Source organism: Canis lupus, chromosome 24 (assembly GCF_011100685.1).
Source record: "Canis lupus familiaris isolate Mischka breed German Shepherd chromosome 24, alternate assembly UU_Cfam_GSD_1.0, whole genome shotgun sequence".
NCBI classification, from domain to species: Eukaryota; Metazoa; Chordata; class Mammalia; order Carnivora; family Canidae; genus Canis; species Canis lupus.
In genome coordinates this window covers 11,418,912-11,563,090 of record NC_049245.1, presented here as the reverse complement: position 1 = coordinate 11,563,090, position 144,179 = coordinate 11,418,912, and the positions used below count along the sequence as shown (strand labels likewise).

The following is a 144,179-nucleotide window of genomic DNA, read 5'->3' as shown; positions in this document are numbered from 1 at the left end:
GGGATTTCATACCTTCACAGGACACAAAAAATGTTTCTGGATGGAAACACTGCATGATGCTCTTTTATAGAAGACAACGTGTTGAAAATCAGTTCTAAATGATTTTCCTTATTTATGAGACATTTTCTTTTATTTAAGAAAGGCTTTCTTTAGAATCCTTCTACAGGTGTAAAAAAAACAGCAATGTGAGCCCCAGAGGCATTTCAAACTTCATTTCCAACAAAAGCATTTTCACTGAAGTTTTAAAATAACTTTAATTATCAAAGCATTGATAGATATAGCCCACATCTTACTAAAATTAGTTTCTTTTTCAATTGTTATTTGGGAAAGATATAAAATGTATATAACTACAACCTTAATTTTTACCCTAAATGTAAATTGTAAATTTATTCATATTGTAAAATAATCTAAATTGGATTTCTTTTCCTAGTGGAAAAATAATGATCTGGGTTGAAAATTTAGAAAATCTAAAAAAGAAGAACAATGTGAAAATATTTTTGATAAAATAAAGGCATTTTTCTCTCTAAGAGCTCTTGGTTATCATGTACATAAATGAAAAAAAAAGAAAAGAAAAGAAAAAGAAATGAAAAAGGAATCTGCACTGCCAGTGATGTCAAGAGTTCTTAACAACCCAAAATGAAGAAAAATGAACAACAGAAAGGCTAGTAGAATGATACTTGAAGAACATGGAGAATAGAAGCCGCATACCAGCCCCCACCCCATACAAAATCTAGAAGCAGGTGCACCTGAATTATGTGCCAGTGTCTTTTGACTGGAAAATGGGAAGTCAAAGTTGTGAGTGGTCCAGTCACAGTGTTCAACATCCCTGTACACCTGGTTCCACACTGCTCAAAGGCAGGGGGCTGAAGGTGAGACCCTTCTTCATAGTAGAATTACTAGGTACAAGTATATAAATATTTTTTATTCCTATCATCAAATTGCTTCTCAGATGGTTTGCAGCAATATATATTTCCATTAGCCTTATTTTATGAATTGCATTTGGTATTATCATTATTTAAATTTGCCGATTAGGGAAAAAAATGGTACTGCTCTTTTTCTTTAGTGTTTTAAATTAGTAATGACTAAATTAATTATCCACATTTATGAGATATTTATACACTTTTTTGGATTGGTCTATTTATAACTTTTATTTATCTTATTTTGGGGTATCTTAGTTACTTTTTTGTTTACATATATGCTATTTGTTCAAAATTACTTCCAGGTGGATTTTTTTTCCACAATGAGTTTTATATATTCATATTTATAAATCCTAATTGCTCATTCTTTTGGATGATTGGAGAATTTGGGAGAGTAGTAAACTCTTCCAAATGATTTACAGAATGTTAAGGGATTCTGCAGTCTAGGCCTCAGCTCAAATTTGTGACAGGTGTCTCTCTTGATGTCAAAACAAACAAACAAACAAAACCCCTCTTGGAATTACTATTTTCCTATTCAATCCTATTATTTCAAATCGCCTATTTCTGACCATTGTCATTACAAGGATATCCTTTTTTCCCCCTCTATTACTTAAAGTATTTCACACTGTTTCAGCAAGCACTGCCACCAGGCCTTTTGAGTTGGTGCTGCGGCGCTGCAATGCACCCTCTTTGGTTCTGACCACAGGATCCCCCCTTCTCCTCTATCCGTGCATATTCTAAATGCCACGAAGCAGGGTGTGGGACTTTGGTACTGAGGACCTCCGACTGCAGCTGGATTGGGTGTAAGGGGTTAGTGAGACTCAGCTGATGTCTGGCTTTATCTCCCCTTGAGTCCTGGGCTGCACATAAACATTACCCAGGCATTCCCAAGAAACAGTTGGCCCAGCTTGCCCGACCCTAGGGGAGTCTGGCGAAACCGAACCCCTGGCGGTTGCTAAAGAACTGCTTGCTTTCCCACCTGGGTTCCCCACCCTCAGCTGGTAGGGTTTGAGGGTGGGTATGTATTTCAGTTTGTCATAAAGAGATCAGTTCCTGTGCTGAAAGGCAAACCTGGGGCAGTGTTTGACAGAGCTGGGGGACGCCAGGAGGGACAATTACTGCGTAAGTGGTTCTCACGCTGGGGCTGGCATTGGGTGCCAGCTTGCACATTAACTCCTTTGACACTATTTTCCCCAGTTTACTCAACATTCTCAAGGGATGGCTTTGTCGATTGTTTCTCTGGCTGCTGTTTGGACAGTCGATAGCCCCTTGATGCCAGGTTCGGCTGTCTAATAAGAAAGAGGCCAACGTGAAATTTTAAACTCAACAACCGCTGGTCCTGGGATGGGGTGGCTCCAGCTCTGTTCTTTCTCTCTTCTCCCCCTCTCTTTAATGGTAATGGGCTTTTATCAAATGCCTGTCTTTCCTCATTCTCCCAGGCTTTGGGGTAGGAGGATCATTAGCAGGGATGGGTCAGAATCAGGGGGAGTTGAAACTTCCAACGGAAATTAACAGGAGATGATGCTAAGCCCGAATGTAAGCAGATATAATTTATGATATTAAGGTGATTCCAGACAAATGCCTATGATTGGGATATTTTCGGTGTCAATTTCCAACCCGAGTCCACGATAGACTGGACAAGAGTCAGGCTCTGACCTAAAGCAAAGTACGTGGCTTAGAGAGCAGAGGGGGGGTGGATTTATGAACACAATCTGGTCCTACAGCCACATCAATAAGACGTGTAGACATCACAGCTCCAAGGTATTTGTAAACAGTTGCAAAAGAAAGGTACAGAAATAGGAATTGCTTTCTCCTCTAAATCCCCTGGTTAGCATTCCAGCGAAAGCACATTCCTGGCATCCCTCTAGCACCCACCTACCAAGGTGTAAATACAGGTCAGATGCTCTTTTTAAGAACAAATCTACAGTCTATAACTAGCTATCTTGGTATTGTCATGATCTTTCTATGTTGCTCATGTTACAAGTTCTGTCCAACTTGTAATTTTAACCTATTAAATCAATTTCCCTTTTAGCTGCCACACTAAGCACCTTTGAATTTTACCAACTGAAACAACTTAGAATAAGCAAAATGTTCGATTCTTTTTTCATTGACTCTATCTTTAGCCCAAATTAAAGTACCAAAAATGGAATAAATTTTTACTTAAAAAAGTTTTTGCTCATTCCAAATCAAATGTGCTCATTTCCCATGCCTTTATTTAGTAACGAAATTTCTTAAAAGATTTCCAACTTGGTTCTATAGAAAGTTCTTTCTAAGTTCTCTAGAAAGTAAAAAAAAAACACCAAGTGGGACATTTCTGTATATGATTATCAAGTATCATTTCTATTTCAATTAACGGAATTGTAATTTTTCCATAAATTCTTCATTAGTTCAGAAATCCCAACGTCTTAATTTTTGTTTCTCACAAATACAAAAGCAACAGAAAAGTAGAAGTGAGATGGTGACTCCTTCCAGAAATTAAAATGTCCCTCTTAATTGGTCTTAATTGCCCTGACCACACCCTCTTTGGGGGGCAGGGGAGGGATAAGAAGAATAACCCACAAACTGGAGATTGAGTTATAGTCATCTGATATTAAAGGAGAAGAACATTTTAAAAATGCATTTGCTGATCATTGCCACTTGCTTTGCAGAACCTAATACATCCCTCCCTGATAACATCAAAGGAATTAAGGCCCTCTTTATGTAGCAAATGCTTTTCACAGTTCAATAACCATTCCTGTTGCTGCTATAATGTTTCACCCACATTTCCCTGTGCTCAGAGGGGGCCTCGGAATTGGAACGGTTTCATTTCTATTGAAAGCACCTTCAGCTCTTCTTGCTGCATTTGACCACCCCTCTCCAAATATTTGCAGGTCATAATCATTCTATTACTCAGCACAGAGGAAAAATAATTTCTCTGCTTTGGAGCCTAGTTTCCGAGACAGAATAAAAATGTCCTGCCCTGGAGTTATCACTCATTTTCCTCTGACTGTCTAAAGAACTGAACCAAGAGGTAGTGAGTGAGTGGCTTGACACATGAACCAGAAACAAACAGCAAAAGACAGGAATCAAGAGCCCTAATGTGCCTGCAATAGAAACCATTGTGCGAGGCACTTCCTGGGAATTATTTAGGGATTATGGTGTCAAAATTGCTTAATCTGTAGGAAATACCCCAGGCCTTCAATTCACATCAGCAAAAGTGTATTAAGTGCTTACTCTGTGCTCAGGACTGAGTTAAGCACTTAGGGGAACAAAAAGAAAATATAAGTGTATGGCTGTATAAGCAAAAGTGTGAGTGGATTCTATTGAAGGAGGTCAAAGGTGGGGGGTGTATATGCCTCTGTGCAAATAGTATTTTCTTCACACCTTAATAACACTGGAGGTGGGGCTTCTCACCTCCTCCTTAGATCTCTCTGAAACAAAACAAAACCAAAAAAAGTTTTACTGTGGATTGGTTGTTTTAATTTTTAGTTACAAGAACAAACACCCTGATGGTTTTGAAACCCAAGAAGGAGGAATCATTAAAATCAACATCTGTCAGAGAGCAAAAGCGGGAGGAGGCAGCACTTACAAAGGCTCTCAGATCCTTAAAAGGCCTGCTCTGAAGACATCAGGGGAAGAGGGATGAATGGGAAAGAAAAACTAACTGGGATGTGTTCTTTAGCATTTATTTTAGCAAGACCAGAGAGACAAATTTTGAGGGAGACCTCTGAGTCTCTAACATTTAGGAATGTTTTCACCTCTTGTTTTTGTTTTACTTTTTTACTTTGCAAAATGAAAAGACTCCAATTTAATTTTTTCATTAACTCACCTAGATAGTTCTCAGGTTTCTCAATCCACTCTGAACCCTCTTTTAAGGAAAGATTCGGCCATGCTTGTTGTTTTAAAAAGGTTTCTAATCACAGGAGAACTACATTCAACTCTGCTCATTTCCTGTGCCAATTAACAGACAGGAGCGGTTGTCTCCCCACTGTTACCACAAGGAATTCCGGGGACTGACCCTTTCAGACTTCACTCCCAGTGCCTGGGAAAGTGGCATCAGTTTGGGAAAGAGGCAGGAAGTTGGAAATCCTGAGAGTCACAGTCCAAGAGCCTGAGAACCAGGAGGGCAGAGGGGCTCATAGGCAAAGAGGGTGGAAGCCCCAGGAGTGAAGGAAACTTTATTTTTATTTCTAAATTGTATTTGGTAATGAAAGTCTAGGTCCTGGGAATTAAACAACAGCAAAAAATACCTTGTTTTATTGGGCACTCAAGGAGATTCCTAGGTCTGGTGAGCACTATATAAATCTGCCAAAAAGGTCCAAGTGTTCCTGTCCCCTGAGTTTAGATGAAGGGAATGGAAACCACTGAGGTTGGCCCAGGAGGCTTAGGGTTCTTGTGGACTCTGGGATCCGGTGCTTATAGCCGCTCTGACTTCCTCAGAAACCAGGAGGCTGGATGGCATGAGAAAAGGCGCCAAAGAGAGAGGATGAGATCTATCTACGAAAACTGGGACTGTGATTGATCAACTGGAAAGGCTGAAACCAAATCAGGAAAATCTCCTTCCCCTGCCTGGAATGATGACCCAGTCTTCCCTTCTTAACTAAATTTTTGAAGCCCCTCCTCCTGCAAGAACCTGATACATTGACTCTTCTCCTGTATTACCTACTGATATACTGACCTTGTAGAACGGATTACCATAAAACTCAGTCAGTAGCTTAAAACCACCACCACTTATTATTTTCCAAAGTCTGTGGTGGCCTGGGAAATTCTGCTGGTTTGGACTAGGCTTGGCTGATGCCAGCAGAGCTCCTACAGATGATGAAGGTCAGCAGGAAGTGGGCTGGGTGCCAGCTGGTGTGGGGTGGCCGAGTAGGGAAGACACAGCTCTGTGCCATGTGCTGTCTCATCCTCTGGCAGCCTAGCTCAGGCCTGTGCTCATGGTGGTGGAATAGTTCCAAGAGAGTACCAGTGGACGGGACCTCTTGAAGATAGCCACTCCCCATATCAGGTTCAGCAGCTAAACTCTGTGCAACTCCAAGAAACCACATGGGCTTGAACGGGGACAAAATAGAGCCCAGAGACCTTTCCTTAACTTTCCACAGATACCTGAATTCCCCCAGGAGGGTACCAGAACCCCAAAAATGGCTCTGAAATAATTTCAACAGCTCAACAGGATAGGGATACAAGGATTAAGACTGTTTTAAAGAAAATTATAAAGAAATGTACTGCTGAGTTTTACACATCAAAATTTCTACATAAGTTCATGGTTTCTTAAGCCCAGGAACATATTTCTTAACTGTAAGTAAACCCAGATAAATAGTAACTAGATACATAATGTCCCAGTTTTGTGGGCATCACTTTTTCACCTCTAATCGTAGAAAAAGAATTATGATTAGTATGATACTTACTTCTGCAAATGGTGCAGGAATAAAAAAAAGCTCTTGTCCTCCAGGTATTTGTGTTTAACTTGGACATAAGTTCAAAGCAAGGGGCACCTGTGGTCAATCCAATACAGGAGTTCTGGCCTCAACAAATCTGCAAAGCCTCCATGTATTACATGGATAACTGATTGCAAAAATGGCCCCCATCTTCCAGGCCACGCTGTATGCATGCCATATGCAATATCACTTTGTAGCTTGCTTCTCTTAAGAGGCATGGTCTACTTTAATACCTGTTGAATCTGGGCTGGCCTTGGGATCCATTCTTACAAACAGAACATAGTGAAAGTGTCATTGTGCCACTTTTGAGCCTTGTCATCATCAAAGGCCTGTATTACTGGTTGCCCCCCCTCCACCCCAGGATACGCAAGCTCAAGAGAGGAAGAATCATGATCTTCCTCTAAATGTTGCTGTCAGCCTGGCAAAAACTCTTGAGGCATGCAACTACACAGCACAGCTACCTGCTTACAGTGTGGGAACGAAGAAATATAGGAAGAAAAAAAGATCACAATTTCTATCCCAAATTATCTTGCCATGGCTTAATTGTTTTCAAAGAAATTTTGGGTATTCTTCAAAGTGTGTACTAGATCTAGATCTTGTTCACATCTCTTTAGCTTCCTTCCTCCCATAACTCTGCTCAGAAAGAGGCAGATGCATTCCAATCAGCATTGGCAGCTACCAAAGGGAAGGTCACAGACGGTAATAATATAGGCAGGCTCAATAACAAGATGTTTGAAATATGCCCCAGAGCTATTAGATGAAGTTGTGGATACTAAAATTTACTCCTAAACCCAGCTCTTTGTGTAACGTCAAGTACAAGCCAGCTGTTCATCAGCCTTAGGAAATAAATGCAAGAATAATTAATTAAGGGAAGATGTTTCAGAGCTGAACAAGAGGGGAATGGTGTTTTGATGCATAAGTAGTTGGCCTCCATTGTAAAATCTTTCTTCCTCTCTGTGTGCCATAACCATATTGATCAGCTTCACTCCAATGGAATTTCTGTACCCACTCAAAAATTTGTGAGGTGTGATTCTGACTCGGTTGTCTGGGAGTCCTTGAAGCTGACCTGGCTAGGGATATATGTTGTAAGGAAAGCTCACACATGATGGTACTGTGGCTTTCACGCTTCCAGGAACATCTCTACTGAGGGCTTCCCATGTACCATGGCCTTACCACTTGCCAAACACTAGTAGAAAAACAACATCTGGCCATTGCCCTCAAGAGCTTACAGTCCAAGGAGGACACAGGTGGTTGAACCATTTGTACGAAACTTACTTGCCAAAATAGTTTGAAAGTTTATTGTCAAAAGCAGACATGAAACTGGGATCCTGCTTTTAGACCCTCAAATATTGAGAAAGCCCCATCTGCCCTTCTCTTCAGGATAGTTTATCTCCCCATCGAAGACCCACACTCTGACACTTCTGTCATTATGAACTAATGGCTTTTATGCCTATCATCATTCCATCAAATTACTACAATATTATGATGGAGAAACAAAGAAGCCTTTGCCTTACTTTCAGCACTATGGACCAGACTGTAGTGGTCACTGGATGTATCCATCATGATGACATCACTCCTTTTGTTATTCTCAATACTGGGGGAAAAGAAACTGGGTGACAAGAACAAGATAATGATTTAAAGGAGCAATCATAAGAATCAATGCCTACAGAGGCCAAACAGGAAATGAGACTAAGTAAGGTGACTAAATGAGACGTAACAAGGGATGGTGGGGGGGGCGGGGGAGGGTTGGGCACAACAGGGGGCATGTGCTCCATGTAAAGAAATCATGTCAAGGCCCAGCCAATTGTTGCCATGATGGAATGTGGTGGTATAACTGCCAGAGCTTTTCTGAGAGCATGCAGAAATCCAGGTTTGAACTGAATTCCCTCAATCTTGCAATTATGAGTAGTTGGGCTTTTTTCTTTTAAATAATGTGAGGGCCATACACAGTATCACATTGGGTAGAATGTGGCTTTGGGGAAGCCAATTGGGTGTCCAGAACAAGGAATATAGAGCTACACTAAAAGAATGCCACCACACTGGGGATCCACGTCAGCTTAATCAAATGTGAGGTTCCTTCTCCAAAGTTTAAAATACAGAGAAAAGCCCCTGTAGCTTTATCATCAGTCTACATAAATCAGTGGAGGAAGAAGCGAACCATCCCTCAGGTGCAGATGTCAATATGCCAAAAATCTTGCCTTGGCCCTGCTCTGCATGTTATGGTTTTCATTGAAGCCTTTGAAGCTTATGAGAGTACATGCACCTTGGTCCTGGACAGACTACCTGTGTACCCTGGGTTGAACCACCACAATGTGCCTCTGGAAGTGGGAGGTGCCTGGGTCTGTCTTCAGTAAGGGAAGCAAACAGAATCAGTTTTGCCAGAGGTGAGCTGGGGAGGTTGGCTGTGCCCCAAGGAGCCAGGCTTCAAGCTGGCTTCTAATTCAGTTTTCCAAAGCAATAGATCTATTCAAAGACTCCTTCTGGTTCAGTTTAATGAAACCACAGAAAATTTGCAAACTAAACTCACCAAGATGAGACACTAATAGAAAGCAGATTTTTCTTCTTTGGATGCCATAGCTAATGAGAGCATCTTCAGGGAGGCACTGGAGTAAACCCATTCTCTGTGTCCTCAAGGTTTGAGGGGAATATGGAGCTGGCAAGGCTCTGCTTTGTGGAGCACACAACATGCATGCTCCAGGGCCTTTTATAAAATGCTCTTTTAGTCTCATAATTATAAAAACTTGCTCCTTCAAGTTTTTCAAATCTCCACATAACCTCTTCACAGAGAGCTTCTTTTACCAGCTTAACTGCATTAACACCCACCATTACTCTTCTTTCTCCCACTGTCTCTAGTTTTCTCCATAAAACTTCTCACTGCCTTTTACTGACACTATACATTTATTTATTGTCTTCTCCACTAGAATATAAACTCAATGAGGGCAGGGATTTGTCCATAAATTCACTACTGTTGCTGTTGTCTAACACCTAGCACAGTGTGTGGAAATATTTAGATGCTCCAAATATGTGCTGAGTGAATAAATGACATGACTTTTACATTAAGGCAAGATGCACTTTAGGTTAGAGACGCTGGCTGGATCTCTCCAAACATCCTTACTAATACTCCAAACCTGTAGTCCACTGGAAATCTTTTAAACATACTTCTTTTTAATCTTAAATTTTGCCATTTTTATTCAGCTACTTTTGTCAAAATGATGTTTCCCATATATAAACAAAAAAAAAATATTTTTCTCTAAGCTGTTTAAAATATACTTGGGCCATCAAAAGATCTTTGTTCAATTAATTTGATGGTTTAAGTGTACATGGATTGAATAATATTTCCTTTCCTAGATAAATAGATCCAAAAGAAGAGGGAGAAATTTGTAGTCTCTGATTATTATTTGGAAAATAACAGCTTTGGGCATTGGATCAGCTTCCTATCTGTGACAGATTAGACATCTGTCAGTGTCTAATACTGACACTTAAAAAATTTGTGTCATTTATTTTACCCATTCACTGGAGCACCTTTAACACAAATTCCAGTTATTTTTTCTTCTCTTTTATAACTGAGGTATTTTTTTTAAAACCTCATTAACAAACTAGGAAGAAATATTTGTCCCCTGGCACTGGCTACAGCTAACATTCCAAGTTACTTGACCATTAGGCTATGTGAAAAGATAAACAAGTGTATTATCCCCTTCACTTTATCTCCCATGTAAAAGTAATTTTTAAAAATGAATATTGCATTCTAACACACTGCAGAGAGGTGGTGGTAGGAAGAAGGGAATCACTGGGTAGCTGGAATTAAGCAAACATTTGACTACTGGCTTGTGGACACCCTGTGTCAAATGATATTGATCTTTGGTTACAATCTCTATTTACTAAAGAACCAAACTAGATACATTTGCTTCAAATGACTCCCCTTGTATTTGCATGAAAAAAGGAGAGGGACTGGAAAATATCCAGAGATAATTGCCAATTCATTTCAGTATGTGTTTGGCCCTACGATTGCACCAAAATAGTTCGTGTCAGGGTGACTAAAGACCTCCTCACTAAATCCAAAGAATATTCCCAAATCTTCATCTTTCTTCTCGTTTCAGCATTATTTGACACTAATGACCCCTTTTTCCTTTTTGGCATCCTATCTGCCTGTGGCTTCCAAGGCACAATATTCTAGTTTTCCTCTTGCCATCGTGGAACCTTTTCTGTACCTTCAGTATGGGAAGCTGTTCTACCTATTCACTAAGTGGTTATTACAGGACATAGTCCTAGCTCTCTTCTTTTATTCCATAATATTCTTAGAGGGTCTCACCTATACGCCTTGCTTTAATCACCCACTCTGTGAACTAGAGTCTAATAGCCAACCCACATCCTTAAACTTTTAAACTTGTAAATAACCACTCACTTTCTCTCCTCAATGTCTCAAAGATATCCTAAATTCAACTGGCCCAAAACTAAGCTCATGATCTCATAATCTGATCTTCCTCTGGGCTTTACTTCCCAGATCAAGATACTAGCATTCATCCCATTATGCAAATCATCCCTGAGCCTGCTCTTTCCTTTATCCCCTCTCCAATCCAACTCCAATTTTGTGTGCTAATAAATCTCAATTTTGTTCGTTTCTTTTCAAAATTCTAACCATTTCTCTAAGGTACTATTTTCTCTAGAAAACTGAAAATCCCTCTGTACCCATTCTAACTACACTGCCCCCCTCCCCCCCGCAATGTACCCTCTTTAGAGTAGTACAGAAGAGGCCCATCACCAGTAGCTTCAAACTCTTATGTGGCTTCCCATTGGTTTCTTAGCAAGTGGAACATATTAACAGCCCACAGAGCCCTTCTCTCCCTGGTCTCCACCCACCCCTCAGGCTTATAGTGCTCCATATGGGCCAGCCATACCTAGAGATCTCTTTTCCTGTTCCCTAGGGCTCCCTCTCAACACAAGGTCTTCCATGTGGTGGTCTATCCTCCCAGAAGGGTTTTCTCCATTTTACTTAGTTGACTTGTACCCCTTAGATCTCCATTCACTGGCTACATCCTCAATGAAATTTTCCCTCATTTTCCTGACCAGATCAAATCTTAGTCCCTTTCCTTTTAGCACTTAAATCAAATGCAATTTTATATTTACTTAGGCTATTAATTATTTGTATTGTTTCTCACTTATTATTCATGTTTACTGTCCTCATAGCTGCAAGTTCATAAAGGTAGGAGCCACATCTAGTTTGGCCACCATTGTATGTTTGCAGCTTAGCAAAGTGCCTGTCAAGTGACAAGCATATCATTAATATTTGTTGAGTGAAGGAATAAAAGGAAATGCAAAGTGGTATTTACCTCTGAGCTACTTGTAAAGGTCAGATTTGAGGTGTGTGTATATCTTTGGGTCCTTTAAAAACAAAAGAAAGAAAGAAAACTAGGTAATGGTTGCAGCCTGGAGTTAGTGGCTCTAATTTCCCAATTTGAAGATGCTCTGGAGCTCCAATCAGCAGACTCCAGATGAGAAAGGAATGAAGCTTCAGAAGGCAAGGGAACTGAAGAAGGACACTGCAAAATGGCCTCCACCTTCTTCTTTATCAGGAACAAATAACCCTCATCTTCCAGGTAGGATAAAACATGTTCTCTTATGAAAAACTCTTCTTCTGACAGCAATGATTATAATTTTAAAGCAGGAAACATATAGGTTGGTGGTATGGATGGAAAAAGGAAAGGATAGAGAAAGGGAAACTTTGTAAGGAAAACTCATTCCTGTATCCAAAAACTGGAAGAAAAACAGCATTTCACAAAGGGAAATATGAGAAATAGTTCCCCTGAAATCTTTAGCATCTAATGTATAAACTCTCTGTGAGCACATATACACACAGCCACCATGATTCTGGATTCTGCTGTTCCTGTAAAACCATCCCAGAATTTCCAAAATCACTGGCATTCAGATGGGCTCTCCCAGAGTATTTCTCACATTCAGAAGTGATATAAGAAACCTCTGGCCGATTACGTGTTTAGATTTTTGGCTCAAAATATAAAGTCATTACATATGCACTGCATTTTCCAATTTTAGATAAACAGCAGTACTGTTAATCTTAACCATAACAAATTGAAAGCAGTCCAATGTGTCAAAATAGGAGCATGTCAGTACCCAGAAGACATTTTTAACATGTAGAGAGGTGTGGAACCTTAAGCTAGGGCTAAAACTCAGAATACAATCCTTCTCTACGGTAGGACTACACATCTTGAAAGCTTTTCACAGAAGTTCTATCTGATACTATATGGATTCTGATAGGACCAAAGACTCATTTAAGCTCTAGCACTAGTCTCAGTAAATGCCCCTTCACTTAGTGTTTTTGCTTTTGACCCACTTGAATCACCCTGATAAAAGGGCATGGTTGAAATAAAAATTACACTGAACAGCTGGAACATGTAACCTTAAGTTCATAAAGTGGTAGATGGTAGCCCAAATTTATTTCAAGGTCATTTTTTATTTAACTGGTCCAATATTTATAAAGTGCCTTTTTATTTCAAAAATAAAAAAATAAAAAAAATAAAGTGCCTTTTTAGCTACCAGTATTTAAAGACTAAGTGATTTAACATAAAATTCCAGATTTTCAGCCTCTTTTTAATAATTATCCTGGTAAGGGACACCTGAGTGGCTTGGGATGCCCGGGTGGCTCAGCAGTTGAGTGCCTGCCTTCGGCCCAGGGCATGATCCTGGGGTGCCAGTATTGAGTCCCACATTGGGCTCCCTGTGAGGAGCCTGATTTTCCCTCTATGTCTCTGCCTCTCTCTCTCTCTCTCTGTCTCTCATTAATAAATAAGTAAAAATCTTTAAAAAAAATAAAAATAATAAATAATAAAAATTATTCTGGTAAGAACTTGGGTTGGGTTGTGCATTTCACTAGGTATGTGCCCCTCCAAGGATACTTCAGTCCCCACCATGCCATCCACTGACTTATTTGGACTACCAAATTGATCTCTGTAGGCAGATGAGTTACCAACCCTTACCTATAACACCCTTAGGAGTAATTTTAATCCAGACTCAAACTCTCTTCTAGCTCTGTTTACCACCATGAATACTACTTCTTTTGGACTGTGAACATTCATGTTTTGGTTGCCCTAGGACTAGACTCTTGCCTTGAAAGTCCAGCCCCCATGAGTGTGTATCCACTATTTGAATATTCCTGAAAACAATGTGTTCCACCCATGACAGCAGTTCTCAACCTTAGCTGCATATTAGAATCACTCAAGTTACAGTACAGACCAGTTAAGTCAGAATCTCTGAAGGAAGGCCCAGTATTCAATATCTTGTAAAGTTCTCCACATAAATGAATGTACAGCCAAGGCTGCAATCCATTCCAGGCAAGTGAGATAGATTATCTTGTTCCTCCTATTAACCTGTCAGAGTCATAGGGTCTGCCTTTATTTTCATAACCATCTGTCAATGATCCCCTGTATATGATTGCTTCTTCATATGTTTCAGTGATTCTTAACTCTGGTTCTACATTAGAATCACTTGAGGGCTTTTAAAAATACCGATATCTGGTCCCTAATTAGATCAATTAAATTAATGAAATCAGAATCTGTTATGATTGAGAACTATAGCACTAAATTATTCAGTCTAACAATACGAGCATTTCTAAGAAGGTGTTATCAGTCAGCTATTGCTAAAATAATCTGTGTAACAAACAACCACAATAATAGCGACCTACAGAAACAATCATGTATTATTGCTTATGTGTCTGCAGGTTGACTGAGCTCATCAGGGCAGCTCTACAGATATCAGGTTGGATTGTTCACACAACAGGGGGTGGCTGGTAGTTCACCGATTTAGGCTGGATTTGGTTGGCACAACTCAGCTGTTTCACACAGCTCTTCTCCTCCTCAAAGGACTAGCAAACAAGCTTGGATGTGCTTTTCTCATGATGCTGGCTGAGGTATAAGTACGCAAGGGGAAACATGTATGCTCATTTTGAACCTTTGCTCTGCCATTTTTTTAACATCCTATTGGCCAAAGTAAATCACATGGCTAAACCAACATCAATGGAGCAAAGAGTTCTTTTATTCCTATGGAAATGAAGGGAGACAGCTGTTTTGGAATAATAATCTAATCTATCATAAAAGATATTTGTATCTTTTTTTCTTGAGTGATAAATAGCTTACAATATAAGATATAGGGAATATGTTCTAAGAATTCTTAGTTGACTTCACAATAGTTTTTGTGGTCTTTTCAGCATGCAGCCAGTGCTGAACACTCCACTGATCTACTGCTATATCATATCTTTGATCCCTGACTGGATCTCTAGATCACTGGATCTCTGCTTGAAGCATGTCTTACGAGCAAACAGTTCTCTTGTGCTGCCCATCACTGAATTTAGAAAATAAAGCAAAGGGATGATAACCAAGATAACAACTGTCCATTTAAAAGTGGAAATCATGGGCTTGTCCAATGGCATAGAACATACTTTTCTCATTGTAAATTTAGAAAATCTCTTATATAACAATAAAGAGTATAGCTACCATAGTTACAGAATTACATACATCTCAGGCTGCAATCTCAAGAATTTATCTAGCAATAGTAGTCAATGCAATCTATAATCACCTTTAATTTGTACCTTTTTTTAGACTAAGTTCTCTCATTCTTTGGTAGATTATGTAGGGTAAATGGGTATTTGCACAAAAGATATTCAAAATATCTAGACTCTTCTTTGAAATTAAGTGAAGGAAGCATCTGATCATGGAACTTCGGTAACTGGGCATAAGAAGATACACATTCTTTTTTAGTTGCAGCCAAAATCAGGTTTGGGGTATTTCTGAGGGCTCTTTTGATGGTGGTGGTTGTTACAGAAAAATAGATCTTTTGGGTGCATGCTTATAAAACCAGACATTAACACCATTTGATTATTCATTTGCTCATATCTCTTGTTTTATTCATTAAAGACAAAGTTAAAAATTGGATCTATGCAATCCATGTCAGTGACTTTATGTGTTTGTGAATAATAAACAGACTTCAGTGTTCAGGGCTGATGTTCTAAGCTATAAACTTGATATCATTTGGATTTCTCCTTTGATGAGCCAACGGCATCACGAAGTTTTTAGCTTTAAATAGGGAAACATTTATGGGAGGAGAAGCAAATGTTCCCTTTGGAAGCAGTAGGGGAGGAGCAAAGAAGGGGAGGCTTTGCTCAGTCACACAAAAAAATGGACATGTGTTTCACGGTGGCCACAGCTTAAGTAAACATAAACTCTGAACCAGAGATCATACCCATCATTTCCTCAGTGCTAGCAGCACTAAACCAAAATATAGTTTTATTTGGCTAACCCCAAAGTAGGATGTGGGTGCCAGCCTTGAAAACCACATGATCAGGTTTCAAGCAGACACCACTAGGATTGTGCTTTTGTCTTAAGCAGGAAAGTCATAAAGGCATCACTACTCATAGCACCATCATTGTGTTTAGCAAACAGATGCAACCATAACAACAGTTAACTTCAAAGAGGTCTGCAGGGTCCTTGGCCCTTTTAGAAAATGTGATCCCTCTATGTTTTTCAAGGACGGGAAGAGAGACGGTAGGATCCCAGGGCCAGGCTGGTAGAGGAAGAAAGGACGACATAGTTTCCCGTCCTCCTATGAGCTCAGTTCTGGAGTCAACTGACCTAGAACACATGTTTAGAAGCATCATTTGGACTTCTCCAGACATTCATTTTTTCAAAATGGTGACCAGCAATGAACAAAATAGCAACCTGTGCTTTTGACATGCCACCATTTTATCTTTCTTTTGTAAGGAAGATTCTTCAGGGCCCAGGATCATTCCATTTGTCTCAAGTTCTGCAAGCCTCAAGCTTGGGCTTTCTGCTTCAGAGATCTTCATAGTGTGGAGTTTGATTTATTTATTTACCATGGAGTTGTTGTCACCCCCACTCTAAAGCCCAGGAGGGATGGGCAGATGACAGACCTGAGTGCCCCAAGTTAATGGCTAGCCCTATATTCACAAGCTCATTTACTTTTGTTCTCACCTGACACCTCAATGCTGCCAATGAGTGGGAATTAATTTTATTGAGGACCACTCAGTTCCTTAAAAGAAAAACTGCTCACTTGGCTGGAAATGCTTTGACAGAAGGCAGAGCAGCCGGTCACACTTGAACACTGTCTTCTGGATTTGGGGGCAGAAGGGGAGTGGTGGATTTAGATAGGGGAGGAGACCAAGCAGTTATTTCACATGAGCTATTATGGGGTGGCCCAAATCACAGCAGAGTCTATCAACAGGCTCTTGTGCTAAAGACAGAGCCTGCTGCCTCCTTTTATGATACTCCCCACTGAATCTGTACGTGACCCCCCAGCACCCTTCCCAACAATCAACTGCCCATAAGAAGGTAATCATCTTATGGTGAATTGGAGAAGAAGAAAAGGCACTCTAGGAAAATGTTATGATAATAGAAAACTCTTCAGTGTTGTAACCATCTGGTGTACTGCAGTAACAAAGAGGGTGATAATTGAGTGCCCAGTAACTTCTTTTGGCCTCAGATAATGGGCACTCACCCTGATTTGTATTCTTCACAAGAGTAATTCACCATCATTTCACACCACATCTGTACCACATTTCCTCCATCAATACAGCCTTACACATAAGTTACCACACTTAATTAAGTCCACATCATTCTCCTCCAAAGAACAGAAAGGTTTGCACGGAGGCTCGAGTGGCAAAGAGGCCCAAATGAGATTTTAGTGACTCTCATTTTGTGGGAGGGATTGAGATGGATGGGGGGGCTCATGCCACCAAGGTTCAGCTCCGGGGTGGGGTGGGTGGGGATGCTCCTTGACAGCTTTAGGCTGGGCAACAGCTGTGGATAAGCTTAGGCAGGCAGCCTTGCGGCCAGGCCTGCTTACGGAGGGGCTGGCGACCCCATTGTCACATAATCTTGCTTTTGAAAATTTGCTACAATGGATTCGATCTGATTTCTAAGGTGCTGTCATCAAAGCATCATTAAAAGTCCTTTAAGAAACTAGAGAATAGACTAGATCACCAAAGGCAGCTTTGTCCCCTCCTCTCGGCCTTGCTTTGAGGCGCTTTCCCTTCCAGCTGACAGAAGGGGCACAGCCTGTAAGCTCTAAACAATTAACACGGATCATTTTGTTTTTCTTTAATCAAGACCAGGTTACTAGGAGAAGCAAGGCAACACTCTTTGGAAGACAGGAGTTTAAACTCTTCTACACCACCTTCTTGGCGTGAGAAGAATACTTCAGCGTTGCTCCAGTTAGCCCAAAGGTTCACTTCAGGGAAGTGTGCTAGCTGGTATGGGTGTGTGGGGTGTGTTTCTCCCCACTCTTCAAAACTACTCTTAGAAGCTTAACAGTTCGCTCTTCCTAGAGGCTGTGCAAGCAGCAAACAGAAAGGAAAGCGCAGCCTAATGAGAAGGACATTAATCAACAACCTAAGTACCAATGGATGAAAGCAGAGACTCCCCCAGTCTCCCCACAATCTTAGTCATAAGTAAATTAGCAACTCTTTTTCCTCTCTTTAAATGATAAGGAGGGAGCCAGTGTGGGGAACTTGGAGATATTTCTCACAACAAGTGTCAAAATACCCTGAAAGCTCTGGGGGTGGAGGGAGCCCACCTCCCACACACAGTATGCCCTTCATTTGTTTATCTAAATGCTGACAAATTGCAGTATTTTAACAGCCTATCTTGGGTTTGGCTTCATTTGCATGGCGTGCCCTCTATCTCTGAGCCGATAATGAGGCTCAACATAAAGCCCTTTTGAGGGCTCTGCAGAGCCTGACAGTGATGAATACAGAGCGGGAGAATTAGGTGGTTAGGAGAAGAATATGCTATTGTGCACAACTCCTATCCTTTTATCTTCCCTGCTGCTCATTTTCAGGTCTTTCAAGGAAACTGCCTCCCTACCCTTTTTGGCCAGTGTCTTTTACCTCTCTTTCACTTTGAATGGGCACCATCTTCCAAATTGTCAGCTCAGCCTGGTGCTATTTTAGTCACATAATCATCGCCCCGTCTTATCCTATGAAATGCTAGAGGCTTCCTTTCACTATGTGAGCCACTGAGAAAAGCGGTGAAGCATTGTCCTGGGAACAGTCGGTCCCTCCACCCCCCCCCACCCCCCCCACCCCCGGATTCTCAGATAGTCTCCTCTGCGATGTAGAACCCAACCAACCACCTTTTGTCGGAAGCACTCAGCTACCGTTACCAGAGTTGTCACTGACCACACCAGCTAAAGTGGGGAAATTACACAAGGTCAGTATTCTTCAGAAATTCAGTATTTTGAGGATTGTGTGCTCAAGCATCTATAATTTCATTTGATGGTGCTTACACTTTAAAATTGAACAGAGGGGACTTAGCTTGGTCAGAATGAGTGATGTTACATTGGGGGTTTCTCCAGCAAAGAGTAAATGCTTTCCCAGCAAAAGGCATTCCTCAGCGTGATACGTGGGAAAGCAGCTTCTGCCAATGAGACAGCGAGCTAATGAATGTGTTTGGAAAGGATCTTGTAGATGGATCTGGCTGATCATTTTCAAAATATGGGAAGAGACACAAAAGGTGAAGTGGTTTGTCCAATGTCACGTAAGTCTGTGAACTAATCCCATCTCATACAGAGGTCCAGGAAAGAACACAAACTACCTGAGTGAGCTCACAGGAAAACAGGCTAGTGCATTCCACTCTGTTTCAATTTCCCTAAGCAAGGGCTCCCAATCCATAAAATGGAATTTTTTTTTTTTTTTGCTAGGATTCCTTACAAGGATCATCTGGAATTCCCAGACCCCAGACTCCCCCCACCCTGGTTCTTGGATCCAGGATTCATTCTCTGTAATTCTCTGAAAATGAAACTGATAATTTTCATTTCATCTGCTTTCTGCCTGTTTTCCTGGGTGAGGTGGCTTTTCAGGTACACCCCGAAGTCCTAGCTTCTTGGGTTTCACTATTTTCTTCTACATTCTATTCAACAGAATAGGCAAGACCTTGGATCCACTGGAAGTAAAGAAATGGTCAGAAAAACTATCAAACTGATGGGTAAAGAGCCTGCTAGATAATGACTGAGATTCCACACAATTATTTTGTGATGCCATGAAATTCTGAAAGCTTTTGTTAATGCTTAGATATCTGATAAATTTATGTCTAGGTCCTCACCTTTCATAAATGATACATTTCATTCTCTTCACTTATTAACTTAATACTTGCTTACCATGGAACATATAGAAACTAGAAAAGTGTATTCCCCACCATCTCTAGTTCATCCTTTCTTCATTATTAATGTATTGCTAAATACGTTCTTTGTTCTTTCAAATACATTAACATCATGTTCTTCTTTTTTAACATCATGTTCTAAGTTTCAGGGCCACATATTTCTTTCCATTGACATATCTTATTTTTAAAAAGCAAATAATATTATATTTATATATAAATATAATATATATTTATTGCTCTCTATATATAACAGAGCAAAAAAAACCAGGCCCAGGGACTCATTCCATATATATAATGATATATATAATGGTCCTAAGAAGTGCTGTTTACATAACTGGTAATAAATGGCTGGTAAGTCCCATGAAAGATAGTGAATGATAATAATTTAACGTGTAATGACAGGTCATTGTGCAAAAGAAATTGTGGATTGTTATTACTGAAAAGTACTGTTATATAATCTATTAAGTTGCAAGGTCAAATGTTTTCCTTGTTTATATTTTCTGGATGCAAAAATCCATAGGACATGTATAGGACAGGGTTGAACAGGCTTTCAGATCTTGATTCCATTCTTTACTATCTGTGTAAGGTAGGAAATCTGCTTTGCCTTTCTGAGTCATCATTTCTTCAACTGTAAAAGACAGTAACAATGCCTCTCTTTTAAGATTGCTGTAATAAGATAATGTATGTTAGCCATTTAGCACAGTACCTAGTAAACAACTGTTTCTTTAGAAGTAGGGACCTAATAAAGATACTTATGAAATCTTCTGGAATTCATCTCTGATATATTCTCAGGACTCTGGTAGTGCATGTGTGTACTCTGAATCTTCCTGGTAGCTTATAGGAGGAGATCAGCTGACCAGTTTCTATTGTGAGGATATATTTGCCACTCCTCTGTATAAAAAAACCCAGAGACCTTCCCCCGCTGCTGCTTCAAGGCCCATTGAGTGAATGGTGGTAAAAGCCATCTGTTCTGCTGGGATGGAGAAGTGATTGATAAAATTTTATGTATGTGTTCCTTGCAAGTCAACAATTGGGTCTGTCTGAGTCTGGATATGCTGTCCCTATGGGCATTTAAGAGGACATATGTAGTGGCATTTGAGTGCTAATTTTTGCTTTGGAAAGAAAAGAAGATTTGCATTGGAGACCTTATTAAAAACACTTATTGAGTCTGTAACATATGGAAAATAATAATAATCCTCACAGTTCAGCATAATAACACCAGTCTTCACTGTGGAACTCAGGAGAGTATGTACATTTACTGGTCCCGGTTTAAAAAAATATTCAAATTATGTGAGTGGGCAGCAGGGCAGAATGCATTCTAATGGTCAAAAAACTAGGGTGTTAATTCAGATTAATCCTTCATCAATTATGTAATAAATCAATCTACTTTGAATTTGATTTTTAAGTAGTTCACTTAAATAGCATATTTCTAATGTATTTTGCAATAAAATGAAGCAAAGATCAACAACATATTTATGACAGCTTGAATGGCAAAGTTTTTTTTTTAATTGAAGTTCGACTTGCCAACATATAGTATAATCCCAGTGTTCATCCCATCAAGTGCCCTCCTCAGTGCCCATCACCCAGTTACCCCATCCCCTTACCCACCTTCCCTTCCACAACCCTTTGTTCATTTCCCAGAGTTAGAGTCTCTCATGGTCTGTCTCCCTCTCTAATTTTCCCACTCATTTTCCCTACTTTCCCTTATAATCCCTTTCACTATTTCTCATATTCCCTGTATGAGTGAAGCCATATGATGATTAAGAAAGAGGCTTGAGATACAGCTCTGTTCCCCTTAATTACATTTGTATGAGACATCCACATTTCAGACGGCAGACACAAAGTCTTGGGCAAAAAGAGATGCCTTTTCCTGCTGAATCAAATTCTACCAATTTCCCCTTACTGTTTTCACCTTCTTCCTCAATAAGAGAAACCCCATTTTAGCTAGGCAAATGATTTCTTGGATAAAGACTACATTTCCCAGCCTTCCTTGTGGCTAAGTGACCATGTGACTCAGCTCTGCCCATGAGATGTAACTGGAAGTAGTATGTGCCCATTACAGCAGTACCTTTTGACCTGCCTTTCAGCATGCCCGCTGGAATATGACAGGAAAAATGGAAGCTCCCACAGTTCCCATTATGATTGTGCAAATGGCGTCCATATATAACAGAGGAAAAAACCAGAAAACTCTTGAGTCTCTGACATGATGGAGCATCATACTATAAGGACTTACTAATGTACAAAATTTATAAATGTTGAAGAAAAATATACACATATATATACACAAATACATATACATATATCCTATGTTTTTAAGCCACTGTTTATTAGGCTTGGGTTTTTACAAATTGTACTAATCTTACTTTATGCATCCATACCCTGCATGCCCCTTTGAAATTCACATGATTATCAAGTTTTCCAGAATCTTCCTGTAGCATATCCAGAAGTATTATGGGGATATATCTGCTACTGCCCTGCTTGAGGCCCAGGGACTCATTCCCAATATTACTGTCAGAGGGATGGGAGGTGCAAGGAGGTACAAAACCAATTACCTTATGGTTTCCAGCTTGTACGAAATTCCACTGTGACCCTGAGTTCTGCACAGGGATTAGGTATTTAATATTGGTGCTACCCCAAACAAAAATGGCAGAAGTTCAAATCACTCCTCACTAACTGCTCAGTTAATAAGCACTGTTTGGAATTCCTGGTTTCTGGTGAGTTCTTTGATACGCAGTAGTCAAAATATATAGAAGACATGGTTTCTGTATTAATGGAGCTTCACTGAGAAAGCCAGATAACAAGACTTAAACTTAAATTGAATAATAGGATGTAACTTGTAGCAGGAGCTTCTGAAGTAGGCAGATATGGGTGGGTCACAGTTGTTAGGAGTGGTCCCAGGCAGAGGAGGAGACACGATAATGGGATAGAGAGAGCTAATACAATAAACTGGGTAAAAGACAGTAAAAATATAAAGGCAGTATGAATCTATTTATTCAATAGCCACATGTGTGTGAGGCTGTGTCAGGTGCTAAGGATGACAAAATTAACCTTGGACAATTAAACTGACTTCATTGTAGTTTAGTTTCCTCATCTGTAAAACGGAGACAGTAAGAGAGCTCTATTCAGGACTAAATTTGTTACTGCATATAAAGCACTTAGAATAGTACCTTGTACATGGTACATCCTCAATAAGTATAATCACTATTTTTTAATATTTATTTATTTTAGAGAGAGATGGAGACAGGGAGAGAGAGAGAAAGAGTGAGTGTGTGGGGGGAGGGCATAGGGCGAGAGAATCTCAAACAGACTCCACGCTGAGCTCAGAGCCTGATGCAGGACTTGCTTTCACAACCCTGAGATCATGACCTGAGCCAAAATCAAGAGTCAGACGCTCAGCCAACTGCACCACCCAGGTGCCTCTCTAGTTATTATTTTTAAAATTTATTTATTTTTAGCAATCTCTACACCCAACATGGGGCTTGAACCGGTGACCTCAAGATCAAGAGTCACATGCTCTGTGACTGAGCCAACCAGGCGCCTATTATTTTTTTTAGAGGGGCTCAAAGTTTAGTAGGAGTGACAAGATGTAAATATTATTAATGCTAGTACAGTGTAATAATTAATGTAACAGAATGGATGTAGCACTCTGAAAAAGACAGGAGGAGGAAATAAAGAGCTGGGAGAAGGCAACTGTGAATCCTCCCCAGAAAAATCCTACTGGAACTCAGACATGAAAGAGGACCTGAGAAGTTTCTCCAGATATAGAATAGAATTACAGGCTGGGGCACCATTTGTGCAAAAGCAAGGTGGACGTGCTGAAGTTTGACAGGTTGAAGAATGCTGCCAGTGCTTGGAAGACAGCCAGAATGGGGTCTCCTGGCACACACTGGCACAAACACAGCAGTCATTTACAGCGAGCAGCCATCCTGAGAGGGCCTGTTCTGTTCGACTGCCTAGTCCCTCTCTATGCCAAACTGGTTATTATTTTGAATATCATCCTCCCTGTCAATGGTGTGGGAGATGATGTGGGAAGTGTCAACACAGGCTGTAAATGTCGGTAAAGAATCAAAAATAAGCCCTGCTGGTTAGTTCACTACTCCCTGAACATCAGACATCTACTTCACAGAGAAAACTGCTACAGTTCTCTGTTCTCCTTATTAGTGATACTCTTGTGTAAAATTTTCAGTATCATCTAATTGATATTTAATAAGCAATTAGTACTGGTATATACATATTATATTTATATATATATTATTTCTATGTAATTGCTGTGTTACAGAAGGGTGTAAACTAAGTCCTATGCCACTTAAAAGATGTGGATGCACCTTATACAAATGTGACAAAAGTGGAGGTGCTCATGGGATTCCCACACACTTTCCCACATTGACTAGCCCATACCTGAGCTGTTTTGACTGATGATACATATGTAGAAGTGATGACTATCACTCCAGCCAAGTATTAAGAGCTACTGAGTGTTCCATGTACTTTCCTCCTCCATTTTCCACCACCATGGGATGGTGTGTCATGAACTCCTTTGCTGGACATGTAGCATGAGTAATAAAGCTCTTCTATGTTAATAAACTGGGTTTTCAGGATTAATTTGTAACAACACAAGTTAGCACTATCCTAATGTCAGAATTGTTAACAGAAGTGGAGGATTGCTTGCTCTTATGGACTGAATGCTTGTGTCCTCCCAATTCATACTTCAGAACTTTACCCTCCAAAGTGATATTAGGAGGTAGGACCTTTGGGAAGTAATCAGGATTAGATGAGGTCATGAGAGTCGAGTCCTCATTCATGAGATTAGTGACCTTATAATTATGCATCAGGAGAACACTTGCTTCCTCTCTGTGCACTCTGCCATGTAAGAATATGGAGCAGTCAGAAGTCTGTGGTCCAGAAGAGAGTTCTCACCAGAACCTGACCAAGCCCTAATCTTGAACTTCCAGAGCTGTGAGAAATAAATTTCCTCATTTATAAGCAACCTAGTCCATGGCATTCTGTTACAGCAGCCCCAACTGACTAAGACATACATCAAAATCTAAAATGTGTAGTTTTGGTTTAGTGACTGGTGGTATATAGTGATGAAACATATCAGAGGCAGGACGCCTGGGTGGCTCAGCTGTTGAGTGTCTGCCTTTGACTCAGAGTGTGATCCCGGGATCCCAGGATCGGTCTCACATCAGGCTTTTTGCATGGAGCCTGCTTCTACCTCTATGTCTCTGCCTGTGTGTTTGTGTGTGTGTGTCTCATGAATAAATAAATAAAATCTTAAAAAAAAGAAAGAAAGAAATGCATCAGAGGCAACAAACATGGCAATCTGTGTTTCTCAGGAACAAAATATTGGTAAAACTGTCATCTGAGGAAGCCTACTTGGTACCAGGCCATTTGGGTTCTAAGCCAGATACTCAGGAAAGACATTGAAAACCTGGATCTTAATTTTGCTATTACTTTTCTGTGTCCAGATTTGGCAAAGGGTCAAAGATTTAAAAGGGGCGATTTCAGAGAGAACCACAGAGGTGCACATACAGAACTGAATGATAGAGAACTAATGCAGAAATCTGGGGCCCTGAACTGTGGGAAGAGTTGGCTTTGAAACCCCCTCAACATAGGGGTTGGGATTTAGAAGGGTTTTTATTGCCAGTTTTATCTGTAAGATCTTTCAAAGCAAAGCTTTGTTTTCTTATCTTGTTGTTGTTGTTGTTGTTGTTGTTTAATTAGCAATAATCGCGCCTCGGACAAACCTCATCGGCTATGATACTGCCACTCTGCAAAGCTAAAGTTTTTTTTTTTTTTTTAATGTGTAATCTTCTAACTAGAGCCAATAGCCTCAGTAAATTAAAAGCTAAAGACATGCTGAGAAGGTGAGGAAGTAGACATTTTAGATGGCATTTAAAAGAACTGTATGATTACTGATATGTAGAACTTATTGGAAGCAAGTGAATTAGAGGCATACTGAATTTTTTAGAAAATTTTGCTGCCAAAGACTTATAAATCCTGAAGTTTAAAACAACTCTTGGTCTCCCAATCATTCATGGTCGGGAAGCAGGCTGAAAAAAATTGTGCAAGCTCAAAGGGCAGTATATTCCCCAGTGCCCATTAAATGTGGCCAAGGAATATAACGGACAAATAAGAATATCCTGGAAAGAGATCCAAGCATCTTGGAGAACAATGGGCAAGGAGTCTCCCAGAGAACAGAATGAGTGTCTAATCAAGTAATATTCTTCAAGTCCAGATCCTTAAAAGTGTCCCCAGAGAGAGGAGACAAATGGCTGTTATGTGTCTTCCATTATTCCTATTTATTGTGGTTAATTTTATTTCTTTTGTACCATTATATAATGGGGGCAAGTAGAAAATACATTTAGTTCACAAGATTCTGGACTAAGAAAAACTATATTTGGACACAAACAGTTGTGTATCATATGGATATTCTGTATTTTGAGCAGGATACATGACAGATGGAATCTTAGATAATTTCTCTTGGGGAATCATTGAGTATTTTCTATATGTGAGAGTATCAAGAGGGATTCCTACAGGAAACAAGGCAAATCTCAACTTAGGAAAATTTAAGTAAGTTTATTGATAAAGGAATTAGTTCTAAAGAGGTAGGTAATGTGTTGAGGGAATAGTAGGGATGGTGCAGGAACTTGGGGCTGTTGTCATCCGTAGGCTCAGAAGAATGAAGGGAGCAAATGGTTTCTAGGATCTGGAAGGAGAGCAAGAATGAGTCATTTAGGTCAGTTCAAAAGGCTCAGAAAGCCAAGGTGATCTCACAAAGAGAGACTCAGGAACATAAATATCCTGACCTAATTTTCTACCTCCTCTTAGGTCTCCTGGGCCTTCTTTTTTAGTCATCCCAGCTGGAAGCCAGTGGATATTGAAGCCTTTGGACATAGTCCATGTATGTTAGCTGCAATGGGCAGGGAGCTGGCTAACAAAGGGGCAGAAAAGATGTGGAAGGGCAGACAAAATACATGGAAGTGGGAAAGAGGGAAAAGAGGGTTATTGACTGACCAGAATAGAAAATTCAGGCATGTAGTCCTACTCCAACCCCCTTTCACATATTCACAATTTGGAGTTTTCAGTGAGGGAGGAATAAATACATGCTTTGAGCAGCAAAGCCCTCATGATGCAGTTGCAGATGGGTGAAATTCATAGCTTCAGCACTAGATCATTGATCTAGACCAAAATTCAAAGTTCATGATTCCTTGCAAGGTGCCATGCTGATGGCCCAGGACTAGTCATAGCCTGATTAAAAGTAAGTACCAGGGAAAAAAGTTCATGAAGCATGGCAGTGTATCACTACCAGGAGATGATAACCACATTCTCCACGGATGACTCTACTTACCTCTTGATTGATACATGGCCTTAATGGTGCCAATCCTTTTTTTTTAACGGTGCCAATTCTTTACCTCTCTCTATTCCCATGTCCTTTACCATGTGACTTTGCAGTTCCTTTCACTATAGAGATGGAGTCTGTTTTTTACTGATCTTTGAATATAGCTGTCCTTGTGATTTGCTTTAGTTAATAGAAGTATATTAATTAGAAGAGATAATATGCCAGATCTAAGCCAAGGCTCAAGAGGTCTTGTGTCTGCTCATGCTCTGTGCCTGTGTTGTCATCATGAGAACAGGCTCTGGTTAGTCTGCTGGAAGATAAGGAAAATCTAAAGCACAGCCAAGTCACTCCAGCCAATGGAGCAACAGCCACCCAACCTCACACATGGGAACAATCCCCAGCAAAGATTAGAGATTAATCTGCTTGCTGTTGACTCAAGACACTTGAACATAGTTACTGTTGTATGCTACTATGGTTCTATGGCTGTTTATTACAGCAGCTGTGACAAGAGATAACTAATACTCTCTCTCATTTCTCTCCAGCCATACTATCGCTTCATTGGACTATTATTCCACTTTAATGACAGCTTTGACTGCATAATGACTGTAAGTCCAACTCATGAACAGCAATTTTCACAATGTCTTTGACCTCAGTCCTTGTAAGAATTGTGTTAGGCCTTTATTTGGCCTCAGTCTCTTTAATCACACTTTAATCTAAATCAAATTTCCCTGAGTTTAAATTCTAGCTTTGCTTTTTAACAGCTGCAATCTTGGTAATTAAACTTGCAAAACTTCAAACTCCTCTTCTTTATAATGGGAATAAACTGTCGTCAGAACTAAATGAGAACATATGAAGCTTTTAGTATTTAGCATAGCGCCTATGCTTTCACTCATTGGTAAGATTAGTCACAAGAGAAGAGATCCCATCTACTCCTTGTTATTATCACACTTAGAGCTGAGGTGTGGCATGTAAATCACAAAACTGGATGGAAGGAATGAGATGGACTGTCTACAACCACAGTTTTAACTTCTATCTATTGTTTATTGCATCGTTTTTTAGGGAAGAAAAATTTTAATGAGGGCCAGTAACTTTATGAATAAAAACCAAGAGGCCAAGAGTCCTCAGCTTATATGTGGTTTGTGTTTACATATTCCCATGAGGGCTGCACTGCAGGTCACTTAATTAAATCAACAAAGTCTGGAGCAGATGATTCCCGGTGGCGTGCTGAAGCCAGTCTATACCTGTTGGTGAGAGTCATTCATTCAATTTTCAGCATTTTTAAGCCAGTTTTTATATACAATTCGTATTAAAAATTAAGCTTATCAATTTACTGTGCAACAAGTTACATTGGATACAAAAGTAATACATACTCAAACCTAATTAATTTATTATTTGTGTTCTTGGGCTTATTGACGTTGATTGTATGGTAGAAATACTACATAGTGGTGTGCTGCTGCACATCTCTTCCCCACATGAGTACAGTGACACCACACTGGCTCACTGAGGTTGGCCAGAGTGGAAAGTCTAAGTGACTACAACAGGGCCAGCATACAATGAGTGACTCCATTAGTACCTAGAAGGCACTGCTGTGTTTGTACTTGTTTAGAATGACATCCCCTGACTACTTTTGCCGTGTTATAATATTTTGTTATGATAATAGGAAGTTGCCTATAGCTTTCAGTATTCCTCCAAGGAAAAGTTTTCTTTTTCAACAATATACTGGTGAGTCAATAAACTTTAGAACAAACCATCAGAATTAACTACAGAATGTGGTCAATGTCATTCTTAGCTACCTCATGCTCTGGCAAGGGGTAGAATGAGAAAAGGAGAGCAAGGATGAGGCAACCTTAGAAACCCGGGGCAAATATTTTCTGAGGATTCTGTGACTGATCTGTTTTCCTGGCTGACTGTGGTGTGTGGAGAGAAGAGGGAATCGTGGGTACGGGTGAAGGGGATGAGACTTTCAAGCTCAGCTCCATTGCCTACCATATCTCTGACCCTGTTCTAGTCACTTAGACTCTCCTGGGCCTCAATTTTACCCAGAAAATGAGAAGATTATATGAGATTATATGTAATATCTAACTTAGTTCTCAAACCTGATGGTGTTCAGTTCACAGAAGAAAAAGGAAAAAAGAGGAAGAAACAGCTCTGGAAGACGCTCCATTTTATCTCCTCCATTCGTAATAAATCTTTGGTGGCCAGGACAATTTCAGAGAAGTGTGTCCAGTATGAGTAGAGCTCTTCCTTAAAAGGAGAGAATTTAATGCAATGAGAAACAGTTTTCATAGGGAGATTGAGACCTGTACTTCACAGCTTCTGATTTTGTTACAGGTCATGTGAAGAAAAAACTTGGACCCTTCATGTACCTGGATAATTTTAAAGGAATGTTACAGGCTGTCCTGGAGCAGGTACCAGAAATAGGCTGCTTTGTCCACTTTACAGATAGCTGGTCTCTGGAAATACACCCCAGTGGGGAGGGGTAGGAGTGGCAGACAGGAGATATGGGGCCTCAGATCTTGTTGGGTAAACAGACCCTTTGGAACTGGTCAGCTCTGGCCATCCCCAGCTCATTTGTGGAGTCCTCCACTGCCCCCAACTTCTTGCTCTGAGGCCAGCAGCCACCTCTGCCTCTGCCTCCACTTTGGTGAGTGGGAGCTAGGCTCCCACTGCCACTGAGCAAAGCAGGGGACACTCATCACCCTGAGTCAGACAAGCTGGAGGGTATGACCTATTAGACCACAGCACCCTCACCACACGCACACTGGAAGTCTGACTCAAGACCACAAAAGCAGGACAGTCAGACTTCTGCGGCTAAGATCCCTTCACCTCCTCAGTTCCCAAACTCCCTGGGTGTCAGTCCACCCATCCTATGAGCATTCCTGGTGGTGAGAAACCTCAGGGCCCTGGGAGGATTGCAGGAGAAAAAAAGCAGTTTAGGGCAAAGTGATTTATGCTTTTAAGAGCAAGCTGGCACTGGGATTCCATGCTGGGTATGGAGCCTACTTAAAAAAATATAAATAAATAAAAAATAAAAAAACAGAGACCAAGCTAGCACCATACCATCAGATGAAAATTTTTTTCAGAATTTACAAACAATTCTTTACATTTGAAGAGGGCTTTGATCTCTTATAATTTTATAATTTTGTTTTCCAACTAGATTTTGAGTACTCAAAGCCTCCTTAGTTTATGCTTTTTCCAGTGCCAGTCATAAGGGGCGCCTGGGGTGCTTATGATTTGATGAATGTTTCCCCAAGGAGGGCTGTCGTTTCAACTCTTGACCCCTCTAGAAATGGCCATTACCTGCCTGGCAATATGACAGCTTTGGTCAGTGCTGCCAGCTCACCTCCCCACCACAAATTATATCTTGTCTTCTGCAAACTCACTTGACAAAACAAAAAGCTTTAGTGGCCAATATAACCCCTTTTCTCTATTTGCTTTAGTTCTATGGTGGAACATATTCCATATACATATATATGTGATTTTTTTTACATAAAACCTATCTACTCCTGAAAAGTATTATTAGCTGATCTACTTGTTTTGATATATAGATCGATTTTGAGGGTCTCTCCTAATCTAAAACTGATTTTTTCCTAAATACTTCATTAATAGTTCTTGATCAAGCCAGATATAAAAGTAATCAATTAATCTGAGCAGTCTTAGTCCCTTACGATGGATTTGAAGAGCCACTGTATTCTACTCCTACATATACACTGAAGAGGAATGAAACATATGTTCACATAAAAACCTGCACGTAAATAATCACAACAGCATCATTCATAATAGCCAAAAGGTGCAAAACCCCCAGACATCTACCAACTGATGAAAAGATAATGAAAATGGGGTATATCTATAAATGGAATATTATTCAGATATGAAAGGCAATGAAATACTGATATGCTATATAGCACAGATGAACCTTGAAAGCATTATGTAGGCAAAGCCAGACTCAAACAGCACATATTCTATTTATATGGTGTCTAGAATAGACAAATCTAAAGAGGCAGATGGTAAATTAGTGGTTGCCTAAGGGTTGATAAGAGAGGTCAAGGGATGTGCAAATTAGTAAAGGGACACCTCACTAGAGTCCAGAGGCTGAAAGTGGGAGCCCTACCACTCAATGTCAATTAGAGGAAGAATTGTTACAGACTTAAAAGAAGAATCTCAATTAAGAATGAATCATTAATTATAGGCCCCCCAAAGGGAAAGATGTACAATGTACCTCCTATAAGAAACTGACTACCCCTACAACTCAGCCAATGAGAAACCAACATCACCCTGAACTGGTGTTTTTCCCCCATTGGATTTTAGTTCAAAACAACTCCTCTCAACTCCATTCTTTTTCACCGTAAAATAACATTTCTCTCCTTTGTTGTCCTTGCCTATGGTTTTGCCATAGCTTGCATTTCCTGAACTGCAATTTTCTATTCCCAAATAAACCCATTTTTGCTGGTAAAGTAAATGATTCTTATTTTTAAATCTGACAGAGGGGAAAAAGGCCAACATGGGAGATAAGGACTGATTATTAGTGGGTATAGGGTTTCTTTTTGGGGTGGTGGAAAGGTTCTAAAATTGATCATGATTATGATTGCACAACTCTGTGAATATACTAAAAACCACTGCATTGTGCACTTTAACTGGAAGAACTGAACGGTCTGTGAACTAGATCTCAATAAAGCTATTATTAAAAAATTAAAGTTAAGAGCCAATCTTTAAGCCTCAAATTTTTTTTATTTTTTCCTTTTTGTATTGTCAATAGTAATACTTTACTATTGTGTAATTAAAATTATGGTAACAATCATCTTAAGTAACAATATAATAATTATCAAAAATAGTGCTGACATACTGTGTTTTCATGGAATAGCCTTTTATATGGAACAATCAGGAAATACGATTTAGTTGAATGGATTGGCAACAGCTACTATTTTATCGCCTTCTAAAAATTATTGGCCTGTGTGAAAATCAAAGTTCTTTTAATGCCTCCAGGGAACTGTGTGACCTACATTGTGTTTCTTCTAGGTATCATCTCCTATCACTCTTCCTCCTTGCTCCTCCTTGTTCAGTGGCCTCTGACTTCCTATGTCCGTGCACAGTTGGCATGCTCCTTCCTGTCTCAGACTTCTGCCCTGGCTATTGCATGAGCATGCCCTGGAATGCTCTTCCCACATATATGAACATGGCTTCACACTCAGTCATTCAACTTTTGCCCAGAAGTCAGCTTCTCAATGAGGCCTTCTATGACTACTCTAGTGTGTCCTTCAAACATACTAAATAATTTCCTTATTTATTATGTTTATATTTTCTTCTGTTTCCCCCTTCAAAATATAAGCTCCATTAGGTTAGAGATATTTGGCTACGTGTTTTCCAATTGATCCCTCGCATGTACCACAATGCCTGGCATACAATGTTAAGTTTATGTCTGCTGAATGGATGAATGGACACAGATGCTAGTAGTTCACTTTGGGGTGCACATTGTTCTTTGCCACTTTTTCAATCAGTCCATCTCCAGTTTTAGACATTCACTTGGGACTGAATACCAAAGGAAAACAACAACAATAACTGTAAAACAGGGAATATGTATCTTTGGAGAGTAAGGGGTCAATCCTTTAAAAAGATAAGAATCCAAATATAGAAATAAACAATATAAAACACATCTGGACTACATATTAATTATTATTCTGGTGAAAATATTGATAGATCACTCTGAGATCTTTTTAAAGTTAATATCATATATTCAGCCAGCCAAACAGTTACTAATTGAGCATCTTCTGTGTGCCAGGCACATGATGACAGTGAAGTAATGGTGGAGTTTACATAGTAGTGGGAAGACCAACAAAAAACCACCAAAGTAGTACATGTGATGTCAAGTGGTGCTGACTGCTATAAAGAAAAACCAGGGGATCCCGGGTTGCTCAAAGGTTTAGCACCGGCCTTTGGCCCAGGGCATGATCCTGGAGTCCCGGAATCGAGTCCTACAATGGGCTCCTTGCATGAAGCCCGCTTCTCCCTCTGCCTGTGTCTCGGCCTCTCTCTCTTTCTCTCTCTGTGTCTCTCATGAATAAATAAATAAAATCTTAAAAAAAAAAAAGAAAATTCAGTAAGGTAGGCAATAAAAATTAAAGGGGTGTTGGACTGGCTGGCAAAGGCCTGTGACATTTGCACAGACTTGAATAAATTGAGGCAGAGACTCAGGCACATCTGCAGAAGAGTGCTCCAGGCCCAGGGAAAAGTGCTCCAGGCCCAGGGAAGAGCTAGTGCTAAATCCTGCAAGTGGAATATGTTGCCATTTTCTAAGAGCCAGGAGTGAAAAAGAGTGAGAGGAAGTGATGTTGGAGTGGTCTCTAGGAATCAAGTCACCATGAAACCTTGCAGACCATGGTCAAAATTTGACAGCTATATTCTTAGGGCCAAGGGAGCTTATGCCAGGTTGAACGGACATGATCACTTCTACATCGAGTGACATGATCTGACCTACATCTCAGGAGGACTGTTTTGACTTTGGCAATGAGAATATAAGCAAAGCAATAGGATGCATTGTATACGAAAACCAGAGGGAAATCTGGGGCTATACTCTATCAGGAAAGCAGAATTAGGCCTTATGGCTAAAAGAAGTAAGTGGGGTCGTCTTCTCCTTGGAAAGATCAGAACCCCACAGAATGCTGACTTCCTTCTGGGACTGCTCTGTATGATGGACAGGCTGGCATGTGTGTAAAGGCAAAACAGGACAGTGAGGAGGATGTATCTCCTGTGATGAGGAAACAGCCAGCTGTGTTGTGGTGAGTTCTGTCTCCTCAAAGGCAGGACCCAAACATACCATGGGATGTACTCCCAGTCAGAGTAGAATGTCAAGATGTTCTACCAGTTCCCCCAAGTTACATAAAACAGAGGGTCTTAACTGAGTTTGCTCCTCTCTTAGAATGGGTTCCCCAAAGGCAATCCCCGAGATAATAATTCAATGGCAAATAGATTCGTCTACGAATCTGCTGTGAGACTTAGTCCTACTGGAGACCACTGGGAAATGGTGTGAATCTATGGCTCTCTTGTATCTCACCTGAGTGGCAGCAAGGGCATGGCGGAGGTATGTATGTACCAAGTCCTGTGTGTCATTCACTGAGCGCTGCTCCTAGGAAGTATTCATTCCCCTTCACTTCCAGCCTAAACTGCTGTTAATGTTATGTCTGAGCTGCTGGCTGTGGGGGCCAGAGGAGGCCCTTAGGCAAAGAGGAAGTTGGGATTCTATGCCCTGAAGGAGTAAGGGTAAGAGGTGTGGATGGGATATGCACAATATACTCTAAGCACTCCTCAGGACTAAGCCATTCTTGGAAGCTACACATAGTGGCACCCCTTGGGGATTTTGCAACCAGACTCATGTTCATCCTGGCCTCCCCAAGTCCAGTTTCTATGCCTGGTAGTGCTGGGAGGGAGTACATCCTCTTGTGTCTAAATCTATGGGTCATCTTTTGCGGAATTCATAGTTTCTGCAGGGCTGATGGTATTAGCAGTGATGAAAACTTACAGTGAACTGATCATGGGTCAGTGGTAATACCCTAAGTGGCTCTTTGGGGAACTCAATCATGGAAAAGCAACAGTTTATAGATTATTTTCTATTTGCGAGTATTTCCTTAGGGAAGAAGCTTATGAGGCCAGCGGCATCTTTCCTGGATACTAGCAACCAACATTTTTGTTTCTGTCCTCATTAAATAGTGTGTCCAGGGTACATGTGTTCTACAGGATTTAACAAACAGCACTCACTCATTGGCAGGCAATGCAAATACAGTATGATTAGCTTAAAGCATTTTCCTTCAGAGCTGAAATTTTTATCTGATGCCAGCATTAATCTGGGTGAAAATGATGTATGACTGAGTTTTAATTAGACTCTGAAATGTGTGTGTGTGTGTGTACGCATGTGCACACACTTGCATGGAAATGATGACCTGGTTTTAACTCTAGCGGTTAAAGCAAGGTTGCTGTAAAGCAGAAATGACATCATCAGGACCTCAGGAAATCCTCATTCAAACTTCCAAATATACAAATAGATTCTTTTTATTCTGCTATGAATCAAAATGATGCCATGTCCTGTAATGAAGGATGTTGTTGACCAGGTTGAATGGGAGCCAGCCATGCTTTGCCTTTGTTTATATGTCATTTCAAAGTTCAGCATCTTAAGGCTAGTGATCACCTTATTTGGCAAACATTCAGCAGTTCTGTTTCCAGAATTATTCTGGGGTGACAGGATTTTCATTTAATCTTTACCCCAGTGTAGAAGACATGTTAACTGCTTGAGGCCAGATGCACAAATATTTGTGTACTTTACTCAGGTTACTGTGCAGCCAAAATTAAAACAGAGAGTAATAGCTGAAAATAATTCCTACCTTAGTGACTTGAGGTAAACTGTCATTGAGCCAAAGAATTTTTTTAGTTGTCAAATGCAAATAGATGTGGGAGTGGGTCAATAGATAACATGGGTTTATTATTTCTTTCATGCAGGAAACCATATGCAACTACTAGATTCTCTAAATATTAACTTCTCAAACTGACCAGGTAACTCACTCCTGGGGATGCCAGGATGGAATGGTCTATTGAACAGGCACACAGGGATGGAAGGGAGTTAGTTTAGCTGTAGTGCAGTTAGGGCAGTGATACTAACACTTCTGAAATCAGCTACTCTAGAAGGGAGAAGAAATGGGTAGGAAATATCAGAAAGGGAGACAGAACATGGAAGACTCCTGACTCTGGGAAACGAACTGGGGGTGGTGGAAGGGGAGGAGGGCGCGGGGTGGGGGATGACTGGGTGGCGGGCACTGAGGGGGGCACTTGAAGGGATGAGCACTGGGTGTTATTCTGTATGTTGGCAAATTGAACACCAATAAAAAATAAATTTATTATTAAAAAAAAGAATTAAAAAAAAAAAAAAAAGAAAGAAACACAAAGGTGTAAGTCCCCTATCCAGCAACATAGAGCCCATGTGGTATCTCCCCTTTGAGATTTCAGAAGGGGGCATGCAGCCCAGCTTCCCCAGCTGCAGGAAAGGAGAAATCACCATAAATGCTGAGATAATGCCTAAACTTGTAGTGTCTTCTGTACCGCCTTCTGGTCCACCCCCATCACATTCTATCTTTGTTTCAGGCCATGACTCATGACCCGCCCCCACCCCTCAGTCAGCTGTGACTCACAGCTGAAGCCAGATAAACTCAAACTCAACCCTGAATGATGGCAGGAGTGGGAGAGAGCTACAGTGTTTTTTCCTTTTTTTTTTTTTTTTTTTTTTTGGCCTAGTGAGAAAAGTTAGGTCAAATGCAGGTGGTGGGAATCATCTTTGAGATTATTTATTTATTTATTTATTTATTTATTTATTTATTTATTTATTTATTTATTTATTTGGTTCTGTCTTTTTCTGTTTAATTTGGGGGAATTCCTGCCTGCACTGAATGAGGGATTCCATTGGGTGTTCCCTTTTAAGGTAACTCAGTAATACTATGGCTTACACTTCTACCATTGGGAATAATCTATCTTTGAGTGTGAAAACAGTCCCACATTTTTTTACTGCTCTCTGTATCCCTGCTCTTTGCAATGTGACTTTTCTGATACTCCCATAAAGGGTGGGGTGTCTTTCCTCACTTTCAAATGTAGGTTTGGACACGTGGCTTGCTTTAGCCAACAGCATGTTGCAAAAGTGATCCTGTGCCAGTGTAGGGTCTGGGCCTCAAGAGACCATACACTCTCTGGCTCTCTTTTTACTCCTTTGCTTTCTGTGATGGGAAACACAGGCTAGCTTGCTAGTGAGTGACAACCATGTGCAGCAGAGCTGAGTCAACCAAGTGGAGGCCGTCCTAGAGCTATCAGACCCCAACCCACCTGCCAGCTGACCACAGACAAATGAATACATCCAGCAGAAAGCAGCCAACTTTCGTCCAAATTAACAGAACTTCTCGACTGATCTGTAGCTCCATGAAAACAAAAACAAAAAATTATTGTTTTGGGTCACTAATATTTGCAGTTTTTTGTTGTTGGCAGTGCATAACTGACATACTACCTTTGTGCATTTTAACTCAACTATATGGACTGACCTTTTTACAGTAAGAGAACTCATGCCATATGTGTTTTAGGAGACTATATTTCTGAATACTGAGTCCTCTTAAAACACTGCAGCTTAAAGGCCCTTCCAAAATTGGAGAAATTTAAGGTCTTAAAGTATGTTACAAGAATTCATTAAGAGGAAATTTTACCACTATCCTGCAGTACACAGGTAATCAAATCTAGATGCAATCAGTGCCACTGCATTAGTTTGCTAGAGTAGCAAAGTACAAAGTATCATAGACTGGGTAGCTTCAACAGCATAAATTCATTTTCTCATAATTCTGAAGGCTAGAAATACAAGATCAAGATGTCAACAGGCTGGGTTTCCTCTGAGTCCTCTTTTCTTGGTCGGAAGATATAGGTCTTCTCCCTGTGTCTTCACATGGTGCTTCTTCTGTTTGTGTTGGTGTCCTAATCTCTTCTTCTTATAAGGACACCAGTCATACTCTGTTGACCTCATTTGAACTTAATGACCTCCTTAAAGATGGGATCTCCAAATACAGTCACATTCTGAGATACTGGGGGTTAGGACTTCAACATATGTATTTGGAAGAACACAATTCAGCCCATAACACCCATTCATGTGCCTGTTATATTCCTAAAACACAGCTATGATTATTTGAGCTCTACTTATTCAAAATCTTTCTGTGTTTCTGAAATGTATGTAAGAATAAAGTTCCATTGCAGTCCACCCTCACCCCTACAGTTTCACTATTATGCAAATCTAATATTCAGAACTACCCCAAGCTTAATTCTCTTTTAACTATCTTTCTTTCCAGTTATTCATTGCACCCTAACCCACACATATTTGGGACCCTAGTCTACTCCCAATCCCCTAAATACACACAGTTCTCCTATTTCTGTGCCTGGCATGCAGCTCTTCGCTAAGTCTAGAATGGCTTTCCCCCCATAGTCCTGCTTGTTAAAATCCTTTCAAATTCTATAACCTCCAAAAATTCTTCCAGTTTAGTACTCTAATCAGATTGAATCTCTTGCAAGCATTCCAGCCACACACTGTGCCTCTATTACTCCACTTTTTATAGTCTATGTTGTGACTATGTCAGTTGCCCACATTAGCTGAAGTGACAGTTTATTCACTTTTGTATTTCTTACAATGGCCACTATGGTACTGTCTGTAATGTAGTTGCCTATGGTAGAGACTGCCATGGCCACTATTTTCTATACTACCTTCTTCTTCTTGGGCATGCAGCCTCCCTTATAGATAAGGGGTGGGTGGTGGCACATGACTGAATTTTGGCCTGTAAGATATGTGTAAAACAAATGTATGAATGATCTCCTATGTGTGGAAATGCAAGTCAGCTTCCTGTCTACTCCAGTAGATGTATCTACTGCCTTTCTCCTTTTCTGGTATGTATTACAGGACTCATTTCCCAAGTTCCCTTGTCTTCTGTGTTCTAGATGCTTCCAGCCAATGGGAGAAGCCAGATGAAAGATGAAGTGTGGGAGGGAAGGGGAAGCCAGGATCAGTATTTCTTTCCCCATAATCCCCCTATTTTACCCCAATTCTTTCAGCAGTCATGTCTCCTCCATGGCTCCTGGTCCATCAAATAAGATCCTACTATGAATTTCGCTCCTGTTGGGTATTCAAAGATTTGAGGTTCTTAGTCTCTGGCAAAAGTACCATGTCCCCATTGTCCCACTAGCCTTAGGGTAAAAGCAACTTCCTGATGTTGCTCTGTTTGGTCACTTCCCTGTCTCCTGATTGACATCTGTAGAATAGAAACCATAACACCTGCCACACAGTGCTATTATGAAAGCAAATAAGCTAAGATATGCAGCATTAATAACTGACCCAGCACATGATAGAAATCAAACCTTGAGTCTCTCTAGCATTTCATAGTCATATATCCTTCTTGGAGTCCCCTCCTCCTTCAGCTTCTGAAACTCTACCTCATCTTGTCTTCCTTCCTACCCCTCTGGCCACTTGTAGCTTGTATGCTTTGCTGACTGTGTGTCCTCCCTTCAGTCCTTGCCCTGCAGAGACATGACCTCATATGACCTACTTTATTACATCTCTTTTCTCCACTCCATTTTGATAGCACTTCCTCACTTTCATAGCTTCAAGGCTGGTCTTTCTTCAGGAAGGGCATTCCATGTGCTTTTCCTTGCATCCCATGCATCTGTCATCTCCCTATCAAGTTTCCATCCCATTTCCCCAGTTGGCTCCTGGGCCCTTTCGGTTGGCAGGCCTGGTACTGTTCAAAGAAGGAGTTTCAGGCAGGAAATGAGAGGACTAGTCTCCAACCCACCACTAATGCATTTCATAACTTTTAGCCTTTTTGGGACTTAGATGCTCCTTTGAGAAGGCTTTGGACACAGACAGTTCCTAACTAATACCTCTTTGTAATTACCTTGCTTTTGGTTTTGCATCAAAATTTAATTCATCTCTGCTTCTCAATCATTGGTGACTTTTACTCCCAACTTCCCTCTGTCTGTCAGTATTATGTCATTAAGGCTCAAAACCCTAGGAGTCATATATGAATTAATTACTCTCCCTTCTTCTTCCTCTTGCTCCACTGAGGCTGTCAAAGAATTGAGAACTTGGTGATTAAGCCAAATTACTTGGTTTTAAATATTGACTTCTACACTTATTATAATGCTACATGGATATATCTATTTGTAGAGAGCTCTTTTTCACCTGCATAAAAGAGGTGAAGTGAAGAAAACAGTGCAATACTTGACATACAGGACACAATCAATAAATAAGTATCATTATTCATCCATCAAGCATTTAACAGTACATTACTTTCCTTTGAAATTTATTTTTACTTATTTTTAAAGTTTTACTAATTTTATCTCCTGAGGGTTTAGATTCTTTTTGAGGGAGGCCTAATTTCTTTTAAGTCACAAAACAGCTAGCATAATAACTCTACACAAAACATAGAGGGGAACTTAACACTCCTATGAATAAAGTATACAGGTAGAGTAACGCATGCGTCCAGTTGTCCAAAGATAGTCCCAGTTTTTACCTATCATTATAGCTTAATTATAAATACCACCCCATTTCTCTGAGTTTGGATAATAAATTATATGGTCCCTGTATATATAAGTGATCTGTTTGAGTCTCGGGCATATTACCATCAAAGGGCTCTTAGAATAAAGCCCCATTTGTAAGCAACATTAAGAAAAGAGTATTTAAAAATAAATGATTCTTAGTCATTGTTATCTTTCAAACTCAGTGGAATTTATGTTATGACTCACTTTATGTTTGATTCTGGACCCTTACCACATTCTATCCTATATGTTTCAATAATAAATTCCATCTGATTGGTGGTTTATTTTTTTTTAATTTTTATTTATGATAGTCACAGAGAGAGAGAGAGAGAGAGAGAGAGAGAGAGAGAGAGGCAGAGACATAGGCAGAGGGAGAAGCAGGCTCCATGCACTGGGAGCCCGACATGGGATTCGATCCCGGGTCCCCAGGATCGCGCCCTGGGTCAAAGGCAGGCGCCAAACCGCTGCGCCACCCAGGGATCCCAGATTGGTGGTTTAAAATTCATTTTCTTTTTTTTTTTTTTTTTTTTTAATTTTTATTTATTTATGATAGTCACACAGAGAGAGCGAGAGAGGCAGAGACACAGGCAGAGGGAGAAGTAGGCTCCATGCACCGGGAGCCCGATGTGGGATTCGATCCCGAGTCTCCAGGATCGCGCCCTGGGCCAAAGGCAGGCGCTAAACCGCTGAGCCACCCAGGGATCCCTAAAATTCATTTTCTAACTGAAACTCACCTGCATAAAATAATAACTAACTAAACAAATAAATAAATAAAATATGTAACCGTTCCTTCTTGGATAGTAGACACAATTAGGGACATTCTCACAAAATATGTATCCTTAAAATTTTTGTATAAAGGTTGATTATATCTCCCAAGGAATGAATGAAAGCTTAACATCAGAAGAAAGGTTCTTTACAGTTTTTGTCTTCAGAGAACCAATGAAGATAGATAGTTGGCCTTAGTGGAGACTACAATGTTCTCTTTATTGTTTTTGCTTATGTTTGCATACCTTAATATTCTATCCAATTAACACATTTAAGCAATTAATTTCAGATCAGACATGGAACAGAACTGCCAACTCACTTCTCCCTACAGCTGGGGCAGCCCTTGAAGTTGCCAACAGGAATTCTAGGGACTTGGGCCATGCTGAAAAATGACATCAGCCCATTCCTTAAGATTCACACACTCAGTGTCTTCAATTAAATAAAATATTGGGGATTTAACTGAGGTGTCCTAAATTCCATGTGACTTGAAGAGTTTAAATATTTTTAATGTAATAAAGGAATTCAATTTAATTCAAAACACAAACTCTTTTCTCCTACCTATTATGCACTATGCAATCATAAATATATGATTGAAATGTGATCTTTGCCTCTGTTCACATAAAACAGCAACTTTCCTCAACCCCCTTCACTACCCTTCAAAATAAGTAAAACCATGGTTACCCCATAGGCAACAATGATGGGGATTACAGTAAGTTGCCAAACATATTCTCCATTACAATACACGTATATCAGTTAACAAAAGAGTATGATCAGATCAATGGGAGCACTCAGTGTCAACCTCAACCACTGGGTCTTATTGCTGTGTTGAAATGGAAACCTATGAAACACACATACCTATTCTGTCCCTTGCATACACATAACTAAAATGTAGATGTTAAGGTTCTTCCTACAGAAGTTCTGCTTTAGGGGATCCAGGTCGGTTCCCAGAAAATCACTTATTCAAACACTCCAAGGAATTCTGACAGGAATCTATCCAATCTCTAGCAGGATAAAATCCACCCTGCCTTTCAAGATGAAGAGCAGGAAGATGGTACTCAGAGCACAAGAGGGAGGAGGGACATCTTCTCCACTATAATAGGAGAGAGAAATGATGCAGATGCTTGATTAGAGTACTGGTTCCAAGTTGTTCATGCTTTCTTATATGAGGCCCCTTTGTAGCTCCATCCTGTACTGACAATAGACTTGCCCATGTGACTTGTTCGGTCCAATGGAACAACTCTATTCGTTAAGATGTATTGTGTGTATTGTGCGTGAACACACACACACACACACACACACACACCACGAGAAAAGTTCCCATTGTAGACAACTGGTGGTAGAGCCTGGGGTTACTCCAGAAGACAGCAAAGGGTGAGGAAGCTAGGCATTTATTCACTAACTCCCATCAGTGATGGGTTTAGGGCTGCTTTTGTGTGCATCAGCTTTCCAGCATGTTTGCTGTGGGAATGTGCCATGCATGCTCCCCTGCTAGGAAAAAAACAAAAAAACAAAACCTTCAGGCTGAATGTCTCAAGAATAAAAAGCCTTCCACACATACCTGAGCACCAAGAGGGTGTCGTCAGCACTACTATTTAGTTTGGGTAATGGGTGGGACCTGCAGAAGAGCACAAGGAGAGTGAGGGCCAAAGATTATTCTTAGAGTATTATCATCCCCTCACCTCAGTGTCTACCCCCTCTTCTAGTCACACATTGGCTGCTGCCCCTCTGAAAAAGTACACAGCTTGTGAAAGGATGTACCTTCTCCCTGAAGCTCCCTCCCTGCTTTCCTGTAACTGCTTCCTGGTTTTAGCCCTTCAGCCCTAGCAGATAACAGCTCTGGGATGTCACAAGCCTTGCAATATTGCACAGATTCCCTCTTGCTTTTCCTAAACCCTGTCTGCAAGTTTGCAAATAGTCCCCTTATTACACAATCCTCTATAACCATAACAATGTACCCTGTTTCCTGATATAAGATATACCTTTACAGTGGGAGTAATTTCACTAATACCTTGCAACAACCCAGTTGTTACGGATGTTCCTCCTTTTCCAGATGTAAGAAGCTGAGAGAAGCTGCCTGTGGCTTCTGGGCTAGGAGGTAAGTGAACCAAAACTGAAAGCCATTTTGCTGACCATGAGCCCACATCCTAAAACCATGTAGTCTTGCCGTCTTCTTCATTAGAGATCCTATTACTAACCCTGGCCCCTTGCCCAAGACCAAATCCCACCGCCTGCTGTCCAGCCCTCAGCCAGGACCCCGATGGGTACTGGGGCCATCTGATGCAGGGGAATGCAGGGTGGTGTGCAGTCAGGCAGGACCAACTGGCCAAGTGACGCCTTGCCAGATGGTCTCTCACCCCAGAGGCCACTATTTAAAACCTGAGAGAGACAAAACGCCTGTGGAATCCTTCAAGAGGGACCAGATGCTACTTAGGGAAAACTTGTCTACCCTGCAGCATCAGGCAACTGATGAACAAAGCAAGGAGTGAGGAGATGCCCTGCTTTATTTCAAAATAAAATAAACTCCTACTAGCCTCCTTTCCCCCCATTAATTGTTATTCATAGGTTAAAATGATCTCTATCAAAAGATTAATATTAAAAACAACCTTTAAGAAATAAATTCCCCAAATCTACCTTAAAGATTTCCACGGAGAAGTATCTGAAGGGGGAAAATTAACAAGAAAAGCCTTCCTGCTTACTGCAAGACCTGGGTGTGTATTTTTTTCTAGTATTCCTGTGGGCGAAGGGTGCATGCTATTGGAGTGTATCCCCCCAGGCCTTAAGTAGGGGCAATGGGTCGTGTGGGATGGCGCCTTATCAAATGGAGCTGGACAGTGGTTTTGTGTGCTGTGACCCTGGGGTGTGCGCTGGGACCTGGGAACAGACAGGGTCTGCTGGAGTGCCCTCCGCCTCCCTTTATTCCACCTAGGTCCAGCCTGCAGCAGCTGATCTGGTTATTATAGTCCTGAAAAGAATTTCTAGGTGGCCACAGTGACCATAAGGAAGCAAGAAACCACGAAGGCTGAAAGCCACGAAGAACAACACAGGGGCTGTTGAGTGCTAATCCCACCCAGAATGAGAGGGTCCCTTTCATCCCTGTGATGTCTATGGAGAGAGCTGCTGGAATTCTGAAGACCACCATCTATCTACCAAATGTGCTGTCATTACCAAAATTCTCTTATTTCATGGGACACACCATTTTTTAAGGAAAGTCAGAAGGCTATCTCAAGAGCAGATTTGGGACAAGACCTGACCACATTTAAGATTTAATTAATGGGCAGCCTGGGTGGCTCAGTGGTTTAGGGCCTGCTTCTCCCTCTGCCTGTGTCTCTGCCTCTGTGTGTGTGTGTGTGTGTGTGTGTGTGTGTCTCATGAATAAATAAATAAAATCTTTAAAAAATAATAAAATAAAATCATTTTCATTTTCACAACCCCCCCTCCTCATCACTCCATTCTTAAAATCATGTGTGTTTTAATGGAAATTTAATCAGTATGGATCTGATCTGTTTACCTTAGACTCATCAAAATGCTATTTTGTGAGAAGAATTTCATATCCAACAAGATTTACATAACTTTCTCTTGGGTCTCTTGGGGTATATTTTTTAGAAATAGAAACTGATGAAGTCCTCAATTAACAGGTTTGCCTGTTCTGAGACTTGACATGACTTCAGCTGTGGCAACTATCCCCTGAATGCATCTCCTTTCCACACTCCCCAAATCCAGCCCTGGCATCTCAAGGTCTGCACTGAAATAAAGATGATCGGTGCTGTCACCTGAATATAATCTACATGGGTGGCCAGGAACATGCCACCATGTTCTGTGATGTCATCTTCTATTTTAATTTGTCAGATACTGCCTGTTGGCTGAGCATAGGAAAATGAATATCTCTGGTCACAAAGTTCCTGATCACATTTAGTTATTGGCTAAAATATTACATAAACTTTAAAAAAAAAGAGAAGAAAAAAACTACAGATAACTTTTGAAAGTGATATAAACTGATTGCTGTTCTAATTTTATTTAAAACATGTGTCACCATTTAAATTATCAGAAATAGGAAGAAAATGCCATGAATCTATGTAGCAGTTTTGACTTTTTTCAAATCTATTATCCTGTTTGATTCTCCCAACAACATTGTAAGGTAGACAAAGGTAGGTTTTCTTAGTTCCCTTTTTTGATGAGAAAACTCAGGCCCGGATTTCTCACAACCAAATAAAGAGAGTCAGGATCATAACCTGGGTTATATGTTAATATCTTATATGTGCTTATTTAATTAAACCAGATCACAGGCAGGGGTGTAGGGCTTTAACTTAAGGACCTGCTTGTCCAAGTTCCAGTAAGATATCTGTTCACATCTGGTTCTGCTGCTAAGGAGAGGGGGAATTCTAAATACTAGATGCCTTGGGTAAAATTTCTGCCTGCCGTGGGATCTCAGTGAATAAAAATATGAAGGTGAAATTCCACTAATGACTCAGCAGGGTCTTCCCCATAAGAATGTCACAAAACCTTTGGGGGTTGGGAATAAGAAGAGAAGATGTCAATTACTGTCTCCCTAGAAGGCTGCAATAGCAACTTGAATTAATCTCTTAAGTGAGGAGAAATCACTGGACTGGGGCCTAACCGAGCATGCCTTTGGCCCCCAAAGATGCAAATATCAACCTGAAATTTGAAAGGACACTGGATAGATGAATTGTAATTTTAATTAAAGTTTCTTAACTTGAAGCAGATGCACAATGTCACCAGCTAGCAAATAGGCTGTTTGGAGCCAATTTTGAACATCTATTAAATGTTTCACTCTGATTGAGAACAAATTGGCTTTTTAACAGGATATAACCCTGAATTAGAAGCAGCATAGAAGTAGCCAATTTGCATCCTGCCCATAATTCCACACCAAAAGAAACTCTGAATAAGATACATTTACCACATATGACCCCCCCCCACACACACACAAAGGTCCTTTGAATGACAAAAGATTTGCACACATTTAAATTACATTTCACACAATCTATAAAATGACAGAGCATTAAGGGGATTAGCCTAATTAAACGAGGTTGTGGGAATGCCTCAATGAGATCCAAAGCCCAGATATCTTCCAAGTAGATCAGAGGGAAGGCATCCAGAATCTATTTTGCCTCTTTCCCCTGCTCTCAGGGCTCCCATTACCCTCTGCCACAGTAAGCACGCTGTGTATGCAGTGACATCTAGTGACAAAGAAAATAAAACCAGCTCTAGGGACACTTTCTTCACCTGAGAGGGCCACAAAAATGACCCTCTCCTATCAGCACAGATTTGTGTACAGTGGTCTCTATTATAACACAAATACATTCGTTTCTACACCAAATATGTTTGCAGAGGGGAATAAAAGTATCAACAATGCTGGGCAAACTGCCCTGGTATCAGAATCCAAACAGGCATTTAAAGTAGATTTCTTTCTGTCTACCCACACAATGGAAAACTGGTGGTCATGCTGCTGACACACAGTGGGGGATATTCTGAAGGACTACTGGCATCCTCCAATGAAAGAATACGCTATGATTAATAGAACGTGTTGTCTTATACATTCAAAAGTTACAGAAAAAATATATATATATACTTTACACAGGCAAGTCCTGTGCAATTAACCTTAACCTATTGATATCCATTTTAGATTGAGTTATGCCATAATAAAATATTTCTCCTTTCATTTTGTCTGATTTTAGGATTTTGAGCACAATTAATGGAATATATATTAAATATATAATTATATCTATATAATCATAGCTTTCTCAGTATTACAAGGAGTTCGGGGTCTTGTCTTGGGAGAGCTATAAGAAAATAAAATCCAGAGAAGTCTACGGGCTTCCCTCAATCACACAGTAGCTGGTTAGTTCCATCCTGACTGGCCCAGTGCGTCTAGGCCCCAGGCATCCTATCCATCAGGAGGCAACGAGAGTGCATCCCAGTATTCTACCAGCCCAGACACTCTGTTGCTTTACAGATTCCTGGGACTTGCAGTGGGGCCTTAAGTATGAATTTCCAACAAACATCCAGGTGATTCTTATCCAATTATGCTCCAGTCCACATTTGCCTTACATGCTCTAATGAAGAAGGTAAAATGCCACTGGAACATGGAGAGGGTTCAAGCTCCATCAAGATAATTTATAGCCACTCAAGTTGCCTGGGACTGAGTCCATAAATGTATAGTATCATAAACCAAATTGTCCATTTTTTGCTACAACATTTTTAAAAATTAATTATGAAATTGCTAGGACATTTTCAGGTGAGTTGCAAAAAGGCAGAAAGGATAAAACTGATTTCATTTTTTTCCTTTATATTTTCTACTTTTGTTGTCATTGTAATTGCCATTCCTATCCTGGAGACTCGTTCTCCTTATCTCTATGGAGCAATTATAAGCTCTATAAGCAAACAAACTCTTCAAAAAATTAGGTATACAATTATATTTTTAAAATGTTAGTCATAAAAAAATAAAATGTTAGTCATACCATGACTGGGGCCTGATGAAGGGATTTTTCGGGATAATTCCCCAAATTATTGTGATTAAATGCTTGCAAATTAAATAATCATTGATATAGCAAAGGAGATGGCTATTTAATGGATATCCATAGCTTTTTAATAGTCAACTGTTTTTGTGTTGTTTTTTTTTTTTCTTTTGAGAGACACAGAAGGAGAGAGAGAGAGAATGTGCTTGAGTGGGAATGGGGGGTGGAGGATAGAGGAAGAGAAAGGGAGAGAATCCCAAGGAGGTTCCATGCCCAGCATGAAGCCTGACAGGGGCATGATCTCACAATCCTGAGATTGTGACCTGAGCTGAAATCAAGAGTTGGACACTCAAATGAATGAGCTACTCAGGTGCCCCTCTACAGCAAACTTTTATAGAGAATAATCAACTATTTAGGGATAAAGTGGGATATTAATATATATTGATATGTTTGTATATATATACCATATATTTATTATACCATATATTTATTTATACCATATACTATATATATACACATATACATAATATAAGTATATATATGCTATATATATATACACATACATATACATAAACATATATATATATATTTTTTTAACCGGCACATCTTGTGCACAACAATAAAAGCTAATTTTTCTGTTGGTTTTAGACATCATTTACACTCTTAGACTTTAGATTCTGGTGCTTATTGCTATTGTTTGGATTTAGATTTGTTCTTAGATTTTTCTTCTCATTTGTATTGGTTTTCAATTGTCTTTCCTTTGAAGTTCTGAATGTGCAGCAACTTTGCCAGGTGATTTTTTCACATATAATCCTAATATCTGAAGGACCTAGGTAGAGCTCTATGAAGATAATTTTCTCCTACATGTCGATTTGATCTTGGGTCCCAGCCTCAGGGATCTGGGACCTTCAGGGACGATGGGCAATGAGGGTTGTTGGGAGGAAGTAGAGAATGCCAAAGTGGAGACTGATATTTTGTGGGAAGAAAAGTTTTTTCCACTTCAAGCAAGCTTGCAAAATGATGATTTAGAGATTTCCAAGGAAAATGTTTCCTTCTCTATTCTCCACTACTTTCTCCTTTCATTAACTGATAATTTAATTTTGTTCCAGAACCAATTATTTGTTTAAGACTTCCCAGATCCACGCAATGTGAAATTCCAGAAACTGTTTGTAGAGATTGGAACAACTGAACCCATCATTGAGGACAGCATTTCTGCACTGCACTGAAATGCTTGCTTGGCCCCATTCTGCAGATTTTCTCTTGCTAACATCAGCCTTTTCACCTTCATTTTAAAGACAAGTGCTTAGGTAAGAGTAGGCCATTAACCCCACTCCTTTCCTTTATCCCTATAATAGGGAAGTGTTTCTTAAAGATTAATTAAATCATACAACTTTCTGCCTCAAAAATTCTTATGGCTTCTCAGTTAGAAATGTGAGGCTCCTCAGATCAGCATAATTAGCACTGCAATTTGCCCCCCACCCACAACACAGCATTCCTGATACTCTGCCCTTGTTTGCTTTCCTACCACTTTGTCACTTTGTAACATACTATTACCTATCCATCCATCTATCCATCCATCCATTTTTTTTATTATTGCTGGCGCCTGAGTTGGAGTCACTTCAATAACTGCAGATGGCAGCATGGCTTCCTTGGGGCCATGTCCTGAGTCTTAGTTCTGTCAATCAGGTTCTTCCTTCTCTACAGGTGTCTTCTGGGGCCAGAATGTTCCAGAAGGTTGCTTTGCTCACATCTCTGACACCTCAACTGGCATGGCTGAATTAGTAAGGCTGGTTGGGTATTTCTCTTTTCATGCTACTCCTCCATGTGGCTAGCTGAGTTTCCAGTCTCAGGGTACTCATCACTCTTACCTGGTCTCTACCTTTTGGCAAAGTAAATTGGTAATTATTGGGGGCTAAGGGAATGAAGGATAGAAGTAACTGCTTATTGGGTAGGATGTTTGGTTTAGGGATGATTACAGTGTTTTGGAACTAGATAGAAGCAGTAACTGTAGAACACTGCACTATATGCTACTAAATTAATCACTCTTAAATGATTAATTTTATGTTATGTGAATTTCATAGTAAAAAAGCAAAATAAAGTCAGTCACAAGTTTTCCCAGACTGAAGGAAAGAGAACTACACAGGATATGAATACTGGGAAGTAGGGTTCTTTTGGAAGTCATCCTTGGAGACTAGCCACCATACCTGTTCTTGTATATAAGTCCATCAAGGGCAGGGAGTTCTGTGGCTCCATTTGAAGCATTCTGTGTCTCTGTTTCAGCTTATTATGTCAGGATCATTTCCCCCAGCAGCCTTTCTCACAATGATACAAAACAAAGGGATACAGGATATCATACCATTTTAACTGTCCATAACCTGTTTCAAAAGATCTTTCTAAATGGTTGGTTGAAACTCAAAATATGCTTTTCTCTCGGGGCACTTTTAGAAGTAGTCATTAAGATCCAGTTGTAGTTTAGTACAGAGAGCACTGGCTTTATATTCAGAGAAGCCATACCCACAAACTTTATAGTAATTCCTATGTGCCAGACATTGTTTTAAGGCTTCAGAGTAATATTATGAGGAAGTTACTGTTTATAGATGAGGAAACTAAGGCACAGGAAAGCTAAGAAACTTGCCTATGGTTGCATAACTAGAAGTAGCAGTATAGGATTCAAGTCCAGGCAGGGTGATTCCATAGTTCATGCTCTTAACCAGTTTGCTATCATGCCTCTTTTAATGTGTAACTGAAACTCCCTAACCTTTTGTTTCTTCATCAGCAAAAGGAGATAACATCTTTCTCTAAGGGTCAGTTCAAATTTTAAATGAAAATACATATTGTAAATGGTTTGTAAAACTTCAAAACAGTATATAATTCTTGGTTTAATGCATCACTGTGTTTCTTCCATTTGTTCATTCAAGCATATTAATCGAACACTTTCAATGCAATAGGTGAAATAAGATTGAATTCTTGCTTTAAAAAAGCATGCTATCTACTCAAGAGACATAATCAAACAACTAATTATATTACAGAGTGATAAACTTTCTGTAGCAGGGAGATGGGAGAAAGGCTTGGGGTCTTGAATTCCAGTCTATCATTGAATCTAGACATAAGAATTCCAGAGGGCCCCTGCTGCTTGGCTGTAGAGTAGGGAAACCTCTACGACAACAACTGTAGTTAACAACTGATGTAATTAATGCCACAGAAGTTCCTTTGACAAAAGTACTGTCCCCAAACCACAGAGGTTGAGGTTCTAGCCTCTGCCAAAATTGCCCACAGGCACTATTAATCCTGAACTTGATGGAGAATGATAAGTGACAAGTGCTCGGGCAGAAAAAGGTACTATCTTGAATTGGCAATTTTGGGCACTCTGGTTATATTTCAAAATGTGAATTTTTTCTTTACTATGTTTTGTATCTGGGAAATGACAGAAGTTGTTTCATATGAAAAATTGAGATCATTATAACATTTCTTTAGTATCTTTGATTCAATGAAAATTATAAACTTCAAATTACCTTTGAACTTTTAATATTCTTTCAAGTTTTTATAGGAGAAGGAAAGGTAAAAAGTTGCTGAATTATGTCATCCTAACATTTCATCAGTTTCCACTTCTAAAATGGCAAACATAGGCATCTTATTCTTTTAGAATAAGGAATACTGTTCAGAATGGGGCATAAGGTCTAATATAAATTACGGATGAATGCATGATGTTTCAGGGGATTATTGTCAAGTATTTATTATTTAAAACCTTTATTCAAATACTTGATAATATCCTTCCCTATTAGAAGTCAGGGAAAGGTAAGATCACAATCAAATCTTTATTGTACAACAAATACATACTTCCTCAGAATGCATGCTTCCATTTCATTTGAGGTTTATATAGACCAAGGTATGCATTTTATGATATTCCATTTGAAAAACAAAAATAAGCAACTTGGTATTTATCTTCTTGTTGATTGTTTTATCTTTTAGTGGTTTTTAGGGAGAGCCAAGGGAGGGCTTCAGGTGTTTCCCTAGAACCCATCTGAATCATGGAGATCCACAGCACTGTGCAGAACCAAGACAGAAAATGAAGTAAGTTTAAAAGGATGAGATGATATATAAATCCTCCAACATATGAAATACATGAATAGGTTAGATAAAATTTCCAAAGCTAGATCTCTGTTACAGGCATATAAGGACAACTTGTAGAGGTCATTTCCTACTCATGATGGCCCTTTTTTCCAGTGAGATTCTATTTATGAAGGAAGAGTCTGCAATTCTAAGAAATTCTTATGAAGAAGAAAAACCAGATCTAGGTTATGTATGATTTCTAGTTCATTGAGTTTTGGGAATTGACGATTATTTAAATCTAGCATTAACATATATCATGTTGATAAAGGCATATGCATTTTTCCTCCTACTTTGATGTTTTAGGAGCATTTTCAGCAATATAAAGACATACAATAGATAGATATCAAAGAAGGTGTCATTTGGGAAAAATTCTAAGATATGTTTTATAATTAAAATAATAAGATATATTTAAAATTATTTAGCTATAGATGACTGGTTTATTAGTAATTTCTCTTTATCTGATATGGCCATTCATTTGGAGGGCAAGGAAATCTGTGAACTAGTTTTGAAATTAGAAAATTGCTAAGATACCACAATACCAAGTGCATCAGTCACAGACCAAATTATTATCCTCAAACTCAAACCATTCTGGGAGTTTAGAGTCTTTTCTTTTCTACTATGCACATGAAAAATAATATCTCCCAAAGTAACTCTGATCTACTTTATCTTTTTTTAGAAATACATTCTTGTTCTGAGATAACATGTCTTACTAATAGGCTTCCTTTGCACTGCTCACAAACTATTATATCTTTCTTAACCAACCTATTAAGTGGGAAACATTCTGGAATTCTGAAACAAGCCATTTGATAGAACTGCTAGAATATTTGCTTCTACTGAATATTTTCTACATAATCCCTTAGAAGAAAAGTATTTTTCACTTTCTACAGAAGAACAAATGTGATTGTACTATTATTTCATTGACTGCATTTGGCCTGAATAAAATTTGTATGATGCTCTATTAACTATCACATGAAATGAAGGGAATAAAAGTTTTATCAACTATCACATGAAATGGAGGGAATAAAAGTTTATCAACTATCACATGAAATGAAGGGAATAAAAGTTTTCCTCTAATAATAAAGAAAAATCATGTATAAAGAGAATAAGTGAGTTTGAGGACTATAAAAAGCATCAAAACATGATGGCCATACTAAATTGCTGAGAAAAGTATTCTCATATTTGTAGGCTACTGATCTGAGCTTTTGAGAGCAGATACTACTTAGAAGCCACAATCACATTGCTAAGAATGTTTGGGGGCTGCTTCAAAAACTGTAATGATCAGTGTGAAATGACTGGTTTTTAAAATCCTACGTGTTGTTCAACCCAATAGGAATCCAGCCAAATTCTTATTCCCAGGTCTTTCTTAAAAATAGATTAAGGCAGAAGATGGGTAACATTTATTCTTGCCCCACTATTCAAGTAAAAGCAAGTAAAATAAAGAGCAAGAGCAGTTTTGAAGGGTAGAGGAAGATGTAAGGCACCTGTGAAAGGGGTGTGTGGGAATGGAGAGTAATGGCAGAGCAGCTAGTACTCTAGTCTCACCAGAGAGAGGGAGAGTGCTCAAACCAGAGATATCATATTGTTACTGAATCCTCAACGGGGTTTCTCTATTTTCAATGTGATGGCAACCATGTGTTTGAAGAGTGCCTGGACAGAACTTTAGAGAATATGTGTGTTTAGCAGAATGTATACAGAGAAATGTCTATGCCTTAATGTTGTTCATAATTGTAGATCTTACTAATGGAGAATTAGACTGAATCAACAGGAAGTAGCAAAGTAGACTTTTCACTACTTAATGCTGCCATATATGAAGACAGTGCTGAAGCATCACACAGATGGGAAAGAGACAATGAGACACTTGTACCTACATTTCTGGTATACAATAGAGAGTGAAAAAACAAAAAAGGGAAAGACTGCAACAGAAATATCTATTATATATGAATCTATATAAACTATTGTTTTATTCAAATTATTTCTGATTGTATTTTAAACAAGTTCTATCAATTTCCTTAAAAGTTCAAAATTCACCTTCTTGATTAAGCTTTTCTATGCTAATTCAAAGCTTATGATACCCTTTCTTGCATCTCTAATGTCTAATTTAATGCAATTATAAATATAGACTAACAAGACTGACTATACCAACAGATGTACCTATATGACAATTTTCCCCTTCCTATCTAGTATCTTAAGAGTTTTTCCCAGTGGTGTTGCCATGCGCTGAAACATTCACTGAAGACTTTGGGAGATTCTAGTAGTATATTTAAGTCACATATTTGAATATCTTTAATGGTGGAAACTAAAATAAATTTGATATTTAGCGAACAACTCAAATCCATTCAGAGACAAATCTAATTAATAAAACAAATGACCACAGTATATAATATAACTGAATTTATAAATAAAGATGGCTTAATTCCTAGAATACCATGGAGGACTTACCATAGTCAGCTAACTTTGCTTCCCTCAAAAACCCTATGGAAAGTACAAAAATGGATTTAACATAAAAGACATATCCATAAGAATGGAGAGAACAGCAGAAGAGACAGGAGCTATGCAATTTTGAGAAGTAACTCTAACTTAGCAGATCCAAGAAAGCTGAATATTTTGTTGTTGGTTCTCTGAAAACACAGAACCAAACTGATAGTTCATGTGGTCATAAAAAGCCTCAGAAACCTGCAACATTAGATGCTTCTGAGCCTGGAGTGAAGAGGACATTGGCAAAATAGAAGAAAGTGATGAAACTTCTGAAAACATTTACTAGATCTCACCCCACTTCTTCCACTGCAGTGGAAGTTACTAGGAATAAAAATTTAAATGCAGTAAGACAGAAGAAGCCAGTAACTTACAAAGGAAAACCCATAGGCTAGCAAGGGAGTTTTCAGCAGAAACTTTCCAAATCAGAAGAGAATGGTGTGATATATTCAAAGTACTGACTGGGGAAAATCTTCAGGCAAATGTACTCTACATAGGAAGGCTATCATTCAGAATAAAGATAAAGAGTTTCCCAAAACAAAAACTAAAGGAGTTCATGATCACTAAACCACCCCTGAAAGAAATATTAAAGGGGCCTTTTTGAGTGGAGAGACCAAAAGTGACAGTATAAAGGCAGAAAACACAAGAGCAGTAAAAATGAGTATTTCTGTAAACAATCAGTCAAGGAACTCACAAAACAGAAGGATGTAAAATATGACTACATATAGCTAAAATGTGGGGAGAAGAGGAGTAAAGAAAGAGTTCAAACAAACTACCATCAACTTAATATAGACTGCTATATGCAGAAGAGGTTATATACAAATCTAGTGATAACCATGCATCAAAACCCACAATAAATATGCAGAGAATAAAAAGAAAAAAATCCAAATATATCGCTAAAGAAAATCAGCAAACATGGGAGAAAGACAAGAAAGGATCAGAGAAAATCTTCAGAAAAAAACACAAAACAAATAATACAATGACAATAAACATATAAATCAATAATTATTTTGAATGTAAATGGACTAAACGCTTTAGTCAATAGACAGAGTGACAGAAAGGATTTAAAAAAAAAGGCCCATCTATCTGCTGCCCACAAGAGCATTATGACCTAAAGGCACCTGCAGGTTGAAAGTGAGAGGGTGGAGAAACATCTAGCAATCAAATGGATGTCAAAAGAAAGCCAGAGTAGCAATTCTTATATTGGACAAAATAGATTTTAATGCAAAGACTACGACAAGAGACAAAGAAGAACACTATATAATAAAAGGGGCAATCCAATAAGAGGATGTAATTAATGCAAATATTTATAGATCCCACATGGGAGCACCCAAATACAAAAAAAAAAAGTTAATAACAAATATAAAGGAAATAATCAAAAGCAATATCATAATAGCAGGGGATTTTAACACTCCCAATTACATCAATGGACACATCATCTAAACAGAAAATTAAACCAGGAAACCATGACTTTGAATGATAAACTGGAACAGATGGATTTAACAGATGTTCAGAACATTCCATCATAAAATAGCAGAATATACATTATTTTTTAATGCACAAGGGTACATTCCAGAACAAATCACATATTAGCCCACAAAATGAACCTCAACAAATATAAAAGTGAAGTCATACCATGAATATTTTCTGACCTCAATGCTATGAACATAGAAATCAACCATAAGCAATAATCTGGAAAGACCAAAAATACATGGAGGCTAACTAACATGCTACCAAACAATGGATGGGTCAACCAAGAAATTAAAAAAGAAATAAAAAAAGTACATGGAAACAAATGAAAATGAAAACACAATTGTCCAAAACCTTTGGGATGTAGCAACAGTGGTTCTAAGAGGACAGTTTATAGGCCTAGCTCAAGTGGCAAGAATCATCTCAAATGAACAACCTAAGCTTACACCTAAAGAAGCAAGAAAAAGGACAGCAATGAAAACCTAAAACCAGCAGAAGGAAGGAAATAATAAAGGAAATAAAGGGCATGAATAACACAGAAACAAAAAAAAAATCATTAAAATTGATAAACCTCCAGCCAGGCTCATCAAGAAAGAAAGAGAAAGGACTCAAATAAGTAAAATGACAAATGAGAGAAGAGAAGAGAAATAACAACAAGCATCATGGAAATATAATCATGATAATATGAAAAACTATATGCCAACAAATTGGACAACCTGGAAGAAATGGATAAATTCCTAGAAACATATAAACTAGCAAAACTGCAAAAGGAAGAAACAAAATTTGAACAGACCAATTACCAGCACTGAAACTGAATCAGTAATTTAAAAACTTCCAAGAAACAAAAGTCCAGGACTGAAAGGCTTCACAGGTGAATTCTACCAAATTTTTTTTAATTTATTTTTTATTGGTGTTCAATTTACTAACATACAGAATAACACCCAGTGCCCGTCACCCATTCACTCCCACCCCCTGCCCTCCTCCCCTTCTACCACCCCTAGTTCGTTTCCCAGAGTTAGCAGTCTTTACGTTCTGTCTCCCTTTCTGATATTTCCCACACATTTCTTCTCCCTTCCCTTATATTCCCTTTCACTATTATTTATATTCCCCAAATGAATGAGAACATATAATGTTTGTCCTTCTCCGACTGACTTACTTCACTCAGCATAATACCCTCCAGTTCCATCCACGTTGAAGCAAATGGTGGGTATTTGTCATTTCTAATAGCTGAGTAATATTCCATTGTATACATAAACCACATCTTCTTTATCCATTCATCTTTCGTTGGACACCGAGGCTCCTTCCACAGTTTGGCTATCGTGGCCATTGCTGCTATAAACATCGGGAATTCTACCAAATTTTTAAAGAAGGGTTAGTTAATATCTATTCTTCTCAAACTATTCCAAAAAATAGAAAAGGAAGGAAAACTTCCAAATTCATTGATGAGGCCAGTATTACCTGATACTAAAACCAGATAAAGACACCACAAAAAAAGAGAACTATGTGAATATCGATGGAAAAACCACAAATAAAATATGAGCAAACTGGGGTGCCTGGGTTACTCAGTCAATTAGGCATCTGCCTTTGGCTCAGGTCAGCATCCCAGGGTCCTGGGATCAAGCCCTGCATAGGGCTCTCTGCTCAGTGAGGTGCCTGATTCTTCCTCTCCCTCTGCTTGCCACTCTGCCTACTTGTGCTCTGTCAAATAAATAAATAAAATCTTTATATATATATATATATATTAGCAAACCTATTCCAAGAATATGTTAAAAAATTATTTAGCATGATCAAGTGGGATTTGTTCCTGGGATGGAAGGGTGGAGTTCAATATTCACAAAGTGATCAACATAATACATCACATCAATAAAAGATTAAAAGCTATATGATCATTTCAACAGATGCAAAAAAAGGCATTTGACAAAGTACAAAATTCATTCATGATAAAAAGCCTCAATAAAGTAGATTTAGAGGGAACATACCTTAACATAACAAAGGCCTTCTGTGAAAAACCCACAGTGAACATCAAACTCAATGGTGAAAAATTGAGAGCTTTCCTCCGAAGGTCACAAACAAGACTAGGATGTCAGCTCTCACCCCTTTTATTCAACATAGTACTGGAGGTTCTAGCCATGGCAATTAGACAACATAAAGAAATAAAAGCATCCAAGTTAGTAAGAAAAAAGTAAAACTCTATTTACAGGTGACATGATACTACATATAAAAACTCATAAAGACTCCACCAAAAAACTACTACAACTGGATAAAGGAATTCAGTAAAGTCGCATGATACAAAATCAATGCATAGAAATTTGTTGCGGTACTAATAATGAAGCAGCAGAAAGTGAAATTCAGAAAACAACCCCGTTTCCAAGTGCTCCAAAACAATAAAATATCGAGGAATAAACTAACCAAAGACGTGAAAGAGCTGTACTCTGAAAATTATAAAACATTGATGAAAGAAATTTAAGATGATGCAACGAAATGGAAAGACATTCCATGCTCATGGGTTGGAGGAACAAATATTGTTAAAATATCTGTACTGACGAAAGCAATTGATAAATTTAGTGCAATCGCTATTAAAATACCAATACTATTTTTCATAGAACTAGAACAAACAATTCTCAAATTTGTATTGAACTACAAAAGACCTCGAAAACCCAAAGCAAACTTGAAAAAGAAAAACAAAGCTAGAGGCAACAGAATTCCAGACTTGAAGTTATATTACAAAACAGACACACAGATCAATGGACCAGAACAGAAAACCCAGAAATAAACCCACAACCTATGGTTAATTAATCTTCCACAAAGCAGGAAAGAATATCCAACAGGAAAAAGACAGTCTCTGCAACAAGTGGTTTTGGAAAAACTGGACAGCTACATGCAAAAGAATGAAATTGGACCATTCTCTTATACCATACACAAAGACAAACTCAAAATGGATTAAAGACAGGAATCCATCAAAATCCTAGAGGAGAACATAAGTAGTAACCTCTGACATTGGCCATAGCACCTTTCTTCCAGATATGTCTCCTGAGGCAAGGGAAACAAAAGCAAAAATAAACTATTAGGACTGTATCAAATTAAATAGCTTCTACACAGCAAAGGAAATAATCCACAAAGGCAACCTACCGAATGGGCTAAGATATTTACAAATGACATATCTGGTAAAGGGTTAATATCCAAAATATATAAAGAACTTATGAAACTGAACACCAAAAAAACAAATAATCTAATTAAAAATGGGCAGAACACATGAACAGACACTGCTCCAAAGAATAAATACAGATGACCAACAGACACATGAAAAGATGTTCATCATCACTTATCATCAAGGAAATGTAAATCAAAACTACAATGAGATATCATCTCACATCTGTTAGAATGGATAAAATTAATAGATGTTGATGAGGATGTGGAGAAAGGAGAACACTCATGCACTGTTGGTGGGAATGCAAACTAGTGAAGCCATTGTGGAACAGTATGGAAGTTCTTCAAAAAGTTAAAAACTGAACTACCCTAGAATCCCACAATCACACTACTAGGTACTTACCCAAGAATACAAAAACACTAATTCAAAGGGATACATGCACCCCTATGCTTATAGCAGCATTATTTATAATAGCTAAATTATGGAAGCAAATTATCAAGATAGTGTGTACATGTGTATATATACATACAGTGGAATACAAAGATAGTGTGTATGTGTGTATATATACATACATACATACATACAGTGGAATATAATTCAGCTGTAATAAAAAATATAATCTTGCCATTTATAACAACATGGATGGAAGTAGAAAGTATAATGATAAGCGAAATAAGTCAGAGAAAGACAAATACTATATGATTTCATTCATGTGTGGAATTTAAGAAACAAAGCAAATGATAAGAGGAGGATAAATTAAAAAAAAAACAGACTCAACAATGGAGAACAAACTGATGGTTACCAGAGGGGAGATGGGTGGGGGGATATGGGAAATAGGTAATGGAGATTACGGGCTGCACTTGTCATGACGAGCATTGGATGATATAGGGAATAACTCAATCATTATGTTGTACACCTGACACTAATAGAACACTGTATGTTAACTAACTAGAATTAAAATGAAAACTTAAAAAAGTGTACATCAATTAATACTTACAAAGTTGGTGAACAAATCTATTCAGCTCTTAATCTTTTTATTAGTTTTGTAGATTGCATATCAACTTATAAGGAACTGATAATTGGTCATCTATTATCAAATTGAAAACTGCACATATAGATTGCATAATGATATTGATGATGATGATTAAAATGTCTCATATTTAAAAATAATAATAGTATCAGAAATTATAATGATAAACAATTGTGGCATATTCCTACAATGTAATGTTGTATACAGCAATTCAAATGAACAAATGAGAAACCTCAAAAAGTTATAAAAATATAGTATTATAGCATTTCTGTAAAACTTAGGAAACAAAATAGTACCATGTAGATTTCAAAAGTATTAAATAATGGTATAAAATTGAACCAACTACTCACATATGCCACAGCATGGTCAAATCTAAAAAACATGTTGAGTGAAAAGCCTCACATAGGAATTTATGAAAAATTATTCTGTTTATAATGAAGCTTTAGAAGAGGTTAAGTGGTTGCTGCCTATGGCATATGGTGACAGAAAATACATCAGTGGTTACTGGAGAAGGTGAACCAAATGGAAAAGGACAGGAGGAAAGCTTTGGAAGGTAATGAAACTATTTCTTATCTTTACTGAGGTGGTGGTCACACTGGTCATCAGTTTAAAAATCTGTATATTCTAATTGTATATAGTTTATACTTGACAATCTTTATTTCAAACAAACAAAAATTATAGTAGTAATAATAATAATAGTAATAGTAATAATATAATCCTTAAAGTATTGCCAGGTATCCTCTATAGCAGGTAAAGGAGTGATTAATTAAAAAGTCTTAAGCAGTGATAATTTTTTTGTAATGGGAGCAGAGGTTCTAAGCAAACCTGTTTTAAAGGGCTACCTGTATGGACCTGTATCAACTCTGCATTTTTTATTACAAAAAGTACAGTCATATCACTTTTCAGTTATATAAATGAGCTCTTTTCACATTTGATCTATTGACTTTATTTAGCGCCATGTCAATCTGTACAATTTCTCTTTTCTATTTCTGGGCCAATGGCTGTTCCTAGAGTACCTCTTGAATCTCCGTATCTTGATCCAAAATAGCATTCACTGTGAAGACACTGGTGCTATTCTGGGAATATGTTTCTCTCAGATTATAATTAACTGCTTTCCACTTGTGGCCTTGACCTATCACACAATGATAAGCCTCAGTTTTATTTTGTTTATTGATTATCCATACTCCAACCTCTTACTCTGCAGACCTGGATAGGTCTCAGGCTGTGCTTTCTTTCATATAGTCCCTGTAACTCACTAGCTTTGGACTCAGATAAACACTTCTCTAGTGAGACAGAATGTCACCTTCCCTCAACTGTCACATACTTTGTACTTGATAAGAGTTTGTTCCCATCTCCAACACAAATAGTCAAATAAAGGGGCTCTGCTGAGGCAACAGATCTCACGCTCCCCCTGAAGTGTGGGAATGGTAAGGTGATGGACAGCTGGCTGGGAACAGCTTTCACAATAATCCTCCTACAGGGTAATGCCATCAGCCATTCTGAGGTTCCCATAAGCCACTGATATAGCCTTTAATTTTATCAATGGCTTTAATGTACTTTGAAGGTTTTTTTTAATATACATTTTAAAATCTTTCATATGCAAAATTAGACAAGGTAGTACAATGAAATTTCATATATCCATTATCCAGATTCAAAATTTATTAGGAGTTTGGTACATTTATTGTATTTATCATAAAAAATGATTTTAAATAAATTTTTATTCATCTTGCATTCCTCTCTTACATATTTCACCATATTTCCCTAAAAATTGTGGACTTTCTTTTTTAAGCATCGCCACTGTGCAATTACTAAACCTAATAAAATTACCAGCAATTTCTTGGCATTATCTAATACTCAGCCCACAATCACTTATTCCTCATAGTCTCAAAATGTCATTTTGCAGTCTATGTGATTAAATCGGGATCCAAGTACAGTCTATAGGTTCATACATGTTTTTTGGTTGCTATTCTCTCAATCTAGAGCAGTACTTTATTTTTTCTATCTATCTATTTATTTATTTATTTATTTATTTATTTATTTATTTATTTATTTATTGTATGTTTTTTATTGGAGTTCAATTTGGATACAACAAATGTTGGCAAGGATGTGGAGAAAGGGGAACCCTCTTGCACTGTTGGTGGGAATGTGAACTGGTACAGCCACTCTGGAAAACTGTGTGGAGGTTCCTCAAAGAGTTAAAAATTGATCTGCCCTATGACCCAGCAATTGCACTGCTGGGGCTTTATCCCAAAGATACAGATGCAGTGAAACCCCGGGACACCTGGACCCCGAAGTTTATAGCAGCAATGTCCACAATAGCTAAACTGTGGAAGGAGCCTTGGTGTTCACCGAAAGATGAATGGATAAAGAAAATGTGGTCTATATATACAATGGAATATTCCTCAGCCATTAGAAATGACAAATACCCACCATTTGCTTCAACGTGGATGGAACTGGAGGGTATTATGCTGAGTGAAATAAGTCAATCGGAGAAGGACAAACATTATATATCTCATATATGAGACTCATTGGTCTCATTCATTTGTGGAATAGAGCAGTACTTTCTATTCTTCTATTTTGTCTGTTACACCATTGGCTTATGGACACTAGGGCTGCTGCCCCCCTGCAGGTCATACCACATCCAGAACTGTCTGCTTCCTCATGGATATCTAACTTGTTTCTCTGCCTCCTGCATTTCCTGTGTATTCAAGGTATGATTAGATTTAGATTTCTTTTTTTCAAACTATCGTTTGTTGGTGCAGTGTGCTTCATCAATACAAAGCACACAGGAAGGGACATTCATCAGTTGTGACTCATCTAGGGATGCTAAACAGAATCATTATCATTAGGTTCAGGTCACTAATGATCTGACCTGTCCATTGTAAACATTTGTATCACCCTTTCATCCAATAGTGATGATCGTTCCTGATCAGTTATTTCAATAGTAATTGAAAATGGTGATTTTTCTAATTCTTTTCTTCCCATATTTCAACAACTGGATTTCTCATATAAATACTATTTCCTTATCAACTAGGAATATTTGGCTACCATGAATATAGTGCAAACAGGAAAATAAGGGTAAATACTTTCCTAATTGCTATTTTCTGAGTAAAGAATTAGTGATCTAATGACCTACAGTAGTATATAATACATTGCTTGCTTTTGCCGGGAATGCGGAGGGAAAAGAGGAGGAATGTGGATGTGGAGAAGGTGGCTTTTTCTTTCTCTTTTTTGAGTATTTAAAAAATATACACACACAGCTTTTATGTGTGTTTCAATAAATTGTATTCAACATTTTGTTATTCCAACTGTCTCAATAATCTTATTGGTATCTATATCCCTTTGAGATGCCATACGTGGTCTCTAATCTCTTCCTTGTTTTCTGACAGAACAGGACCCAGCATTATTTTTTTGTGTTATGCCTACTCCCAGAAACACCATTTATCCAAGGACCCTGGTTCTTTCAGTAGTGAATGATATTTAGGACCTGCCATCAGGGCACTAAGTATGCACACTGCTATTGTTTGTCTTCTAAGCCTTCTAGAAGACAGTGCTTTTGTAGGTTGAAGATGTATTAGCTCTTGGTCATGGTATAAACTGCCTTTTTCCCCCAGTTTGTCATTTTCATTTTATTTCTCATAAGGTTTTTTTTTTCTTTTAATAGTCAATAGTGTAAATATAATTTTTAAGCTATAGTTAAATATATCATATTTTATATGTTACTTCTAGATTTTGTTAAAATTAGAAAGATTTTCTCACCATTGAGTTACAAGGGATTTCGCTTTTTATGCTCAGATCTTGAATCATAAGGCATTTACTGTGGATTATGGTATGGCAAGTGAATTGAATTTTATCTTATTTTAATGGCTAGCCAGTTTTGTCAATACCATTTTTTAATTTTTATTTATTTTTTAAAGAGTTTATTTATTTATTTATTTATTTAAGGAGAGAGAGAGAGAGAAAGAATGAGAATTAGAGCACAAGTTGGAGGGGCAGGGGGAGAGGGGGACATAGGCTTCCTGCTGAGTAGGGAGCCCCACACTATTTTTTTTTTAAGATTTTATTTATATATTTGAGAGGAAGTGAGAACTAGAGTGTGAGAACACAGAGGGAAGAGAGGGAGAAGCAGACTCCCTACTGAGCAGAGCCCGATGTGGGTCTCGATCCCCGGACCCTGAGATCATGACCTGAGCTGAAGGCAGACTCTTCACCGACTGAGCCACCCAGGGGCCCAGCCCCACACTATTTGAGCTAAAAGCAGACACTTAACCAACTAAGCTACCCATACATCCCTCAATACCATTTTTTTAAAAACTTAATTTCCTCTCAATTGATTTAAATCACAATCTTTTTCATATTTTCTGTTTCATATCTATTTGGGTCTATTTCTGAATGTTCTATTATGTTCCTTTTGTTTTTCAAAATGTTTTTATTTTTATTTTTATTTTTTATTTTAAGTAGGCTCCATGCCCAACATGGGGCTTGAACTCATGACCCTGAGATCAAGTTTGCATACTTTACCCACTGAGCCAGCCAAGAGCCCTCTTCCTTTTGTCTTTCCATCTTTCAAGTCAGACTATTAATTATGTAAGACTTATGATGTGTTTTATTTAATATCTATGTCTAAACTCCCTACACTGTACATTTGTTGTAGCATGTTTCTGGTTATCTTTATTGTTTAATATAAACTTTCTCTTCACTTTGTCAACCCCTCCAGAAAAAAATCATTGCTTTTTTATGTTAATTTTATAAATTTGTTTAAGTGACATTTAAATGATATTGAGAGTTCCTATTAAAGGATAAAATGTCTTTTTACTTTTCTCTCATTAAATTTTCAACATTTTTAAATTCATTTATGTCTAGGTATATTAACTTTTTAGTTGCCTATTGTAAATGAGGACTTCTATGCTGTATCCACTAACTGGTTCTTATCTATGTATATGGAAACTATTGATTTTTGAATGTTAATCTATATCCTGATATTTGTCCATTGATTCTCTTGGGTATCATTTAAGGCTTTCATTCAAAATAGGGTTAAATGTCTCTATCCAAGGTACCATGAAAAAAGCAAAATGCATTATGCCTGCAAATAATGCTTTGCATACATTCAACATCTGATAATTTTTTAGTTATCATTGTTAGTTTTTGTTTATTAAATTATTCTTATAAGGCAGAAAGTGGTAAGTGCTACTGAATTTGAGAGGAGGGGACTAAGCTGACTATAGTCAGTGGTACTGCAGCAGATTCAGCTGGCTGGGGGACATATGAAGAGGGTATTATTGCAGAGCATAATGCAGAACAGGGGAATCACAGAGAAAGAATAATTTGTCAACTTTGAGCATAAAGAAGATTTTACTCAAAGCTAAATGCAAAAATCAAAATATTATGAAAAATATTATGAAATGCTTGTATTTACATTATTGCCTCAGCAATTGTCACACTCACTCTTAGGACAGCATGTTTCTTCCACATATAAGCCACTTGGCATTCAAGAGAATGAAGTACTACACTTTTGAGAGTACATCCAAGGCACCTGGTAAAAAAGTGACCATCATATCTTACAGACACCAGCTATCCTTTAACAGCAGTTTTGCATCATGTGTGCTAGCTGAGAATCAGTTACAGTATCAGAGTTAACCCAATATGATAAGGAAGTGCAGATAATACTCTAATACTCATTAGAACTGCAAAAGGAGTTGCACTCAGTGAGCAATTCTCTTCAGAATTCTGTAAAATAGCAAGACTACATTGAATTAACCCTGAGCCATGAGTTGCAATATCATGTCCCTTGGATGGGAAAAGGAAAATGTTTTATATTCATTAAGAAGGATGCTGCTATGGGATTAGGACTAGGGAAGAGCAGGCTGAATGAATGCTTATCACCAATGAAACAGTCACACTCATTGTTTTTAGCATGTAAGAGCAAAAATTATTACTGACATAAGTGTTTTGCATTTAGAGATGAGAAATCAAAATTTCAGATGCCCTAGTGAGTATGGTAATTCTAAAGAATATCAAGATCTGGGCAGAAGTTATCAGTTTCCAAGTGTGATAAATAATTTCACTAGGGATGAATCAGAGGGTGGTAAATCACTGTGGCTGAAATTGAGCTACACTGATAAATGACCATGTCCTTTTATCCTTCCTGTTATTGTTGTGATCATCAATAAATACTCCAAAAATTAAAGTTCTTTGAGTCACTAACAGCATTAGAATTTGTTAGAAATGCAGAGTCTTGGGCCCCACCTCAGATCTACTGATTAGAATCTTTGAGATGGGTCCCTAGAGTCTATGTTTTAATAAGTCTTCCGGATGATTCTGATATACACTGAAGTTCGAGAAGCACAGCTTTTAAAAATATAGAACCATCAGGGATCTGCTTTCTAAAAGTAATCAGTGACTTGGAGAAAGCAAACAAGATGATTCTTGGCAAATTAAATGAATCCTGGTGAACTGGTGACTATAGTAATCCATCTAAAACTTCTTGCTTTGTGGATTACATGTTAAAGAGTAGAATCCCACTAGTGTGACCAAGTATTCACGAAATTATTCTAGGTTTATATTATAAAAGTTGCATAGAATCAATATAACAGTGGTTAAATGACTGTATGTTTGATAAAAGGGTATAAAATTATCTTTGCATTTACTAGATTTGTGCCTTAGGTAAAAATGAATCCCGAGTTTATGTATATTATAACCAAAATTCATTTTATACTTCTCATTTATTGGGTTTGAATCAAATGTACAGAGGTATACTTTAGTTTTGATTATATGAAATACACATCCATATGTATACACACACATATCTGGAAAAGTACTGACATAGCAAAATCACTAGAATTTTTATTTGCTGGAAACTTTCTTGACTCAGTGAAGTTTTATCCACTTATCACTGAGTCATACATCATGTATGTAGTAGTGAACAAAATGAACACAGTCCACAATCTCATGGAAATAAGGGTATAATATGGGAGCTTGACAATAAATGTCATGCTTATACCTATATAATTACAATGGAGAGATGATTACTGTGGGGAGGCAATTCTTCATGGGTTTCTTGTATTTCTATGTGTCTTGTGAGCAAGAGCACCAATGCCCTTTTTTTTCTGAATTGTCTTTTCAAGGTTGTGTGTACAGTTAATAGCTTTGGAAGATAGAGATGGTATCTCCCTCTATGGCATAGCACAGGCATATTTACTGTCCAGTATAATAAAGACATCTCCTGGATAAAAGGGCAAGCAAGTATGTCCATTATAAAAGACTCAGGTTCACTAAGCTCAGGGTTTCTTCCATAATGCAATGCTTTGCGTTAACAGAGGTCATCTGGCTCTCTCTGCATCATTCTATGGGAATTAGGGGCTCAGAAAAATGGTGCAAAAATATCAATATTCTGGCTACTGCTATTGCTGTGGGTAAAAATCTATCCTTCATCTCTGACCCAGGAGCCTACAATTTTTCATGAGATTCAAGAAACTGTGGCAGGATAACTTGTTTGCTTGTATATGGGGTAAAATTGGATTTTTACCTTAGGTTTACTGGACAAGTCTGTCTCTATCTCCCTCCTCTATCTCTTTTCCTCTCTTTCTTCTCTCCATCTCTTTCTTTTTTAGTAATAACATTAAATGTAGGACAGCACAATTTTTAGACCAAAACTTCTCATGAGAGCTTATAAAGATTTTACATCTCATTTATAATGTGAAACTTATCTTTCTGACAAAGTTTTACTAATTTCTTGGTGTAACTGACTCTCAAGTAACATTTAACAGAACAAATGTTCTATTCTCACAAATATCCAAAATAGAAAATAAAGAATTAGTGAATACATGTTGAGCTTCAAAGAGTCAAGCCTGTGGAGGAGAACTGAAAAGCCAAAAAAGCCTCCTTGAACACTAACAGAAAAATAAGAGCAGCTACCCTCTGCTGCTGTTGTTCTTGATTTTAATCAGAAGGCCCTGCTGTTTCATGGTTATGTATTGAACTGGCTCCATGATTTAGATTTAGATTTTTAATCAGGTTGAAGAAACATTCTACTTCCTAGTTTACTGTTTTTATTAAAAATGGATTTAAAACCTACCAAAATTCCTGTTAGCAGTTTTTGAGAAGATTTCTTTCTTTTCTCCAGTCTTAAATAACATGTTAAATTATACTAATAGATTTCTAATATTAAAACTTCTTTGCATGCCTATTTGTTTCCATGAACTACTATTTATATGCTATGAAAAAGTCCATGAGAGAAACAGAATCAGAAGAGCCAGGTTATAAGCAAGGAAAGATATTCTCTATTTATGGTTTGATATTAAGCTGACTTGAGTCTAGAATAGTTTTTGTTGTATTCTGCAGATGTACTTTGAAGAGTCTAGAGATTTTTTAAAATTCTGTTTGCTTTATTTTCAAAATTTTCTGGTTATTTTATATAAGCTCTTACTTTTTAAGCGTTTCAAATTTGATTTATTTCTTTAAATGCAAATATTTTGAATTATTATTTTATATTTGGTAAATCAATATCTGCCTTCCGTGTAGGTTTGATTTTGCATTTTTTTTCTTTCTATCTCTTATATCTTGTTTCTGCTGGTACATTATGAGGGTGTGTGTGAGAAAAAAGAAAGAGAACCAGTAAGTGTTGGAAATTTTTCTGTGGAAATTCTTTGAGGAAATATTTATATTTACTTGTCCAGTGCCTGGGTACATTAAGTACTCATAACCACTTTAAATTATAATTCTTTGTGTGTATGGAAGGGGGTATGCCTTAAGAAATATCTTTTTCAATATCATTTTCAGAGCTCTTGGTCACCCACTCTTTCTCTTCATCTTGTCATGCAACTGCCTAGTTACTATTGGTAGAATAATTGTAATTTGTATCTGTATGGTATGTCTCTTCACTCCTATACACCTTTTCTGCCTATTCACAGTAATAGATGTGGCTCAGGATGTACTCAAATGTCCTTACAGTGGAGATATCTCTGGTCTTTCTGTTTATAAGCACTACTTTTGGGTAAACATGTTTGTCAGAGTTGTTTGTCAACTCTTGGGTTTATCCCTCAGCTAGATTTCCTTTACCTTGCATTTTTCCTTGCATTCAACCCTTTTCATAGGTTGTGGTCTGGAATTTTCTTGCCTTCTAATTTCTTTGTAAATGTAGTTTAATAATAATGATAACAATAAAAATAATCATCATCATTATCACTTTGATGTTGATTTCAGAAAGAAGAGAGGGGCAGAGTTGCCTTCACCAAAGCATCTTTAACTGAATTTGGTTAAGCTAAGCTCCATCAAATTCTGGGAGTCTCTAGACTCAACTTGGAATTAGATTACAGAATATCTGGCATTATGTGGAGTAATAAGCACTTTAGATCTCCAAAGATTCATTCTGTAATTCTACCTCAACCACTTTCTAGAGTTTCACTACTACCTAAATCACATCTTTCAATCTTACTATATTTTTGTGATTTCATGCCTATCTTTAATGATTATTCAAAATGTGTTAATTATAAAGCTGGAGTGCTAGAAAACAGTCCTGGAACTAAATTTAATTCGATTTTGGAAGTGTTTTGTTATTTCAAAGAAAAAATTATGCTTTATAAAATTTTCTAATGTTTGGATATACAGAATAGGTTTGTCTCTGATAATGTGGATGGCTAATGCCTAGCCTAATAGGAAGAACACTGTCTATCAGCCCTTTGGAAATATCTGGAAATTCCAAATTTCAAGAAATTTTGTTATTTAAATTGAAAAGTTAAGAACTATAATGTCAATATGAAATATGAAGTAGTGAATTATTTTGAATAACTGTGAAATCATTTCTTAATACTACTGAATTATTTTTAAATATACTCAATTGAATTTTGTAAACTCACCAATTCCCAGGACATTAAGTACCTAAAGTTCTATAATTATAGGTATTCAGATGGATAACTGAGCTTGGAGCATTCAACCCAGTTTTCATCATGAAACTGCATCTGTCATGCATCATAATTCACAGGCAAAATCTAGCTCAACACAAAAGCCACCTTCTATTATTGTCTATCCTGTTTTATCTCTCCTTATGGTGGAAAAGATATCTCTTTGTCCTGACCAGCACCTGGAAAACAGAAGGATTTAGAGAACATAGCAATTAACCAGGGTCACCATAAGAGTAAAGAAATTCCCTATGTCTTAGAGGCTCACAGAACAAACTATGGTTTTCATTAAATGGGGTTCTAAAATAATCTACTAAGGGACACTTTCCCTATTTCTCCCTCAGAAAAATATGTTTGAGTACTGTATTTCCTTAAGATAATGGGTTCTCCTATTGATGATACTATTGGTTCTTCTAATGGGTAACTGTGGGTTTATGTGTGGAAATGTCAAGATAAAAAAATACAAAATAAGCTGGACTAAGTGAGTCTATGGATGGTCAGAAAAGAAGCAAACTCTAAATTTCTATATTCTTTATATGCTTTTCCAGTCCCCTCACTGAAGTATTGGTTAAATCACCTGATTGCAATGTGTCTTAGTGTCCTTAAAGTCTCCACTGGCGCAGTTCTTATTAAAATACAATATGACAGAATAAGGTGACACTGAAACTTGACCTCTCTTGTTGAGTCATAAGGAACAGAACCCAAGATCAGATAGGGACTCTGCAGGAGGATATGGATGCAGATATGGAGGGCATCTGCTGAGTCTGACCATAGTCCTAGATAAACAGTTTGAAGAACTGTGAAAAGAGAGGCACAGTGCAATGGAGATTGATTTGGATGAGTGACAAAAACTAAGATCCATTATTATTATGAGTCAGGTTAAACCAACAGAGCAGAAGTCCCGGGAAATGGGAATAGTTTATTAAAGTCTGAAGGTAGTGAGTGATTCAAGAAAGGGTAAAGGGGACCAGTGCCAAGATTCCAAGCAATTACTCTATTCAGATCTAGGCCCAGCTATTATGTGGGAATAAAAGGAGTAGATCCCAGGGCTGTAAGGAAGGGCTTAAAAAAAAAAACTAAGCATTGCATCAGAACCCTGCCCAAGGAACGTAGCTGACAGGCCTCCTGGACCAGCAGGGGTACAGAGTGCTAGGTGGCAAATAAAGTTCAAGCTTAAGGATCCAAATTGAGCCAACACCACAGAACCAGGAATATGCAGTTGGAGGACTCATTTGACACCAGAGTCAGAAAATTGCAATGAATTCCAGAAAATCTACATGGGAATCTTCTGATCGATTACATCTCAGAAAAAGATGAGCAAGGCAGACAATCACTGAGTCAAAATCAGTGGTTCTCAAATTGGAGCGTGAATCAGAATAACCTAGAGGGATTGTTAAACAAAGATTCCTGCAACTCCCAGATATTCTGATTCATTATGTCTAGAATGGAGCAACAATACACATTCCTTTTAAGTGTACATGAACACTCACCAGAACAGACCATATATTAGGCCATAAAACAATATCAATATATTTAAAAGAATTGAAATCACACAAAGTATGTTTCCTGACTAAAATGGAATGAAATTAGAAATCAGTAACAAAAGAAATTTGAGAAGTTCACAAATATGTAGAAATTAAACAAAATAGTCCTAAATAATCAATGTTTCAAAAAAGAAATCATAAGCAAAATTAGAAAATACTCTGAGATGAATGAAATTTTAAAAAACATACTGAAATATGTAAGATACAACTAAAGTAGTACAGAGAGGAAAATTTATAACTGTAAAAATCTACATTTAAAACAAAATATCTTGGAGCACCTGGGCTGCTCAGTGGTTGAGCGTCTCTGCCTTTGGCTCAGGTTGTGATCCTGGGGTCCTGGGATTGAGTCTCACACTGGGCTCCCTGCAGGGAGCCTGCATCTTCCTCTGTCTATGTCTCTGCCTCTCTCTGTGTGTCTCTCATGAATAAATAAATAAAATCTTTAATTAATTAATTAATTAATAGAATATCTCAAATCAATGTAAACTTCTGCCTTAAAACTGAAAAAAGAAGGGAGGGCAAACTTATTCAAGGTTGGCAGAAGGAAGAAAATAATAAAGATAGAGAGCTAAATAAAATAGAAAAAATATAGAAAAAAATCAATAGAAGCAAAAGTTCTTTTGCTTTTTAAAAGTCAACAAAATTCATAATACTTTAGCTAGGCTGACCAAGAAGTAAAGAAAGAAGACTCAAATTACCAAAATCAGAATAGAAGAGGGGACATCACTACAGACCTTACAGAAATAATAAGGATTATAAGAAAATACTATGAACAATTGTATGCCAACAAATTGTATGCAGATGAAATGAACGGTTCCCTAGAAAGACACACACTACAATAATTTACTTCAGAAGAAATCAATAATCTGTATATACCCACAAGTAACAAGCCTAAAATAGTAATCTAAAACTTCTCACAAAGAAAAGCTTAGATATAGATAACTTCACTGGTGAATTCTATCAAACTTAAAGAATTAACACTAATCCTACACAAACTCTTGCAAAAAGTAGAAGAGGGTAACAGTTCCCAGCTCATTCTTTAACATCACCATTACCCATATACCCAAACCAGACAAAAACAATACAAGACTACTACAGACCAACATCTCTTATGAAGATAGACATAAAAACTTCCATCAACTTAGGAGCAAGCTAAAACCAGCAACAAATAAAAAGAATTGTATCATGACAAACTAGATTTATGCCAGGAATATGTCTGATTTAACATTTTTAAAAATCAAACAATTTGACACAATTTTATAAAATAAAGAGCAAAAAACCACATGATCATTTCAGTAGATGGAGAAAAAAACATGTGATGATATCTACCACTCTGTCATGATAAAAAGACTCAACAAATTAGGAATAGAAGGGAACTTTCTCAATCTGATAAAAAGGCATCTCTGAACAACACACAGCTAACATGATGTTAAATTGCAAAAGATTTAATGCTTTCTCCTTAAGATCAGGAATAAGATAAGGATGTCTGCTCTCATTATTTTTTTTTTTTAAGACTTTATTTATTTGAGAAAGAGAAAGATCACAAGTAGGGAGAGGAGTAGAGAAGCAAACATCCCTCTGAGCAAGGAGCCCAATGTGGCACTCAATCCCTGGGATCATGACTTGAGCCAAAGGCAGATGTTTGACTGAGTCGCCCAGGTGACCCTGCTCTCACCACTTCTATTCAACATTTTACTGGATATCTAGCCAGGGCAACTAGGCAAGGAAATAAAAAGACATCCAAATTGGAAAGGAAGTAAAATTAACTCTACTTTCATATTACATGATCTTATATAGAGAAAATTCTAAGGAATCTACCAAAAATTATTGTGACTGCTAACTGAGTTTAGCAAGGCTTTATGATACAGGATTAATATTTTAAAAAATACTATAACTCTATGCAATACCAATGAACAATTTAAAAATTAAATTACAAAAATAAAATAATTCCATTTAAAATAGCACAAAATACCTAGAATTAAGCAAAAGTGCATGACTTGTACACTGAAAATCATAAAACACTGTTGAAAGAAATTAAGGAATATCTAAATAAATGGAAAGATATTCGCTGTTCAAGGACTGGAAGACTTAATATTATTCAAATGACAATGGTCCTCAAATTTGTTACAAATTTAATGCAAATTCTATCAGTATCCCAACTGGCATTTTAATGAAAAAGATTTTTGCCAAACTGAACATAAATTTCATATAGGAATGTAAAGTATCTGGAATAGCAATAATAATCTTGAAAGAAAAACAAGTAAGACTCACACTTTCCAATTTCAAATCTTAGTACACAGTTGAATAATAAGGACCAAAGAGTACTAGCACAGGTATAAACTTATAGATAAATAAAATAGACTTAACAGTCCAAAAGCTTATGGTCAATTGATTTTTGAAAAGGGTGTCAAGAAAATGAGGAAGGAGCAATTTTCAAGCAAATACAGTTGGGATAACATGGAAAAGAGTTAATTTGGACTCCTACCTCACACCATACCAAAAAATAAATAAATAAAAAACCTTAAAATGGATCATAGATTTAAATTTCAGGGTTAAAATTTTTTACACTCCTAGAAGAAAATATAAAAATAAATTTCTGTGACCTTGAATAGGAAATGGTTTCTGAAATACAACAGCAAAAATGCAAAAGCAAAAATAGATAAACTGGACTTTATTAAAACTAAAAACTTTTGTGCTCAAATGATACCATCAAGAAAGGAAAGGAATCCACAGTCTTGGAGAAAATATTTGAAAATGATATCTTTGATAAGGGTTTTATATATAAAAAATATTTTTAAAAAACCTAACAATAGTGAAAGGGCAAGTAATCCAACTTAAAAATGGGCAAAAGATTTGAACAGACATTTCTTCAGAGATCTACAAATAATAAAGACATGAAAGTATACTCAACATCATTAGTTATTAGTGAAATACAAGTCAAAACTACCATGCAATACCGATGTACATCCATTAGGAGGGTTATAATAAAAAAGACAACAATAACTTTTAGTGTGGATACAAAGAAAATGGAACCCTCATACAATGCTGGTGAGAATATAAAACAGTACAGCCACTTTGGAAAATTTGGAGAAATATTAATAATAGGGTTTCTCAAGATATTAATAATAGGATTACTATATGACATAGTAATTCCATTCCAGGAAATGAAATTTAACCTTTGGTACACATGAAGAGTTGGACATGAAAATTTAAAATAGCATCATTCATAATAGTAAAAAAGTAGAAACAATGCAAATATTCCTCAATGAATGAAGGATCAACAAGTGTGGAATATCCATTCAATAGAGTATCATTCAGCTTTCAAAAGGAATGAAGCACTGATAAATGCTCCAACATAGGTGAGCCTTGAAAACATTATCCTAAGAAGCCAATAACCAAAGACCACATTTTGTATGATTCCATTTATAAAAAATGTCCCAAATAGGCAAATCCACTGAGGCAGAAATTATAATAGAGCTGCCCAGGGCTATGCTGGAAGAGGAAGATGTGGAATGACTGCTGGTGGGTATAAGATTTTTAGGTGATGAGAATGTTCTAAACTTAGATTGTAGTGATCATTACATAACTCAGTGAATACACTAAAAACTTTTGAGGCATACTTTAAATAAATAGATTTTGGGAAGCCCCGGTGGTGCAGCGGTTTAGCGCCGCCTACAGCCCAGGGCGTGATCCTGGAGACCCTGAATCGAGTCCCACTGTCAGGCTCTCTGTATGATGCCTGCTTCTCCCTCTGCCTGTGTCTCTGCCTCTCTCTCTCCGTCTCTATGAATAAATAAATAAAATATTAAATAAATAAATAAATAAATAGATAGATAGATTTTATGATATGTGAAATGTATCTCAACAAAACTGTTTTTGTTAAATGACCTTATGATTTATGTGTACTTATTTAAAAGTAAGGTTTGTTTTGTTCTTTGGGTACTTGGAAAAGGGGGGATTTTGGGGGCCATGGATTGAAAGTCTGGGTTGAAAACAGAATCTTACACTAACTAGTACATGCAACTCTTCTAATATTAAGGAATTTACCAAGGAAACTGAACTAACACTGCTCCTCCTCTAAACTCCCAAAGCCAAATCATCTATCATCTTTCCCTATATAAAGTTTCACTTAGGAGCTAATTTTCATTGCTTAGATAAAAGGAGATTTATTCTGGAGGCTCCAAGAGATTCTTTTCTAAAAGAACTTTTGCTCTTTAACTTAGGAAGACTTAACTCAGGGATTAGGAGATGGAACACTGCAAAACTATTCCTAAAACTGTGCCCTATATGTGGTTTTTCCACACTGAGAGAGGTAAACTTAGAACAAGGTCACATTTCCTCTCCTGGTTTCTCTTTGGCACCAGTTGTGTAGGGGGAGAAGCAGAGAGGAGTGCTACACAAAAGACTGGTCTCTGGCCTCTAACAGAATGCTGAAGGCTGGCTGTGACTTAGACTTCCCAAGTGACCAGCTCACCTGTGGGGCCGCCTGGGCCCTGGGTGAAGGGAAGAAAGTAGAGCCGATCAGGTTTCCAGCTTTGAAGTAAAGAATGAGCCAGAATGAAGAAGCTCCTGATCAAAGGCGGCTAAACGATAAGAAAGGCGACAGTGCTTCTCCAGGGAAAGCCTGGGCACCTGTGGCCAGCAGGGGAGACAGCATCAAACCCTCTGAATGGGCGTTTTTGTTTCTGTTCCTTTTGACAACAGGAAACATTTGAAGCAATTGGAACCAGCGATTTGTAAGTCAGATCAGCCTAGTGCACTGGTTCTAAAAATTGATATGCATCAGAATCACTTGGGGAAGTTTCTGGAAATACAGTATCTGGGTTTCACCTTCTAGATGCGCCTACAGTTTAATAACCATTGGCTCAATGTTGGGAATTACCACCAATCTGGAAGGGGAAACTATTTAGGGGAAATATATGTCCTTTGTATTACTGTTATCCTAGATTTTCAAATGTTCACCAAAACCCTCAAGGAAGAAAGAGGTTATATTCAGTAAATCTAATCTACCAATTCTCTGAATACAGCATAGACAATTCAGAGGACTCTCTCTGGGGACCCAAATGCCCTTGTTAATGTTCCAGGCACTAGGCTAAGTACTAGGGGTAGAGATGAATAACACAGACCTGTTCCCAAGAACTCAGCACCACCTTGTTGGAGAGACAGACATGTAAACAAAATAAATGAAGTATTATAAGAAGAATGTATGAGGCCCTGTTCCAGCTCAGGAAGAGAATGACTAACTCTGCCTGGAGGGTAGGAGAGGCAACAGAGGCTTTCCCAAAAACACAAAGTTGGAAGCTAGACTTTGGTGTTGGGGAGTGGCTTGCCTCCCTGGCATTGGGAAGTGCAGGTGGCCTGGCAAGGAAATGGGAAGATTCAAGTCCTAGGGGAAGCTGTGCAGAGACACAGACCTGTAAACCCTGGGAAGTTCAGGATGGCAGGAATACAGAGGAAGCCGGTGATAGGGTGGTTGGGGACAAGGTAGAAAAGCAACCTCCATATGAAAGAACCTATAAACCCCATGAAGGAGATCTTTGGACTTTGCCTGTAGGGGATGATCACTTAATGTAGGAATTTCTCTCTGTCTATGAACCTAAAGAACCCAGAATCTTGGACACAAAACTGTTATTCAAGTCCAGTAAGTTTGAATTAGGAAAATTATAAGGGATGTGTCTCCAGAATTATAACAACACAGTATTTATTTTTCATTTGATTTGGCAAGTTCCAAAATAAATACTAATTCAATCAGTATTTGCATACTTCATAGTCTAAGAGAAAAATTCATAGGTATTTATCACATATGCTTCTCATGGCCTCACAGCAACCACACAAAGTAGATGCTACTGCCTCAAACTTCTAGAAGAAGAAATTTCTTAGAAAAGCCAAATAGCTTATATTATATAGCTTATTTAAGTAGTAGACCTACAACTCTAGCACACATTTTCTGATTATTAGTCTTACAATTTTCCTATAAGATGTGGATTGAGCAAAAGTGTAACTCTAAACAAATACACAGAATTAAAGACCAGAGTGTATACCATGAAGCCATCTAAAAGAGATATTAAAGGGAGAAATGTTAGGATTTCTCTATATGTCAGAATCAGTCTGGCTAGGCGAGGTTTATAAATATCCAACCACAATCCTAAAAAAGAACTTTCAGAGGCTTACTACAATAACAGGTAACTTCTTGCTTGCTTCATAACCTGATGAAGTTTAGGGGGGATATCCCTGGCTGCCTTTCCTCACCCTGCTAACTCAGGGTCCAGACTTTCCATGTTGGGGCCATACCTTCTATGATTGTGAGGTTACCTTGGCATCCCCCAATCCAGCAAATAGGACTTTGTAGAACTTTCTCACTCTGACTCTTGATTCAACCATGTGACTTACTCTGGCCAATGAGATGTTAGAAAATGTGACACCAGCAGAGGCTTGAAAAAACACCACACACTTGGCCTTGCTCATCCTCGCACCTCTCCCATCTGATACCCACATCCCGCTGTTTTAACACTTGAACACTATGTGCTGTGGGGGAATAAATATGTCCATTATTAAATGACATCACCTTTCTTGTGACAAAGTATATATGTGATCTACAAAGCTTTGTACAAATGTCAATTGCCTATCAAATTATAATTATCATCCTAATAATTACCATGTCCAGGCCATCCATATATTACTGGAATAAACTGGAATAATATTTTAAACTCAGGAATGGCTGATACAATCTGATGAAGAGTGACAAAAGATAAACATTCTTAAAAATTATGTGTTCTTAACCAAACTAAACTAATTATGCTCTACTTTAGGTTCTTTTGGTAGATCATGGCACAGCCACTAAAGAGTTTGAGGTAAGTGAGTTAGTTTCCCCCAACTTCACTACAAGGTTAACAAATTCAAGTCTCAAGCCAAAGTCCACCACATATATGGACGTTAATTTAGCAAAAAACCTGACTGTAAATTTAATGATGGTATAGCAGTCTATATAAGTGCCTTGACTACTCCTTGCATGATAGTTCACTTAAGGTGGACACAGCATTCCTTTTGGAGTTGGGCTCAGGTAATCATCTATCCCCTAAAATAAAAAACTAGACAGCATCACTTAGGAACTGGTTAAGACGTATTTGCACTAATTGAATCCTAATTCCCTTTTTATGTTTCATTGGGAATATCTCTAAAAAAATTGTAGCCTTTAATTTTGCCCATTTCTGATATTCATTACACTTCTCAACAAGCCACTCAGTTTCACCATTTGTGAAATTTGTCACATTGAGTATACTAACTAGAAAAACCATGATCAAGGGAGGAATAAGAGATGAGTTCATGATAGGTGTTCCTATACTATGGCATTCTCTAAGTAATACCAATTGGCTGCCCAGATTGTGCATTTTTGATGAAGAGGACTGACACTTGAGTTAAAGCTGAAGCTAACTGACAAACACATGATGCTACACTGACTAGGCTGAGGCACTATGACATATCTCAGAGGGATGGTAATCCCATGTCACTGGGGAATCAGGTCATTGCTTGTCCCACCTCCAAACACTGTGGATGTCTCTTCTCTGAGCTCTTTATTATACCACTATTCTCATGGTGATGTATCTGATAACATGGTGTAGAAGTGTTTTATGCTTGGCACACCTGAAGATTCGCACAAAAAAAGTCATTCAATTTTAGCTATGTCTCCCTATAGGCTGTGGATATTAGGCAATATTCCTCTAGTCTGTAAAGACAAGTTAGACAGAACTGGGGGTACATTAATTTCCAGAGGTTCACAACCTTGCTGGAGTTCTACCTGTAGAGTTAACTGCTTCCCTGGCAAGAAGGAAGATATTTTATGAGATTGACTGGTTTGGATCTCACTATATAGTTCACTGTCTGGGAGAAAACAGAAAGCTTTGTCTGGCTTTCAGGTATACTCCCTTAGACAAACTCCCTTGCCTGACCCATGGAGATGTGGTAACTTGCAGCAGTGCTAAAGCAGGATTATGACTCCCACGCTGACATTAGCAACTGATTGAAGTGTGGTTTCAGGCACGGACAGGAGGAAATAGCACAGAACAATACAGCCAAGTTCATTGTGCTAATTCGGAGCTACAGCTCCCTGAGAACCAGATGTGAATTGAATAGAAAGGATATTATCGGCTCAAGGTTCTATTGGTTGGTGTAGAAAAGAGGGCTTGTGGTGTATCTGTCAACTTCATCTGACTCAACCATCATTTCAATTTTTTCTTAAGTTTAGTCCTCTCTCCTTTCTCTTTTTTTCCTGCATGACTGGCAGATGCTTTGTATTCATTAGAAAAAAAGAAAAAAAATGGGAAAATAGTACTCCAGATCCAGACTGTGGCCTCCACTTCAAAGAACAAAGAGAAACAACGAACTAGGGGTGGTGGAAAGGGAGGAGGGCACGGGGTGTGGGTGAATGGGTGACGGGCACTGAGGGGGGCACTTGACGGGATGTGCACTGGGTATTATTCTGTAAGTTGGCAAATTGAACACCAATAAAAAATAAATTTATTATAAAAAATTTAAATGAAATAAAATTTAAAATAAAAAACCAAAAAACAAAGAACAAAGAGGGAAAAGATGACACTGATAAGCACTTTATGTTTACTAGTACATCTGTCTTACAAAACCCCTGGTTATTAGGGATTATCATCATAGTTCAACAGATGAAAAAACTGAAGATAAAGGTGTTTCAGTAATTTGCCTATGGTTACCAAGGTAGTAACTGATGGAAATAGGATTCAAGGCCAGATTTATTCATTCATCCAACCTACTCCAACCATCCTATTTCATCACTCCCTCTCCTGACATCAACTGTCCTGATTTACTTCATTTGTTCTACTAGTATTCACTGGGCAAGAGTTATATGCTAGTTATGTGCTAGGTACTGAAGAATTTCTGATGCTTTTTCTATTCAGCATTTATTTCCCTTCTTCTTCCTCTTCTTCCTTTGGGGAGTGCCTTTTCCTAAATTCCTGCTCATATGGCTTGAGTAAGCCTGATCCCATCATTTGGCTCTGGAAGCAATCAAGCATCCCTGGCCCCAGTAGTCTGTTGAGGAGTGGATGTGATCCAATATGTGTCACTGAGAATCAGACTGGGGGCTTTCCCTGGAACAATTAGCAAAGAGAAACATCTTTGGTTAGAGCAGGTGGTAGAACTTAAGCCTAGAATTTTTCAAGCCATCTTTCTGAAACATGGCAGGAAATTCACTGAAGATGAAGTACTTGAAGAAAGCTGAGCCAAGAGATGAGGAGAAAACACCAGTCGTGTGCCTGACTCCTGACTTACTTGGAACTTGGACATGAACCTCTAAATTTTTCAATTACATTACTCCAAAAGATGTCATTTCTTTCTTTCTTCCTCTCCTCTCCTCCCTTTCCTTCCCTCCCTAGGTTCATGAATACTTCTAAGGAGAATCTGGTAGGAAAGGAAGCAGAGAAGAGGGAAGGTAAACTGATTCTCAGGTATCTGGCTTGTACAACCTAATAGCAGATTTTCTCATTTAATGACATAGAGATCAATGGTTGAACAGAACATAGGCCAGGGAGGTAAAGAAATGAATTCAAGCTCAATCCTATTGAGTTTGAAGTATCTTTGAGATATGTAAGTGGAGATATTGAGTAGGCAGATAGAATTAAGAGCCTATGTCTGGAGCTTAGACAATGAGGTTTTAGAGAGAGAGAGAAAAAAAAAAAAAAAACTCTGGGAGGCACTGACTGAGGCTAATTGAGGCTGTGGGTGTGAATGACATTGCTTAGGAAAAAGAGTGTAGAGTAAGGAATGCTGAAAGGCTAAGGCTGAGACATGTGATACTCCACAATTTAGTATCTGCTGTTAAAAATAATTTTTATGAAAATATAAAGCATCACTGTCATAAACATTTAAAATGTGCATATTTAAAGACTTCTTAATTAATTTTGAATTATTGAAACAGACAGATCTGACAACTTGGTTCAATCCTCATTTTGATTTACAGATTCAATACAATCCCTGTCACAATCTCAGCTGGTGCTGTTGCTAAAATTGACAAGCTGATCCTAAATTCATATCAAAATGCAAGAGGCAAAAACAAAAAAAGAAAGAAAAAAGAAAAGAAAAGAAATGTAAGAGGTCTAGAAGAGTCAAAACAATCTTGAAAAAGAAAAAAAAATTGAAAGACATATTTTGTAATTTCAAATCTTAGTACAAAGCTATAGCAATCAAGACGATGTGGAATCAAGACTAGCATGAGGATAGACACAAGGATCAAAGGGATGGGATTGAGAATCCCATTGTCAATGTAAACTCTAACATTTATAGTCAATTTTCAACAAAACACAGATAGTTCAATGAAGAAAGAACAGTTTTCTCAACAAAGTGCTGAGATAAATGGATATTTACATACAAAAGAAGGAATTGGAACCTTTATTTTACATCATACACAAAAATATCTCAAACGATTGTAAACTTAAATGTAAGCTAAAACTATTAGAATAACACATCTTTGTGAGCTTATGTTAGGCAATTATTTCTAACATTATACCAAAAGTGTAACTGATAAAAGAAAAAATAAATTGGGTTTCATCAAAATTTAAAACTTTTGTGCTTTAAACTACATTATCAAGAAATGAAAAGACAGTCATTGTAAGTTCCTTCAAATGCCAAATATACATTTACCATTTGGCCTAGCTATTCTATTCCTAAGTATATACCCAAGAGAAATGAGAACATATATCTACACAAAATTTTGTACACTTCTGTTCACAATGCCATTATTCATAATAGCCAAAAAGTGGAAATAACCCACATGACCATTAACTGATGAATGGATAAACAAATTGTAGTTTATCCATATGATGGAATATTATTTATAATAGTATAAAGTATAATATTATAAAGTAACTGAGTATTGGCACATGATACAACATGTATAAATCTCAAAAATATTATCCTAAATTCAGGAAGACAATCAGAAAAAAATATATACTGTATGACTTCCTTTATATAAATTGTCTAGAATAAGTATATCTGTAGAAACAGAAAACAGATTAACACTGACCAATTGCCCTTGGAGGGTGGGAGGACAAGAGGGTGGTCAGCAAATGACTGCTAATTGATACAAGGATTCTTTTTAAGGTAATGAAAATGTTCTAAAATTAGATTTTGCTGATGACTACACAACTCCATAAACATATTAAAAACTGAGCTGTATATTCACTGAGTTGAAAATGGATGAACTTTATGCAATATAAGTTATAAACATATATGCTGTATAAATATAATAAAGTTGTAATAAAGAGTATGCAAATTGAAACTAACACCTTTATAGATCAAGAATATTGAGGTGTGCCTGGGTGGCCCAGCTGATTAAGTGTCTGCCTTCAGCTTAGGTCATGATCCTACGGTCTTAGAACTGAGTCCCACATCAGGCTCCTTGTTCAGCTGGGAGCCTGCTTCTTCTTTTCCTCCATGCTTGTGCTCTATCTCTCTCTCAAATAAATAAAAATTTTACAATAATTTAAAAAAGAATATTGAAATGAAGTTGCAATGGGCTCAAAACTGGCTTTTCCACAGGGAAGAGGGTTGTTCCTCCATAAATACAATTCATTTGCATATCTACAGATAGGAATCATTTGCACTGACATCAGTTCTGTACAGCATAGAGAATTAAAAACAGCTTAAAGCAATGAGAGACCCAGAATGTCCCCATGCAGAATCAGAATCAGAAAACTCAGAAGGATACTTAATTCTAAAGTACAGATTTTTCCCTACTTTGATTACAACTATCAATTTCTTTTGTTGCATAAAAAAAACACTTAAAACCCAATGGTTTAAAATCAAACACTTTTTTTGCTCTGGATGTCTCAGGTAGGTGATTTGAGCTCAACTGCACAGCTCATCCAGTGTCAGCTGCTCAGGGATCTTGGTTGGAATGGTTTTAGCTGGGATAATCCATCTCTGCTCCGTGAGGTCTAACTCACATGAGACAAGTCATCCCAGCTCACATGGTCAGATATCCTTTAGCACAATAGCTTGATATTGTTCACATGACACTATCAGGTATTACTCAGTCTTGGAAAAGACATAGTGTCACTACCACAACATTCTATTGGCTAAAGCAAGTCACAGAGGCCAGCTCAGATTCAAAGAGGTAAGGAAACAGACTTTACCTCTTACTGGGAAGAACTCCAGGGTCATGTTGCAGATTGTACAGGTAGAGTAAGTAGATTAATTAGGGCCATTTTTGCAACCAATCTACCATAATACTCTTTTGTAATATTCTATTCTTCTGCTTCTTTAGAAAATTTACCTAGATTTGCAACCACATACTGATTAATGTGTTTATTTGTAAATGCCTCACTTCTAGTAGATGAAAGCTACATAGGGGCCAAGACTATGTTGGTTTTTACTTAAGTTGGATGTTTGCTCCTCACATATTTTTTGGCATATAATAAGCACTAAGTGAATGAATAATTAGTTGCCCTGTGGCTAATTCGCCAGGTTGATGCAAGCACTGGGAATAAAGTATTGGCAATATGACCTAGACAGATCTAGTAACTGACTATCTGATACCCAATTAGAAAGTTATGGCTGGTGACAGCTCATGTATCCATACCACCCATTGCTGGAAAGGACAGGACAGCCTAAAGACAATCCATAGACATATTAAATCAGTTGAGAACATCTTAGAACACTTTGGCAAAGAGGGCAAAGGTACAGTAGTCCCACATGTGTTGACAATGTCAACTAGCAGTTGAAAGATTGTTAAAAATTATACATGCCCATGCCTACTCTAAGATTTTGAGTCAGTGGGTAAAGAATGGGGCATAGGCATGCAAACTCAAGACAGTCAGTTGGTTCCAGTTTCCAGTTTCCTTGAATTCCCAGCAATAGCTCACTGCAAACTCTTCCAGCCTCCAGTAACAGCCAGCCAGTCATGGTTCTAATTACCAGCTCTGCAGGGTCACTCTCTTGTGTTTCTGGGATATCAGCTTCAGTTTGGAAGCTTCCTCATCTTAGAAGTCAGGGTCACCACTGCAAGACTTTTTTTTTTTTTTTCAAGCTTTCTCCATTTTAGTAATGCCCAATGTCTTCTCTTTTCTCCTCAAATCCCAGGGTCATAGTTCTTCCTGCAATTACTTGTTATATTAGTTTTCCAGTTTTGCCTTTTCCTACTCACTATATCTCCTACGTTAAATACTTTGTGTTAAAACAGCTGGTGTGTCTTTGGTTTTCTTGACCAGGTCTTAACTAATGTACACATTAGGGTCCAAACACATTCATCCTTCTCATAAACACCTGGCACTTTCCTCCATGCAGCTCTCCTACTGAGGAAAGAGCTAAGGAGAGCAAAACCTTGCCAGCAACACTCTCACCCACACTGATTGTTTGGAAAACCCCACCCAGAATGATGTCTCTACACACCCTGAAGCCCAGAATATCCCCACCAACTTGTGGAACATGTTGCACACATATGACAATTCCAATAGCAAACATCTGTTTCAAGATATCAGAGGCTAATCTATTTGGCCTGCACAAATGGACCCAGATGCATAGAGGGGAGAGAAGCAATTTAGTTTCACTTGTTAGTAGGGGTTTTGCTGGAATGTGAAGGGTGATCCAGGTCCCACCCTGCTGGCTTCTGGAACAAAAGTAATTACATTGGCCACTCAGGAAAATATCACTCTTTACTTATACAGCATGTTTGATTCCACAACAGTAGATGGCAGAACCTGATTCTAAGCATGTATGATTTTATAATCTTTCAAGATTATAATCTTGATAGGGATTATACTCTAATAGGGAAAAGTAGTATTGAATTACTCCTTCTGTCAACAGATACTTCTTTGGGATCAATGCTTCGTAAAGAAAGTGGGTCAGAAAACAGGACACAAAAGGACAACTGAGATTTCTTCTCTATAACCACAAACAATTTCCTTGCTTCCTGATGGTTCAGTTCAATAATATGCAAACATTTCTTTACCAAAAATATTATATACAATACCCATGCCCAGTATGAAATATAACTCTTTATGAAAACAGAGTCTAATGGGCAGCCCGGATGGCTCAGTGGTTTAGCACTGCCTTTGGCCCAGGGTCTGATCCTGGAGACCCAGGATCGAGTCACATGTCAGGTTTCCTGCATAGAGCCTGCTTTCTCCCTCTGCCTGTGTCTCTCATGAATAAATAAGTAAAACCTTAAAAAAAAAAAAAAAAAAGAAAGAAAACGGAGCCTATTAAAAGTCTTTACATACACCAAATCCATCTGTATTTTAGGGCCCAGTTCAAATAATATTTCTTCCAAAAAAACCTTGTCAGATTCCACAGCTAGAAGTAAGATGTCCTCCCCTTCACATCCCACGATACTTAATCTATTCTGTCCGCAGGCATTCACTTATTTTTTCCTTACTATATATTTAATGTTAATGTCCTATATCCCCTACCAGATTATAAGCTCTTTAAGATCAGGATAAATGGCAAGCATAACATACAATTAACAGATATGATTTATGAGTCTTGCTAGGACTTTACACCCTTTGTATTAATCTTCTGCACAGAGTTGTGATGAGAAATAAATCTAATTATTATTATTTTAAATATGAGGAAATCCAGTCTTGAGAAAGTTAATTTTTTCAAATTCAGAGAATTAATGAGAGTGAAGAGTTAGAGCCCAGTCTTACTGCCTCTAAATGCCATGCATCTGTCCATTATGCAATACCATTTGTACAGCTTTCACAGTTCCTAGCATGATACTTTTCAAAATAGAGGCACTCCATAAATATTAGATATGTAAATGCTGTATTAATTGAGACAGTTTTGTGTTTTATCATTACATGACTATAACCATGTGATCTGGCAGGAATATGGTACAGACAGAAGATGAGACTATAGCTCTAGCTCTGACTCATAGACACTAATTTCCTGTGCAAGACTAAATCAGATGTATTAACTCTGCTCAGCTTTATTGCCCATTATGGACAGATGAGAAATTTAATATCTGCTGCACCTACCTTACAAGGTGGGTGGTAATAATGAAAGCAATCACTGTTTATTGGGAGCTTTCTATAAGACAGGTACTCTACTGGATACATTACACATGTGGCTATTCCATGACAGGATAGTAGTTAATATTTACTTTAGGATGCCTGGGTGGCGCAGTGGTTTGAGCATCTGCCTTCCGTTCTGGGCATGATCCCACGGTCCCAGGATCGAGTACTGCATCAGGCTCCCTGCATGGAGCCTGCTTCTCCCTCTACTTCTGTCTCTGCCTCTCTCTGTTTCTCATGAATAAATAAATAAAATCTTTTAAAAAAACATTTACTTTATATATGAAGTCACTAAGGCTTAAAAATGGTGACAAGTTACACCTACTGACACCCACTTGAGCATTTTATGCTGCAAAATGAGGAAAGTTGTAGTATACATACTAAGAAGGACATTATTCAGAGATATCCAAATACCAGTTTGACCATTCAGGGTTTAAAGCTCATCATATTTTAGAGCCTCAAAAGGGACTTTAAAACCTCTCTGAAAATGAGGACATGACTTCATTTTCTAACTGCTCCTTTTTTCTATAAAATTGGATTTCAAAGCTGAGATCATCAAGTAGCAAATGATGTAATTATGTAAGCAAACATCAGTTCCCATTTTTAGCAACTTTCCACATTGTTTGACTTTAAACTATGGGGAAAATCAAGGACATAATTTGTAGAAATAATTGGAAAATATTCAAATTATTAACGGTTGAATAAAGTATATAACATTCATGTTACTGTTTGAGGTTGGCCTTCACACTTGTACCCCATCAGCAGATCAATTTATTTTTATTTTTTTCCTTTTTCAACCTCAGTAGGGATTCACCAAATAGGTTAACTGGGTAGCCATGAAACAGAGTATTGGGGGAAATGATCTGGATTTCTTTCAACCTTATTAACCCTAATCTTTTGGGCAAGTCACCAGATTTCTCTACAGTCTTTTTTTTTTTTATTTTCATCATAAGGAAGAAAATGGATATTTAAGTTTATTGGGAGATTTGGGGTATTAAATAAAACAGTACATGTAAATATTTTATAAACACAAATATTTTATTAACCCGTTGCAAAAATTAAGGAAGGTGAGATGAGAGTCACTAAATTTGACACTGATGCCCACTTTGTGCTACTCTAGATGTAGAGCTGCTTCAACTTAGCTTAGGTCCCTCATCCACTAGAAACAGAAGAATATCCCTTGACACTCAGTCATAAATTTAATAGTGCTCAGAAGGTTGAAGGATACATAGGTGAATTTTATTTCCTTTTTTTCCTCCCTGTGTATCATTTATCAATTGCTGCATAACAGACCATACCAAAAACAGTGGCTTAAAACCACCACCATTTTATTTGCATAGGATTCTGCAGGTCAGCAATTAGGGCTTGGCTCTGCTGGGCACTTCTTTTGCCAGTCTCCGCTGAAGTCACTATTAATGGCTGCAGTTGCCTGACAGATCACCTGGGCTACAGAGACTAAAATGGCCTCAACTCACAGGTCTGGTGCTTGGGACTGGCTGCTGGTTGGGCTATCCATCATTAGTAGTCAATTTGGGCTTCTTCACATGACGGCAGCATTCTAAGACTGTAAGCCCCAGGAGCAAACTTCTCCCTGCATCATGTTTGCTGTCTTCCCTCAGCCAAAACTAGTCGCCTGAGCAATCCCAGGATCAAAATGGAAAGAGACTACATAAGGGCGTAGACTCAGGGAGGCATGATTCACTGGGGGTTGCTACTGTAACAGTCTACCACAATCATGAAATCCATAATCATTTCAAGGCCTAGTCAGGTTTTCTTAGAGTCTAATTAAATCCATTCTTCTTCCTTCTTCTTCTATGTAAGCTATTCATGGGTGACTATTACAGACTAAATATTGATAATCAGATAAATATTTTAATCTCTATAGTATTTTGTGTTTTCCAAAGCCCTCTTTATAAACCTTCTTTCATTGGAAAATGGCATTTTTCTTCATTTATACATGTAGTAGAAGTTAGGGACAGAATTCAATCTACAAAATATAGTAACTAAACTTGTAGCAAGGTTATAATTTAATTATTATTGTGACAATAATAATCACAACAGCATTTATTGACAATATACTATGTTCCAGGAACTTTATTAAATGATTTGTGTGCAGCGCCTCATTTGGTCTTCACAACAGTCTTACAAAGTTAGGCACAAATATATTCATATCATATTTGAAATTAAATTGCTAATACAAATATGATGGGATTAGCTAGGGTCACTATTCAGTATATACCAGGGCTAAGATAGCCTAAAGCCCACACATTAAATACCATTCATGTTATATGGTGTTTATATATGTGGTTATATATATATATGTATATATATAACCTTATATATAAGGGCTTGATTCTTTGCTGTTCTCACCCTCTGTGGAAGCTAAGTATCTGTAAAAAGTGAATCTTCACACTTTTGGAAATAAACAATACCTTTGATTATTAGGCTAATTTACATTTTCTCCCATTTGGTATAGCAGATGAAAACTTCTTCATCTCAACCATTACCACCACAGTGTCCTTTGTGCTGATAGCAAAGCATGTTACAGTAAGAAGGTACCATGGAGATCCTGTTTTTGTCAAGCTGCAGAATATTTTTTTTAAGGAATTCTTAAACACAAGCCAAACTGATAAAACGGATAGAAAATGAGGAATTCTTGAAATTCACTAGGTTTATATCAGTAACTTAACCTTGTGGAACACACAGGCTTCAGGTCAACAGAAAAGTGAGTTGTTTGTTCATGGTCATATGGCTAGCCAAGGTAGATTCAAGGCCAGAATTCTTTTCTGGATACCAAAACCATACTCTTCTTTTTAAGCCATACTCTTCCTTCTTTTTCCTACAGCCTCTCCACCATCAACTCAAATAAAACGATAGGCTGAGGGATGTCCTGAGTTTTTCTGCTTGTCTTCTTTGAGCCTATAAACACTATGAATTAATGTTTGTAAGAGTTCTTTCTCTTCTCCAAGACTTTTTGTTCAATATGGCATGTTATTTCATTCAACAGTTCCAGCTCATAGTTTTATGTATGTTTTCAGAGAATTCTCCAAAGCTGTAGATTTTTGGCCTTTGCTTTTGCCAAGTATTTTGGTGTAGCAAAAGGATGGAATGTAGGTTTAGAGATTTGTGACGTAGAATGTCCTTTTTTTTTTTTTTTTCTTTGCAGGTCACTGGTATTAGAGCAGCAGTCACCTTGAAGTCTATACATTTTTGCTGAACAAAACAGAGACCTAACAAAATATCTCTAGCAAAAACTACCCTAGGCATGCCCTATGGGGTTTGTAAAGCTTCGAATTTACCACTCAGGTGGTAGATCTGTGTGGCTACATTAGATGCCTGGTAGATCTGTGTGGCTACATTAGTATTAACCAAAAGGTGAATTAGTATTCACCTTTTGGTTAATACTTAAGGAAAAGAACATTTATACTTTGTCCTAAACTTTAAATCAAGGGCTTAACATAAGTTTATAGATGAAGCTGGGGATCCTGTCCTGTATCTCAGTCTTCCTTTCAATTCATGAAAAAAAAATATTAGAGAAGGAATAAAAGTAAGAAATTAGCAAAAGAAGTATCAAAGTTTCGGGATAAGTAACTAACATTTGAGTAGTGTGTTAAGCCAGTGCTTCTCTAACAGCATATGAATCACCTAAACATCCTGTTAAAATGCAGATTCTGATTAGGTTTGGGTAAGGTCTGAGAGCATGCATTTCACATAAGGTTCTAGAGTGATACTGATTGATCTACAGACCACACTTCAAAAAAAGTGGAAAATTCTATTATTACCCAAACTGTGTTGCTTAACTCTGAGATGGTTGATACTTTCCCCACCTCTTTGATGTCAGGCTTGGCCATATATGTTTTGGTCATTAAATGGGCAAAAATGATATGTTTTTTTCTAGTAGAGGCTTTAAGAGGTAATATATGAGCGTCCATGACTTTTTTTCCTTCTACAATAAGATCAGCAATGATCTAGGCAGATGTGTCTCAGTCAGCCTGCATGTGGGAATAAAGACACGTGGAACAAATCTACAGTCTGCAGAAGAAATGAGGTAGCATGGATAAGAAACAGAAAACCTTTATGGATGTAAGTGACTAAGATTTGGGGTTATTACTACAATATAACTTAGCTTCCTCTGACTGATAAAAGCCATGTGAATGGGGTGTGTGTGTGTGTGTGTGTGTGTGGTGGTGGTGGTGGTGTATATTTCTAGCTTTAAAGAATCATCTTCTATCACTTATTTGATTAGGGACACTGGCCAAGATAGCTCAATTTTCTAAACCTCAGTCACCTCATCTGCAAAATGGGAACAAATTTTGCTTTACTAAAAAAAATCTGGCTCTCTTGAAGTGTATTCCTTCTTTGTTAAATGAAGCTGAAAGCTACCCTGGTTCAGGATTACTTCCAAGAAAGAAAAATCACCTCCATTGGCAAACATAGTCTTTATCATAGCAGAGTCACTATCTAATAAGTTACAACTGCCTAATCTTGCCTGTAGAAACAGGGAAGGTTTCACCATCAACCACCATATCCAAAGATTGCAGGGCAGGGGAGAGGGAGGGGCGGGGACAGGCGGATCAGAATTAATGAGACACATGGCCTTGAGCTACGGTCTTAAACAAAAACTAAATCATACAACAACTGACATAACACCAGACATGGTTTTAGTTTTCTCCTTTTATAGGCATATTCAATTGGAAAGAAAATATTTATATTTGGGAATTTTTTTTTCTATCAGACTTTGGCCAAAGACTACAATTACCTCCTACGAAGCAGGGTAGTTGTATTCACCATAAGACATCTGCGCATGCTCCCTGCAGCCAATGCTAGAACAAATTTTTATAGACACAAGACTATTACACTTCAAGGGATGTTTTCATATAACTCTTCTTGAAAAATCTGGCCTCTGGTCCTTCTAATACCTCACAGGTTGCCATACAAGATAGATCTGTCTGGGTGCCAATTTGATCAACTGGAAATACTTTGGTTAAACACCAATCCAGTCTCTTTCCAGAATTATGCTTAATGGGAATTGGGCCCGGTGCCTATACTTTAGTTCAAGTAAGGTTACTTTAGGTAAAGCTTCTCTTCTGGTAGCACCCCAATGAAACTAGTTTTTAATGTAATTTCCATACTTGTAAAATTAAAGTATTTGCCAAAATTATCATGGTGGACATTTCTAGCTTTGGTTTCACATCTCCCTCTTCCTCCCCCACCATCCCAATTTCTTTCCCTCCCTTCAGAGAAAAGCCAGATTTTAATGATATACATATGAGAGTTCACAAACACAAAAAAGGTAACTCCTCACCCATAAACCTTTCATGTTCAGAAGGAATATCACTAATACATATGCCAAGGGTATATGCATATTCCTTTTCATCACTTTATGTCTTCTAGGGATTGTGCTTGGGGATTAAAATGTGGTAAACAGGAGACTGACTTCCAGTGGGGACTGTGAATCTTCAGAATGTGATGGAAAGGTACAGGCTCACAAAGCCATTATGGCCACCATGGCAACGGGGATGTGATGTAGCAAGTTTAAGGGACATAGCAAGGGGTCAGTAGGCTTTGCAGCACAGAAGCAAGTATATAGAGCAGCAGTGACAGAGCAGTGGGGCAGGTGCGGGTGTGCTATCCAGAGGTGAAGTACAAGGCAGCCATGATAAAAGTTGCCTTTCCTGGAGTTGGGTCTTGGCTAGGCTTTGCTCCTCTTGATGGCTAAATAAGTCTACTTTCCAGAATTCCTGTCTTTTCTGAGAATACATTATATTTTTTTCCTACTTGAGTTAAAAAAGTAACATTCTTTTGCTTGCCACCAAGAGCCTTTGGTCCAATAAAATGCTTTATTTCTAAAATTCTCAGGATTAACTTTTAAGAATTTTAGTTTTATAATTCTTCATGAATTATTCTCCAGAATTTGTTCTTTTCTTAAAAGCTTCTTACTCATAATTATAAGTCTTGTCAGGTCCTTCATTCAGGATTGAGACATTAAGTCATACATATACTTTACTTGATATGTCATCATAGAAATTAAATTTTGTTTTATGGGTCTATTAAAGAAGTTCATATAAACTTTTTGAAATAATACATAGCATCTGAGTTTCAAATTACTAATAGTATTTTCAGAAAATTATGCTGGAATAATTGAACATCTATCTACATACAACAAAAAAAGAATTTCACCATATTCAGAAATTAACTTAAAATTTAGAACCTAAAACTATGAAATTCTAGAAGAAAACAGAAGAGGTCAGAGGAAAGATGGTGGAGTAGGAGGACCCTAAGCTTGACTCATCCTACAAATACAAATAGATAGCACTCACATCATCAAAAATAACCCAGAAAATGATCCAAAGACTGGCAGAACAAACTCCATAACTAAAGATAGAGAGGAAGCTATACTGAAGAAGGTAGAAAGAATTAAAACATGGTCTGGGAGTGAAATGGATCCTGACTTCCACAGTGGGGTAGCTGGTGGCCCAGAGGAGGGTGAAAGATAGCCTTTCACACTCGGGAGCCTCAAAACAGGGAGGATGAATCCTCATAAGACTTGCCTCTGAAAGTAAGAGGAGACAAATTTCATGAGTTCTTACAACCAGCAGGACTTAGTCTGGAATTTAAAAAATCAGTGGCTGAGAGGGCATTTGGAATTAGAGTCATGCCCTTAAAGAGACAGCATGACAAACAGCTCATGCAGATAAAGCGTATAACTAGCAGTTTGAAAAATGCCAGGGGCAGAAAGGAGGACGAGTGATTTGCTCATCTTAGAGCATGGCATGGGAGACAGGGATCACAGGGAAACCCCTCCAGGAATAAAGGAGCTGGCAGGTACTAGTTCCCTCCCATGTCCCTCAGCATAAATGGCCACCTGTGGGAATGAGCACAGCACCAATACTCCTTACTAACTTGCCTGAACCAAACCCTGCTCACCACACTTTGGTGGTCACCCTTCCCAGGCACCATCACCTTAGTCCTGGTACTATGGGCCTGCTTCCCCTGAAGACCAGCTCAAAACCTGCCAAAACCACATTTCCTGACCTGCATGTTTTATGAGACCTCAGTTCTAGCAGCAGCGGGGGAAGGTCTCATTTTGCAAGCAGACCACTGCACACCATGTTAAAATATGCCCCATTCTTGCTGGAGACCAAATAGTGCCTACAATAGGCAAAAAGAGTCTTTGCAGACAATTGGACTAAAGGAAAAAGAGGCTGAGACTAATAGCAGAACACATGCAACTTACACAGAAGATATACCCTGAAACACCAGGCCCCAGGGAACAGGGAACACTGCACTGCAGGGCACTACAGGACCTCTTCTTCATAAGGCTATTATCATTAAGAGCAAGAGAAGTAGCTGACTTTCTCAACACAGGAAAAAAACAAAACAAAACAGAGAGTCAGACAAAATGAGGCAGACAGAAAAATATGACCCAAATTAAAGAACAGAACCAAACTACAGCAAGAGAGCTAAGCAAAAAGGATATAAATGATAGAGAATTTAAAGTAATGATCATAAATGTATTCACTGGATGTGAGAAAAAATTGGAGGACATCATTGAGACAATTAACACAGAGACGAAAACAAATCAGAGATGAAGAACACAATAAATGAAATTAAAAATACCCTTGATGGAATAAATAGCAGGCTAGATGAAGCAGAGGAATGAACTAACAACCTGGAAGACAGAGTAACAGAAAGTAACCAAGATGAGTAAAGGTGAGGAAAGACAATATGCAAACTAAGAATAGTCCTAGGGAACTCAGTGACTTGTCAAGTGTAATAACACTGTCATTATAGGGATCTCAGAGGAAAAAAGAGAGAGAAAGTGGGGCAGAAAAGTTCTTTGAAGGAATAATAGCTGAAAAATTCCCTAATCTGGGGAAGGAAAGAGATATCCAGATCCAGGAGACACAGAGATTTCCACCACCCCAACAATATTCAACCCAAGGAGGTCCACAGCAAGATATATAAAAATTAAAATGGCAAAAATCAGTATGAAGAAAAACTTTCAAAAGAAAGAAGAGAAAAGAAAACAGTTACATATAAGGGAAATCCCATCAGGTTATCAGCATATTTTTCAGAAGAAAATTTGCAGGCCAGAAGAGAATAGCATGATATAATCCAAGGCTGAAAGAAAAATCTGCAGCCAAGATATTACTATCCAGCAAGACTACCATTCAGAATAGAAGTAATAAAGTGTTTCTCAGACAAACAAAAACTAGAGGAGTTCACGACCACTAAACCAGTCCTACAAGAAATACTTTGAATGGATAGATCATTAGTGAGAGTATAAAAAGTAAAAAACCACAAAAACAGTAAAAATAAATATTTCTATAAAAATTACTCAAGGGATTCATAAGATAAAAGGATGTAAAATATGACACTATATATCTAAAACGGGGGGAAGGGGCAGGGAGGAGTAAAGAATGGGTTCAAACTTAAAAAGCCATCAACTTAATACAAACTGCTAATATAGATGTTACATACAAACCTAATGATAACCATAAGTCAAAGCCAGTAATAGATGTGCTTAGAATAAAGGGAAAGGAATCCAAGTATATCTAAAGAAAGCTAACAAACCATGAAAGAGAGAAGAAAACAGAAAATCTATATAAACAACCACAAAAAGGTAACAAAATGACAATAAATACATATCTATAAAAAATTAAATGGTAAGTGGACTAAATGATCTAATCAAAAGACACAGGGTGACAGAGTGGATACAAAAAAAAAAAACACAACTGTATGCTGCCTATAAGAGACTAATTTCATACTGAAAAACACCTGTAGATTGGAAGTGGGGGGGATAAAGAAACATATATCATACAAATGGATATCAAAAGAAAGCCAGGGTAAAAATACTTAGACAAAATAGATTTTAAAACAAAGACTGTAACAATAGACAAAGGATAATATATAACCCTAAAGAGGACATTCCAACAAGAGGATATAACATGGGAGCACCAAATACATAAAACAGCTAACAGTGAACAGAAAGGAAATAACTGATAGCAATACAATAATAATAGGGGACTTTAACACCTCCACTTATATCAATGGACATATCAGCTAAATAGAAAACCAACAAGGAAACAATGCTTTGAATGACACACTAGAACAGATGGATTTAATATATTCAGAACATTCTATCCTAAAATCCTAAAAGAGCAGAATACACACTCTTTTCAAGCATACAATGGAACATTCTCCAGAACATATCACATATTAGCCCACAAAATGAGCCTACATATTAGCCAAAAATTCAAGATTGAAGTCATATCATGCATCTTTTCTGACCACAATGCTATGGAACTAGAAATCAGCTACAAGAAAAAAATCTGAAGAGAACATGAATATATGGAGATTAAATAGCACGCTGCTAAACAATAATGGGTCAACCAAGAAATCAAAGAAGAAATTTAAAAATTATATAGAAACAAATAAAAATGAAAACACAACAGTCTAAAACTTTTGGGATGCAGCAAAGTGGTTCTAAGAGGGAAGTTTTGAGTAATAGAGACCTACCTCAAGGGAAAAATCATCTCAAATGAACCACCTAACCTTACACCTAAAGGCGATAGAAAAAAAAAAAAACAAAAACAAAACCTGCACCCAGCAAAAGGAAGGAAACAATAAAGATTAGAGTAGAAATAAAGAATACAGAAATTTAAAAAACAGAATAAGACAGATCAATGAAACCAGGAACAAGTTCTTTGAAAAGTTCAACAAAATTGATAAACTTCTAGTCAGACTCAATAAAAAGAGAGAACCCAAATAAACAAAATAACTAATGAAAGAGAAGAAATAAAAATCAAAACCAGAAAAATACAATTATAACAATATTGTGAAAAATGATATGCCAACAAACTATACAAACTAGAAGAAAGAGATAAATTCCAAGAAACACATGATCTACCAAAACTAAATCAAGAATAGAAAATTTGAGAAGACCAACTACCAGCAATGAAATTGAACCAGTAATGAAAAAAAATCCCCAAAAACAAGTCCAGGACCAGGTGGCTTCAAAGGTGAATTCTACCAAACATTCAAGGAAGAGTTAATACCTATTCTCCAACTATTCCAAAACTTACAAAAGGAAGGAAAACTTCCAAATTCATTCTATGAGGTCAGTATCACTCTGACACCAAAACCTGATAAAGACAACATACAAAAAGAGAACTACAGGCCAACATCTTTCATGAATATAGATGTAAAAAACCTAAACAAAATATTAGCAAACTGAATCCAACAATGCATTAAAAAACACACACACACCATGATCGAGTAGCATTTACTCCCAGAATGCAAAGGTAGTTCAATATTCACAAAACATTCAACATGATTTCTCACAACAATAAGATTAAAAACTGTATGATCATTTCAATAGATGCAGAAAAAGCATTTGACAAAGTATAATATCCTGTCATGATAAAAGCCCTCTGCAAAACAGATCTAGAGAAAACATACCTCAACTTAATAAAGGCCTTGTATGAAAAACCTATAGCAAACATCATACTCAATGGTGAAAACCTGAGAGCTTTTCCCCTAAAGTCACAAACAAGACAAGGATGTCCACTCTCAACACTTTTATTCAACACAGTATCCAAAATCTTAGCTACAGCAATTAGGAAACATAAAAAATAAAAGGCATCCAAATTGGTAGGAAATAAAACTCACTATTTGCAGATGACATGATACTATTTATAAAAATCCCTCAAGACTCCATCAAAAAACTACTAGAACTGATCAAAGAATTCAGTAAAGTCACATGATACAAAATCAATATCCAGAAATCTATTGCACTTCTATACACTAATAATGAAGCAACAGAAAGTGAAATTCGGAAAACAATCCTATTTACTATTGCACCAAAACCAAGAAAATATCAAAGAATAAACTTAACCAAAGACGTGAAAGACCTGTACTCTGAGAACTATAAAACACTGATGAAAGAAATTCAAGACAATGCAAAAAAAAAAAAAAAAATGGAATGACATTCCATGCTCATGAGTTGGAGGAACAAAAATTGTCAAAATGTCTGTACCGCCCAGAGCAATCTACAGATTTAATGCAACCCCTATCAAAATACCAAAAGAATTTTTCACAGAACCAGAACAAACAATTCTCAAATTTGTATGGAACCACAAAAGACCTCAAATAACCAAAGAAATCTTGAAAAAGAAAAACAAAACTGGAGGTATAACAATTCCAGACTTTAAGTTGTATTACAAAGTGGTAGTAATCAAAATAGTATAGTATTGGCACAAAAGCAGACACATATACCAATGGAATAGAACACTCAGAATGTATGGTTAATTAATCTTTGACAAAGCAGGAAAGTATATCCAATGAGAGAGCCTCTTCAACAAATGGTGATGGGAAAACTTGACAGCAACGTAAAAAAGAAAGAAACTGGACCACTTTCTTACAACATAAACAAAAATAGATTCATAATGGATTAAAGACATAAACGGGAGAACTAAAACCATAAAAAATCTTAGAGGAGAATAGAGGCAGTAATTTCTTTTATATCAGCCATGGCACATTTTTCTAGATGTCTCCTGAGGCAAGAGAAACAAAAGTAAAAATAAACTACTGGGATTACATCAAAATAAAAAACTTTGGGGATCCCTGGGTGGCACAGTGGTTTAGCGCCTGCTTTTGGCCCAGGGCGCGGTCCTGGAGACCCGGGATCGAGTCCCACGTGGGCTCCCGGTGCGTGGAGCCTGTTTTTCCCTCTGCCTGTGTCTCTGCCTCTGTGTGTGTGTGTGTGTGACTATCATAAAAAAAATAAAATAAAATAAAATAAAAATAAACAACTTCCACACAGCAAAGGAAGCAATCAACAAAACTAAAAGGCAATCTACTGAATGGGATAAGATTTTTGCAAATAATATGTCTGATAAAGGGTTAGTATCAAAAATATATAAAGAACTTAGGAAACTCAATACCCCAAAAAAACAAATAATCATATTAAAAATGGGTAGAAGACATGAACAGGAATTTCTCCAAAGAAGACATAGAGATGGCCACCAGACACATGAAAAGATGTTCATCATCCCTTATCATCAGGGAAATGCAAAATCAAAACTACAATGAGATATCACCTCACACCTGTCAGAATGATTAAAATCAACAACACAAGAAACAAGTGTTGGTGGAGGATGTGGAGAAAAAGGAACACTCATGCACTGTCAGTGGGAATGCAAACTGGTGTAGCCACTCTGGAAAACAGTATGGAGAGTCCTCAAAAAGTCAAAAATAGAACTACCCTACAGTTCAGCAATTGCACTATTGGATGTTTACCCACACACAAAAGCACGAATCAAAGGGTTACGTGCACCCTTATGTTTATAACAGCATAATTTACAATAGCCAAGATAAAGAAGCAGCCCAAGTATCCACTGACTGATGAATATATAAAGAAGATGTGGTAAATATATATAAAAGAATATTATCCAGCCATAAAATGGCATGAAATCTTGCTATGTCCAACAACATGGATGGAGCTAGAGAATATAATGTTAAGTGAAACAAGTCAGTCAGAAAAGACAAATACTATATAATTTCACTTGTAAGTAGATGTTAAGAAACAAAACAAATGAGCAAAGAAAAAAAGAGAGAGAGAGAAGCCAAGAAACAGACTCTTAACTACACAAGGAACAAACTGATGGTTACCAGAAGGGAGGTGGGAGAGGGATGGGTGAAATAGATAAAGGGTATTTAAGAGTACATTATCATGATGAAGGAAAAAAAAAGAAAAATTAGAAAACATTCTTTGTGACCTTGATTTAGGCAAAGATTTTAAATGTCTCACAAAAGCACAATCCAGAAAAGAATAAATAATAAATTAGACTTAATAAAAATTTAAAACTTCTGCTCTTTGAAAAATGCTTTTAAGGAAATATAAAAATAGGCCACAGACTTGGAGAAAACATTTGCAAATCATGTATCTGATACAGTACTTGTAGCCAGAATGGAAAATGAACTCTCAGAACTTAACAACTGAAAAAACATAGTTTTAAAAAATGGACAAAAGATCTGAACATAAATCTCAATAAAAAGATATTCCTTAAACCACAAAAAGACTGTCAGCTTCATTAGCTATTATAGAGATGTAAATTAAAACTATAAAAAGAGACCACAACACAACTGTTAGAATAGCTAATATCACTGTCTTTGTTATCATCATTACCATCACGTCATCATCATCAATTGAGAATGAAAGATGCTGGCAAGAATCCAGAACAATTGGGATTCTTATAAACTGTTTGTGGGGATGCAAAATGGAAAGTACTCTGGTATTGTTTTTTTTAATGTTCAACATGTATTTATCATATGACCAACAATCTGACCCCTAGGTATTTACCGAGAAATAAAAGTTTTCATGCAAATGTCTGTATGTAAACGTTTATAGTGCCTCCATTCAGTCACTAAAACTAGAATAACAAAATGTTTTTCAAGTGGTGAAGGTTTAAACAAGTTGTATTATATCTCTACAATGGAATACTACACAACAGGAAGGAACTATTAATATCTACAACAACATGGAGAATCAAAGGTGCCATATGGTAAGTTAAGAAAGCCAGACCCAAAGAGCTATACTATATGATTCCATCTATATAACATTTTGAAAAAGGTAAAAGTATAGAAACAGGAAATATCAGTGATTCCCAGGAACTGCATGTGTGTGAGCAGTATGTGGCTCCAAAGGGCTCCAAAGGAATTTTGGTGATAATAGGCTCTCCCATGTCTTAATTGTGTTAGTAGTTATACAACTTCAAGCATTTATAAAAACTCACAGAACTATTCTCTAAAATCATGAATTTTACTTATGTAAATTATACTCAAAACTTAACCTTAAAAATACTAACAGTGAATTATTTTCTCTGAAGTACTAATTTATTTATTTAAAAACTGTTTACTGAATGCCTACAATGTGCCAGACCTATTCTAAATGCTGAAATAGTGAACAAAAATAAACAGAAAACTTTGGCTTTTTGGAACTTATATTCTATCAGGAGATGTAGTTTAATACTAAGTGTGGCAAGTAAGTTAGGAATATAAAACAAAACAATGCTTTTTAGACTTTACCATACATAAGAATCTAGAGAGTTTATGAAAACATATATCCCTGCACCCTGCCCTAGTAATTCAGCAAGTGTAAAGAGGACCCTGAAAATTGGAGTTTCTAACAGGTTCTTAGGTGATGCTGATGTTGGTCAGAAGACCACATATTGGGTAGTTCCAGCATAAGATGTCAGAATGTGGTATTATGGAAGAAAACAATGACTAAGAGTTGGAGAGGACATCTGGGAAGGCGCAGACTACAACTTTAAATAGTAGATCTCATTGAGCAGCTAATTTGAAGCAGAAGCATGAAGGAGGGGAGGGAGTTAGCCGTGAAGATATATGGGGAAAAGCACTTCTAGTGGAATGAACATCTAGTACCAAAACCCTAAGGCAGGGGACATGTCTCTTTTTTCCAATAACAGAAAGGCCAGTGTGACAAGGATAGAAAGAGTGAGAGAACGCAGTAACAGATACGGTCAAAGGGATAATTATAGTGTGATAGTGGACAAAGCAAGTTAAGGCCTTTGACTTTTGGTCCACATAAAAAACATATATCTATTAGAGGGTTTTGAACAGAGTAGCATCATGTTTTAAAAGGTCTACTCTGGCTACTGTATTGAGAGTAGACAATAATAGAAGCAAATCAACCATCTAAGATACTGTCTTAGTAACCTAGATGAGAGATGACAGGGCTTGAATCAGAGTGGTAGAAAAGGACAAGGTGAAAAGTGACTGTTTTTAATCTGTATTTGAGATAAATCCAGTAGGCTTACTTGATATTAAATGTTGAGTATGAGAAAGAAAGGAATCAAGAGTGACTCCAATGTCTCAAATCTGAGCAGATTCCTTAACAAACGATGAGGCCAACCATTGAACAGGTCACATTAAACTCATTTTATTTGGCCTGCCATTTTCCAATCCAGAAAAGAAAAAGAATGAAACAGAGTAAAGAAAGCCTATTTTAATTATAGGATACTATTCAGAAAACAAGTTATGCATTACTGGAGTCCCAGAAAGAGAGAAAGCAACAGAAAGCCTATTTAAGGAAATAATGGCTACAAATTTCCCAAATTTGAAGAAAGATTTGGAAATCTAAGTTCACAAAGCTCAGAAGTCCCCCAAAGGATTTAATCCAAAAAGATTTTTCCGATATACATTCTAATAAAACTATCTAAAATCAAAAGCATAGAGAGAATCTCAAAAGCAGAAAGAGAAAAAAAAATCCTCACATAAAAGGAAACTGCCATAAGTCTATCAGTAGATTTCTCAGTAACAATCTTGCAGTACAGGGGAAAGTGGGATTATATATTTAAAGAACTCAAAGAACAAAAACTGCCAAATAAGAATACTTTATTTGAAAAACTGTGTCCTTCAGAAATGAGAGAGATAAAGATTTTAAAAGATAAACAAAAGCTGAGGAATTTCACTACCTCTAGTCTTGCCTTAAAAGAAATGCTAAAAGGGAGTTCTTCAAGCTGAAGTGAAACATAAATATAAAGCCATGTGACAATACAAAATGCGTTGCTAAAGGTAAGTATATAGTCAAATTCAGAATACTATATATTAGAATGCGGTTTATTAGTGAATTAACTCTAGTGCAAAAGTTAAAAGACAAGTGTGTAACTATGTCTTATATAAGCCTTATGGTAACCACAAAGCAAAAACTTACAACATATACCTAAAAGATAAAGAGAATCAAAGCATACCACTACAGAAAATCATCAATTCACAAAGCAAGACAGTAAAAGAGGAAGGAACAAATGAAGTACAAAACAGCCAGAAAACAGTAAGATAGCACTGGCAAATTAAATGTGAATGGACTACATTCTCCAACCAAGAGACAGAGTGGCTAAATGGATAAGAACAAGATCACTATATGCTATCCACAGGAGACTCATTCAACTTTATTGCATTGGCTAAAAGTAAAGAGATGGAAAAGAATATTCCATGCAAACCAAAGAAGAACAGGAGTAGCTATACTTTTAACAAATTAAACAGACTTTAAATAAAACAAACAAACAAACAAAAACCAAACCTGTAACAAGTACTATAACTGTTCATTATGGCTAGCTTAGGTATGAAAATAGAACATATCCAGTGGGCTTGGCAATTAGGATAACATTCATGATATTGGCAAGTTAGGTAGAGCAATGGAAGCATGTGACTGTAGAATAAATAAACAGCAAAAAGAGCACTAGTGGGGAGGACAGGCATCTCTTGTAAAAGCCTTGCAAAGAAGTTAAAGAGAGAGTCTCCAGAATGGTAAATTTTTTTCCAGAACCCCAAGTGTACTGTCATCATTACAGTGCACGTTTTTTCCCTAGCTGCAGTATTAGATAACCGAGTAAAGCAATAGATTTCAATGTGTAGCCTAGGCAATTTATGTATTTTTGAAATTTTACATAAAAAGAGTTTTCCCTACACTAACACTACAAATGCTAATAAAAACAGTGACCTTTTATTAAGCTCTACCATTAGTTTAAAAATATTATTTTTCATCCTCTCACTGCTTTTGCCATGCAGGTATTATCATCTCCCTTGACAGATAAGGAAATTGAGGAACTAAACTCCATGATCACAAGCAAGTATCTGAACATCTTAAGTAATTCAAAACTAGTGTTTCTGAACTCAAGAGTGTGGTTACAGAGTAATAATCCTTAGATATACATACTCACTGACAGGTAGGGACATGAGACAATGCCATTTATCCTGGTAAGGCCCACCAATGCTCTGTGTAAGGCACAAATAGGGTCTAGGTGAGTAAGCACCATAGGACCAAGAAAAGTGCTGAAGGATTAAGGCAACATGTGAAATAGAAAAAAAGATGGATGAGCAAATACCCACTGAATCAGACACATATATTCCTTTATGGTTTAAAGAAATAAAAGAAGCTATGAAAGTACCAAAGACATGACTTTAATTCTCCAAGGAGCACAAATGTAGAGTTGCTTTGGGTCTCTCCAGTTTCCATGAGAAAATTCAGGCTGGCAGGCCCCCTTGATGAAATAGAAATGACTCTTTGTGTGAGATTTAAAGCATTTCTAATTTGAAAGCAAACTTAATTGCACATACTACACATATATACGCCATGTGGAAATAATAAATGTATTTATGATGGAAATGTTTGCTTCATTTATTATACTAGGAGTTCTTCCAAGAAATGGAAACAACTGTAAGAAATGACATTAAATATTTAACTGAGTTTCTTTTTTTCTTAGTGTTTTTTTATTAACATATATTTTAAAATGTTACTACCACAATAACACATATGGCTCCTGATTTGTGGGAGTATTTTATTAAAGGAAGGAAATCAGTCTCCAAAAAACATGCAATATCAAAATATGACACAGGTGAAATCTGATTTTTGAAATTGTGTTCAAGAATTTTGAAATCTGTGGGAAGTATCCTTCAATTCCTCCACCTTCAGATAGGTTAGTATTTTCAGAGTGACCTAACTTATTGGGTGGTTGTTTTCTACAGTGGGTGGTCAAGTGGCTTTAAATTTTCAGGGTGAAATTAGTGTAAGTCCAAACTTTGATGCACACACTGTTAGGCAGGAAGATGTGAACATCTAAATACATTTGTGAGGATCCCACCCATTCATGAAATTTGTGAATTCTATGTTAAAATACTATAAAATCCTGTTGAGATATGAATATTGTTTAACTACTCCTGCATCACAAACCATTCTAAAATTCTGTGGCTAAAAACAATAAGCTTTCATCATTGTTCATAATTGAATTATCAATTTGGGCTGACTTCACCTGGGCTTCCTCATACATGTGCAGTCAACTATACGTCACAAAGAATTCTGCTGATATCAGTTGGCCTCTCTTCTATTTGGTGGTTGGCTAGTGGCTGGGTGGTCATGTATAGCAAAGTTTTCTTCCACTACATCTCATCATTAATTTGGCAAGCCACACTTGTTCACAAGGTGGCTGATGATTTCAAGAAAATAACTCTTCCTTCCTTTACTGAAGTGCCTTCCCGCCAACCTGATCTCCATCCTCACACATGGATTGAAAATTAGAGAGGGTTGAATATGGAAAATTTTACCAAAAATAAGTTAAATGATACTGATATGCTAAAACTCATGCATAGACAATTTTACTACATCTCAGATAGAAAAAACACCTCAGATAGATAGAAAAAACATTCTCAGATAGAAAAAAACACGAATAAAATTAAAAGAGAAGTGAACAATTGAACAAACTTGACCATATGTAGAATACAGTACCCAATAATTGCAGAGTACACATTCTTCTCAATCTACATGGAGAATTTATAAAAATTTACCTTCTACAGTACCACAAAGAAAGTTTCAGTTATTTCAGAAAGGTACGGTTAAGTTTATTGCTTACATTTGGGGTTAAGGTAAAAGATTTAGGCTGGAATGCTTTATGCTTATCTTTAAGTTGAAGGCTAGCTTTAGATGTAAAGTTCGAATTTGGTTTAGGATTAGTGTTAGACTTTATTAGTTTGCTAGCTTTGGGGTTAGTGTTGGCTTTAGGGTTAGGAGTAGAGGATTAGTGTTGGGTTAGGGGTAGAGCTACAGTTAGGACTAGGTTTAATGTTTGGCATCACACTGAGTTTACAGTAAAATTAAAGATAGGATTTGGATTAAGATTAGGATAGATGAATAGATCAATGATGCAAAATTGGAAATGTAACTGGTTTTTATAAAGGGTGATACTAAAGAATAGTAAGGAAGTATTTTTTCAATAGAAGTCATGGGACAAGTGGATAGGTACATGGGAAAAAATAATTTGGAAGCCCTACTTCATATTATTCTTAAAGATCAATTTAAACTACAGTATAGTCATTCATAAATAGGTAAATAAATAGGATTTTAGAGGACAATAAAGGAAAATGGGGAAGAGAAAGATTTTTTAACATAAAAAAGATATATTGTACTATGAACAACTATGTTTAATCAAATGTCAACTAAACAACTATGTTTAATCAAATGTCACCATTAAAAGAGTGGAAAGGCAAATCATACCTGGGAGAGGATGTGTAAGCACACACAGCCAAAATGACTTGCCTTGAGAATATATAAAGAATATCTATAAATTAATAAAAGAAAGCCAACCCAAGAAACTGAAAGATTTAAATAGATCCTTAATAATGGTATGCATATCTGGTGAAAGTATTAAGCAGCAGGAACTTTCAAACCTGCTAGTAGTAGAATAAATTATTGCAGTCACTTTGGAAAGCAGCCTGTCAGGACAGAGCCTAGCTGAAGATCTATGGACCCTATGACCAAGTAATGCCTTAGACAGAGGCAGCTATGCAGATAACAAAATTGTGTGCTCATGTGCACCAGGACAGAAGTTCATGAATTTTATAGAAGAATTATTTTGTTTTTAGTAGCCTGAAACTTTGAAATAACCCAAATTGCATCATCAGTAGAATGGATAGTGACTGAAAACAAAACAAAAAACACCAGATACAATAGAATACCTACAAGTTAAATTCCATTTATTAGAGCTCAAAAACAAGAAAAAATAAACTATCTTCCCCAGTCAGACAGCAAGGGGATGATGGGGGAAAAAAAAAAAAAAGGTCAGGAAAGAAACAGAAATCAGGAATGTAGGTGACAGAAGTCTAGAAAGAATGTTGGTCCATTTTGAAATCTACAAAATAGATACACAGATATTTTCTTTACAGTCTATTCATTAAATTGTACTTTATTGTAGACTCTTCTATAAAAGTAGCTACATATCATGACAAAAAGGTTAGAACTATTTTAATGGATATACTACATTTTAAGAGTTGGATTTATTGTATTTAATGATTTACTGCATTGCTAAACATTTCTATTGCCTTCTGTTTTTCCTGCCCAAAATAGGGTTTCAAGAGACAAATATTTGTGTAGGCATTTTTTACTGGTTAGAATAAATTCCTGGAAGAAGGGGGACATGGTCAGACCATATGGAGTTTTAAAGTGTTTTTGACAGAATATGAAATTGTTTTCCAAAGTGACTATGCAAGCTGTACTCCCCATAATATAAGGATCTCTGCATCACTGCACATTCATTAGTGTCAAGTACTATAATTTGGGTAATATCAGATTGCTTTAATCTGCATTTATTTTATTTCGACCTAGTAAAATGAAGGTATCACAGTGTCAGATGAGAGATCAAGAATCAAACTGCTGAGGTTCAAATTCCAGCACTTACACATGGTACTGCTTTGAGTTTGTTAGCTAATCTCTTTGAAAGTACATTTTCACACACATAATATAGCAAAATGTGCTGTGACAATGAAATAAATTTATCCACATAGTAAACATAGAAGGCTACTTGTCACATTTCAAATCCTCTTTAAATCAAATATGCAGCATGAGGATAGTGTTGGATGAAGAATTAAGGATATGGGGGTCCTCAAGGAAGGAGGAGCAATGGAGGGAGGGGGGATGAGAGAAGATGGAGAAAAGGGAAAGAGAAAAAAAAGGGGGTGATGGAAGGAAGGAGATTGATGGAAAAATTACAGATGTTTGGGGGCAGGGAAGAAAAATAGAGGGAGATGTGGAGGTGGGAAAGTAGGGCTGATGGAGAAAGGTCTAAGGGAACAGTGGATCTAATGATGGAGAGTCTGATAGAGGTTACCAATGATCAGAAGTATCTGGGCCTCCATTCCTTCTGGACAACTTCTGATCACTTTGGGAATTCAGTTTTCAAAGTTTAAAGACCAGTGTGGAGAGAAGCTAAATTGTTATTAAGTACAAGTGATCAAGGATTTGGAAGTGGGCAGTCCTGGTTCTGTCAGTTTAGCTATGTCCTCTGGGACAAAGTCCTCTCTGAACTACTTACATAAAACAGAGCTAATGTTCAATGTCTGCATAACAGCTAATGTTCAATGTCTGCATAAAAATTAAATAAGATATTTTATCTAAAGCATGTGTTTCCAGGCCTACCTCATGGTATCTCTAAAAAAATGATGAATGTTGTTGTTGCTGTTAAACAATGGCTAAGAAAGTATTAAAATGTTGTTGACCCTAAAAATAGTAAATGTCAAACAACAGAATGTGATTTAAAAAAATCATTACCGGGATGCCTGGGTGGCTCAGCGGTTGGGTGCCTGCCTTCAGCTCAGGTCATGATCCTGGAATCCAGGATCGAGTCCCACATCGGGCTCCCTGTAAGGAGCCTGCTTCTCCCTCTGCCTGTGTCTCTGCCTCTCTCTCTCTCTCTCTCTCTCGCTCTCTCATAAATAAATAAATAAATATTTTTAAAAAATAAAAAGCCCTATAAATAAATAAATAAATAAATAAATAAATAAATAAATAAAATCTTTAAAAAAATCATTACCTATTAATGGGTGATGGAACATGTGCCTACAAGTATATGTACATGAGTCTGTGTTTGTCCATTTAGGGTAGAATCTGGAACAAAAAGATAGATGCCATGGGAGAAATGGAGGAAGTGTTCCTTGACTCAATCTGCATGTCAGGAAAGTCATGGAAATCTCCAGTGTTGTTTGGCAGTTGAGTAGAATGAGGAAGAGACAGAGGCACAGTCTATGGCTGAGAAGAGCTATTTCTGGCCACCATCACCACATCCAAGAAAGATCTGTGCTTACTAAAGTCTATAAGAGCAGGTTAATAGTGTTAGACCAAGAATCCCTGGGACATGAGGCTTTTTCCCTCAAATATCACACCCAGCAACATAGGCCATAGGTTACCAAGGTAACTGCATGTAAATATTATGTGCAACATGGCCATTTGGTTCTACAACTTCAATTTCAAAGCCAAATTCCATGGAAGTCCTTTAAAAAATGACAGCATGTTCAAAAATTTGGTTAGTCTCTTTATTTTCATCAGGCATAACCATAAATCAGACATAAGGTATACCTTGCTATCTTTCAGTGCTATTCCAAATGAGCTGAAAACTAACCAACTTTTAAGAAAGCAAGTAGAGCACCAAAATTATAAAGGCAAAGATCAGTGTATTAGTAGAAACAGGGACTTTACTTAATGGTGTCAACAATACTGGAACCACTGGATGACTTAGACCTGTCAACAGGGTCAATTAATATGTCCCTATAGATCATTAAGCCTAATGGAAAAGACTCTGGGAATCAGGTTATATAAAAGAGTGGACACTCCAGGGAACATCAACAGTTTATGAGCAATGGCGAATTATGTCATGTAAAATATGTATTAAATATAGAAGCTTGTCAAGTTCAACGAGCCTGATAGATGAGCCTCTTTTCCATAATTACAAAATCCTTCCAAACAAGTGACAACTCTGGGGTCTCTAAAAATCCTTCCTCTGTTTGGCCTAAGAGAGTATCAGACTCTAAATCTCAAATATTTTCTCTCCTGAGACAAATCCCTCCCTCAGCTGTATTATGACCTCCCCTTTCCCTAAGTCTGGAAAACTGGTTACTAAGTTAGCTTCCTTTGAACATGTTTCCACAGAAGTTACTGAATAACTTTATCCCATTGATCTGACAACAATATTTTCTCAAATGAAAACACAACAAGAAAAGTAAAATCAAGGGGGATTCTTTAGTCTCAAAAACAACTTTTGTCTATGGTCCATTGTCCATTGTTTGGTCTTGGTTCATAATGAAGACACTTCTTGAGATGTTAAGAGCTTTCACATAATGGATCTCCAGTTGCTAAATAAACCAATTTTTTTTTCTTTTTAGAGTGGCAGTACATGGGTTTGAAAGCATATGTAACAAAAGTAGTCCACACTTTATTCTGCATAAATCCTATCACTTGCATTACAATTGAGTTTTAAAGATTTTTCCAAAAAAATAAAATAAAATAAAATAAAATAAAATAAAATAAAATAAAATAAAATAAAATAAAAGATTTTTCCCTGATACTAACCCATGAGTTCAACAGACATCCAAAGTTAAATAGAAATCCAAGCATAAAATAGCACTAACTCAGAAAAGAAATATGTGAATGCCCTATGTACACTGATTTATTTTTGTAAAAAGAGCTGGCAAAGTCAATTTTGAGAAAAGAAGACATATTTGATGATAACAAAGTAATGGGATATCCTGCCTTTCTACACTGTGACCAAAAGCAGAACAAAGTCACACACACACACGTGTGCATGCATGCATATACACACACCACCGCCACCCCCAAACAAGTTTCAGCCTGGAAAGTCAAATTATCTGAATAGGGGAAGGCCATATTCTCTGACTCCTGAGTTCATTTATAAGTGTCCTTTATGAAGTGCTGAGGTCATTTGTGTTCTGGCCTACGTTAAGAGGACTGTTACCTTTTGAAAGATTACATGTTCTGGAACCAAACTGCTGGGCTTGAATCCTGGGGCTAAGACTTAATGGCTCTGTGACTTTGGGCATTATTTTTTACTTCTCTGGGATACATTACTGAACTGTAAAATAAAGATAATAATATGCATATTCTGGAGTGTCTGACAATAAGATAAAATAAACCATTGATATGAGGTTTTCTTGAGCTGACTGGATATAATTTACAAAGTCCAGGTGAGAGAAAGTACAGAACAACTAAGGAGGAGTGAAAAATTAGGTCTAGGGCAGATTTACTTTAAAAGCAACCAGGGTTGGGAAATTCTTTCTGAGTCAGAATCTCTGGATCAGGTTCAGGAAAAACAAAATAAAACTCCTCATAACTTGTATGGATGCACATACCTCTTCCCACACATACCAATCAGAGGGATTCCATGACCAATTTCTCGAAGAACCACCATCCCAGGCCATATACATTGTCTGATTGGTATATGAATAAAAAGGCTGGATTCTTAAACATCTGTTTGCTGAAACTATAGGAAGGTGAGCTCTAATCACAAACTGGCCCAAATCAACCTGCTCTGGTCTTGAAAGAATAAAGTTGGCCAGAAATAGATACGCTGAGCAACTATGAATTGTGTTTCTGACAAGTTTATTGACTCAGAAAATTTATTTCTCCCATAAATTTGGGCAAAACAAGCTTGCTCTTTTGTAATATGAAGAGGTTGAATGAGATAATCTCTAAGGTCCCTTCAAACTCTAGAATACTGTTATTAAAATTACATCAAGGGACTAGACATCATTCATATCCCTTAATGGACATTCACCCTACTGAGTTTATAATCAAGTATAAAAGTTTAAAAAGGATTCAGCTCTGAAGAGGTCTGGAAGCCAGCTATCAGACTGTTGAAAGTGTATTTGTTAAATAAAGCAACATGATTTAGTTCAGTGCTTCCCAAAATGTGATCCACAGACCAGTAACATCAACATACTGGGGAGCAAATACTTGGGGCTCACTCTAGACCTGCTGAAGCAGAAACTCTGGGGTTGAGACCCAGTAATATGAATTCTAACAAGCTCTCAAGGGTGATTTTTATGCTAAAATTTGCAAAGTGATGTCCTAAAATGCAGTAAAAATGTGGACTGTGGACTCCAATCTAGATTTGAACACCAGCTCTGCCTCATACTAGCCAGGACCCAGGCTAAGTTCTTTAAGCCCTCTGAGGTTGTTTTTCACCCACAAAGTGGAGATAATAGTAACTTACCTCACAGGGTTGGGTATGGACATAATGAGAGAACAACAACTGGCATATAACCAAGAAAAGTTTACTGCCTTTCCTCACTGAGGAGCAATTTCAAGCAGGACTTAAGAAGCATTCTTTCTGGAATATGGATTTTATAAATCCTAGGGATACAAAGGTCAAGAGCCTCTGGAAGGTAAAAACCACCCACTCAATGAGAATATGCATTCTGGGCATCATAGGCAGCACTGCCTCTCACAGTGTACACCAAGGAAGACATCTCTGAGACTGGTGGTCTCCGGCTGAGTGGGGCAGAGACCATTCTCTAGGGTGAGCTGCACACCCATATAGGGCATTTAACAGAGAAGCTGAAATAGATGATTGGAACCACAAATAAATAGCTGCCTGTTGTGCTGGCTGCCAGGTTTCTGTAAAGCAAAAACTAGGAGTCCTTTCAGTAACTGAAGAGTCAAGTAGATACACAGGGAAAATATACCAGGAAGAAGAAATGAAGTTTTCTAGGAGACTTTCTCATTTCAGGAATAGACAAATGAGCCTGTGCTGAGAGTCTGTGGGTGATCTGGGATCATTCTTATTACATGGATCATTTGGGAACAAGGAATCTGACAGTTGTATACTTGCCAACGGAGGACATAAAACTTCACAGATAAAAAGGGACAATGGAAGAGTTTTCAAGATCCATCTTAAGACTTCAGTCTGCCAGGAACACAGATACAGAAATGATGATGCTCGGCATCAGTAACGCTAAGGCATGAATAATCTCTTAAAATAGAATAAGACTACAACAGCCTAAGAGACCTTCCTAGAAGAATAGGAGGCACCACTGGCTGCACCAAAGGCCCCTCTGTTCCAGGATATTTTAGGAGTCCTACAAAACTTATGTTTGCTCTCCCACCCTGATGGTATATATCAAGGTGGTATATATGTATGTACATGACAGTACCCAATTAAATGGGAGAAGAATCTGTAGTAATTACATTTATTGAATACCTACTGTGGGAAATTTGAATATATTGTTCAATTCCTCACAAGTCTGCAATGTAAGGATTATAATCCTGATCTTATTGAAGAGAATATTTCTATCTCACTTGATGCCAAAGGTAGATTAAAGAAGAACCTTGGCTATGAGACTGTCTGATCTGCTCCTCCCCAAACTCCTTACATTGTTCAATGACAAGTGGCTTGCACAAAAGCCATCTTCTAGCAAAAGGCTTTTTCAAGAGGATCTTATTTTTTTTCTTTTCCTCATGAGGTAAATCCTGGAGATTGGAAGGATTGTAGAACATAGTAATGTTGAGTATGGAAAGTAAAACAACAAAAAAAAAAAAAAGGAAAGTAAAACAACAAAAAGCTGAGCTATTCGATTTGTCTTCCAAATCAATTTCTGCTTGCTGAGGCTTGAAAGGAAACTTGCTTATTTTTTCATCATCACTGAATGAAGCTATTTGTTAAGATGTGTTTATTAGACTTACATAAGAGCTCTTGCCCAAAGAACTCAAACTGAAGTGAAGGGGAAACAATCTTGACAATCTCTGGCCCTACCATTTTAACATCATAATCAGAGGGTTCATCAACATGTATATTTTTTAATTTTCATAGATGAGGAGGTAGCAGAAAAAATGGATTTTAAAATAAGATACCTTTTTTTCAAATCACAGTTCTGCTTGTGTCAAAGTATAATTTTCACAAACTTAAGAACACTAATCTGAGACAAATATATAGTGAGCATGAGTCAGAAATTTATTTGATTCAGTAATGAAGAAATCATCAAGATAATAAAGCTGGTTCAAAGATAACTTGAGAGACCAAATGTATACAGACACTGAAAGAAATAAAGACACTAGAAATAAAATTGCTAGGTTAGGTGCAAAACCAGCTATTGTTCCCCAAGTATAAAGACTGAAACCTGTGGGGTTATTATTATCTTTTTAACCACACAAGTCATTTATATCTCTATCAGATAAAACTATGAGTTAACAAGTAACTTCAAGTCTGATCCCTAATTAGGAGCACATAGTAATTCAGAGGTCAATAAACCTTTTCTCTAAACTGCCAGTTAGTAAATACTTGAGACTTTGTGGGCCACATAGGTATCTGTTGCAACTACTCATCTCTATACCACTGTAGCACAAAAGTAATCATAAACAACATATAAACAAATGAACAGGGTATGTTCCAATAAAACTTTATCTATAAAAACATGCTATGGGTCAGATTTGGCTGGCAGGCCATAGTTTATCAACCCCTGTCTTAAAGAATTAAATAATCCTGGGTGGGCCTCTTAGAGAATAGTCTCACAGGACTTTGAAAGGATACATAGCGATCTTTTGTATTATCTCCAAGTTTGGGATACTTTCTCTTAGATCATGACTAGTTTGTAGGACTTATCCAAGTTACTCGTTTTCTCAGTTTAATTTCCTCATTTGTTGAATGGGGTCATTTTTAGAAATCCTTAGAGTATTATAAGCATTTAGTGGGTTAGTATTCTAAGGTATTTATCCCTTCCAACCTCTGCTTTATTCTTAGTCAAAAAAGTGAGAGATGATCTCACATTGTTTCTCACAAAATCTGAGAAAACAAGGCCATTTGCTTAAGATGGAGGTAGAGGCCAGCTGACTTAAACAGCAAGAGGCTCAGGAGCGAGTGACAGCTTGTCTACAACTTTTTTTTGGGGGGGGGGGGTCCAACATAAGTCCTGTCTATAATGTTCAGTTTGGTGGGGGGGCTTCTTTGGCCAGCCAAACATGGAGTCAGGAATGGCTTTATATTCTCTTCCAGACATGGCGAGAACTGTGAGAACCACTCTAAAGACTGATAAAGCAGCCAGTGGCTCAGTGATTCTCAGCCACCAAATCTACCAGTCTACTTCATTTCCCCAGTTCTGGGTAAAGTTAACCAGTGTGAGTGACAAGCTGAAGATATAAGCATGTTGGTAGGGGTGAGGGTCGTGCTGACAGTAATAAAGAAGGTTGAGTTGGGTTTTATCCTGAAGAAATAATAAACCCATTGAGCTTTCTGTGATAAATATATCTACTTACTTAGAAAGATTTTAGCACATGATACCCTGCACAAAGAATTCAACCAGAAACACAATGGGAGATATATGTGTAAGAAAGTAAGGAAGATTGGGCAGAGAGGAAATATGATCCCTTAATACAGTGAACAACAGAGGCCTCAGCTGACCCCATGAGTAGCTCTGGGACTGGCATGGTCTTCTAAAATGTCCTAATTGAGGCAAGGGAGCCAGACTCTTGTGTTCCTGAATTAATTTGTCATGCTCTCGGCAAGGGTAGTTTGTTCCCTGAGGGAAATTCTTACGAGGAGGAAAGCTATGAGCCACCAGTATGTATTAGTTCTCAACATCTCGGGTATGGGTACATTACTCTTGAAGAGTATCCACTATGCACTTTCTATGTGAATAAGACTTCATATTTGTTCTACTGAATTTCACCTATGCAGCTAAAAAGAAAGTACATGTATTTACACTAATTGTTGATGCTGATTAGAGCTTTGCCTGGCTATGCTCATAGCAGAGTCTATTAGTTATCTATTGCTATGTAACAAATAACCTTGAAATTCAGTGGCATAAAACAAGAAGCCTTTATTATCTCACAGTTTCTCTAAGTCAGAGGACCAGGCATGGCTTAAGCTAGATGCCCCTGACTCACAGTCTCTCATAAGGCCAAAATCAGGGTGTTGACTAGGACCGCTGTCACCTCAAGGCTCTACTGGATAAGGATTTGCTGGGTAGCCTGGGTGGCTCAGCAGTTCAGCGCCTGCCTTCAGCCCAGGGCGTGATCCTAGAGACCCAGGATCGAGTCCCACATCGAGCTCCCTGCATGGAGCCTGCTTCTCCATCTGCCTGTGTCTCTGCCTCTCTCTCTCTCTCTGTGTTTCTCATGAAGAAACAAATAAAAATCTTAAAAAAAAAAAAAAAAGGATTTGCTACCAACCTCACTCTCATGAGAGCAGGTAAGAATTCCTCAATGGCTGTTGGTCAGATATATCAATCAGTTGCTTGTCATGTGGGTCTATATGTAGGACTACTCAACTACTCAGTACCTGACAGTAGGACTACTGTCAACTACTGCCCCAAAAGCACAACGATCTGAAGGAAGGAAGTAAAGAGGAAGGTAAGAGAAAGAGAGAGAAAAGTAAAATCAAACTTAATTTATAGCAATCTAATAAATGATATCTCATGGTTTCTAATGTATTCTAACCCTTAGAAGTGAGTTAATAAGTCCAACCCACACTCTTGAAGAGAGGATTTGTACAGGGCCTGAATGTCAGTAGTTGAGAGTCATCAGGGACATCTTATGTGCTATTCACTATATAGGAGATTAAAAACATTTTCTAAGGAGATTCTTATGACTATCTCCAAACACAATAAATCAGATATAGATATTTGAAGAAGAAAACCACTGTAGAACACACTATACTTGTATTAGAATGATATCCAACTTTTAGACATTCACTAACTTAAAAAAATACACACACACACACACAACTTCTATTGGACTATGTGAGATAAATGTGGGAACTGAAAGCAAGCCTTAAGAAATCTAGTATTGCTTGACATTTAAGTGGCATGATCACTGGACTCACTAACAGGATATAGAACAAAGATATCAGAACAAAAATAGTTTAAATAATTAAAAAATAAAAATAATTAGACCAATTTTTTAATCCATTAGCGATATTGGGGGGGATGGTCTTCACTGCAGAATTTAAGAATGCTACAGATAATTTAACATCTTTGCCAGATGGACCATGACTGAGGAAAAAGAGTAGGCTTAAGTTTTAGGGAGAAGAGCACTAGACAATGAATTGGGGGCTTTTTCTTAATTCTGCCTCTGATATTTCCTAAGAACCAGAGATAACTTAGTCGGCCTGGATTTGCATCCTGATCCGCAAAAAAGTGCATTTAATAGAAGGTTCTTACCACCTTGTCATTGCTTCTTAGATGGCTCCAAAGACAATATGTCAGAGATGTAATAACCAACAGACACAACAGAGTGATGGTATTTTCATAATATCAGAGATTCTTTTTTCTCTAAGCAACATGGTTTTAATAAAATTATTATGACTTGTTGGCAAATTGAACACCAATAAAAAATAAATTTATAAAAAATTATTATGACTTTTTAAATGCTTTATTCAAAAATATTTTTATACTTAATATTGCTTCACAAATTTACTATTCCAGTTTTCCAATTACTTTGATCACTAGACTCAAGGAATAAGTTAAATTCTACTTGGTGGAGAGAAGTAGAGTTTTTTTTTTCCCATCTTGTTTCTATCCTTCCCTTACATGGTAAATAAAAATGGCTCCAGGAAGCAAAATAAGCTATATATTTCAAGCTAAACATTGTCATTTACATTTGGTTCACATGACTTATGTAGAACTGCTCATTGTTTCCATGATACTGACTTTAAATACACAGCCTAAATATCTGCCAGCAAAGACTCCCAGGTTGGTGGTATAGACACCATCCTAAAGGTAAGTATTTTTAGATGTGGATTATTTTTAGGTTGGCATGACTCTTCTGTGTATATGTACATAATCTAGTGACACATAATAGAAATTATTCTAATAATAGCAGTGACATCCATTGATATTATAGTATATGCCCAGTGCTATACTACATACGTTCTATGTATAATCTTATTTACTCTTCACGAAAATTCATTCACTATCTCTGAAGTGGGTATTGGTATCACCATTTCACAGATAAGGGAGTTGAGACTTTGAAAGTTAAATTGACTTGACCAAGGTGAGGCATCTAAATCATGGCCAGAGCGAAAGATTTAAACCCACTGGCTGATTCCAAGTAGGGAGCCCTAGCACACACTGTGTGCTCTGGGAATTAAAATGGTGAAGAAATTTTTTTCTTCAGGAGTCATCAGAAGAAGCTTCCTCTCAGAAGCTCTAATTAAACTGTGCATGTATGTTAGTTTGGGTTCCTCCAGAAGTAACCTTGATACATATAAGTAGTCAAGTGCAAGTAATTTATTTAGGAGGTAGAGGAAACACCAGTAGAAAAGTACAGAAGATAGGAAGGGAAGTTAGTCAATAAAGGATAAATAATAAGAGCACCTGGGGCAACTTATATCCCAGTGAGAAGCCCTGGAAAGCATGCTGAAAAAGTGCCTTAGACAAATTCTCCCCAAAGGATGAAAAAGCTGTTGTTTTTTGTACCCCATTCATGGCAATAGGCTTAGCTTGCCCCTGAGGGAGATAGTATGAATTCTCTGGCACTTTCTGCCTGCTTGTGAAAAGTTAGAACAGGCTTCTGGCCAGAGAAATCCCTCAGACAAACAGAGGTAGGTGCAAACAGTTGGAAGATGAACCAATGAGTGTGAAATAGCAAGGATAGTGGGGTGGAGTGCCATATTTAGTGTGTATGTGTACAAACATACACACAAAGATACACAGATGGAAAAGACCTTCTAAGCTGAGAGAATGACCATTTAGCAAGAGCAAAGTATATATGAAAGGATGCAAGAGAAATTAGGTGATAAGGATGCATTAAAACCAAATTTCCAAGGTGCCTGGGTGGCTCAGTTGATTAGCATCCAACTCTTGATTATGGCACAGGTCATAATCTCAGGGTTGAGAGATCAAGCCCCCACATTAGGCTCTGTGCTGAGCATGGAGCCCGTTTAAGATTCTCTCTCCTCCCCACTCCCGTGCATGTTCTCTCTCTCAAAACAAAACAACACACACACACACACACACACACACACACAAACCACAAAAAAACAAAACAAACCATTTTGCTCTTTTATCATTTCCAACTGATAAAATTTCCAACTGAAAACAGTTTCCTATTTTCACAATGAGATTAAGAATTAAGATCTCTTGTCAGTGCTGACACAATACTGGCCATGCTTCCTTCAAATGAAATAATAAAACTAGAACTGGTATGACAGTTAGGATTTCCCATCCACATCCCCAACCTATACAGAATTTTGGCTGTCAAGGTGGCAAGAGAAAACGTACAGTTCAAAATGTCCAGAAGGCATTTTGCTTCTCTCCTGGACTCAGCTAGAAAGGTAAGAGTACTATGGGTAGAAGGCAATCTGTTTATGGCCAATTAAATATGGTTTCCTATTGGTATTCACACCTTTTCACCCAAACGCTTCAAAATCTAGAGTTAAGAATCCAGAGCCCATATCCAGTAACACAGTTGCTATTTGATATCCACTGGAAAGCACTACTCTCCTAAGACACTAAATTACAAGTCCTTTGCTACTTGGAGAATAATATTTGTATTTTATTAAAATAAAACTCTGTGATTACAATCCTGTATGTTTATATGTATGTTTTCAAAACATTTTTCAAAACTACACTGTCTAGATAGGAGAGCCAACATTTGTAATCAACAGATAAAACACAGACTAGACATTCCTCTTAGAATGCTTCCACATTAAGCTTTTTGATTTAGAATAATTCATGCTGTATAGCAAGTTAGGTAGTTCTCTTGATAGCACTGGAGCTTAGGATGACAGAGGGTCCAACTGATGTAATGAGTTAAGTAGATGTCCAATGAGAATAGACAGTAGTGGCAGCACACAAAAACTGGCATTTTTTTTAAAAAAAATGGCATCTTCTGGAGAGATGCCATTATGGCTAGATTTGGAGCCAATCCTTCCTGGCAGTAAGTCACGTTTTCTCTTTCTACACACTACGTTGATCGCATCCATGGCTCCTCTAAAACAACTTTGACATCATCTTTTCTCAGTGGTATCTTCAACTCACTCTTGACAAGCAGTAGATTGGTCTTTCTAAATATAAAACTAATCGTGGTACAATCAACTCCCACTAGAAGCCCTTCATTGCCCCTATTTCCATCTATATTCTAGTTTAATGAATAATGTTGACCTTAGCTTAATTTGAAATCAAATGAAAAAATATAAGACATATGGACTTCTTTATTGTATTAAACTTATTGAATTCAAAGGATTACCCATTATTATAGGATTATTTTTTTCTGGTTTAAAAAATTTGCAATTTCTCTTTATAAAACTACTGTGTATTAGTCGGGAGAGGCTTGCTCAGGTGTAGTAACAAACTCCCAAATTGTAAAGGCTTAACATGAAAGTTGATCTCTTACAAAAAGTTTGCTGCTGACCTAGTGGGCATTCCCAAGATCCATATTTCCAAGCAGTGATGTAGGACTTTAGATTATTGGCATACATTGTTTTGTTGTACTTCATCGATACTATCTTTTTTACATTTTTTTCTTTTTTACATATTGAAAGTTTGTGGTATCTTGCATCCAACATGTCTATTGGTGTCATTTTTCTAATAGCATTTGCTCATTTTTTGTCTCTGTATTACATTTTGATAAATCTTAAAGTATTTGAAACTTTCCCATTATTATTATATTTGTTATGGTTCTCTGTGATCAGTGATCTTTGATGCTATTATTGTAATCATTCAGGAATACCATGAACCACACCTATATAAGATGGCAAACTTAATTGATAAATGTACATGTTCGGACTGCTCCACCAACTGGCATTTTCCTTGTGTCTCTCCCTCTCCTCAGGCCTAATCTCTGAGACACAATGATATGGAAATGAAGTCAGTTAATCACCCTACAGTGCCTCTAAGTGTTCAAGTAAAGGCAAAAGTCATATATATTTCAATTAAAATCAAAAGCTAGAAATTATTAAGCTTAATGAGGAAGCCATGTCATAAGTAGAGATAGGCTGGAAGCAAGGCTCTATGTCAGTTTTCCAAGTTGTGAATGCAAAGAAAAAAATTCATGGAGGATATTAAAAGTGCTACTCCAGTAAACATATGAATAATAAAAAAGCAAAATAGCCTTATTGCTGATACAGAGAAATTGAGTAGTCTGGAGAGAAGATCAAACCAGCCACAACATTCCCTCAAGCAAAAGCATAAACCAAAGGAAGGCTCTAACTCTCTTTAATTCTACGAAGGCTGCAGAAGAAAAGACTGAAGCTAGCAAAGATTGGTGCATGAGGTTTAAGTAAAAAAGCATCTCCATAACATAAAAGTTCAAGTAAAACAGTGAGAGCTGTCAGAGAAGCTGCAGCAAGTCGTCCAGAAGATCTAGTTAGTTAATTAATAAAGGTGACTACACTAAGCAAGAGATTTTCAGTGTAGATGAAATAGCCTTATATTAGAAGAAGATGCCATCTAGGACTTTCATAGCTAGACATGAGAAGTCAATGCCTGGCTTCAAAGCTTCAAAAGACCAGGCTGACCCTCTTGTTAGGGACCAGTGCAGGGGGGACTTGAAGTTAAGCCACTGATCATTTACCATTAAGAAAATCCTAGGGTCTTTAAAAATTATGCTAAGTCTACTCTGTGCTCTATAAATGGAACAACAAAGCCTGGATGACAGCCTATCTGTATACAACATGGTTTACTGAATACCTGAAGCCCACTGTTGCGATCTACTGCCGAGAAAAAGATTCCTTTCAAAACATTACTGCTTATTGACAATGCAGCTGGTCATCCAAGAGCTCTGATGGCAATGTTCAAGAAGATTATTGTTGTTTTCATGCCTACTAACACAATATCCTTCTGCAGCCCATGGATCAAGCAGTAATTCTAACTTTCAAGTCTTATTGTTTGGAAACATATTTTGTAAGGCTATAGCTTCCATAGACAGTGATTCCTCTGCTGGATCTAGGCAACATAAATTGAAAACCTTCTGGAGGGGATTCACCCTAAATTCCATCAAGAATATTTGTGATTCATGGGAAGAGATCAAAATATCAACATGAGCAGAAGTCTGGAAGAAGCTGATTCCAGCCCTCATGGATGACTTTGAGGGGTTCAAGACTTCAGTGGAGAAAGTAACTGCAGACGTGGAAATAGCAAGAGAACTAGAAGTGGAGCCTAAAGATGACTAAATTGTTACAATCTCACAATAAAACTTTAATGGATGAGGAGTCACTCCTTAAGATGAACAAAGAAAATGATTTTGAGATGGAACCTACTCCTGGTGAAGACACCATGAAAATTGCTGAAATGACAACAGGTTTAGAATCTTACATAAACTTAGTTGATAAAGCAGCAGAGTTTGAGAGAACGGACTCCAATTTTGAAAGAAGTTGTGCCATGGATAAAATGCTACCAAACAGCACCAGATGCTACAGAGAAATCCTTTATAAAAGGAAGAGTCAGTCAATGTGGCAAACTTCACCAATGTCTTATTTAAGGAATTGCCACAGCCACCTCAGCCTTCAACAACCATCACCTTGGTCAGTCAGCAGCCATCAATAACAAGGCAAGACCCTCCACCAGCAAAAAGATTACAATTCACTAACCTCTAGATGATGGTTAGCATTTTTTTCAGCAATAAAGTATTTTTTAATTGAGGTATGTACACTTTTTTATATAAAATGGTATTAACACATTTGACTACACATACCTTTTATATGCACTGGGAAACCCAAAAAAATCATTTGATTTACTTTACTGCAATGTTTGTTTTATTGTGACACCCTGGAATCAAACTCACAATATCTCCAAGATACACTTGTACTTACTTAAATATTGTAGCAATGCCACCTAAAACATGTGGCCAGTCAGGGTCACTGTGGAGAGAGTTGCAAGATACACTAGAACTATTTTCTGTCTCAGCCGTGAAGTGGCCTGTAATCCAGATTATTGGCCAGAATAAGATACACAGCCTGATCTAAATTAAAGGAGGCTGCAAGTGTAGTTTTAAGTGTGTTCAGGTAATTAAGAACAAGATATGAGATATTCAGTAGGAATTTTTATTACATATTATCATGGTAGATGGCAAATTAATTTCCTAATCCATGAAATGACAAAAGAAAGAAAAGACACCCTATGTGAGCACCCCACTTAATTTGGGACAATATATCAGCACATAAAATGTCAAAGTTTGGAACTACTGACACATTCTATGAAAGCAAAATGTCATACCCCGGAATATATGGTTCTTCAAGCTCTAACCCTGCCAACATCTCCATCATCAACCCCTGATAGGAGTCATGCTTCTCTGTTTCTGCAATTCATGACCACGTGCCCTTGTGCTGGTTATTCCTTGTCCTAAATCTACTTTCAAACATCATCAATTCTATGATACTTCCAGACACAGTCCATGCTCTCATATCCCTGTACTAGCACTTATCCCACTTTAGGTCATTATCTATAGACATCCTTGAATCCTCATGAATTTTTTTTGAGGATAGAAGCCAAGTTTTTTCATCCCTATAATCCCAGAATCCACTAGATTACAGGATTTAGTGCTTAATTAAACACTGACTTAAGTCTTGGTTCTACTTATCAAGACTGTCCTTGTTTATGTTATAATCAGATTTTTGGAAAGAGTCTCAAAGAATGGCTTAGCTCAAAGAAAGTCCTTTGGCTTAAATAAATTCTAAAGGTCAATAATCTATCAGCTCTTAAATTTGGTCCTACTGCCATCCTCACCCACATTGATTGTTCAAGCTCCACACTCCCTAGCACACAGCTTTTTCCTCCCACAGCAGAGACTGAGGAAATCACTCTTACTTTTTACTCTGCACTGTGAGGTTTGCTCTGATCCTGTGACATTCCACTGAAAAGGCTAATGGGGTCTTCAGACTTCAAAAAAGTACAGAGATCTATGGTAAATGTGGCTTTGATTATGACCTGATGGCATAATCCAGCAGCAGTTTTCAAATTACTGGTGGCACTGAGAGTATAAGTTACATAAGGGCAGGGGCCATATTCATTTCCTTCCAGAAGTGTTCACCAATTATCTCTGCACAGATGGCAGAAAGCAAGGAAAGACTGAAAGTGATGAGGAGAGCTCTCTTGAGAAATGCTCACAGAATTTAGTTCACCTGGTTACATGGCACACTCTTTGCAAAGCTACAACTTGGAGCTTTAAGGCAAGATCTTCTTCTCTCTGGACTCACAATCAGAGTATGTGCTGGGCTTACACAGGAGATGAACAGAATAGCTGAATATTCTGAATTATGAACAGTTCATAATGAATGAATGAACATAATGAAAAAAAAAAGAATGAACATAATGAATTCATTATGAATAGTTCATAATTCATGAAGCTACAAAACAAATTGTTCTCTAAGAGAGGCACCAAGACCAAGGTGTGAGCATACAGAAGAAAAAGAAACCAACAACTTATGCTCACAATGTTCTGTAACAGCTACTGGTAAGTTGGGTTTTAAATTAACCCTGATAATTTCAGAGAAATTGTCAAGTACTGAGCAAGACACAATTTGTAATTCTTGGCATGGTTTGCTTTATTGGCTCCCTGGGTCCAGGACAGTATTGAAAAGGGAAGTATCTATAAACAGAATGAATAATGTGTAACCATAATATATTCTTTGTTTATTTTTACATCAGGTATTTGGAATGTTGGCACTATTAAGACACTAATTTAATTTTGATTCCCTTCTGAAACCGTGATGTTATAATGCAAACCCTCCAAATGAGCCATATATTCTCAGTAATGAAAATTGGGTGCTGGTGCCATAATTATACCAATGTTGTATTTTTGATATATCTCTTTTAAGTAACAAAATCTTTGATGTTTGCTGGCAATTTTTATTTTGTGAAAAGGCTAATAATAATAATAATAACAAAGTACCTATTGAAATTAGCCACCTAGTTCTAATTCTTGAAGCTTTTCATCTTTGGATTGATTTGCACGTCTCAACCAATTATAGAGGTGGGCAGATATTATTATACCCATTTTGCAAATGAGAAAACTGAAACTGGGAGCTTTGGAGACTTGCTCAAGCATGTGAGAATGACTCCCTCATCAAGACTCTTAAGACACCTCAAATCACCAGTAATCAAAGTGGTTCAGTTCCCATAACACAGGATTTCTCAAACTGGGCTCTATAAGAAACTTAGGGACAGATAATTTTTGGTTGTAGGGGTCTATCCTGTGCATTGTAGGATGTTTAGTGGCATCCCTGGCCTCTACCCACTAGGTGCTAGTAGCATCCCTAACCAAAACTATTTCCTAGAGGACACAATCATCCGTGGTTGAGAACCACTGCCATAAGAGAATCAGGCTCCATAACAAATGGGTTCTCGTGTTTACATACCTTCCTCTCTACTGCCTTTGTGCTAACAGGCTCCTCAGTCTCTTTGACAGACTATTAGAAGCAATGGTGAATTTGCCCCTCTCTATGGCCTGATGGCATGAACAAGTCAGTTTTCAGCTTACTGAATGCACAGTGAGAAGCTACATGAAGGCAAGCTACATGAGTGTAGCAGGCAAGTAGAACCACATCTACTTCCTTCAGCGAATCTTTAATAAATAAAAAAGTCAACCACTGATGTCAACCATGGGCCAAGCACATTACACACTTTACACACATTGTACAAGTTCATTCTTCAATCATTTAAGGTTTAAATGGCCCATTTTACAGATGAGGCAAAATTTAGAGAATTAACTCAATCTTAAGTGGGTCAGCCTGCATTTAGGACTGAGGTCAATCTGATAAGAGAGTCTATATGTATTATTTTATGCTAGTGTTGTTCAAATTGTAGGTTTCATGCCATTATAGACTGTGAAATAAAGTTAGGGGCATTATTTTTCCAATTATAATGGAATGGAATATATCAAAGTGAATTTATGTAATAAGGTTAAGGTGTTGTTCGATAAAACTTTTGTTTCTCTTTGTATGTTCATAGTTATAACGAAAAATATGTATTTTCCCTGTGGGTTAAAAATATTTGAAAAGCACTGCCTTAATACCTGTTATTTGTCTTTTAATGGCTAAAATATTTGACTGGTATTCTTAAATTAACTCCTTTCTGTAACTGGAAATTTGTTCTTTCACTAGTCCAGCCTATTTATAACTTTATCCAACTGGTATGCCTGCCTATACTGATATCAAATCTGGAGAAAGTTAAGGAATGTCCCTAAAAAGACGATGCCATGGATACTTCCTGGGTTTGGGAACTGGGAAGATGATTGTTGCACACACATCTATTAGAAGTCCAGCATTCTGAACTTCTGCTGGTGTGACTTATGTTTTAAAGGAAGCATTATCTCTACCATCATAGGCTCCAGTCTTATTTCCCAAAGAGAACCATGATGAGTGATCTATCACCAGAATTTAACAGGGAGCCAAACGGCAAAGGAGAGCCGTTTTGTATGTTTTGAAGTATACCAGCTCCATGATCAGAGCAGAGTATAGCAGGATGGGTTTCTAGCTAAATGACAATCAAATAATAACCAGTAAAATTTCTTATCTATTTGTCCAGAATATGTGGATATTTTCTTTTTAATACGGTTTTTAACACAGTTCCTATCTTACCTTTTTCTGATATTCCAGATATCTTTCTATGTCAACATCCACAAAGCTACTTCCTTTGACTGTTGTGTATCATTCAACTGTGTAGATAAACAGTCTCTATAAATGAACAGTTAGAAGCTGCTGCTGCTTCCTCTTCTCCTTTATGTCCTTTCTCCTCCTCCTCTTTCACCCTTTCTTCTCTTCCTCTCTCTGTCTCACCATTATCATGCTTTTGTATACATGGAAGTATACATAAGAGATACTGTACAGCAGTTTAGTGGGACTAAGGAAACCTGCTTTGATTTTCATAGATGTTGCCAAATTACCCCCAAAAAATCATAGAAATTCATTTTTATACTTAATGCTTGAATGTATATTTTTCCCATAGCCTCATCAAACATCACATAATGAAAACCTCCAATTTTTTCCTGTCATTTTTAAGGTAAGAGATCATATTGCTATATTGCATGTTTCAATTACTTACATATAATATTGAACTTCATTTATTGTAAACTCTTTGTATTTATTTCCCTGTTTAGCTCCTTGCTTCACTTTTCTATTCATTTATGTTTCTTATTAATAAAACTTCTTTATATACTGAGGAATTTATCTCTCTATAATACATATTACAAATATTTTCCCTGCTGATTATCTCTTCTGACTTTGTTCTTTAGATATTGAAATCTTGTTAAGAAAATACTGTAAGTATCCCAGCACAAATTACATTATAAATTACCAATGTTCTCTTGTAGAATTTAATTTTAATTAAAAGTAATATAATGTGTAACTTGAATTGGGATAAAGAGTAAGAAAGAGATAAACTTTATTTTAAGAAAGATAAAATTTTCATGGTACTTTTTATTACTTTTTATTAAATAGTCTAACACTTCTTCACTGCCTTAAAATGCCTCCTTTGAGACATATTCAATTCTCACATGTATTTTGGATAATTTCTAGACTCTATCATTTTCTATTGACTACAACATGTTATTGCCAGAATATCATTTTGATTAAAGAGTTAGCTATTGCTTTCACAATTATTTGAGTTCTTTCACAAAACATTGATTTGAATCCAAAAAAAATACTGGAAAGTTTTAGGAATTGGGGAGAGTATTCTCCAATGGTCTTATTCTAAAGTGATCTTTTAAAAATTTAATTCCTATAGTAATCTAATGATTTTTCTTACACATCTTTCACTTACTGTTTTACAGTTTTCTTTTTGTTTATGATATTGTATCTGAACAGGAAGGCAGTAGGATGGTTTGTCCTATCTTCATTTCCTTAATAAACATTTTCTTGAGATGCTATTATATACGGGCATTGTTCTAAAGACTGGGGATACAACAGTGAATAATTCAGACGGTCTTTCACAGTAATGGGTATTATTAAGAAAATGACACAATTCAAGTCTATCAAGGGCTATGATGGAAATAACCAGGACAGAGAATGACAGAGGTAGGAAGAGGTAAGTCTGAACTGTCAGACAATGACTCTCTGAGGAGGTGACATGTGAATTGATGTCTGAGGACTCTGAAGGGAGTCATCATGTTCTTGTTCCTTAGACCTGTCCATGGCTGTGCTTGCCACATACTGTGTCTTGATAGATACTTCCTGAATGAATGAATCAATTGATAATGGCCAGAGGTTCTGGCCTTGGCTGTGGGAAGCACTTGAGTTTATGCTGTCTTTCAAAAGTTCTGTTATAAGGAGCTGTTTAGACAAGTTCTATGGTAGGTTTTTACTTTGGGGAGGAAAGAGATTTTCTTTCAGTTTTTATTCATTACTTATTGCAACAGCTCTTTTGCAATGACTGATTTCAACATTTCTCTCTGGGCTTCTAAACCACCCTGGTCCTGAGCAAGCCCGAGCAAGTTTCCAAAAACAGGGTTCTTCCTTCAGTCCTACCTTCCAATCTACCATGAGGAAGTTCTGCATATCAATACCTCTGTGGAGAAGAGAATGGAAGGAAGTGAAAGCAAGCCCAGTGGGCACAGGTGATGCATTTTCAGAACACCACTTCTCCCAAAACACACTCCGCAGATCATAAAAGCTCATGCTTAGACATGGTCTCTGATGCCTGATTTGTAGTGGATTGTACATGAACCCCATCTTGTGCTTCCCCAAAAATACTTCCACTTTTTTAAGGCAAAGAAATATAATTTTTAAGGCAGACATTCAAGCACATTTAAGCTTCCTTTTCAATGATTAGTTGAATAACAAAATAGACAGTGGGAAAAAATCAGAATGGATGAAATGATGAAGTTTGAGTCACAGACCAGTTTCTCCTGTTTTTAAGATTGAAAGCCATCAGCTTTCTTGTTGTTAGTTTCCTTCTTTTATGGTTGCTGAGTTCTATTAGAATTAGAATTATAAATACTTGATATGAATTTCTCTCTTTGATCTGTCCTACTTGTCAATCAACAGTCTTTTAAACTCTGTATTCTTTCTCATTCTTGACATTTGCCATTGTTCTCTGCCCTGAATGCCTCGCCTGCTGTTCTCAAAAGCTGCCCAGAATCACTGAGAGTATATTGCAGTATCAAGTACCATGGCTTCAGGCTCTGCCGCAGCTGCCCACTTTCTAAAAGCTCCCTTTATTCTTTGCAATTGAACTTATCCAATTCAGACTGACAAATATCAGTTCTTTCCCCCTTACCTTTCATGAAAAAAAAAAAAAAAACACAAAAACAAAACACAACCTTGAAAGTGTAATAAATCCCTCCTTCTGGGTAGTATACATTAATACACCTTGTAAATTGCCTTTCCCTGTTGGTTTTAGTCCTTTGCCCTTTTATTCTTTTCTTTTGTACTCTGGCTTCCTTAGCATTACTATTCCCAGCCTTGAAATCCAAGTTGCAAATGCAGAAAACCTGCCCACCCATTTAGGACAAAATGAATGGCCCACATTAAAGAGGCGATAGCACCACATCTGGTAGTACTGCTCACTAAAAGCACCCATCACTTGGTTCATGAGAAAGCAGCAGGTCTTAGATTCAAGACTAATGATCTATGGACTAGAGAGCACACTGTGAGACTTGGTGGAAGTACACTACATTGGTATTACAGTATATGTTATACACACACACATACATATACAGTATACATATGTAGTGTACTTTCCTACTAGCCACTGTTCTTAACTACATGGAGAAATCTAGAGTCATCCAGCTACTGGGGCAGTCTCACTGGTATATGATTTTGTGCTGCTTCTCTGTTCACTTGCCAATTTTAAGTAAGAATAGCCATGGGTGTTATTCTGTATGTTGGCAAATTGAACACCAATAAAAAATAAATTTATTATTAAAAAATAATAAAAATTAAAATTAAAAAAAAAGAATAGCCATGGTATTAGGAGTACCCATATTTTACTGTACAATTAACATTTGAAGAGAGTGGCCTTGGGAGGTCATTTAAAGTAAATGTAAAGATTAGTCAGTCTCTACTGAGTGGAATATAGGAACTGTAAGAGCTCTTCACTTCATATAGGCCATTAGACAAGAAGCAAACCTTTCCTTACAAGGAAACTGCGAAGTTACTCTTAAGTCATTTTGTTGTTTTATACAACAATTCAAAAGACTATTAAATTCTTATAGAGCCTTGGGCACTAGGGCCCCTTTGCTAATGGGAATGGGGCTTTTCTCCAACCTCAGGGATTCTAGGAGCTCTTAGACAAGACCTTAGAGACAAGATTGCAATAAGGAATTTGGAAGGGTCCTTTCCGTGGCAGGCAGTATTCAATGACTCTGTGCCTGAATTCTTTCCTAGTCAGAGAGGTCCATGGACCAGAAGCATCAGTATCATTGGCATCACCTGAGAGCTGGTTACATATGTAGCATCTCAGGCCTCAACCATCTACTGTACCAGAATTTATATTTTCACAAGATCTCCAGATGATTCATGCACAAGAGTTTCAGGGGCCTGATCTAACTCTCATTCTCCTCAAGAATCAACTAGTGCTCAAAGAAATAAGTTGCCTAATGTCACTGAGTGAATTTGTACTTGGGAGAAGAGGGCCACACTACATGAGTCACAATGTCCATTCTGGACAATCATCTTTCTCTCAGGTGTCTGGAGTTGGCCAGCGTCCCACCTGAACTGGCCCTCTCTCTCCAGGTCAGGTAGCTTTAGACCTAACCTTCTCCAACAGCAGAGGTGTTCTATATCTCCACTGTTCAATGGGCACTCATGCCCACTGAGCCCTGGAATGGGGTTAGTATTACTAGCTGGAAGAGGGCAAGTAGGGAAGAGAGAGGCCTTCAACACTAGGGGATACTGACCACTAAGGTTTAACATGAAACAGGAGCTTCAGGGCTTTTGTTTGGATAGCTGGCATAGTGGCAGTTTTGCAGCTCCTGTTCTGATATAGTTAGTTGCATCTGTCGCAGTTTCCAGGGAAGACAGCGTTAGAAAAAAAGCTCTGGTTGTCATTTATAAACTGTGGAAAGAAGCAAAGAGCCTTTAGGGTCACCAGGGAAGCTAACACTTCTTTTGAAAAGATATAAATAAGCCAATAATCTGCTATTCCTTAGGCAAATGGCATGTCTCTGTTATGTTTGTTCTGAGGATTTTCTAGAAAGATGAACAGTCTACTACTATGACTCTCCTGACTTTAAGAAACTTTAAACTGCCCAACTTGAAAATATATGTTGCAAAATGTTTCAGAAAGAATCATATCGGCCTATCTAGCTACCATTTAGTGGCCAAAATTTCCCCAATTCCGCATTATTACCTGTTTCCATGGATTCTGCAATATTTTGTAGCTCTTCACATCAAGAAGTGAAGTCTACTTCCTCACCTGTAAATGTGCACTAACCTTATGGTTTATGTTGGTCAGAAAAATGCCATGGAAGTGACAATGTGTCAGTTCTGAGCCAAGAGTCAAGAAGTCTTACCTGCTCCCATTGTCTTTCTTGGGAACTTCCACTGCCATGTGAATAAGCCTGGACTAAGGAAGATCAGAGACCCCAGCCCACCGGAGAGAAGCCCTGGGCCCTTCTACCCGTCCTAGCTGTTGGCAACACAGACCAGCCACCACCAGCTATATACACCAGCACACTTCAGAAATGTGAGTGAGAACAGGTGCAATGAACCAAGCCCAGGCCATGTCAGCCAAGTGACCCAGGCCACTTACAGACTTGTAGAAGAAAAATAAACAGTGGTTGTTTTAAGCACCAAGTTTGGGGGGCAATTTATTACAACAGTGTCATGACAACAGATCATGCTATACCAACGTTATCATGTTTAACATTTTTTAATGTTACTTACCATTTCTGAAGAGAGAAATAGCTTTTGAGGCCATGATCACATTAAGTTCCTTGGAATGCGTATGTTAGAGAAGGAAAGGATGTTAGCACTAGTCCTGAGCTACAGACAGTATTACAGTTGGGGAACTGGAGGCCTAGCCGAAGGAAATAAATAACTTTGCATCAGGACAGCCAGAGAGGAGCAACACAGGACACAGGCCTCTGGTCTTCAAGTGCTCAGTCTGTTCTTTCATGAATGTGCTCTGAGTTTTGCTTGTCTGCCAACCAGCAAGATGTTGAGAACACAGCTTTTAAAAAGGAGATTACATTTACAGAGACCAGTGCTTCTGAATTTATGTTTTTTTTATTTATTTTTATTTTTAAAGGCTCACTCTTTTGTTAAAAGGAATCCCAATTTTGTCACTAACCTTTTATGAAATGATTAGTGGATAGGCTTTCAGTTCACTCATAGGGCTGCTTGTTCAATCATTATTATAACTTTATAATTTGTCAAAAATTTCACATGCTATAATAAAAAAGCCTTCTTGAATGCGGCATGTTTTCTACTCACTGAGTGAACTTCTTCACAAGAGTGTTATTACTTCCCTAGCATATTAGTGACTAAGTTTGCTTGCTTACTTCTTTTTAAGGTCCAGTGATCATTCTTTCCATCTCTGAGTTCGTAACATATTTTCATGTTAATTATCTGATTTGGATTTCCTTTTTTTTTTTTTTTTTTTTTTAAGTAGACTCCACTCTTGGCATAAAGCTCAATGCAGCGCTTGAATTCACAACCCTGAAATCAAGACCTGAGCTTAGGTAGGACACTGAACCCACTGAGCCACTCAGGCACTCCCCTATTAACCCATTTTTTATCCCCAGGAAGAAAACTGGGGCTTATAGCAGTTTTATGATTTTTACCAGGTCATGTGGACCACAGGGAAAAGGATTAGGTCATGCTTTGAGATTTTTGTTCAACAGTCTGATTTCAATGATGTCACCTTCCCAGTTTATATATCTGCATCCGTTGGATTTTTTTTAAGGTTTTATTTATTTATTCATGAGAGACATACAGAGAGAGGCAGAGACATAGGCAGAGGGAGAAGCAGGCTCCATGCAGGGAGCCTGACGTGGGACTCGAACCCAGGACTCCAGGATCACACCCTGGGCTGAAGGCGGCATTAAACCGCTGAGCCACCTGGGTTGCTACATCTGTTGGATTTGTCTAGGGGCCAATCATGCCCAATTTCTCCTTTCTTACCAAAATGCCCTGGTCCAAAACTACTTCCAAAGGAAACAGCTCTGGGCTCCTCTTGACAGACGTGTCTTCTGTAAGGGGTGATCTTCCACAATGGGCCAGAATTTAAACTGGGAGGTATGAAAAGACAGAGTTCTGTCAATCTGAAGACCGTGAAAGGTAAAACTGGAAGAGACATAATAGCCAACCTCTGGTTCTACTCTGTTTTGGGGTGTGGGAGTGTCTTTCTGTTTTTAAATCTAATCCATTTGTGCCCTTAAATTATTTTCCCTACAGAGCTTAAATCCGATTCATACAATCACCTTTACTTTGAATGACATTTCAAATTTTTCAATGTCTTCAACAAGTAAAAGTAGTCTATCAAGTGAACTGCAATCAACTACTATTATCACCATTTCACAAGAGAGAAAATTACAGCCTTGAAGGAAGGTTAAGTGACTGGTTTAAGGTCATACAGCAAGGTTACAAAATTTAAACTCAGTTCTTCTGCTTCCCAATCCTAGGATCTTTAGGGTTTTCTCAAAATTGAAATTGGACATCTTTAGTAATATATACACAGCATGTCTTTTAAAATACCTTTTATTGAAAAATGTGCAACAATCTCCTCTAGGACTATGTCAGAGTTTACTGAAAGAAACCTCAGAGAGCTGCTCAAAAAATCCTAACTGCCAACAGTCTGTTGACATGACAACGCTTCACATTGTCTCTATCACATTGGTCTTCTTGCCTTCCTGAAGGCTATCCAACAACACTCAACACTTTAGTCAAGAATGACAATTCCATTGCTCAAGTTTTACAAAATTCTTATTCCCCAAAGAGAGCATAAAACCTTCATGCAAATACAGAGTTGAGACTGTTCTAATAGCATGGAAAGTCTGAACTGAGGATGCAGATTGGCTGTATTTCATATTTATAAAACCCTCCATGAGATGCTGAATGGACTGGCATATGGCTAAATACTAGGCACCACTGAGCATTTTTGATGAGGTGAAAGAAGAAAAGATATGGCTTTGAGACCTTGATGGAGGCTCTCACCTACTACAGACACTCGCTGCCTTCTTGGCATCAAAGCTGCTCCTAGTCAGTGACTGAACATGGTATGAATATTAAGATAGGCCACTTTTGGGGAAAATGAGGCTCCTGTGATAACCTTACTGACCCCCCTTCCCTAGACTGCAAAGTGGTCTTGGATGCTTCCTCCCAATCTTCCTTTCTCCCTCTTCTTCTCCATATAAGGAAGACCTGCATCATGGTCAGACAACTCTCCAGCCTTCCCTGGCTCACTCCTCATTTTCTCTCAGGCATTTCCTTTAATATCTTTACATAGTTAATTGCATCTTGGTATCCAAGTATGCGAGGACTTGGACAAGGAAGCAAAGGGTTTTAGATGCTTAAGTCAGCAGCTGCTATATATGTGTTTGTAAATAACATTGAAACCAAAAATGAATTTTAAAATTGTTAGACCCTCTGATAATTGTTCCAGTACTAGATCTTGGTCAGATACCAGCTTTCCCCATATTTATTCCTAAAAAATCTAAGATGAGCCTAGGCATGGTGGCTGGCCTGGACTGATGGGACAGCGCTTTGCAGTACAAATAATGGGCAAGATTGGGATCCCTGGGTGGCGCAGCGGTTTGGCGCCTGCCTTTGGCCCAGGGCGCGATCCTGGAGACCCGGGATCGAATCCCACATCGGGCTCCCAGTGCATGGAGCCTGCTTCTCCCTCTGCCTATGTCTCTGCCTCTCTCTCTCTCTCTGTGACTATCATAAAAATAAATAAAAATTAAAAAATAAATTAAAAAAAAAATAATGGGCAAGATAAACAGTGATGTGTTCCACTGAAATATCGTGTCCAGAAGGTTTTATCATTATCATCATCATCATCATCATCACCATTGAAGTTTCTTTCTATACCTAGGGACTCAAGGAAATCAGAACTATGGGAGGCAGTCATTTTTAAACCTAGGGCACTGAATAAAAATTGGGGAAAGAATGCCTCACCAACACCCAAAGAACAAAACCACTTCCTCCCTTCTGCTGGCTTATGATCTGAGTTGAACAGAAAGGGAGCAGGAAATCCAGGACTCTTTTTTTCTTTTCTTCCCTATTGCCAATATGGTAATTGTTCTAATTGTCTTCCAGCAGGAACACAGTCTGTAACACACTTCAGTCCAGTACATCCCAGATCTTGGTTAAGCAACCCTGTAAATGGCAGAACATTAAAGCCTGAAGCTTTTATTCTTTTTTCTTTGTTTCAATATAATGCAAAGACAGCACTATTTGGACTTTTCTATTTTTCCAATAATTTATTTGTATTTTGTCTGATTCTACAACCTATCTAATCACTTCCCCAGAGGGCAGACTGGGCCTCAGGTATGCTCTAGGCTTAAGAATTGTTTCCCAAACTTTAGTGAGCATACTAATATTCTGAAAATCTTGTTAAAATACAAATTTTAAGTGTAGCTTGTTGGTTAAGGCCTGGGATCTTATATTCTAACAAAGAAAAACGAATAAATTGATGCTATTGGTCCAAGACCCTAAAGCCATGCAAACTTTAACATGCCTCTGAATCCCCTGGAAAGATTGTTAAAACACAGATCCCTGGGCCCCATCCCAGAGATCTTGATGTAGTAAGGTCTGGTGGGGCACTTGTGATTCTCTATTTGTACTGAATTCCCATATGATGTCAGTGCTGTTGGTCCCTGAAACGTACTTTTGAGCAGTGAGGGTTTAGTGAGCATATCTAATGGAAAAGTCTCATTAAAAAAAAAAAATGGACTTTTTTTTTTTTTTGCTACTTTATTTGCATGGGTTAATGAGTTTGGAAAACTGCTGAGAATTTTTACTAGGGGCAGATTCATTCTGCTTTCAACTTAACCTTACAATATTAGGGTAAATGCACAGAACTAAAAGCTGCATAGGTCCTGGACATGAACGAAAACTACAGAAGAGGGTAGACAGCATAGGTTTTAAATCAGGGGATACTGACTCACTGTAACCCCTCTATGATCCCCACTTGAACCTTTTTCATCATAAATAAGACTCCCTACCTTTTCCATCATAAATAAGACTCCCTCAGCAATACCTAAGTTCCATAACCTGTACTTTACCTCCTCTTTAGGACTGCCTCCAAGGCTGCCAAAACATGAACATGGGGCTCAAAAACACTGACAGCTGCCTGGCACTAGGCCCATGAAAATTCTGAGAATGGTCAAGATCCATTTTGTAAGAGACTTCATATTAAATACTGGACAACTCTCCATTCTCTGCATAAAACAAATTCTATATCCTCCACATGTCCTATGTGCTAGGGGCTGGGATTAGTCCTTTACATGCAGTCTCATATAAATGTTATACCAACCCAATTAGCAGATGAGAAAGCAGAGATGATAAGCCACTGGATCACAGACCTATTTGTCCAAAACCTGTGCTCCAGATCCTTGCTACTGAAAGCATGGCCCATGGACCAGAAGCATCTGCATCACTTAGAAGCTACTAAAATATGCTGCATCTGAAGCCCCACTGCTGACCTATTTGACAAGAGTCTTAATTTTAACAAAATGCCAGGTGATTCCTGTGCCTCTTAGTGCACGGTTTGGGCCCTCTCTGCCATACACTGCCTCTCTACCAAGGAAGGATTTTTTTGCAGAGTCATTTTCTTTATTGGAAATGCTTCAGCACAGACCTGGTGAGACATCAAAGGCAGTCATTTTCATCACTGGCAAAGGGATGGTTTGATTGCTCTGGGAGTAGGACTACTTGGCAGCACATCAGAGTTCAGGGGAGCTACATGTGCTGACACAGGCAGTCCTGGCTTTTCTGGGCTGCACTTGGGAGCTGATGTGCAACCATCGCCAGAAGTCAATTAGATTATACAGCAGGGCCTTCTCTCCTTGCAGCCTGTTTTTATTGAAGGATTCCTCCAAAAAATCTTCAAAAGGGTCTTCAAACTAGTAGTTAAACTAAGGAAGAGAAGGAGCAACTATCACTTGGCTTGTAGGGAACACAACCAATTCAAAACTAGTTTCTTTCCCAGGAAGATGAGATGATATGGGGCAGAAAAAATTCAGTATCAGACTGAAGCAGGGGCCTATGTTTGGAGAAATGTGTAACACAGGACACTTTGTCAACCTGTCAGTATTTAGGGATCAAAACAGCAGCCATGTGCAGCTGACCAGTGGTCTGCTCACCTGGCCCAGGCTTAGTTGATTCTCAAGGAAATTTCTCATGAGTCTTCTTCCAGGCCACCAGAATGGTTTCAGCTGGGCAACTCTGATCTGGGCCATGTGTCCCTCATCCTCCTGCAGGTTAGCCTTGGTGGTTTAGTGGAATTCCAAGAAAATAAATGAAAGACTCAAAACATCTTGAGACCTAAGCCAACCTGGCATCCTGTTAGTTCTGTTGCATTGTACTGATCAAACTGAAAGGCCAGTCTATATTTAAAGGCTGGGGGAACACACTCTACCTCTTGATTGGAGGAGCAGCAAGGGCACCTTGCCAAAAGGGCATGGATATAGGGTGGAGATTGGGGGTTATTCTGTAATCTGTCACACTCCTACTAACTGGTTCTTATCTGTTCTTTTTTGAAACAATTATCAGTATATTTGTTCTCACCTAAAGAGTCCATTTTGTTGTTCATGGGCTTACTTCTTTTCCTGGCTAGATATATCTGGGATCCACAGCATGCATTTAGGGCCTCTGGTTGGCTACCTCCAAAATGCAAGACATCAAGTACAATGGAGACGGGTGGAAGAAGAAAGTGAAGAAAGTACTGAATTTTGATATGAATTAAAATCTCAATGAGATACCAATACACTGCTAAAATGTGCTGAATGAAAAAGACAATTACTTGGGATGTCTGGGTAGCTCAGCTGTTGAGCGTCTGCCTTTGGCTCAGGGTGTGATCCCAGAGTCCTGGATCGAGTCCTACATCGGGCTCCCTGCATGGAGCCTGCTTCTCCCTCTGCCTGTGTCTCTGCCTCTCTCTCTCTGTGTGTGTCTCTCATGAATAAATAAATAAAATCTTAAAATTAAAAAAAAAGACAATTACAAATGTTGGCAAAGATGGAGAATAATTGATGAAAAGGCATAATGGTACAATGACTTTGGGTAACTGGCATTTTTCAGTAAAGCTGATGATACACATATTCCATGACCCAGTGATTCCAGTCCTAGATACAAACATAAATGTTAAATAAGTTCACCAAGAATATTCACAGCAGGAGTATTTGTAGTACCACCAAAGAGGAAATATCTCTCATGTCCCAGTCAGCATAAAATGGGTAAACATATCATTGTCTGTTCTTATGATGGATTATTACACAGCAGTGAGAATCAATGGTTTACAACTATTTATAATGATAAAATAAATTCCACAAATCTAAGATTGGGCAAAAGAAGTCAAAAGAGTACTTGCTATGTGATTCCACTTATTTGTAAGTTCAAAATCAGGCAAAAGTAATCTCTGGCACTGGAAGTAAATACAGTGATTATCTATGTATGGGGGGGGGAATCGGAGGGAACACAAGGGGCTTTTGGGGTACTGGTAATGCTCAGTTTCTTCATCTGGGAGCTGCTTACACAAAAAGTGTTTATGAAGATTTCAGCTCTTTACAGGTAGGACTTGCATATTTTTTGGTGTATTATGCTTCAGTAAAAGGGTTTTAAGAAAAGGAGATAGAACTCTAAAATCTGAGTTCAAACCCAGTTCTACTGTTTGGATTTGAACAACATTCTTTATTTTTCTGAGTCCCAATTTCTTCATGTGCACAATGGTGATAATTCAATATTATCATGATCTTTATGGGGATTAAATTTTAAAATTTGTATAAAGCTCTCTGTGGCCCAATAAGTGTTAGATCCTCTTCCCACCTGCTGTGAAAAGATAAACTTTACTGTCCCAGATAAACAAAGCACAATTTTTCCATTACACTACTACACAAAATCACATTCTCATTTTTGCTTCCACAAAAACCAAATCAAAAAGAGAGCGAGCAAGCGAGAGGGAGCATGAGCTTCTGAATTCTCCCTATTTCATTTTTAATGTGTGAATATTCCCAGTTCTAGGTGTTATACCTTAAATGGGTTAAAACTTCATATGTCATTGTACTACCATTCAAGGTGCTTGTTTTTCCCTTTTGGTTTTGTAGATTGTTTTTGCTGTTACAACATATCTAAATTCTAAAGGATTATTAACACATTTGGAATAATGAGTTTCTTAAGGGATCTGATAGCATTAAAACGATTAATGAATAGGTAGTATAAAACCTTACTCTGTCCAATCTAAGGACTTGAGCCATTCAGCTTCAAAATGATCCTGAGGCATAAATGGTGAATCATGCAAGAACAGCCTGTTCTGGCTTCTGACTGTTCATTCCAGAAGAGAGGGATAGTGCCTGTGGGTGGCGTGAGGCGGTAGGAAATCCTGACTCCGACTTGCTCTGTTCTTGTTCTCAAGTCCTTTGAGGCTACCTCATTAGAAGTGGGAGAGAGACTACAAAGATACTGTGAAAGGTGATTGTTCCCCAAAGCTACTCTCCAGAGGGATACTCCCGTGTGTGTGCACGCACACACAAAACCTATGTTTAAAATCCTATGTTTCTACGACCATTTAGACAGCCAGTATTAAGACCTTCATGAAACCATGGGTTTGACAGGGATACTCCAATGAGATCAATAAGATGGGGAACTTGACTTCATTTATTTTATACTCCTACTTAGACGTCAACCCTGATTTTTCTTATCTTGATGTGAAAGGAGAATCAAGAGTCATTTAGGGGGACGCCTGGGTGACTCAGTGGTTGAGCATCTGCCTTTGGCTCAGGGCATGATGCCAGGGTCCTGGGATCGAGTCCCACATCAGGCTCCCCACAGGGATCCTGCTTCTCCCTCTGCCTATGTTTCTGCCTCTGTGTGTCTTTCATAGTAAATAAATAAAATCTTAAAAAAAAGTCATTTAGGGAAGGGAGAAGATAGAGAATAATAATAACTGTAAGCTGAATGTGCTATATTAAGTCTGTATTCTTCACAGCAGCCCATAAAGTAAGCAGTTCTCAAAACCATAATTTTACAGGCCAGGAAACTGTGCCTTGGAGAGGTAGACTGATTAGAACTTTTCTTATATATTTTCTTCAAGTCCATTGAAAAGTATTATCATAACTAGATGTTTAATGTGTATAATGGGACTGGGGCAAGAACCACAGAAGCAAGCTAGGAAAGAAACAGATGTATAGATAAAAGATCCATGGTTTGGTAAATCAGGAAATATGATAGAGCAATGTAGGCTGAGGTAATATGAGGTTTGAGGTTTGAGTTGTGGGATTCTATTGACAGACAAAAGGAAATTGGAAAAGAACTAGTTGGGAAGACTGAGGATTTGGAGAAAATACATGGATACCAGGTGACAGAAGCACATCTAACCTGTACTGTCCAACTGGTGAGCTGACAGGTGTGACTAGAGCCTGGCAGTCCCTGCATAACCATGCTCATTTTCCAGGTACTGAAATAGAAACACTGATGTTGTCTCTATTGGAGAGAGAATAGAAAAAGAGAGAGTAAATGCTGGGGATTGAATCTGGGAAAATGCACTTGTTTAGGGGTGGGGGTGGAATGGGAACCTCTACGAGTAGGACTTGAGAACTTAAATGGTATCACATTGTTTTACTAAGAAGCTCGAAGAATTAAATCTCAATGCTGCCAATGGTCATGAATAAGGATGGAGAATTATGGATTAGTAGGGCATTTGGTCATTTTAGAGTATGCTGCTGCTTGAGGCTGTGGAGTAGGGTTCTGCACAAGATGGACTTCAGATTCTTATATAGTACATTTTGTGAGTCAATGGAGGGTAGGCTGTAGGTTACACATAACTTCAGACATTAAAGGAAAAACTATTAAGGCAGAAAACATGAGGCACGTTTTACCCCTAGTTTGATTGATACGTGTGTCTTTCTTCCTTGCTTTCCTTTCTTTTTAAGAATAGGGAAAATATGTGCTATAGACAGAAAGTAAGAGTAAAGACTGAATGTGCTTTTGCAGAAGCAGGGCATGTGCTAAGGCCAGAGATTGACAAGATCTAAACCAGTTCTTCTTAAATTTGAATGTATATAAAGAATCTCTGGGAAACACATTAAAATATAGACTCCCAGGCCCTCATTCCTGGGGATTCTGATATAGTTGGTCTAGGGCTGGCTCAAGATCTGCACTTCTAATAAGCAACACAGTTTGGGCAGACTTCTGGTCTCCTTCTCTCTGCAGCTTTCAACTCAGAGACACACTGGGGCTCAGTATTCCCTGGGCTTTCTAGAACTATTGTGTTGTAATTTTCCAGCCTGGTTTCTAATACTCTTCCTTTCTTTCTGTGTCCTTTCCTTACCAAACCATGAATTATCCAGGAGCTGGCTAGGTGACCACTTTCTCTGCCCAGCATGCATGAGTAAATAATTGATATCAGTATTTCTAGACACTGATTCACTGCATTCTCCTTGCCCATATATTATCCTTCTTGCTATCTCTTCCTGAAAAGTTTTCCCTAATTATCTATGCTTCCTACCTTGCCTAAATACTGTCCTTTATTTCCCTTCCAGATATGTGTCTTCTATACAGTCTTCCTTGACCGATGTGGTGCCTCACAACTTCTTCCCCCCACAGACCAACAAAGGATTGGATACTCATCCATTTGTAACATCCCAATCCAAGACATGCTTTCCTTGACTGAATCTGGATTTGAACGAACAAGTCCCCAAAATATTATGAGAACAACTAGAGAAATGGACTGGTATATGAGATAGTGCTAAGAAATTATTACTTTTATTGAGTATATGCAGAAAAATGTACTTATTTTAGAGATGCATACTGAGTTTGGGGGATGGGTGGGAAACATATCTGTAAATTTCTCTTACTATAGAAAAAAAGATGACAAAATATTAAAAAGTATTAAATCAAGGTGATGAGTGCTTAAGTTCTCACTATATTATCCTCTTTACTTTTCTGTATACTTAAAATGTTTCAAAATTAAATAGCAAATAAGAAGAGCAATAGTCTACTAAACATGGATTTGATGATCTAGTCCTATTTTTAAATACTCATTAAAATAATTATGTATTAAAGTCACTATTTATTGTTGGTTATAAGACTACTGGTTAATGTGATTCTGAACTTGTTAACTAGCCTAGGCTTAATAGTTAGTCTCTGCTCTCTCTCTCTCTCTCTCTCTCTCTCTCTCTCGGAGGTACTGCATACCTTTGATTACAATCTGGATGGGCTTGCTTTACAGCTGCTCCTTTCCCCGAGTATGGGACGAGCAGAGTTCATTTGTAGCATGAAAGTGGCAAATGCTAGAAACAAACCCTCAAAGTTCCTTTCTCAAAAAAGGTGTTATTTGCAGCCAGCATTCCAGAAGTTGTGGTTTCTTATCCTTCAGGAGCAGCAAGAATGGAGAGGTTCCAGCTCAAAGTTTTCTGTCTCTAAACTCCAAGTGGCTGTAAAAATCTGGGTGCTGACACCTTTCTAGGTGTAGGATCAGCCTCAGGACAGATGGGTAGCTTTACTGTCTCAATGCTGGTCCCTCAGATACTGATGACTTTACTTGAAGGGCTTTAGAGGAATATCATGGGAGAGGGAGAAGACTTGGCCACGGAAAATTTAGTAAGAAACAGCTCCTCGTTTCCAGCAGCAGGGCTTCCTGTTACGTAAGAGATCTCTTGGTTGCCTTCTCCCCAGTGTGCTAGCTCCAGGAGAAAGTTAAGGTCTGGACATTCTGTGTCCCAAGACAAGCAGATGAGAGTCAATAATGAGCTGGGCAAAGGAGACAGGTAGGGACTAAACTGGAAAAGTAGGATTCCATGAGGATGGATTTGAGGAGATGCCTGGAGTGAGTCACTTCTGAAGAGGAGTCACAGTCCCTGAAGTGGGCACAGCAAAAGGAAGGGTGCTATGAGGACAGAACAGAGGACATCACTTGTACAGTCTGCAAACTGTTTCCTGGGAGCACTGCAGAGCCTTCCATCTGAGAGGCTGCCTGCCTCTCTAAACTGCACATCATGAGAAATATTTTTCCTCCTTCACTGAGAAAGTCACTTTGGGGCCATTAGTATACTTATGAAAGGGGAAGGTGGCATCAGACCAGATGATCTCTAGACTTCTTTGTAGCTTAAATCTCTACCCATCACCTGAGCAAAGTAACAGCAGAACATGACTGACCCATTAGAGTTTCTAAGTCTGTCTACCATGCTGCTGTAAGCAATATAAAGTAGAAATAAAATTCTGACTCTAGTAGCATATCCAGAGGATATTTAATTATAAGTTATTCTATCTATTAGAGAATTGAATATATTGTGAAGTCTCCCTTAAGATAGTTCTGGCTATTCATTTTTTTATCCTGAACAGAAGGAATACTTCAGTTGAAAACAGTATTGATTTTCCAAAGTAGAGTACTCTAAGCAGAGATGATAAACAGAGAGCTAAATGCTGAAAACAGAAATGAGGTTTTGAAAAGAGGAAATGAACTTTAAAGTTGACAAATATTGAAGTTCCAGGACAGGAATATGACACAATTCATAGAGATTATCACATAATTACATATTATTGAGCTCCTCGAAAGGATAGGCCTGGAGCCGAGGAATTCTCAGGTGGTTAGTTCAGGTGAGCGGGGGACGTGCATGCGCGGGATCATCTTAACCACAGAAAGAGTCACTGAGAGGTGCCAAGATTATAACCCTGACTCTCAGTTCTCAAACCTGGCTGCATACTGGACTATATGCAAAGGCTTAGAAAGTATGATGCTTAGCTCCTGCCCCTAGTGAGTCTGATTTAATTGCCTTAGGGTGTGGCCTGGGCATCAGGATTTTGCAAACCTCTCCAGGTGACTCTAAGGTGCACTCAAGGGTGAGAATAAGCATGTGGAGGCCTGGGATCACTTCCAACTGGAGAATTTGGCTTCCTGGACCAGGCCCCATCCCTGCCCTTGAGGAGCTCTCTAATTGCTTTACTATTTCCCTTCTCCTGCCTCTTAGCATTTGCTCTACTTAGAAATTTTTGTCTTTCTTCCTTGAAAGTGAACTAACCACAATAAACAAAAGGAAATAAGCAATTATTACATCCAGGGAGCAACCAACTACTACCAATGATAAATATCTTAGTTTATGTAAGTGGTTCCGTAAATAAGTGCTGTATTAAAAGCTGATGGAACACCCTCCCCCCACTATGAGAATGAAAACTCATCCACATATTGGCCTGTGGTCTAATGTGTGAGTCAACTTTGTTTGACTCCCAGAGTTAGTGTCTAATGAAAGCCATTAGAGGCCACATTATATTCCAGCCTATTTGTTTGAAAGGTAAGGCTTTTGTAGCAAAATTTATAGACAAGGGGTCAGCAAACTACACATCCATGGGCCAAGTTTCACTGAACACAGCTGTGCTCATTCATTTACTTTTGTGCTGCACGACAGAATAGTTGTGTCAGAAACTGTACGACCTAAAATGAGATGATGTTTACTATCTGGTCCTTTACAAATGTTTGCCAACCCAGGTAATACAGACATTTCTAGGCTCTTGTGTTAGCATTTGCCTACTGTGGTGAATGGATTTTATTTTATTTTATTTAATAATAAATTTATTTTTTATTGGTGTTCAATTTGCCAACATACAGAATAACACCCAGTGCTCATCCCATCAAGTGCCCCCCTCAGTGCCCGTCACCCAGTCACCCCCACCCCCACCCACCTCCCCCCTTCCACCACCCCTAGTTCATTTCCCAGAGTTAGGAGTCTTCATGTTCTGTCTCCCTTTCTGATATTTCCTACCCATTTCTTCTCCCTTCCCTTCTATTCCCTTTCACTATTATTTATATTCCCCAAATGAATGAGAACATATAATGTTTGTCCTTCTCCGATTGACTTATTTCACTCAGCATCATACCCTCCAGTTCCATCCATGTTGAAGCAAATGGTGGGTATTTGTCGTTTCTAATGGCTGAGGAATATTCCATTGTATACATAGACCACATCTTCTTTATCCATTCATCTTTCGATGGACACCGAGATCCTTCCACAGTTTGGCTATTGTGGACATTGCTGCTATAAACATCGGGGTGCAGGTGTCCCGGCGTTTCATTGCATCTGTATCTTTGGGGTAAATCCCCAGAAGTGCAATTGCTGGGTCGCAGAGCAGGTCTATTTTTAACTCTTTGAGGAACCTCCACACAGTTTTCCAGAGTGGCTGCATTGTAAAAATATGGCCAGTTCTTAAGCCCTCCCTAACTCTATCTCCTGTTCAATGTGCTGCAGCTTTCTGTGATGAGACTGGAACCCATTTCACTACTCACTAAGTCTGGGCTGGTTTTGCGAGTTGTTTTAACTCACAGAATGCTGGAGAAGGGATACTGTACCCATTCTAAGCCTAGGCTTCAAGAGCCCTTGCACACTTTTGCTTGCTCTTTTGGATCCCAACCTATGTGAATAAACCTCGGGATGGCAAGAAACACACATAGGCCAGTTTACCCCATTGCCTCAGCTAAAAATTAGCCAATCTCCAGAGGGAGTTGCCCTGCTAAACTAGCTGACCATATATGTACAAATGCACCTGATCAAGATAAAAAGAAGTACTCATATGAGCCCATCTGCAGATTCACAGGCTAAATAAATGTCTATGGTATTTTTCACCCATCTATTTTGGAGTGGTTTGTTACACAGCAAAAGCTAACAGTTACACCTATCATAAGGAATGAGGCCTATAGGTTCTGTGATAGGATTTCCTTCTTTCCTCTCTGTTTTCCAAGCCAAACTATCTCAGTATTATCCATGAGCTCCAATCAGAAAACCTGCAGAAGGTAACTACTTATGGAAAGAAAAACATCCTAATTCTACAGTACTTTCTCCAAACACTAAGAAAAGCACAAAAAATCAACTGGCTTTCAAATAGGAATAAGAAATCTGTAAGGGCCCCACATATA

General features: G+C 37.9%; 3 long non-coding RNA genes across 7 annotated transcripts; 2 read left to right on the top strand and 1 right to left on the bottom strand.

The window, feature by feature from the left end:
• Nucleotides 1-27,895: 27,895 nt before the first annotated feature.
• LOC119865622 lies at nucleotides 27,896-129,753 on the bottom strand. Of its 2 annotated transcripts, XR_005377569.1 has the most exons (4): nucleotides 129,625-129,753; nucleotides 42,264-42,320; nucleotides 28,948-29,095; nucleotides 27,896-28,092 (listed from the first exon to the last, which is right to left on the bottom strand). It is a non-coding gene; the product is annotated as an uncharacterized LOC119865622 (long non-coding RNA). The 2 variants fall into 2 exon arrangements; XR_005377568.1 differs by lacking the exon at nucleotides 42,264-42,320 and having other exon boundaries at nucleotides 129,625-129,737.
• LOC102152699 lies at nucleotides 47,495-81,574 on the top strand. Of its 4 annotated transcripts, none has more exons than XR_005377565.1 (5): nucleotides 47,495-47,548; nucleotides 48,288-48,485; nucleotides 51,148-51,249; nucleotides 77,658-77,699; nucleotides 79,130-79,257. It is a non-coding gene; the product is annotated as an uncharacterized LOC102152699 (long non-coding RNA). The 4 variants fall into 4 exon arrangements; XR_005377567.1 differs by lacking the exons at nucleotides 48,288-48,485; nucleotides 79,130-79,257 and adding exons at nucleotides 80,250-80,305; nucleotides 80,834-81,574 and having other exon boundaries at nucleotides 47,501-47,548; XR_005377566.1 differs by lacking the exons at nucleotides 48,288-48,485; nucleotides 79,130-79,257 and adding exons at nucleotides 80,250-80,321; nucleotides 80,834-81,574 and having other exon boundaries at nucleotides 47,501-47,548.
• Nucleotides 125,121-140,137, top strand: LOC119877463. The gene is made up of 4 exons (XR_005377570.1): nucleotides 125,121-125,174; nucleotides 125,407-125,433; nucleotides 129,567-129,797; nucleotides 139,816-140,137. It is a non-coding gene; the product is annotated as an uncharacterized LOC119877463 (long non-coding RNA).
• Nucleotides 140,138-144,179: the final 4,042 nt, after the last annotated feature.